Here is a 125,400-nt window from a genome sequence, read left to right on the forward strand (position 1 = left end):
TTTACCTTCCCGTACGTCCGCCTGCGCTAAAATCCGAGCGACGCCCGTGTGGCAGGACGAGCAGCCACTGCCAGGCCACCACTCATTTATGGCTACAACCTCCGCTTCACGTCTCCATCTCATCATCACCGGCATCGGCATCGGCCTAGGCCAAGCTTATTAACTGCAGTCCTGCCCATCACTGATCCTGTGCGTTGGTGGCGTGGAGCTGCTGTGCATGGTCGCCAGCGCTATGTGCGCTAGACCGAACAGGAGCGGAGCGGCGCGGCGACGAAACCAGTCGGCCGCCTGAGCCTCTGGTCACTGTTTGCCCTTGAGTTTTCGTGGCTGCACGCGGCGCGAATGTTTGCGTTTGACCTGCTCGGTTGTTCGATCGGCTAGTATAGTCGGCTACCAAGTTTCTGAACAAGATTGGGGCGTATCTTCGTTAAGTCCGTTCGTCGTGGTCGTGTCGGTTTTGGTATTGATCACTTAGGAAGTTGATCCATCAAATCCTAGCCTCCTACAAGCAGGGTTTCCCAAACCGCCGGGGCCAGGGTTACAGCGCCCCGACGGTAAGCACGGTTACCGCGCGGTAACCGCAGTAACCGTGAAAAACCGTACAAAACAGTGCAAAATTTATCAAACATTTAAATTATTTTTTAAATTTATTTAAATTTAAGGAGGTTACCGTGGTATTTATATTACCGTACCCCGTGGTAAGCCCGGTAACCACGGTAACCGCGCGGTTACCGGCGGTAAGTCAAACCCTGCCTACAAGTCCTAAGCAGTACAGTATATTTTCAAGGTTAACTGGACTACCAAAGTACCAAACCATTGTTAATAGTGAAATTTGGTAATCGGCGAAGACGTCATCGGCTTAGAGTCATTATCGGCTGCAGCATCTCGGGATCAGCCGATGGGAGTTATCAAGTCGCCAATAGTCGGATTCCTGCTATATTCGGGTAAGGAAATCAATCTACTAACGGAAGCTTATCCATAAGTGACCGAGTTTAAAGAGAATGCGGCATGGCAAGTTATCTATTAAATAGGAATAGTTTGTTAGTTTCCTTTTATCTTTAGGAAAGTGTGTTTAGTGTCCTATAAGGACTTTATCTTTTCCTTTAGGAAGGTTTCTTTCTTGTCCGACAAGGACTTGTATCAACCCATGGGTATAAATATGTACACCCGGGGTCATTGTAATCTATCCTCACGATCAATACAATTCGGCGCATCGCCACCTTTTACCTTTTCTACTTTATTTTATCGTCCGGCGGGACTTGGCACCTGACGCGGGGCTGCATCAGTGTTCGATCTCCGGCGAAGGGGTAAGTCCAATGTTCTGTCGGCTCAGGCAATTGTATCGTTTACGTCGGCATCGTTCAAGGCTGCATCAGTATATTCGACTTCTTGGATTGCTCTGGTTTGGATGATATATTTGCCTACCTATTTATCATGTCTCTGTTAATCTAGTCTTAGCATATAAATTTAGCTCTATCGGCTGTCTCTCACTTTAGGGTTTTTGCCGGTATCGGCTAAATCGCATTGCTAGATTAGATTAGCCTAGGCATCTACCACCCTGAAAATCAGTCAACGGCTTGATTGTCTAGATATTGTGTTTCTTTTCATACTTAGTGCTGCATCAGTTAAGTTTGATCTACTAAGTCATGCTTAGTCGTGCTTAGAACCATAATCTCTAGCCTGCTTATTGATTGCCAATAAGGGTTTCATCGGGGTTTTAGCCGGTGAGTTATCTGGACGTTGCATCGGCTCATAAAGATTGCATATACATATAAGTTGGATTTAGCCGATGACAACAAATGTTTCACTATTTAATCTAATCTTGTGGATTTCATGACATCGGACCTCCAGCCGATGTGTGCTTTAACCTTCGGATCGATGCTTATTTATCATATCATTATTTGTCGATTGGTTTATACTGGATTATATTGTTATTTCATTACATCATCATCAGCCGATTACCTTTATATCATTATCTACATTGGACATATAGCCGATAGCTCTAAACCCTATCGCTATCGGCTGGTATCGGCATCGGCTATTATCGGCTATCGGCTGGAATCTCGACATCGGCTTGTCAGCCGATCGGCTGTTTTATCTGCTGTTTACATATCTTGTTAGTTGTAGGATCAAACTGACTGGCACGCCCGCATCTCATCATATTTGGACCTGCACTGGAGCTAAGCAGATCTCCCAGGCCGGTGTGTGTGATTTTTTCGTCAACAACCATGTAGTACTAGTAGATTTTAGGCCACGGCTTTTAACATTATTGGCGTGCAGGGACGCCGTAGACTACATGCATGGATAGAGCAGGATGGTAGTAGATGTTGATAGCAGCTATCCGTCTATATAAGAGATTTTGATTGGATATGATACATCCTACCAAAATGCCTTATATTTATGGACGGAGGTAGTACTTAGGGCTCTCGATCAACATCTTTACATTGGCTTATACGCAACCTAATTTTAAATTTTAAGACTTTATTATTTAAATTTATGTGTTTTATATCCCAATGTATATTTTCCATTAACCACTAAACACATATAAACTTCCTTTGCTTTTTGGATTACACGGTAGGCTCATACGCGCACATACCACTATACACACAGCACCACACTCACACACCCACAAATACATCTCCTAAAATATGTTTAAAGATACAGAAATCAATGCCATTTCCCTAATCTCATAGCATTCCTATTGAAGTCTACTCATGTATGCGTAATATTCGTGGTCACTATGATTTAAACCTTAGTGGGTGGAGTCATGGACTCACAACTCCACCAACACACCACTCGCGTGCGCTTCCCCTACTCCCCCTTGTTTTAAAATATATTTCACCGTTCACTTTTAACATAAATTTAGTAAAACAATTAACTTTTTGCCACTCTATAGGAGTTATAGTTGCAATAGATTTGCCACTTTCTATGAGGGAGTGTGTGTGTGTGGGGGGGGGGGTAAACCAATATAATAAAAAAAGGTAAAATGTGTAATCCCCCAACAAAATAAGTTACAACAAAACATATAGTAATTACAAGACTGTTAAACGACTCGAGGGACGGATAAATTTGGTAACTAGTATAAACTAGCATGACCCATGAGATGGATACAATTGCATCTATGTCAATCGCGGTAGATTATTTTGATGCATAGTTTCAAATAGGAAAAAAAATCTGTTTTACCCCTGAATTACTGCGATTGCCCAATCATCCCCTAAACTATGAAAGCAATCATTCCCCATCCCTAGTAACTCTTCAAACGGACAAATAACCCTCCCACCCCCTATCCCAATACAAGTTAGTTTTGGTTGTACGTTGAATCCAATGTAGCGATAAATCTTGTTTTAATCCTATGTGACAATGGGACGTACCTAACGGGTTCTATGACTAGTGCCACATGTGTCCCAATAGAGAGAGAGAGAGAGAGAGGTGGCTTTTCGACAGAGAGAGAGAGAGAGGTGGCTTTTCAACCTGCATATCCTAGGATTGACTACCTTAGTCATCTTTTCAAGCATGTTGTCGCTGCCTACATGAGCACGGTGCAGACGAGCTTGAGATCAAGCTCATGTTTCCCAAGGATGCTCGAGCCTATCCATGCCAGACTTGTGACGAGTAGATGAGAAACAACAATGACGAATCCACGGGAAAGGCATGGAGGTAGCTAGGGCTAGCAAGCACCTTGAACCGGTGTCTGCTCCATTGTCTCCACCGTCGCATGTCCACAAGTTCCATCTCCTCTAAGATCCCCCGTCTTCCTTCTTCTCGCATTGAAATCGGCACCCAGTGAGTTCATGTAGGACATTGCATCTCCCCTGTGTTGCAGGCACCGCTTCATTCCCAAAGTCCCCTTTGACGCCCATGACACCCCTGCCTCAATAAGTTTGACTAGGTAGCCACCTTTGCCTTCGTCGGATTTACGCTCGAACCATCGCTTGTAGCTCATAGGTGGAGTCGAAGGAGGACAAATGGGGTAGCCCTAGAGCTTAGCAAGGAGATGTGTAGAGGAGATGGGCCCGTGTGAGACACGCGACAACTGAGTCACAAGAAAGAAAGATGAAGTGGTGGCCTCATGCCCTCATCATTGTCGGTGTCGCCTACAGAGGTCAACCTCGAGGAAGAGGGTCGGTGGCAGTTGACGCCTGCCATGTCATTGTCCTCATCACTTGTTGAGGTTGAGTTCGGGGAGGAAAGGAAGATGGGTGAAGCACTGATGGTTGGGCTCCACCAACATTTTTAATGCTTTTTCATTGATTGGATTGCAATGTGTAGGCCACTAGGACCAAAACTGTTTTGAATTGAGTAAGTAGATAATTCATCCTATTTGAAGGGTTTGGGGTGTAAAACGCACTACAAGATAATTGAGCTATTGCCACAAAATTATTACAACAAAAAAATATTTTGTAGAAATATATTGTACTATTGCAATGATAATTTTTCTGTGACAAATAATTATATTTTATTGCAACAATCTACAATCGTTGTTTTATTTCGTACTTTTGTTGCAATAGAAAATGAGATATCGCCACGAAAAATCTTACTGTTGCAACAAACATGTTCTATAGGCACAATTTTAATTTTTGTGGCAATTTATATAATACATGGTACTTTTCACTATTCTTTGTTGCCACGATCCACAAATTCGTTGCAATAAAAAAATTGTCGTCTCATAATTTAACTTAATTTTTTCATATGGATACGGATTGAGACAAATTTTATATGGAAATTGTAGCTCTCGACGAGATCTATAATTTTATAGTTGATAACTTTTTCATTTGAAATCTTTTAGATATTCAAATCTATGATTCAAATCTCAGTTAGGTAGACTCAAATGGAACGATATGCATATTCCAACAAATATGATGCGTAGGTGTCGGTGATATGGGTCGAGCCCGGGGTGTTGCGGCGGTTGCCCCCTCCCAGCTTGTGGTTGGGCCGCCCCCAAACCCACGTGGCTCCCCCCGAGGGGGGTCGAGCCCGGGGTGGCGCGGCGGCTACCCCCTCCCAGCTAGAGGGAGGAGGCCGTCCTCAAACTCACGTGGCTCCCCCGAGGGGGGTCAGGAGTGATCCTCTCTAGCGGGAGATCGTGAGACCCTCCTTTCGTGAGTTCGACCGGGGGCAGCGGGTGAGATTCGAGGATTTGGTGAGCGAAACTATGTGTGATCTTGATCTCGGAGGCTCCTCCAAGACAATGAGACAAAAGAGGCTTATACAGGTTCGGGCCGCTATGAAGCGTAATACCCTACTCCTGTGTGTATGATTCTTCTGTGCTTAGAAAGTCCCTGAATCCCTGGTATGCAAGCTAGGGTTAGACAAGCTTTGGCTCAGGGATCCTCAGTCCGATCCCCCCTCCTCGCTAGGCATGGTCCTCCTTTTATACTCTAAGGGGATACCACATGTGCTGCGAGTGCTACCTAGGGAGAAGGGAAAATATTCCCTATATTAATTACATGCCTTGTGCCTTAGCCCAGAAGCTATCTGCACGTCGGTTGCTGCGCGAGGCCCATCAAATCATGCAGGGCACCCTTGTCATTCGCCATTTAATGGATGAGGACTTCCGGGTTCTCGTTCACACCAGAAAACGGGAACCCGGGTCAGTTCAGAGTGGTTGGACCAGCTCTGACCGGGGTAAGAGGCTGTGAAGCCCCCTCATCATTATGATGGGACGGGACGGAGCACGCCGCCTGACACACTGACAAGGCGGGGGTACATAGTCGTCGTCCCATCGGTCATTCAACCGGTCACAGACCGGTCAGATGCGCAGCACGCCGCATTAAATGCGGCATGGCGCGGTTGCATAGACCGCTTTAAACGCAGTTAGGTGGGCATTAGGCGCGCCCACCTAACCCTATACACGTGGGCTGATACGTGGAGGGGGTCGGGGCAGCTCGACCCCAAGCGAGGGCGGCCTCCTCCCTCTAGCTTGGAGGGGGCAGCCGCTGCGCCACCCCGGGCTCGACCCCCCTCAGGGAGAGCCACGTGAGTTTGAGGGCGGCCTCCTCCCTCTAGCTGGGAGGGGGTAGTCGCCGCACCACCCCGGGCTCGACCCCCCTCGGGGGGAGCCACGTGGGTTTGGGGGCGGCCCGACCCCAAGCTGGGAAGGGGCAGCCGCCGCAATCCCTGGGCTCGACCCCCCTCGGGGAGAGCGGGATTCAGGGACTTTCTAAGCACAGAAGAATCATACACAGGAGTAGGATATTACGCTTCATAGCGGCCCGAACCTGTATAAGCCTCTTTTGTCTCATCGTCTTAGAGGAGCCTCCGAGATCAAGATCACACACAGTTTCGCTCACAAAATCCTTGAATCTCACCTGCTGCCCCCGGCCGAACTAACAAAAGGTGACCTCACGGCCTCTCGCTAGAGAGGGTTATCCCTCGACAGTAGGTGAGTTGGTAAAGGAGATCATGCGTGAAGGATAGGTCTTGGGTTCGAATCCTAGCCAAGACATGGTATAAAGAAATAAATATAAATAGATAGGATGATAGATTAATATTTGAACTTTTAATTTGGTACGTAGAACTAATGCCACATATAGAGTGGTGGCAAATAACTTTTATTACAACGATGTAAAGTGTTGCAATATGATTTTTTGCCACATCCATTCCGTGGCAACATCTAAATTTATTACCACTAAATAAAAATCGTTGCAATAACCTATTACCACGGCTAGCAACGATTTTAAAATTGTGGCAACATGTATTTATTGCCACAATTTTAGTATTGATGCCACGATTTTTTTCGTGGCAACAAATGATTTTTCTAGTAGTGACGTCTTAAATTTGAATTAATGTGGATAAACAAGACTACCGCAAAAGTTGAAGAGATAATTCAGACTTTTTTCTTTCAAATAACACTTATGATTTGGTAGTATGTTTACCTTACCGAGGGAGGAAGGGTTACCATATGCAGCCGGTAAGCCCGGTAGCGTGCGGTTAACACGGTGGATAGTGGAAAAATCAGATGGATTTCATGAAAGGTTTCAAAATTTTGGTTTAAATATCTTTTTGAATTTGATAAGAGTTATCGGACTCTTCCCGTTCGCCAGTAAGCATGTTTAGTGTAGTAGTTTCAAATATTAAGGAATAACCTAATATCAAATAAATAGAAGGGGTAAAGTTTCAAACCCAGACCAGCTAGCTCATCAACTTGTGAAGCTAGCCGGAAGATCTCTGGGTGCTTCTCTTTAGTACAGTAGTCACACGGTACTCTCGACGGTAACGGGATAATAAAACACCATGGTTTCGTCAGAAATTCAGAAACTACACATAAGGTAAAATTCCTTGCGCAAAGAAATCGGCGATGATCATCGTCGTCGGGCGCCAATCCCCCAGTCAAAACGCACTCTACCATCCTAGTAGTCGCAGGCAGTTGCACATGTGCAACAACAGACAACCGGTAGTCCCCTACGCATTCAAGTCCCTGGCCCCCGTCCGGCGTACTTGCAAGAAAGCTCCTCGCCCCCTATTAAATGCATCCCTCCTCCCCGACTCCCCCGTCGACCACTTGCTATTATTGCCTCCTTTCCGGCGTAGTACTGCACTGCCGCTCGCTGCCTTCCCCCGCTCATTGTTTGCAGCAGGTGAAAATCCGGTGCATTTATGGCCTCCCTGGATCCTCCTCCTCCTCCCTCCCCTCCTCGTCGGCTTATATAAATCCCGTCCCGTCTCGCCTAATCGCTCGTTCGTTCGTGTCGCCAACGCCACGCCCCAGGTGCGTGATAATTCGGAGGGGAACGAGTGACGTCGACGAGAGGCAGGCCGGCGTCCATGGGGAGGACTCCCTGCTGCGACAGCAAGGTGCTCAAGAAAGGGCCGTGGACGCCCGACGAGGACAAGCTCCTCGTCGACTACGTCCAGGCCAACGGCTCCGGCAACTGGCGCCTGCTCCCCAAGCTCGCCGGTACGTACGTTCGTCTCTTTTGCGATCGATCTGTGGCCGCCGCGTCGCGCGCGCGTGGTCCAGTAGTGCTTCCGTTTCGTTTTTTTTGTGCGGTTTTCGCTGAGGCGAGGCGCGTGTGCGCGATCGATGGGTGCGTGCAGGGCTGAACCGGTGCGGCAAGAGCTGCCGGCTTCGGTGGACGAACTACCTGCGGCCGGACATCAAGCGCGGGCCTTTCACCCCGGAGGAGCACAAGTCCATCCTCCAGCTCCACGCCATCGTCGGCAACAAGTGAGTCGCTCTGTACTATACTCATTAATGAACAGCCTCTTTTCTTTCTCTATCCTGCACATAGCTAGGAGTAGAGACATGCATTCAACGCAATACGCATGTGTGTACCAATGTACCTGCAGCCACCAAAGTGCTACTCCATTCAATTCTTCAGTTGCTGCATGATGATGATGATATACTCTTTGTTGAGTCTGTATCAGAAGGTCAACGATGCCTTTTACGTTATCATCTGCATTCAGGGGAAAGCTTCCAAAACTGTCGGTCTCTTTGCTTACGCACGTAGAAACCGGGTTGTAGACCGTAGAGCATGTCACGCGCCGGTGCTAATGACGTGTTGCCTTCGTGTGATCGATCGGTCACAGGTGGTCCATGATCGCCGCGCAGCTGCCTGGTCGGACGGACAACGAGATCAAGAACTACTGGAACACCAACGTCAAGAAGCAGCTCCGCCAGGGCCAGGCGGCCGCCGTCGGCGAGCAGGCCGCGCTGGCGAGCCTCGGCGGCGGCGCGGCCAGCTGCCCCGCGGCGCGCCACATGGCGCAGTGGGAGACCGCGCGCCTCGAGGCAGAGGCGCGCCTCTCCCTCCTCTCCGGCACCACCTCGGTCGCGACCGCCAGCGTCGCTGCCTCCTCGTCCTCGTCGTCCACAGCCGCGGCCGGCGGCGCCGAGGCGCCGCCGGACATCTACCTTCGCCTCTGGAACTCCGAGGTCGGTGACTCGTTCCGCAAGTCCGCGCGCTCGGCGGCGCGCGAGGATCAAGAGCCGGCGAACGCATCAGACGAAGCGGCGCCGGTCTCGGCGACATTCGCACGACCCGGCGACGACTCCTCGGCGGCGTCCAACGTGACCGCGGCCGCGGCGGCGGACGAGTACCAGGTGTTCCTGGACCTGGCGGCCGAGGACTTCGAGCTGTTCCACGGCCGCCACGGCGGGTTCCCGCTGTTCCCGGCGGTGGACATGCTCGGCGAGACATCCCTCTACACCGCGTTCGACTAAAAGCTCATGATCAGTTTCAGTGGCTGACGTACGTATACGCGCGTGCCACGCTGATGCACGCGTACGTGTACGTACATACGTACACAAGACACACATGCGATTTTGCTTGCGTGTCTTGTGTCACCCGTGGCGTATGTACGTACGTGTACCGTCGTGATGCGTGGATGACCGTGGCTAGGGCAGCTGGAGTTTTTTTTGCGACTGCTCTAGCTAGAGCGAGTATACCAGTGGTGTTGATGGTGATGATGTAGACTTGTCAAACTTTTTTTTTTTTCAGTTTGTGCAAACAGATCAGCGTTTCTGTGTTTTGTTGATTAGACAAGTAATCGGCGAGCTGTGGCGTGTCTCAGCTTTCGGTGTATTTTCAGTATGCGTACACACACTACTGTACTGTACCATGCAAGTCATCATGTGTTCGCTGTGCCTGCAGGAAGATTGTACATGATCCATCGACTGCAGGAGGCGCAGACGGAGAAATCCCCTCATCATATGGCTTCATTAATTGCCACACACACTGAGAGAGAAACGGTATAGGGAGAACATTCACGGATCGGATTATACAGAGTAGAGGCTGTTTTTTTCCCCCTTTCGTTTTTCACCTGCTGGTGAAAATCAATTTAAGTTGCTGGCCGGCCCAGCATACGGGACCGATCTACTGCGCTGTGTTGCACCAGAGGCAGGCAGAGACGCGCAGTCGCGCAAAGGTCGGTCCAATTCACGTCGCGGTGCATGGATGGTCGGTTTGCGCCGTGAGAATTAAATGACGGGGAGAAGAAACACACCACGATACGTGTGACGACGCGGCCGGGGCAAATCAAGCTTGGACCAGCCGGTGATTCGGAAGGTTTGGAGCGACCGACCCTGCGCCTCGTCGTCCCGTACGTAGGTCGATCACGATCGACTACGCCGTTGCGTTGGACCGGTAAGTCCGTGGCATATGCACCATGCCTGGATGTCTCCTCCTGGATTCCGACCACTGTACCAGGCTATAAATAAATGCATAATCTAAACCTTTTTTTAGATTGCCTCTTTTTCTGGGAATTTTAAAATTGTCTTTTTAAGTTTCGATTTGACATGCATGGAGAGTAATGGCGAATGGTCTACTCCAATGGAAAAAGCGGTTAGTATAGCAAGTCTTCCCACCGTCCCAAGTCTTCGTCGTACGGCCATGCACGATTACGATTGATGCAATGTAAGGGAGCAAGTATACGTACTGAAAGTTCAAAGCAAGACTGGACGCGTTTTTCACCGTGTAAAATATTACTCACTCCTTTTCATATTAACTTTATTTTTAACACCTATTTATATCAAAATAATTTTTAAAGTAATTATTGAATTGGAGTTTGTAAAAATTAGTAATAATTATACATTTATACTGCGAATAGAAAAGTGACAAACTGATATATTGGGATGTAATAAAATAGAGATATTCTAGTTTTATTATTAGTATGTGTGAAATAGATAAAAAATTAGAACACAAAGAGTACTCCAAGTGTGCTAGTAGGAGTGGGAGATAGTAATTACTTTTGAAAAAAAAAACTACAGAATGTGACATATTCTAAAATTACGAATCTGTATAAACTATGTATACTAGGTTTATTTGAATAGGCTGCGTCTGTGCGTCTGTCGATATTTGTACTCTTAGGATATGTTATATTCTACTGTATATTAAATTTGTTTTATAGGGACTATGAGAGGAGAGTACTTTACTAGATGTACTGGGAGTACAAATGTACAATGTAACTTGCGTGTGCCAAGCTGCTGTTTGTTATGCGCACGTATGATGCGCGGATGCTTGATGATTTAGGATCTTCGCCGTGGAGTGAACAGCATGACGGCCATGGAAATTTCATCTGCATGTGTAGAAAGGAGCACAAAGGTTCCTTTGATCAAACGCTCAAACTGGCACGTATTCGCGGAGCAAAGGTGCAGCACGTCGGGGGCTCCATGAATGCACCGGATAGCCGGGGCAGTCGCAACGAGGACAACATTTATTACCCGCTTCGATATGGGGTACTCCCTCCATCTAAAAAAAAAAAGTCAAACCCTATTTTTCCGTGTCCAACTTTGACAATCCGTCTTATATGAAATTTTTTTATAATTCGTATTTTTATTGTTGTTAGATGATAAAACATGATTAATATTTTATGCGTAACTTGTCTTTTTATTGTTTTTATAATTTTTTCAAATAAGACAGACGGTCAAATATTAGACATGAAAATTAGGGTTTGTCTTTTTTGAACAGAGAGAGTAATCCAAAACTTCCTTGCCGTTTTGCCAGTTTCTCTGCGCCCTGTGTTTTCGTCTTCAGGAAAAAGAACGCGAAAAGGAACATCACTGATCACTGCATCCTCTCTGCTCCATCCGACCACCCTCTCCGTCCAATGATTCTCACTCACACCACCGCATATTAAATGCCGTGGCAGGGGTCAACAGCTCGACTCACCAGGGAGTACTGTTCCTTGAGTTCACGGCAACGTTACTGTTGACAACGTACCGTAAGGTGTGTAAAAAGGGCCTACTGTTTCCAATTTTTTGCCATTTGTGCGTGCTGGCCCAAGAACAAGTAGTAGAAAGGAAAAAATCAATATAGCCCAGAGGGCCTAACAGGCTAACACAGACGAGGAGTCAAGAAGCCCACTCCTGAAACGCTTGATATTAACGGCCCACTATTTGAGGCCCTCCTACTAGGCCTGCTTCTATCCCACGAGATCTCGAATCTCCCCTAAAAAGCCGCCGGTGAAATAATCCTCCCATCCTCTCTAGTCTACGCGACAATCCGCCCCCCATAATCCAATCCAAATTCTTCTCGGAACGCCAGGTGATGAGGGGCGACTGGCGAGAGCTGGTTGTGCAGCTGAGAAGAAAAGAAGATCGGATGCCTTCTGCGTACGCGGACTAGAGGACAACAATGGTACACCTGTTGCTTCCAAATTCGTTGGCCACTCTCGTTTCAAAAGGATAAAAGAAACATAGGTTAAGTTTTTTTTTAAAAAAAATAAATGCACATTTAACATTTTTATTTAAAAAAATGTGCATTTAACCAAAACACTACCTGACCTGGCTAAGGAGGACCGGTATTCAGAGCCCCTCGGTAGCCTATAAAACAAAGACAAAATTTAAATTTTAAAACTTAATTTTGAAATTGATTTTTATGATACTTCAATGTAATTTATTTTTCAGCATTGGCTTTTAAATCGCTAAAAACACACATATAAAAATTCCACACTCAAAAATGGGGATTCTTCAGGTGCTTGTGAAATTCAGATGAAAACAAATATACTAGCATGCACAAAGATGCAGTCAGTTACTAGTGAATCCAATGAAGGCCAATCAAAACAAGACAAACTCAGACACCAGTAAAAGAACAAACAGCTTACTGTCAATAACAATAACAATGTGGCTTCTTAACTACACATAAGAATGTTGCCTGTCAAGCATCAAACATGTACAGCACCAAACATATCTGTCTTGGGAGTAATATGTTATATACAGCAACACCAGATTTTACACACCAGGCACGACCTTTCTTGCACCAACAAACACACTACGCACTTGGGAGGGTGAAAGAAGCAAAGCAACCACTGATGAACACTTTCACGTTTGCTCGTTGTGAATCGAAAATTTCTTTAGGCCCCAAAGCACCCGATGAGTTTCTTGGGAGCATGGCCGGTGGCACGGTACTTGGCTGCCATCTCCTCGGCCTTTAGGACTTCCTCGCCGCGCTTTGCCTCGACCATTGCTCTCTTCTCCTCAGCTTCCTTGTGGACGATCGCGACTTTGTTCTTCATCTTCTCTGCATATTCAGCCTTCTTCTTTTCCAGTTGCTCCTGAAAGGGTGCAAATGCATAGGCTTTAGTTCAAAGGATGCCATACATGATACAAGTATGACATGTGTAGTCCTATAGTTAAGGTACAGCTTTCCCTATAACTGTTACCAGTTAATTAGTCAAGGCTGTGTACACGTGTAGTCCATCATCATCATTGATAAGAAAGAATGTTGGTAACCTTTAAGTAGTGTGCTAATTGGAAACTATATCTTTCAGAAGGAAAACAAAAATAACAGAAACAGCTGTATACCTCAATCTTCTTCAGTTGAGCTTCTATGTTTGCTTTCTTTGTGTTCTCCCAGGAAAGAATAGCAGATAGCTTCTTCGAAGCCCTGCGACATTGATGTCAGTTCGTTCTTCATGTTGATCACATGGGAAAAAATGCATACTGGTGTATAAAAGTCAGTAACATACTTGTTCTCAGCTTTTGTCTTCTCATTTTCCTCCCATGCTTTGATCAATGAGTTCCTCTTCTCAGTTTCCACCCTTGCAAGAGCAACATCTGGATGGCAACTTTTACGTTGTTATTGGTATAGTTACACCCAGACAAAAAGAAGATGTCTCAAATTATTTAATAATCACCTCTGTCATTAGAGCCCCCTTGAGCAGGTTTCTCGGCAGGAGGTTCATCTGCAACCTCTGTAAGAAGAAAATAGGAATATTTTAGTAATCAACATCAACAAAGTGGCTGTAGTTTAGTGGTGAGAATTCCACGTTGTGGCCGTGGAGACCTGGGCTCGAATCCCAGCAGCCACAGTAAGTTTTTTTGCCTGGCTAGCAAGTAGCAACTGTCTATAAATTGCAGTACTTCCATTCTGAGAGATTACCAAATGTGATATGTTTCTTTACAGCTTCCTTGTGCAACTGTTACTCGGGTTCAAATATGATATGTTTCTTTACAGTTTCTTTGTGCAACTGTTACTTGGGTTAGCTTGTCTGCCTAAGAGCAACACCGAATTTTGAGCGTAATGCGCTAAATTTTGAGCATCTGGTGTATACATTATTCCAAAAATCCTTGAATTAGTTGCAACATAATTCACAAAAATACAAGTGTTTTTTTCTAATAACTTGAATTGCCTTCAATGTACGTTGTAATAAATACTTCCTCAATATTCAGATTGGTATTGGTCAGCCTATATGAGCGACAAAGGGCTAGAAGCTCGTAGTGCTAGTTAAGTAACATGCAGGTATTCTTTAGAAATCAAAAGGTGAGAGCTCCCATAAATATTGCTGTTTTTTCATAGTAATTTAGTCTTGTTATCTTGTGTGGTACTCGGACAATGTTAGCACTCTGTCGTTCGATGTCAAACAAGAGGACAGCGAAAGCTGCCTGGCTTGCCAGCTCATATTTGGCTACTCACTATAGCCGTCTAGCCGAAAAAAGAGGGGCTTCCTTTTGGTTATTTTCTTCATGTTTATCCACAACAAGAATTTATCCTAACTAATATGATATGATGAATTGGCATTAGTATATTTTCGGATAATAGGAAAATTAAACACCCCATATGAAAGTTCTGCCCAACTATGCAAGGAACTGATGAAGTACTAAACGCTTACAGCATGAGCATCGTACATCTCTGATGACTTGCGGAGCAACTGAAAGCAATTGCCTGGCTGTCCTAAACTAGTATACGTCATTTCAATATGATAGCTATATTTCGTTCAAAAAGAAGAATATGACAGTATCATGATTTCTCTGTAACATGATTTCCGAACTAGTAATCGAGCATACCAATCTCAGTTCAAATGTTCTAAATTGGATGAGTTAAGAATTTTAACAGTTTCATGTTCCAACTCAAATGCTTCTTGAAAAGAGGTCTAAAGAAAATGGTAATATACCGACATGGTTGGAGAAATATGAAAGAACTTTCAGATAAGCGAGCAAAAAGGACCCAAAGGACTAAAGGCTCTCCTCAAAGGCTGTTCTTTTATGTGCCTTTGATTCTGTTTAAATTCATTTTCTTCTGACATAAACCTTTGTATACTTTCAAAGGCAATTCGAAATTCATCTGTAAAGAGGGGGAAGCTGGGATGGATAAAGAGAGAGCTAGGGGGAAAAGGCAAAAGGTGGAGGACAGGAAGTGAAGAATTCAAGGAAATTGATACTATCCTTTTCAACTGCTAGTGCTAATAGATTGCAAGGTAAAATCCAGTGAAGCTATGCTTAGCACCAATTTTATCTTTTACAACCCCAAGATAAAGATAGCAATCTGTCCTATCCAAAAATCTTATTTTTCTTTTGGGTGTTGGGATACAAGGCAGAGCTCAGCAGGTTGCGACTTGCAAATATAAGATTTGAAGAGAATTCCAGAGGCATAAAGGTGCCCACAGAAACTCTGATAGGTACAGGCAAACTCCAAAGCTATTGGTATGTGCAAACCAGCACACAGAATTCCCTACGAAGAGAAGAAGCATGTTCTCCGACGAAAATTGTCGAATTATGCTCAAGGTTTCAGCGAAACGAAGAGTAAAGAATCATGTCAACAACTGACCAGAAAGGCTAGAGAAAGCACGGCGAGGATCATCAGTACCTCGTACTACGTACCACTGTCCGACTAGTAATAAAAAGTAGAGCTAGAGAAGAAGTTGCTCCTAGATCCTAGCAAGCACATGCTCACCACCTTTCCATCACACAAACAAGCAGCCCTTGACCATCCAAACAAGAGCAAATCAAACGGAAATTTATAGCAGCGAGCAAAGCCACTCACTCTCGACGATGGCCAGCGCCTTGGAGTCGTCGACGGGAGGCTTCTCCTCCTCGGCCGGCGGCGCGGGGGCGGGGATGACGGCCTTCTCCTCGGCGACGTCCTTGGCAGCCGGCTCCGTCTCCGCGGCAGCGGCAGCGGCGGGTGGCGCCTCGGTGACCTCCACCTCCACCTTCTTGGCCTCCTCCTCAGCCATGGCGCGCGACGACGACGGGCGGGCGGACGGACGGATCGCTCGAGTGTTCCCTCTCCCGGACGGCTCCGGCTCCTGACCCTGTTTGGCTTACCTGTTGATAGGCTTTTGCGCGGAGGGATGATGTGCGTGGGCGTCGTGGTGGCGCGTACTAATAACAGCAACCGGTTTAACTGTTAGCTGGTGTCAGGACAAAAGCTGGAGGTGGTGGTGGGTGGGGGTAGTGGGGGACTGGGGGGTGAGCTCGTCTCTGTTCAGCTGCCGCGGGAGGGGAGCGTGGAGGTGAGGTGACAGCGTGTTCCTGAGAAAAAGGTCTCGTATTCTGCCGAATTGGGGAACGGGGGTTCAAGCTTCGACGGTTCTCGGGAGGTTTTATAGCCAGGATTAGCCGTAAAACCTCCACTACTGGACTCCGGAAGAGTACCTTGCAGAAGGTGAGGTAGTTTGGGAGACAAATTGAAATTAGGCAGACCATCCATCGACAACGAAAAAGATATGTTCAGTTTTCTTGTGCTACAAATTAATTAGGTAGACCGTACATTTTTTTAATATAAAAGAGGCAGCTTTGATCATTTCAGCTTAGTACAACTGATAAGCTATGAAAAAGTTTGAAGCTTTTACATATCTGTTATTTACTAGTGGGTTAAAAACCTATAGCCCATCGGTTACCTAATAAACCAAAATAAAAACCAAAAATTAAATTTTTAAACTTAATTTTTAAGTTGATTTTAGGATATTTTCAATTAGTTTTTTTTACATCGACTTTTAAGTACCAAGAACACATATATAATTTGTTTTCTATAAATTAAAAAATATCAAAATGGCTTATTATAAAATGTGAGCAACCGATGAGGTTGCTATATTGTATGGAGGGGAAAAAATATAATGCATCATGTGTAGATTGGGCGATACAATTGTACACCAATACCAATTCTATTTCAAATTCTCATATGAATCCTTTTGTTTATTAAATATATTATAAACACAACAAGCGCACATTAGTTTATATGAATAGACATTCTATCTTTATGAATACTTCGATAGACTAGATCAACATATTTTGATATTGATAAAGTTACTACCATAAACGTCTCGTTATAGATGTGTATGTCACCTATCATTAAAAAATAATTAGTCGTATATACAAGTAAATCGGTGGATAGAATTTGAACCCTTTTGTTTTGTTGATAGTTTCTTCCCATGTTACAAACCGTCCATGGAGTGCAATTGTGCAAATCCTAAATTTTTAAGGACAGGTAAACAAAACAAGCAACGTCCATATCCAGATCGTGCGGCTGATATCAGATGGTGCATGCTGCAAGCGAGACTATAAAAATAGATTCGGTAAGGAACCCCATGAGCTATACGTGACGGCGACACGGCGAGGTGCAGAGCTGCCGGCTAGTGACATGCGGGCCCAGGGCCCCGAGCGCGGCCGCATTGGATCCCGGCCAGCGGAACCACGCTGTTCAGTGGGGGCCCCCGCGCCCCCGCATCACTGGGTGACTTGGGGCTCGGATCCCGTGCGCGCGGCGAGCCTTGTGGCCATCTCGCGTGCGCGTCCACCGTGCTCGGCCACCCCGACGCCGTCGTCATCAACTCACGCAGCGCCGGCCGGAAAGCGGCGCGACGGACGTTCCCATTATTTACAACCGTGCATGCGTCGGAGGCCGGCCACGCGTCGCGAAACCGGGGCAGCACACGTGGCCTCGCCCGGACGGCTAAGTCGGTGATATCGTTGATTTCTCCGTTTTTGCCACATTGATGAAGCGCCCTCACGCACCGGCACCGAGCAGGTCGCACGCTCGTCCCGCTGCCGTCCACATTGATAACGCATCCGTCCAGTCCAACGACTGCTACCGCCGGGGCCGGGACCGAAGGGGCATCTGGCCGGGTGCAGCGGCCGACAAGTGTACCGCGCAAGTGCTTTTCGCACGGGAGAACGCACGGGATTTGGGCGGTAACTGCTGGATCGGGCCAATCCGCGGTCGGTCCGCGTGCAAATCCCCGGGGTAGCTGCGTTCAACTGGGGATCCTCGTATCTGAGACGCAGGCAAAGTACAGCGTTTTCGCGTTGGTCAGGATACAGACTCGATGCATGTTTTTGTCAGTAGTGTACTACCTTGCTGTGTTCTCTGACAGAAATTCTTCGATCCTTTACCAGAAGGCTGTGAGCGAAAAAGGAAGAACGTACGAATAGTGTTACTCCATCCCTCCTATTAAAATATAACAATACGGGATCACACATCTTATCTTATTCAGATTTATAATATTGGATAATTCTAATTTGATCCTAGATTATTATATTTTAGAACGAAGATATGAGATTATTTAAGGCTTAAAGAACATCCTTATTAAATGGTGTATTGTCGGATGTGGAAGGGCAATTGGATAAAATAAATAAAAATTAAATAAAACGTGATTAAAATGATAAGTAATAGTTTAGAGAGATAAATACTTTAGAATAAAATTTGAACTAAGAAAACAAACTATTATAGAATGGAGATAGTAATAATGGAACAGTTGGAAGAGTTAAGCAGCAAGTTGACGGTTTAAGACTACTGTTTGGTTTGCTTCGATTCCATCTTGATCATATCATATTATACACCATCTGCTACTTGCTCGTTTCCTAGGCAGATTTTATCACAAGTGGGACTAGAGTTGCTCCATTAAAATAGGTCCAGAACTAATTCATCTCTTTATAAAATTAGAGCCTTGTGCAACTGTCCAAGCTGTATTCGGACAATCATTTAACGGACAAATGGACAAGAACACAAGATGCTTTGCTGGTGAGTGCTGCCACAGCTATGCCTGTCAATTATTGGCAACATCCAGAACCAAATAGGGGAACGCGTGACATACGGTTGAATCTTGCTTAAGTAATCAGTATCCCCTTGTTATGTCATCGGCACGTACGTCTAGAATCAGTCAGGTCTACCCATCACAGGATCCTCATATCATACCAGCTAACAACAACCAAATCTTGTGAATTAGTCTGTCAAATTACTCCTACTACAGAAGTGAGGCAGATAAACAGAAAGGATGATGTATATGCAGATAATTTTTTCTTCCGCTTAAATCCTACTTACACTCTACTACTGAACCCTTGAACAGACAAGCCAAGCAACTTGTGCAAGGCAGTTTTTAAAAATCGTCTACCCACATCATCGCGGGTCCCACGACGTGTTGGATGCATTGCGGCCTTGCGAGATATCGAGCTAGAAAGCGACGGATGTCGGCAAGCCACCAGTTCCATCCATTTCATCTGCAATTTCACTGCACAAATCACAAATGCATACATACATATGATGTTTTTTTTTATCCGATCAGCTTAAGATTCGTGTTGATACGTTGTAAGAGTTTCAACCACAAGCCTGACATTTGGATTTAGGCTCTAGTTCATGCATCCAAATCCATGTCAATCTCTCACCTATATTTGGTTTTTGGCCTTTAAAAGCCGTTTTGGAGTCAAGGGAGGGTTGTTTTCAGCCTCGTACCAGATGGACCAACCTGCTCTGGTACCTTCTGGAGATTTTCCTCCCTGTTTATCAATTGTGCCATCGTTTTTGTGACTGGCCAATCTTTGGAAGATTTGTGTATTTTTCCAATGTGGGGGCTAAGCTGTATTTGTGCCTTCCTTTTCCTTGATTAAGATGTCTACATTCTTTATCTTCAGGCAAGGTTTAATTAGAAATGGAGCTATGATCTGGATACTACTCTTAATACGTTATGAGCACTATCATCAGGATTTGCGCTATTGCTGGTTCCAGCTATCTGAATTTGTGCGTTGCTGGAGATTCTGCCAACGGGGACGCATTATATGAACATAACCTTATAGTTGCATGATGGAATGTACGGATCATGAATACTGAGATATGTATAAACCTGTAAAGCAGGCATGTTGCTTCAGGTTTTCTTAATGAAAAATTCTTATGTGTGTAATGATTTAGGTTCCACGATATCTCCACCAGCAACCTGGACATAAAAGGATGCAACAATGCATCAAATGTCTATTTCGAAAAGGCAAAGGTATCAACGGATACGATACTTGTTCTTATTACAGCACAATGCTTTTCCAGGTTAATATTTAATGTCAGCCGGCCAGAGTATTCAGAGTATTCGGTTTAATTCAAAAAAAAAAAAAGAGTATTCAGGTTCGCTTTGCCGTGTGAACAGAGCTTAATATGCGGCTGGAAAACAATTGGTTTACTCTCACGATTCTGCGACAGGTTAATCAGTTAACGTAATTAGGTGCAGAGTCTCTGCTCTGCTTTATTTTCCCTTCACAGGATTTAGGATAAGATTGTTGCAGTCAAAAAGTATCAGGATCTTGTTCACGGTTTTCATGTCCGGTCGTAATCGCGGAAGTTCTCCATGTGGGTAAAATTTTCACAGTTTCATCTGTTGTAGATGATGGTGTTCAGTAAACGAAAGGTGCCTGAAAAGTTATTTATTGGTAGTTATCATACAGGAGATTTTTTTATTGCAGATCGTGCACGGTTTTCTTCAGCGAGTATCTGAGCTTGCATCACTCAGTGGTGGAACCTCACAAATCACAGCACGCACCGGTTCACGCAAATAAAAGGGAGGATATTAGGTGTCTCAAGTGGTCTAAAGCAGAAGAGGAAAAGATGCGCCATGAAAATTCTTTCATGAGTGCAAAACCAAAGCACAAGTGCATTATAGGATGCTTTATTTGTTGGTTCATCTATACTGGGTGCACCTAAAAAACTACTAATAAACGTAAAATATGAGACAGACGGGGACATGATTCTCTGAAAGTGGCAATTGTTCAAGAACTGTGGAACTGATTTAACCTCATCAAATGGAGATTACATCCTAGTGGTAAGAGCACGCTAGGAAAAAAAACATGGATCTACAAGCAGCTAATTAAATTTGGATGGTTACATATGATTATATATTTTTTGAACAGATACATGATTCTAAAATAACTGATTAGGTACTTAGAGGCTAATCTGCAACAGCACTAAGCTGTGCCATGATCTGCTTCGTTTGGTTATATAACCAGCTTTACTTTGGGAGCCTATAGAAGTACCATATGGACTAGCATCAGTACTCAAATGACTAGTATTTGTCTCCGTCACTAGGTGGCAAGTGTTTTCATGTCTCGTTTGCAGGCCCCAAAGCTTCCTTTTCTTCTCGCTGTTGCTTTAATTAAATAATAAGAAAATCAAACAAATAATCACAGCACCATGATTGTAGATTCGGGTTTATCACAAAAATGGGACAAGTGCTATGTGCTTTACTGTTAGAAGTATAAGTCGTGTCCCTACACGAAATATTTCATGATCTTTTCGCTATGAACTGATAATGAATTAGTCCCATCATTTTGCCGTAACGCTGATTAGAAAAAAGAATGGGTAAAACAATTATATATGTCTTCTGAGCGGTGTAAAAGCTGATGATGAAAAATAAACTACGATAAAAACACATGAAAAAAACTCTACAATTAAAAATTAAAATTTAAAATTTGCATGTGGCTGATAAGCTAAAGTGCAAATGATGAAGCTCATGATCCCTTAAACAATCAATGTCCAAGGATTAGTGTGAGTGATGTTGGATTGTTGGGTGATCCCAAGGGGCATTTTGTGTTTGTTGAATTTTCTGAGCTCACAAACATTTGCTTTCATCTCCAGCTTTTCTTTCTGTCAGAGAAGGAACAAAGCCTCCTTACCATTTTAGTTATGTGACGCTTTACAGGTTAGCGTTGCTAAATAAAAACGCACCTTCGTGAAATTGTGCTTAGAGATAATCTCCACTAAACAAGCAATGGTACTTTTCTTTCTTCCGCCGATATGCTCATTCGCTTCATCCCTTTTGATTTGATTTCTTCTACAATGTATCTGGGTCTGGTAATTGCATGCTCACCATGCTGCGATGGCGAAGTTGTGTTTATCTCAGTATCCACCTAGATCCTGTCAAACCTAAGTACAGCTGTTTGATTGTTGTTTTAGACAAGGAAATTATAACAGCTATACGAGAGAGTAAAAAAAACCAAGAACAATTAAAGAGCATTTTTTTTTCCTTTTTGGGGGAAAAAGGCAAAAGGTACTTCTGCGGTTCTGCCTGTCTCTTATTTGTTCTCGCGTTAATTATTGGGCTGAGCCCAACATATCAACAATGGACTAGCTATAGTCCAGCCCAGATGATTTTACGATGTTTTGGGCTATTGGGCTATTGGCCAATCTTCCCAAATCCGGAACCTAATCCACGCCCAGGATAAATTTCTCTCTTCTTCTGCTAGTCTTGCAAAAATTACGTTTTTCTCGGAGACAGAATCGCACGACAATATTTGAGTGTGACATGCAGGTAAACCATTATTGGATTCGGTAACTATGTGCATTCACTGTAGTAAACGTAAATTACCTGGATAGTGTTGAATTATCGCACAGTATCGTCCACCGAATACACACAAATCGGTATATGAATTCTGCTGTTACACCTTTGATTTCGTGGTATTAATGATCACTTCCAGCAACCGCGAAACGTAGCTAGTTGACCGGAATTGGAGCATAGTCCTCGGGTTCCTCGACGTGAGCCGGCGCGACGGCGGCCACGACGACGGCGGCGCCGAACAGCGCGACGACCAGCCCCGTGAAGTTCACCAGGAACGCCTCCGCGCCGTACTTGTCGAGGCCGGAGCTCTGGAGGAAGGTCAGCTTCTCCAGGAGCCCGAGCTCCGCCGTCGCCAGCGTCAGGACGTAGACGAACAGCCCGAACAGCACGTGCCACGGCAGCGCCCCGCGCCTCACGTGCGGCGCCGCGCCGGGGTAGAAGAACGCCACGAATCCAAATATCCACTGCAATGCGCAGCAAAAACGATGCATTTGCTGTAACGGAGAGGGGGAGAAAAAATTGGTTACAAATCCAGTTTGATTTGGTGCCGTTTTGTCACCTGAATGCCGTACAGCGAGATTGTTCCGATGCCGAGCCAGGAATGCAGGCTGTAGAGGTTGGCGATCCCGCTCTCGTTGTGGAACTTGAAGGCGCAGTAGATCCCGACGGCGCCAAGAACAATGGCGATCGCGTGGAGAATCAGGTGGATCAGCTTGGTTGTGTCGTGGTTCAGTTTTGGGAATATCTTGTAGATCATTATGGCTGCAGAAGCCCAGAATGAATTGATGAGAGACTTAATTAACTGATAATTTTTATTCTTCACATAAATCATAGGCAAATTTTGATCAGGATTATGTCATCCTTACCTTCACTGCCGAGGATAATGTACCCAATCAGCATAAGAACAGGGTGAACCTGAGTATGCACCACAGCAGAACCCAAGTTAACATAACTGAGGAATCTTGACATAACTACATGAGTATGTTAGTACCACTTTCGACCATAATAAAATCAACAGCTAAACAAGGGGACACGGACACCTGTCTAGATTTATGCGGCCTTCATGTACAAGAGATCACATGCTCTAGATAAATTACAGCACGTTTTTTTTAATCTGATTACATATATAATTTGGGGAAAATCTAAAACACAAATGTTTATTTGTCTTTTTATCAAAGGTTTGGTATGAATGCATGATGATTGGTTGAAGGTGTTTTCTAATATTTGTTTCTATGCTTTATCCTTTCAGAATTGCACAAATTGCAGTGGGAAAATCAGATGCACCAATTAGTCAATAACTCGATGTACTTGATAAAGTTTGCAGACCATATATTCGTCTAACTTGTTACAGTATCTAGTAACAATGGACTCATAGAGCATGATAGTAATAGCCGCATACTGCAATCAAAAGCGAAATAACCAGCTAAATTGAGTAGTTATAGTCGCCTCAAAGGAGCACTTGAATTACTCAACTTACTAGCAGAGAGTTCATGTTTGACGAGTATGGTAGTACTAATTCATCAGATCAAGATCATCCTGTAACGCTGAAACCGACCAGCCAAAACGTAAATATCGAATCTTCAAGATGAAGCTTTTCAAAATTCAAATGCCCCTGTTTTCTTGGACACCAATTCTACCGCTAAGTCGCTAGCCACTCTACATCCCTCGGTTAGGTGTGAAACATACACACAGAAATGTCCAATAACTGCCTTTGCTCACAAAAGCAGCCCCACTGATGTGACTTGCAACGAACGAAGCACAAAGCGCAACGAAAGCGGATGCAAGCGAATCAATCCGCAAGATTACTCGCCTAGCTACCCGGTAGGCGGTAGCAACTAGCAACAGGTGAAAAAAAAAAAGGTGAAAGAGATGCTAAAGGGGGGAAAAATGAAATCGAACGACGCCTTACGTTGAAGATGAGGTTCTTGTTGTCCGCCTCGAACGCGAGGCCGCCCCGGAAGCTGATGCACCAGACGAGCACCATGACCGCCGCCGCCACGGCCAGCGCGTGCGCCACGTACGTGAACGGCGCCGCCTTCACGCCCAGCCCGGCAGCCATCTCGCTTCGCTCTTGCTACGATCTCTCCTCCTTCCTTCCTCCTCCCTCTTATGCGCGCGGGGCGGCGAGCGGCCGGGCACACGAAGGTCGCAGCGTCGCGCTATCTGCTACAGGCAGCTCGAGCTGCTACGAGTGGAGGGAGAGCGAGAAGCGTTGTGGCGTGGCGTACGCGTAGTCGCGTACCATGGTCTCCCGCGAACTGTCCCTTTATTGGAGACGGATGGAGAGAAGCAGGAGAGGAAGCAGAGTTTACTACTCTGTTTTGTTGTTGGTTTGGTTGGTTTAGAGCTTTAATATATATAGTAATTAATTAAAAGAAATTAAGAAGGTGGGTAAAATGAGGTTATCTATTAATATATAATTAATTAAGTATTGATTATTTTAAATTTTAAAAATACATTAATATGATTTTTTAAAAATAATATTTCTATAAAAAGTTTTTATAAGAATTACTCAATCCCTCCCAAAAAAACCAACTTAGTATTACTAGAATTTGCCACAATAAATCTAGACATACACTATGTTCAGATTCGTTGTACTAAGATGTGTCGATTGATTTTTTTTGGATGGAGGGAGTATACTGTTCGATTTGGGAATTGTGCATATTGGCTCTTTTTTTATATTTACGCTGCTCTCAAACACAGAGGGCTGATAAGGCCGGAAAGATGTCTATGTTCATCGACATATCTGGAGAGCCAGGAGAGGTGGATGGGGTTTGACTAATTGACTGGAAGGTTACCATGCGTACTCACGTCTAACGACCTCCTTACCGTGAACTACCCAACAAACGGAATCGTTGCGATTTGCGACGAGCTTTGTCTGATCCTTAGCTGATTCCTCTTCGAGATTTTAGCCGGGGGAGTGGGGAATTTGACATGGTCCTTGTCTGAGCATCTTCTCTCCGAGTTGTTATGTGGAGACACCGGATGCAAAATCCGGCGATATGAATTTGACATGGTCCTGCGCGGCCAGCCATGACAGGGAGAGGGGTAGCTGCGGGGCTGCGGGCCTTGGCCTGGGCGACGCAGTGACATGTCCACTTTTTCCGTCGCCGTGCCGTGACCCGTGATCATGGGGCGTGGCCTCCGCGCGCCACACGATGCCGACGCCGACGCAGATGACCGTGAGATGGCGGGCAGACGGCCGCGCGCGTGCGCGCTTGCCGCTTGGAGCTGAGAAGTGAGAACGAAAGGCGCATGCTCTGGATTGCAACGGCAGGTGACCTATCACTACACAAAACCGACCAACCATACGATGTGGCCGGGCCCCGACAGTTACCACCTAGGAATAAGTTCACCGAATGTCCCTCAACTTAACAACGAGATTTTTGAGATCCTTTAGCTACAAAATCAGAAATGTGTGCCCTTAAACTTATGCAAGCCGTGCACTCAAGGTCCTATGACAATATATATGGGTGGTTTCGCTGACGTGGCATCCTAGTTAGAAAAAAAAAACATGAGGCCCACGTGTCAGCCGTCCTCTCCTCTTTTCTTCCCAAGCCGATGGCGATGGCGATGGCGCACGTGCTGGTGTTCCCCGCCCCGGCGCAGGGCCGCCTCGGCGCCTCAGCCGGTGGTGGGGCGCCTCAGCCGCCGCGGCTCCGTTTCCTCTCCATGCTCGACGGCCTCCCCGACGACGACCAGCTCCTCGTCGACGGCCTCCTGTAGCTCATGGATGGCCTGCGGACCACCGGCAGCGCCGCGTACCACGTACCTTCATGCGGCGGCGAGACCTCCCCATCTAGTGCCGCCACCTCACCACGACGACGACCAACGACGAGCCCTTGTTGACATCTGTGGCCGCCGCCACCGCGCACAGGCGCAAGCAGTGGCGAAGCCACCGTAGGGGCCAGGGAGGGCCAACACCCCCCTAACCCCTATGTGACCTCCCCTCCCCTCTCTTCTCCCAAGGATGATTAGCACTTATAATCTAGCTATTAATTATATCATTAGTTACAGATGAGACTAACTATATAGGATATAGGACAACTGACTTATGAAATGACTTAGCTAACTGATTTATCATTTTAGAAGTGATTGCAAGACTCCAATTAATGGAACAAACTGTTCAATCATCCATATATTAAAAATATTACTGAATTTTAAATTGGCGAATCATGATATATGGGTTCTTGTTCTCTCTTGTAGCTAATCGCTGTAACATGTATGATATCGAGTTACCGATCATGCATCAACACTACAAAATCACTGTTCACTGAACCTTAAGTGAATTACCACGTCTCGTAGATGGCACCCCCCATCTCTAAATCCTGGCTTCGCCACTGGGCGCAAGGCGAGGGCGCTCCTCCTCAACATGACCATCTCCATGGAGCACCAAGCTTTGACACGCCTCGCGCGGCACATGCACGACTTGTTCGCCATCGGACCGCTCCACCGCCGATCTTGGAGATGTGGTCCGCTGCTCGGACCTCTACTCGCGGCGGCCGTAGAGGGGAGGAACTGCCAGGAGCGAGAGGCGTACGGAGGGCACGACGACGACGACGAAGACATGGGCGGCACACCTCGGGGGCGAATGGATCAGTGGCGAGAGAGCGAGATGGCAGTTGTGCAGCGGATGGACGAGGCCGTGCAGCTGGGGCAGCCACGCCCCTGTCCACGCCGCCCGCAGGCGACCACCCATCTCCCTGCGCCCCGTCGGAAAGGGGGAGAGGAGGCCAGGTGGAGTGGGGGGAGATAAGGCCGGCGGGAGGGGGGAAAGAGGCGGCGCCTCGCCGCCGCTCGCCCGCCGCGTCCCCCCGCCCCTCTGCTCCACCCACGCCCGGAGCCGTTGCTCCGCCTGCTCTGGCTGCGCGCTGACGCCGCCCCTCTGCCTGCTCCGGCCGCGCATCGCCGCCGGCTGCCGCTTTCCGCCGCCGATGCTCCGCAGCCGCGGTCGCCCGCCGACGCCGCCGCCGCCGCTCCCCCTCCCTCTGCGGCAGAGAATAAGAGAAAAGGAAAAGAGAGAAGATTGCTGACTAGGATGGTTGACCCTATATTTTTTTCTCGCTTATACGTGGGTCCTACATATTTATTATTTTACTTTTTCTGACTAGGATGCGACATCAACAAAACTGGACAAAAACTGAGTCGATACTGCCGTGGGATCTCCTTTGAACGGTTTGAGTGAGTTTAGGGGTACACATTTCTGATTTTGTGGTTAAGGGAAAAAAAATCTCGTTGTTAAGTTGAGGGACCACCGGTGAACTTATTCCTTACCACCTATTATGGCTCGGCCTCTTCTGAACCCGACATATTAGGCCTTTTTCAGCCCATCTTATATGGGCCTATGCTGTGACTCTCGGTGCATATCCATACGCCTTTCGTCTATAAATACAGGGGGGAGGCACCAATCGCCCTGTTTATTCTTGACAGCCTTTGAGAATCGTTTGCTCCGGAGCGCTCCGGTTTTCGCGTTGCTTTGCAACTTCTTGACACGTTAATTGACCACCCACCGGCGGCGAGCATGGATTACTGCTTGCAAGTGGCCTGGATCGCCGGCACGAAGGCGATCACGGAGCAGTCCAATTTCATGTTCTCGCCCTTGGGCCTCCGCGCCGGGCTCGCGCTGCTCGCCACGGGCACTGACGGCGAGACGCTGCGCCAGCTGCTGGCCTTCCTGGGCTCCCAGCACATCCACCAGCTCAATGCGGCTAGTGCCGGGCTCCTCGCCGAGATGCGGGCGTGGCCGCAACTCTCCTTCGCCGCGGGAATCTTTGTGGACCGCTCGCTCCGCCTCAGGCCGGAGTTCCAGTCCACCGCTGCCGCCGCTCACGGGGCATTCCCACGATCCGTGGACTTCCAGAACCAGGTTATAAGTAGTACCAAAAACTTACTAATACTAAAAAATTACAAATTTACAGTTCTTGTGAAGATACCGAAAGATACTATATTATTAAATTTACACTCAACGCTAACTAATACGTGCAAAAATAACGTGACATAGAGTTAAGTAGTTGAACTAACAATTTTGCCTGGATCAGGCTAACGCTGCGGCGGCGGAGGTGAACCGTTTCATCTCGCAGGCCACGAACGGGCGCTTGAACAACACCATCTCCCCTGGCACATTCGGGAGCAGCACAAAGTGCGTCCTTGCCAACGCCATGCACTTCAAGGCGACGTGGGGTCGGAAGTTCGAGTCGTACGACACCCAGCGCCGCAGGTTCCACCGCCAGGACGGCACGAGGGTGACGGTGCCGTTCCTGTCGGACCCCAGGACGCACTACGCCGCCAGGTTCGACGGCCTCGGGTTCAAGGTCCTCCAGCTCTTCTACAAGATGGTGGGACACGACGGCCAGGTCCACTTCGGGGCGCCCTGCTTCTGCATGCTCGTGTTCCTCCCGATCAAGCGCGACGGCCTCCGCCACCTCCTGCGCATGGCCGTCACCGAGCCGGACTTCGTCATGCGGTGCGTGCCCCGGAGCGAGCAGGAAGTCTCCCCGTGCATGGTCCCTAAGTTCAAGTTCTCCTCCGAGCTCGACGCCCGCGGTGCGCTGGCAAAGCTCGGGCTGGGCGCGCCGTTCGATCCTCTCGCCGCCGACCTGTCCAGGATGGCTGTGAGTGTGAACACGCCGCCGGAGAGGCTCTATGTGTCGGCAATGAGGCAGAAGTGCGCCGTGGAGGTCGACGAGGAGGGCACGACGGCGGTGGAGGCGACGTACTCGTGTTGCAGCCCGACCTATAGCGGACCGGAGTCTCCCAAGCCGCGGCCAATGAGCTTCGTGGCAGAGCACCCGTTCATGTTCGCCATCGTGGAGTATGAGAAGGCCCAGGTCTTGTTCCTCGGGCACGTCATGGACCCTTCAAATAAGGAATGACTTGGTTAATGCGATTAATTAGTTGTAGGATATGCCGATTAATGGATGGTTTCAATTTACTAATACTAACTGTCTAGTACGTCAAAATGCCCAGTGATGCGTTGGGGCCTGCTGCCTCAGTTGAACTTTAAGCCTTGAGGCGCATCGCGCATTCAAGTAGGAGTAGTACGTCAATCGAATTTGGATTTGCATGTTTATACAATATCTTATATTATTATAGTCTATTTTATTAAATTTATAAAATTTTTATATAACTATTTAAATTACATGCATACACCTATATGCTATAGTATTTAGGTGTAGAAAATAATTTTCCGGAGTGGTATCAATTGTTAGCATGGAGGGAGTGAGAGATTGAGAGAATTGTGGGAATGAGATCCTTCTATTGATCAAATGAATGATTACATCCATTTATGGTACCAGATTGGGTGTGAACTTGGATGAATGCCACCCATTCCGTATATGCATTTAAGTAGCTAGTGCAAGCATTTGTTGAATTTTAGGTGGAATGCCTTTCAAAATGATGAGCTTGTATATTATATATCAAACAAATAGGATGAGAGTGGATTTTAAACTCTCCAGTAGGCGTCCCCTCATTATTTATATATCAAACAAATAGTTATAAAAAATTGAGAAGATATATTAACATGTAGCATATCGCTTCACAAACATACATTCTACAAGTCACGACAAAAAGAACAAATTAAACTACAACCACTAAAAAAACATTTTTTTATGATGACCTCTTTAGATTGCAAACGAACCGTATTTGATCGTGTCTGCAAAAATCAACATTTATTTTTCGTACGTCTCTTTACATGGCTCGCACGCAAAAATGTGACTATTTTGGTAGGCTTGCCTCTTAAGTGACCCGCACGCAAAAATATTCACTCTCCTTCACATATTTTTCCCCTTCTCTCTCTTTTCTCTCACTCCATTTTTTTCACCTCCTCTCTCTCTTCCTTTCTCTTTTATTTTCACTCATTTCTTCTCTATCTTTCTCTCCTCTCCTCTCCTCTGAGCGGGTGGCGCGCAGCAGGTGGTCAGCTTGGTGGCACTGCCGCCTTGGCGATGGGCGGTGGCGCGGCGGCCAAGAGCGGGCGGCCGGGCGGCAGCTCGGCACGTCTTCAATCGGGCGGCGGCCAGAACATAGATCATTCTTAGGCCCTGTTTAGTTCCCAAACAAAAACTTTTCACCCTGTCACATCGAATGTTTGGACACATGTATGAAGTATTAAATATAGACAAAAAAACCAATTACACATATCACATGTAAATTGCGAGACGAACCTTTTAAGCCTAATTGCGTCATGATTTGACAATATGGTGCTACAGTAAACATTTGCTAATGACAGATTAATTATACTTAATAAATTTGTCTCACTGTTTACAGACGGAACCTGTAACTTGTTTTGTTATTAGATTACGTTTAGTACTTTAAATATATGTTCGTATATCCGATATAGCACGCAAAAACTTTTCATCCCTGAAGCCTTTACTCGTCCAGTATGAGATGGGTCGGTCAGGTGATAACTGCCACTGTTGGGCCTGCTTTTAATATTCCCCCTTTCGAGCCCATGTTTTATGGGCCTAAATTGACTTGTACTCTGATTCAGTTAAGGCGGGGTGCATATATTCCTTCCGTCTATAAATACTAGGGGAAGGCACCCTACTGCACTTTCTTTCCAAAGCCTCTCAGAATCGTTTGCCTCTCGCCTCTCCGCTCCGAAGCGCTCCGGTTTTCAGTTTGCTCTGCAACTGCTCGACGTATTGACCGACCGCCGGTGGCATGGATCAGTGCTTGCAGGTCGCCTGGATCGCCGGCTCGGACGCGATCACGGAGCAGTCCAACTTCATCTTCTCGCCCATGTGCCTCCGCGCGGGGCTCGCGCTGCTCGCCACGGGCGCGGACGGCGAGACGCTGCGCCAGATGCTGGCCTTTCTGGGCTCCGAGCACATCCACCAGCTCAACGCGACGAGTGCCGGGCTCCTCGCCGAGATGCAGGCGTGGCCACAGCTCGTCTTCGCCGCGGGTATCTTCGTGGACCGCTCACTCCGCCTCAGGCCGGAATTCAAGTCCACCGCTGCCGCCGCTCATGAGGGCATTCACGCGATCTGTGGACTTCCGGAACCAGGTAGTAGTAGTACCAATTACCAAACACTTAATTAACACTCAAAGCTAACGACGTATATGGAAAATAATAACTTGACACTTGGCAGAGAGCTTGAACTAACAGTTTTGCATGGATATTCATATCAGGCTGACGCTGTAGCGGCGGAGGTGAACAGTTTCATCTCGCAGACCACGAAGGGGCGCTTAACCAACGTCATCCCCCCTGGCACCTTGAACAGCGACACGATGTGCGTCCTCGCGAACGCCATGCACTTCAAGGCGAAGTGGGCTCGGACGTTCGAGTCGTGGAACACCACGCAGGCAATGTTCCACCGCCTCGACGACACGACGGTGCGGGTGCCGTTCCTGTCGGACCCCGGGATGCACTACGCCGCCAAGGCGCCAAGTTCGAGTTCCACGGCCTGGAGTTCAAGGTCCTCCAGCTCTTCTACAAGATGGTCGGCCGCGACGGCCAGGTCGACTTCGGGTTCGGTGCGCCGTGCTTCTGCATGCTCGTCTTCCTCCCGATCAAGCGCGACGGCCTCCGCCACCTCCTGCGCATGGCCGTCACCGAGCCGGACTTCGTCATGCGGTGCGTGCCCCGGAGCCGGCAGATCGTCACCCCGTGCAAGGTGCCCAAATTCAAGTTCTCCTCCCAGCTCGACGCCGGGGGCGCGCTGGCACAGCTCGGGCTGGGCGCGCCGTTCGACCCTGACGCCGCCGACCTGTCCAGGATGGCCGTGAACACGCGGGGCTCTACGTGTCGGCCATGAGGCAGAAGTGCGCCGTGGAGGTCGACGAGGAGGGCACGACGGCGGTGGAGGCGATGTACTCGCCTAGCAGCCCGGGCTATAGCCCCGGATACCAACCTCCCAGGCCGCCGCCGATGAGCTTCGTGGCGGAGCACCCGTTCATGTTCGCCATCGTGGAGTATAAGAAGGCCCAGGTCTTGTTCCTCGGGCACGTGATGGACCCATCTAAAGAGGATCAGTAACTTTGTCGATGTGATAATGATCGAATGGCTCTCATGAGCCCATGATTGCTCGTTCTTAGCGCCTTAGTTGAACTTTTAAACCTTGAACTGCATTGTGCAATCAAACTTGTTCAATGTTCCTATTTTGTCGATTAATTCCCTAATCTGAAATGCCTTGTCTCCTGGAAAAGCTATTAACTGGAGTGGGGTTTAGCAACAATGGCATGATGTGCAAGTATTGCAAAGAGGCGTTATTAAGGATCATGAAGTTGAGTTGTTTAATGGGTTAAAAAAAACAGATTTTTGTATTTCCTTTTCCGTTGCTACAACAAATAAATGCACTCCGTCTCAAATTGTACTAATTCATCTGCATATTAGTACAGTACATATACTCAAATCACTCAGACCCTGTTTACATCCCACCACAAAATTTTTCACCCTGTCACATCGAATGTTTGAACACCTGCATAAAGTATTAAATATAGGCTAAAAAACTAATTGCACAGATTACGACTAATTTGCGAGACGAATCTTTTAAGCCTAATTCCTCCATGATTTGACAATATGGTGCTACCGTAAACATTTGCTAATGACGGATTAATTAGGCTTAATAAATTCATCTTGTGATTTACTGACGGATTCTGTAATTAGTTTTTATTAGTGCCCGAACACACCATATGACACCCTATATAATATCCGATGCGACACGCCAAAACTTTACACCCCTGAATCTAACCCCCTCCTCAATTTATACATAGCCCAAGTGTACACGCCATCAGAAGAACACAGTATATTCATCTGAAGGCCTGAAACTAAAGAAGTCTGATCACTTTTTGTCCCCTTTCTTATCATCCTTCTTCTCTTCTTTGGCGGGCCCAACCGATATGATATCGACCTTCCCGAATTTCTTCAACTTCTTGGCGATCTTGACGGTGTCAACTTCACCTATTACAGTCATCTTTTGATCTTTATGATCGGCGGCTATGGAGTCGATACCTGTTTCAGATTACAAAATCAAGTCAAATTAAGATGGACTCAATTTGATATAAATTTAGCATATATGTTCAACATAAGAACGGAGAAACCGTGATTACTGATTACTTCCAAAGTAGCAACGAGCTATCAAGACATGCAGGCCGAACATATCGACAGAATCTGAAGAGGAGGGCATCAAGTTAGTAGCAGCTTACCATAGATATCTGCAACAGTTTCCATTGCTTTCTGCTTCATTTTCGTATCACTCATAGAAGAAACCTTCAAGATCACCTTCTGCTACCAAGTCAATTGAATTCAGCAATTAGAACACAACCAGGCAAAAACACGAGGCTGATCGGACTATCGGAGGAGTGAAAGATTCGAGCATGTCCGAAACTAACTGGGATCGTACCTGCGGCGCCATCACCAACTGCTCTGAAATTCGAAGACGAAAGGGGAGAGGAAGAACGCGCGCGCGCGAGAGAGAGAAAGGCTGCTTGGATTTCAGCGTACGTGTAGAATGAGCCAAAAGGGAGAGATATGAGGACAAATATGTAGGCGGTCACCAACCGGTACGGGCTTCTTTCTTCGGGCAGGTTTGAATTCGTGTTGGCTGGGCGATTGAGTCCAAAGTCATTTGGACCGAATCCGAATGATTCATGCATTTTTCTATTGAAAAAGTAGTTCGAAAATAAGTGAACGGGTGGCCGGAAAGAAGAAAACCAGTAGCCTACTGCTAAACACCATTATCGATCAGTCAAAAGCTCCTCGCCCATGCACAACACCATGTCGCCAGAAGGTTCCCATGTCAATCTTGGCGGCTCAGGCTCTCAGCATTTCAGTCGAGTTGCTTACCTATCATCGCGTCGTTTCCTGATATCTCCTGCTATGCAGTTTTGCATACTGCATAATGTATTGCCGTTTATTTTGTTTGGTTGTGCAGTTCATGCTACTTGATTTGATTTCTCCATCATGATCCTAGTGATTTCTCTCCCTCTGTTAGAGTTTGTGTCGAATATATGTACGTAGTCAGTTACAGTTTAGGACTTGGAGTTGTACTAGGTGTAGGACTAGAGTATGAGTCGGACTCTATCCTAGGTTCTCTCATAAATAGAGGGGCGTGCCTGTTGTAACCGCATGGCGACTTAGCATAGCGAGAGGGAACGACTGCTGGCGGCGACCGGCCGTGAGTCGTTGTAACTCTGATACGCTGTAATATGCTGGATCGGGGAGGAGCGCCCGTAATCAGTGCCCCGGAGATGTAGGCCTCGGCTGAACTCCGTTATCAAATATTGTGCCTCGGTGTCGTCATCGTGTTTGGATCTTTTCTTCCGCGTTTGGTTTCCGATGTGATTTCGGGCCCGGTTTTATAACAAGTGGTATCAGAGCCTGCGGGAGATCCATGGTAGAGGTACGAGGGAGGTGCACCACACCGCGACGACTACACAGGGTGTCCAGGACGGACATGGACGCAAGGTGGAGCACGGCGGTGATCAACAGGATTTTATCGGTAGAATCGAACACTTCAGGCGGTCGTCTGAACCGTTCAATGGCTGCAATCAACAGGAGATGACTAGATGTGGTGCTCGGGTTGATGGCGGCGGAAGCGATTGGCGATTCAATCGGTGGGTCGGACACTTCGGGCGGGTGGCTCGAACTTTCCAGTGAGCTACTTTCAACAGGGAGCGGCTGGCCAGACGCTCGGGGTTGATTGAAGCTGGAGGCGATCGGCATTCTCGATCGGTGGAATCGAACACTCTGGGCGGGGTGGCCTAGGCCTTTCGATGAGCTGCGTTCGACAAGGAGACGGTTAGACGTAGCACTTGGGTCGTTCGGTGGCTGGGAAGACGACATGCGACTTGTCGGCTTCGGCTCGCGACTAGATTGATGGCGTTTAATCGGAAGTCGGAGCAGGTGGATCCTACAGGCTGTTTTGGAGGTGTTAACGACAAGGTACTGCGTGGAGGATTGCTACTTAGCAGCGTACATGCGATGGATGGCAGAACAGAGAAGCGTCAGCATAGAATCAATACATATTGGCGGCGGAAGTCGTTGATGATGTCGGTGGTCGTGCTGTGTGTGTTTGCTCTGGAACCAGGATGTCGTTGAGGTACGTGAAGCTTGGAGGTCAGGGTCGCGGTGGTGTGCATGATTTCGCGTTGAGGCGTGCGGCGTGCCGGCGACGGAGACAGAAGCGGTGCTGGTAGTAGCAGGCTCGGTCTGGGTTCATGCAGGACTTGACTTGGTGGAGGTCGTGGTACAGGAGTCGGGCACAGTTCGATTTCAATACACATGGCACGGATGAGATCAACAAGGAGACCATGTCGGAACGGAAGGGGATTGGACGAGGACTGTATTCGTTTTGGAATCGGAGTCAAGTTTTACCCAAAATAGAAGCAGCAGGGATTCCATGGGATTGCAGAGATTGCAATCGAATCAAACCAACCAAAGCAATGAAGAGATCGGACCCGATTTCTTGGGCGGCGGGGGATTGGGCCACGAACTGCGAGCGGCAGAAGCACGGCTTGGTGTAGTCGTCGTGCAGGTGCCGGCGAGTTCGACGCAGGCCGGCTCCGGCGAGGAGGCGGTAGGTACCGGCGAAGGGGCGGCGGTGACGCTCCTGTGTCAGGGAGGCGGCTCTCGTGGGCGTCGGCATCCTCACCGGCGGGAAACCCACGGCGGCAGCAACGGCGGTTGCCCTCACCGTCGAAGTCCTGAGGGGAGATGGCGCAAGGGAGTCCAGCTCCCGTGCGTGGCAGCGCCTTCCAGCGGGTGACAGCGTTGAAGAGAAACCTAGGCGGCGGCAGTAGCAGCGGCGGCGTTTTTTCTTGGGGACGCGGAGGAGTGGTGAGGTGCGGCGGGCTCTGGTGCTCATGCTCGGCAGAAGGAGTGGCGGCTGGGAAGCGGCGCGCAGGCGCTTGGCGGCGGCGCACTTGGGCCGAGGAGATGTGAGCGAAGAAGCGAGAAGAGGGTCGATCTGGTCCTTCTGTGTTGACTGGGTCTTACCGATAGAAAAACCAGTTGGTTTTTTGGAGAGGGAAAAGACCGGTCGGTCCGCTGGTTAGGCTGTTTATGGATGAGTCTGTTGTGGCTTTGCACGTGACGAGGCTATGGGCTGCATGGAACGCTAATTCATTCGTGCATTGATTTGGTCAGTACAAGATCTGAGGGAAGGACACGTGTGTATGTCAAATACACATGCTTGGATCTTGTGGAGCCATGGAATATGTGAGAAAGCGAAGGAAATTGATGCATGCAGCAAGGCAGTAACATGCTAAGTGTTGGTACGACTCAGTAAAGACAGTCTTCGAGCGGGTGATAATAATCCCGGGCAACAGCGGGTGAAAATCGTTGAGGGCATCAACGGGCTGTTTGGCAGTACAGGATATATCCAGGATCTGCGGGGTTTGCATGATGGGGATATATGGAATCTGCGTCACTGAAGAGAAAGAGCAAACGCTATGGTGGTAATTTCTTCGGGTAATTCAAGGCAATGGTGATTTTCTCAAATTGCCAGGAATTCAGTCTACGGATGCGGAGAAGCGTGGATATTGGATTTATTAGCTCGGTTCATAAGACGACAAGGAAGAAAGGGTTCTTTTCATGTCTGGTGAGTTTGGTTTGTCTATTTGGTGATGACATTGGTTATCTAGCCATGGATTAGATCAAGTCAAACTTAAGATGGTAGATGGAGGTGAACATGGTTTTCGGGGAGTTTATGATGTGACAGCTAAGAAGAATTCAATTCGCTTGGCATGATGACTGTGGTGATAGGAGAGAAGGTGGAGCACTGTTGCAGGTGGAGTCAAGAGGAAGAAATTGTAAAGATAGCGGAGTCTCTTGTTACGGTGAGCCCGATGGAGGCTTGTCGGGGCGGCTCGGCGTGAGCGGCGAAAAAGGATCAACTCAAGTCCGGGTACACGGAGATTTGAGCAAGTAACAGATTCAGGTTGGCGTGGCATATACGCCAAGGTGGAGTTTGTTAGAGTTTGTGTCGAATATGTGTACGTAGTCAGTTACAGTTTAGGACTTGGAGTTGTACTAGGTGTAGGACTAGAGTATGAGTCGGACTCTATCCTAGGTTCTCTCATAAATAGAGGGGCGTGCCTGTTGTAACCGTATGGCGACTTAGCATAGCGAGAGGGAGCGGCTGCTGGCGGCGACCGGCCGTGAGTCGTTGTAACTCTGATACGCTGTAATATGCTGGATCGGGGAGGAGCGCCCGTAATCAGTGCCCCGGAGATGTAGGCCTCGGCTGAACTCCATTATCAAATATCGTGTCTCGGTGTCGTTATCGTGTTTGGATCTCCTATGACGTTTTCTTCCGTGTTTGGTTTTCGATGTGATTTCGGGGCCGGTTTTATAACACCCTCTCACGCAAAGTGAGGGACTGAGGGTTGGGTAAATTTGGTGGCCTAATCCTGCCACATGAATATTACGAAATCGGGCCCGCAAAACCTGTGCCAGGCCTCGTTTACAAGCCCAAAACAAACATTAACTTTGTCTCCAGATAAGCCCCAGTTTACACAGGCTAATTCACGATATACTACTGTCCATCAAGTTAAAATAGTCTGATTGCACATGTTCAATGGCGGCATTTTATTCTTGACTGGACGATTATACGTACAGAGGCCATGCAGATTTTGTTTGAAAGTTATTTGGTCAGAACTAGCTGAAGTTTTGGCCGGTTACATGCGCTCTTGAAAGAAGAAGAAAAAAAAGGGGATCAGAGACTCACAGTGACGTGCTCCTGATGCAAATCACCTGGAAATAAAACAGTCGAGATTAGTGGGAACACCCACCTTTCGTCTATGATATCATATCTGGTCTCACTTTAGCAAATGGGATGAAAGGAGCAAAATAGTTAGCTAGTCCACATCACAGGCAAAATATGCGCTACCCCCACAATCCACATCGCGTTCTTGATTTTTTTTTCCCCAATTCCCTTGCGTACACGCCCAAACAAGTCAGGAATAGTAAAGCCGGAGCAGAAAACGCGGGCAGGAAAAGGAGCTAGTATGTGATGACGAGTTCGTCTTCATCGCTTCCGGTGTCGGCTCATCCGTCCGAGGATGGAACAAGGCGTGCCGTCTGATTTGTGATTGAGGGGTGTTTACATGGAGGCAGCGGCGAAGGTTGGTCGGCTCACACGGAGCAGCCTGCAGGCGGCTTCCTGCCCGGCTGTGAACGGCGGCGTGGTCGTCTTCTTCGCCGCGGTTGTCGCCGGAGCTCTCGTCTCCGCTTCCTGGATGTCTACGGGCGCCAGGGTAAGGTGCACTGCCACTAGTAGCTACGTTTAATCTGGCGATTCGTTTCTAGCTCGTGGTTTGGAGTTCATGTTGCTAGTGTAACTAAAGAAAGCAATTCCGTCAGCTGCACTGCACTCTCTGGATCGTAAAAGATGGGAAAATTCGATACATAGCGCGATTGTCCGATAATGAAATTCACCAATTCTGTGCCAGTTTCAGGTCACTTCGATCCCTATGATCGCCACCCGGAACATGGCACAGCATGCGGCAGCGAGTCCGGAACCAGAGCCGACTCTGCCACGCCTCGGCAATCTCGCGCCCCCACCACGGCAACCGCCACCGCCAGCACCTGCCCCGGCGCCGGACGCCGCCGCGGCAGCGTCGCCGTCGTCCTCCTGCCCGGCATACTTCCGGTGGATCCACGAGGACCTGAGGCCGTGGCGGGACGCGGGGATCACGCGCGAGGCGGTGGACGGCGCCGCCCGCCGGTACGGCGCCAAGTTCCGCGTCACCGTGGTCGCGGGGCGCCTCCACGTCGCGCGCTACGGGCGGTGCTTCCAGACGCGGGACGTGTTCACGCAGTGGGGCGTCCTGCAGCTGCTCCGCCGCTACCAGGGCCGCGTCCCCGACCTCGACCTCATGTTCGACTGCCAGGACCTGCCGGTCGTCAACGCCGGCAACCGCCGCGGCCGGACATCTTCTTCGCCGCCGCCGCTGTTCGGCTACTGCGGCAGCGAGCCCACGCTGGACATCGCCTTCCCTGACTGGTCGTTCTGGGGTTGGTAAATACACACATTGCATTTGCATCATCATCACGTACTCAATCCATCTACCAGGTGATGAATTAACTGGGTTGTGTTCTCTGTTGCGATTTTGGAAGGCCGGAGCTTAACATAAAGCCATGGGAGACGCTGCGAGGCGAGATAGCCGACGGGAACGCCGCGGTGAACTGGACGGGCAGGGCGCCGTACGCGTACTGGAAAGGGAACCCGACGGTGGGAGCCGATCGCCGGAATCTCCTCAGGTGCAACGCGTCCGGGAAACGTGACTGGAACGCGAGGATATACGAGCAGGTACGCGCGTTACATGGTGCAGATGCACGCACACGCACGCCAAGTCGCCACCTGACACAGTGACACGGGGGATTAGCAATCGTGCAGAGCATGAGACGCGACTGCAATTCTTTTTTTCTTTTCAGGATTGGAGGAAGGAGGTGCGAGACGGGTTCAGGGAATCAGACCTGGCAAAACAGTGCACTCACAGGTAGAAAAAAGGTTACTACTACTCATGTTTTTCTCTTGTCAGTCCAGATGCTACTCCATTCGTTTTAAGGGGTTTTGAGTTTTTTTTATTGTTTGACCACTCGTCTTATTTAAAAAAATTATGTAAATATAAAAAAAATGGTTATGCTTAAAATATTATGGATAACAAAGTAAGTAAAAAAAATAAATAATAATTTTAAATTTTTTTAAATAAGACGAGTGGTCCAACAGTGTAAGCAAAATCTTAATATCCGTCATATTATAGGACGGAGGGAGTACATGAATTCTGAAACAACGGAGCTGCTGGAGCGTGTGTAGGTACAAGATTTATATCGAAGGAAGGGGCTGGTCAGTGAGCGAGAAGTACATCCTGGCCTGCGACTCGGTGGCGCTGATCGTGCGGCCGAGGTACCACGACTTCTTCTCGAGGGGGCTGATGCCGTTGCAGCACTACTGGCCCATCCCCGGCGGCGGCCGCGGCATGTGCCGGTCGATCAAGTTCGCCGTCGACTGGGGCAACGCTCACGCCGACAAGGTACTACCTACCATAAATCCTTCCCACTTCGTCATGAACGTCACACCAGCAGAAAAGCTCTGAACTGAACGCTGGTCGATCTTCAGGCACAGGAAATAGCCGGGAACGCGACCAGGTTCATCCAAGAGGATCTAACGATGGACCGTGTCTACGACTACATGTTTCACCTTCTGACAGAGTACGCTAAGCTGCTCAAGTACAAGCCCACGGTGCCTGACAGAGCCGTCGAGGTCACCGTGGAGTCCATGACGCGCGGCCGGCGGGGACTGGAGAGGCAGTTCATGGTGGACACCATGGTGGAAGCTGGTTCGGGCACCGGAGAGCCCTGCGAGCTGCCGCCGCCTTTCAGCTCTGAAGAACTGGAGACGCTGAGGAGAAGACAGGCGGATGCGGTGAGACAGGTCGAGACGTGGGAGAAGCGATGACAGGTTCACGTGACCAGTGACGAAATGGAATAAGGATGGCAAACCTCTCTGGTGACATCAATACATCACAGATTAATAGCCTCATAGGTTGGGTTTTGTTCGAATAGCAAAATACAGAATTTTGAAAGTAAATACTAAAATTCGTCATTCATAGTCAAAAGGGAGGAATTTTAATGTTTTTTTAGCACATGTAGCTTGAAATGAAAATCTGTTAGTGAAATTACTTGGAACACACAAAATCATCATCGTTTATACTTTTCATGTTCATTAATTTACATGCGGTGTGCTACTACTTTGCAATTCATGCTATGGCGAATGGTGGTACTCTGTTAACGGCTTGAGAATTGGGTTTTCACGGCATGTTTTTAACCCCTAGTCATAATGCCCTAGGTTTGGCTCTTTGATTCTATGTAAACCATATTAAAAAGTGCATGAAAAAAATAAAAAAAATAGATGGCTAGGTAAAATTCATTATTTGAGCCCTATGCTCGAAGAATTGCTAGCTTCGTCAAGGCTAGGATGAGTGGATGACAGCAACTCTATCATGCTCTGGAGGAAGAATCGATCATCAGTGTTATCATTGGAGTCACTGATAGGAGGCGGTAGATCTGATAAGAGATTAGGGTGGCATAAGGTCATTTGCAATGTGCTTACCTATCTATGGCATCGATGTACCATGTTGGAGATTTTCCACCACGTCAACCATTGCCATGCCTTTGCGAAGCCCCTCGGCCCTTCACAAGGATGCACGTTCCTTGGAGCCTTTTACGGTGCTTGGGAGGTATCTCAGGTACCTCCTAAGCCACTTAATATCCATCGTTGATGTTCCAAAGGGCATTTTAGGGATAGAAAATAACTTAAAGAAACACTAATATTCTGACTAATAATAATTTCTAACTAACATTTCTGATTTTCTGTCATCTAACTTTCTCACGTAGGGATTAGCCACTCAAGACTAACTAATTTTCTATATCTCGTTGTTATTGGTATCGTTGCAGCAATCTACACATGCTTTTACTACTGATCTGAAACCAGTTTTTTTGTAATCTAGAGATGAACGAAGGGAAAGGATTATATAGATGTTTCTTTTCCTGCATTCTTTCATAATCAAGATGAACGAAGGAAAATGAGTACATAGTTTGTAACTATTGATCAACTACCTAGTTGTTTCTGAAAGAAACTACGAGCATTATTATTCTTCTGCCAACAAAATATAGCCATCACCTGAGTTTATGGGATAGAGATACTAACACAGCGAGAAAGAGGGAGATGTCAACGAGACTACATCCATCAGAGGATAACCGTTCACTTTTAAAATAATAGATGCAAAATTACATATCTCTTTTAAAATAATAGATGCAAAATTACATATCTAACCTTCCACCTTATCTCTAAGTTAAGTACCTGGCCCACATATTTAGTACCTTCTCACGTATACCTCGTGTCGTAGAGCGTTGGATCAGAGCCAATCAACGGATATCTGGCATTCCAAGCACACTAGAAAAGCTCTCCTTAACAACATGGGGTAGGTGAAGGCACGCCAAGAGTCGCGTTGGGGAGGCCCGAGGCCGTGTTCCTAGCGACCGCGTCTCCTGAACTGCCTTTGCCGTCATCGAGTTGCCACCGCCTCCATCGTTGAGCTACCACGGTCCTCGAGCTACCATCATCTGGCGAGCTCGGCCTCACCGTTGGTCCAAGTGCCAACAGAGAGGGGGAGGGAGTGACAAAGTGGGCGATAGGAGGTGATTTTGTTTTTTTATTCTGATTTTTGAGATGTTCGGTGTAGAATATTGAGGCTCTCTATAAATCAACAAAACATGAGTACTAATATAGAAAATAGTAGGGGCTAGCATTCAAAATCATGACTTTTTTATAGCACTTGTTGTGACTCACAAGAAGGTAGTGATTAGTAAAAGAGTAAAAAAAATATGGTGATAAATTAATTAACAACCCCTCATAATATGGCAAAATTGGTTATATAGCATCAAAAATTCACGTTTTTTATGGCAACGAAAGATACCGGTTCACTTTAATAGCATAAAAAATTCATCCCATTCCTATTTTTAACACTTCCGTCAATTCTCGATCGTTTTCTGTCCGCCTTGATCACTATTGACCCAGCCACGCACACAATATGACTGTCGACAGGGGATATCCGTAGACTAGATATAGAGGGTATTGGGGTACGTTAGAACGAGGATCTACGTAATACGACATCAAGCAAACAAAAGACAAGGATTATACTGGTTCAAGCCCCTTAGTAGGTAATAGCCCTAATCCAGATGGTATGGGATTATATGATGGAAACCACAGATTACAAAGGGAATGGTGGAACTTGATGATACCGACGAGACCACAGTCGAGTTGGTTCGACTAGATCACCCCGCGATTCGGCTCATGTAGGCTCCGACTTCGTAGGCTGTGGTGGATGTGTTGGCGGTGAGATTCGATGCCTTAGGTCCTGCCTAGGGGGTCCCTTTTATACTGCGGGTCAGTTGGTTTCCAAGTAGGACTCGAAGATATCGGACCCCTCACGGTATGGTAAAGACCCAGTCCTGTCCGAGTAGGACTCCTTCCATCTGTGGATTCTGCCCCTATCACGTGATAGAGTTCCTTAACGTATACAGGAACTACCCGTATACGCGCGGGTACACCGTATCAGTATACAACGTATATCCAAAGATAGAGAGTATACCTTATCCGTAACCCTGACAATGACGTTTCTACTCCTCACAGTACAAGTAGAATGCATGGCAATGAGGGTAGAAACATCATATCGTGTGCGTGGCTGGGTCAATTGCGATCAAGACGGATGGAAAATGATCGAGAATTGACGGAAGTGTTAAAAATGAGAACGGGTTGAACTTTAGGTGCTATTAAAATAAAATAAATTGGTATCTTTCGGTGCTATAAAACTAAAAAGTGAACTTTTAATGCCATATAACTAATTTTGCCTCATAATGTCACCATAAAGTGTTGGGTTCTTTTCTAAATATGACTGACACCGCCATTGTTTTCCTTGTATGGAGTTGCACTTTACATACGGTATGATAGTGGAGTAATTAACTTCCTTATATCTGTATTGCGATCCTAGGGATCTACCAGACACTTAGGCCTTATCCATTTTACTAGGGAAATAAAATCAACTTTTGTATCCAGTGGAGTAGCGAATTAATTAATTAACCGCATGCCGAATCAAAAGGCAAGGGAACGTTGTTGTGGACAGCATTGTCGCCCCAGAATCCCCACGTCTCGCGCTGCCGCTTTGGCGCCTTTACCCCCTCTCCATACCTCATAAATTTGCGGTCGCCTTCTGCGCCGCTGAGAACGCGTCATAACACGGAAGAGTGAGCTCTAGTTCAGTACAAGTTCGCCAGCTCTTTCCTGAAGCAGAGGAGAGGAGGAAAAGATAGTGTCTTGCTGTGTTATACACTCAGGTCAACAGAGGCGGCTGGAGATGGCGGCGGCGGCGGACTTCCGGCGGCCCACACCCAAGTTCGTCGCCGCGTTGTCGAGGACGGGCTCCGCGTTCCTCTTCTTCTCCGTCGTCGTCGTGGGGTTGGTCTCGTCTGCTCGTTGGATCACCAGGTTCACGGTGAGTTCGAAACCTTCTGATTCCCTTAATCCCGTGTCTCGTTCTTGCTGGATGATCGATCGGTACATCATTCTCAATGGATGATACAAAGCTCTAGAATTCCTCTTCGAGCTTATGGAACCAGATTGCAACATGGTTTCTTGTTGATCTGACACACGATGCTACAGCTAATTCAATGATTTTGCTCTGCACCGACTGTAGTCTGTAGTTATGCCGCGCATACGAGGGCCATGACATGAACATCTTTAGTTCTTTGACCGAGAACCACTGTAACCAAGTTAATTTTCTCTCCTCTCTCTAACGAACTGCATCACGAATTCACGATTATGATTGTGCCCCTATAATCCCAAATTAGTTGACTCGAGGAAGCACCCGCCACTGTTCGTGTAATGAGCACCGGAAACGCGAGACAGCCGAAACTGTCCGGCGTCTTCGTGAATGGTGGTGGCTAGGGTTTTATGGCATTTTAGTCTTCCTGGTCCGTCTGCCATTTCGCCGTCGCCGGCTAGGACCACCTCCCACCGGTGCAGAAAGCCACCATGCCAGTAGGTAGGTAGGCTTCTTCTTTTCCATTTTCTGCTATTAAGGTGGTGTTTGGATCTAGGGACTTAATTTTAGTCCCTATATTTAGACACTAATTTAAAGCATTAAATTTAGACTACTTACAAAACTAATTATATAAATAAAAGCTAATTTACGAGACAAATTTTTTAACCTAATTAATCAATAATTAGATAATGTTTACTGTAGCATCACATAGGCTAATCATGGATTAATTAGACTCAATAGATTCGTCTAGCAAATTAGTCTAAGATCATAGATGTGTTTTATTAATAGTCTACATTTAATATTTATAATTATTGTCCAAACATCCGATGTGATAGGGACGTTTTAGTCCCATTTAAACATGGCCTTACTTCGTGTTGTGCCCCTCACGTCACGGTGCTCGTTCATGCCCGCCGCGCCCACACTATGCGCTTATTTTAGAGGCGCTAGCTGCCTAGCTCAGCATTCATACATTCAGTGGCTGATCAGTGCAAACAGCATAGAACTGCGTAATTTTATCTGCTTCCCTTCCAATTCCGTTCAGAATACGGAAAATGAACCCTGAAAGAGGGGGGATAGAGTTTTCGAGAGGATGGTGATCTAGGATCACGAGAGCTCGTGCAATAGAAAAGACGAGAAGAACAAAAGAGGAGGCCTCACGGGGAGAGTGAGAGCTGGTCGGATCGGATTGGATGCTGGAAGTTGGAACTTGAACCAACGCCGCAGCTGTGACGCATGGCTCTCGTCTCTCGAGATAACCATGGTGCCACTGAGCTAATCCGTGGGCGTTCGCGGGTCGTTGTTACTGGCCGGGCTTCACGGTTTATCATATTTACGGGCCACATTTGGGCTGCGTGGTCCATCAATATTAAGGCCCATAGATGCAATTCTTTTGGGCTCATGCGATTTATTTTTCCTTTTTTCTTCTCGCCGTGATCGTTCCTCTTTGCATTGCAGGCGAGCCCCCCAGCCACGGCGGCCATTCCCGCCGCCGTCGCCGCCACTACCCGCGCCGGAGTACCAGCGGCGCCGCCGCGTCCCACCTACTCCATCTCCTGCTCCACGCCGCCGCGCCCCCCGCTTAACCTCTCCGGTGGTGGCGGCGCCAGAACGCCCCAAACCTCCCAAACCCTCGCGCTCGCGCTCTCCTCCTCCTCGTCCTCCTGCCGCTCCTCCCCTGACCCCGCCACCGCCTCCGCCTCCGTCTCCGCCTCCAATTCCTCCTCGTGCCCCTCCTACTTTCGCTTCATCCACGAGGACCTCCGCCCATGGCGCGACGCTGGGGGAATCACCCGCGCCATGCTGGCGCGCGCTCGCGTCACCGCCAGCTTCCGCCTCCTCGTGCTGGGCGGCCGCGCCTTCGTGCATCGGTTCCGCCCGGCATTCCAGACCCGCGATCTCTTCACCATCTGGGGCGTCCTCCAGCTGCTCCGCCGCTACCCCGGGCGGGTGCCCGACCTCGACCTCATGTTCGACTGCGCCGACTGGCCCGTCGTCCGCACGCACCTCTACCGCGGGAAGCACGCTGCCTTCATGCCTCCACTGTTCAGCTACTGCGGGGATGACAGGACTCTGGATATCGTCTTCCCGGACTGGTCATTTTGGGGCTGGTAATATGCTTGCTCGTCTTCTGCATTTCTGTTACCATTATGAAGATTATATGATAATTTTCTTTTGGCCTCTTTCGGTCTAAAGAACATGATACAGAAACAAGTATAAGATTTCTTTGTAGGATCGAAATTCTACTGTATAGTGCATTGTTCGCTCAATCCACACAATAGGAAATTGCTAGTACCTAGTGCTTTCAGTATTATTAATAGGATATTCAGATACTTGGGGGATTGCAAACCCGTAGGATGTTTGGCTGTGCCATGTGCATATTTTTTTTACATAATGGATAGAAATCCGGCCTCTATATACACGGGTGGATATACACAGCCATTGCCATGTGCATATGGAGTTTAGTCACTCTAACAAGTATCACGGTTGGTAGGCCAGAGATCAACATAAAGCCGTGGGATGCCCTGCGGCAAGACCTGAAGGATGGCAATAATAGGGTGAAATGGTTGGATAGAGTACCTTATGCATACTGGAAAGGAAATCCAGCAGTTGCTGTGACACGGCAGGAATTGGTTAACTGTAATGTCTCTACTACAAAAGATTGGAATGCAAGGATCTACAAACAGGTACTTCTTGCATATGCATGAGTACATGGTTGAATTTTTCATACTTTTTACATTAAAACTGTTTTATGTTGTGCTGTAGGATTGGTTCAGAGAGAGCAAGGCAGGGTACAAGGACTCAAATTTGGGTAGTCAATGCACGCACAGGTCTTATCTGTTTTTTTTTTGCTGTTGTTTTTTCTGGTGATAGTAACTTATCAAGGATCTATGCAATTTTATTTTCGATGTCTAAGTTAATGATGTGTAGTTCGTATTTAACAGGTACAAGATCTATATAGAAGGGTCAGCATGGTCAGTCAGTCAGAAATATATTCTAGCATGTGATTCAATGACACTGCTGGTTACACCAAGATACTATGATTTCTTTTCGAGGTCACTTATGCCGATTCAGCATTATTGGCCTGTTCATAATGACAATAAATGTGACTCCATAAAATATGCAGTTGACTGGGGCAACTCTCACAAGCAATTGGTACCTATCGTCTATCTATTTACACCTACACCTGTAGACAATTGAGTTTTGCAATGCTTAATAGTATAGATGGAACTTGTCACAACAAACTCAGTTGAATACTAATAGAAATCCGCTCAAGCTGCAATATATGTAAATGCAAGCTGCCAGATTGTTCTAGAGCATCTATGTTTCACTAGGACATAATTAAAACTGGTTTAGATTATGAGCTTGTATGATGCTATGAAATTATACCGCAAACAATTTGTGCCCCCTAACAGTGCACTGATAAATTATAGGTTATGGTATATTTTTCATATTTTGTTGGACAGTAAATAATCCCAACATTTTTCATGATGTAAACTGTGATTTATTGGGTTAAGCATTATTAGCTAGAAATATTTATCCAAACTGTTCTTCATCTTCACTTGAAATTGTCAATTCTGGAAAAAATCCCTGCTGCTCGAAGAATTGTGTTACAACTTCTTTTTATTTTTGACAACGAGCACTTGGAGCTCTTGCATTGGACTTTATAAATTTCTTAAATGACGAATATATTGAGCAGAATACTGAGCAATTTACTATGTCTTTATGTTACAGCACACCGCATTGTTTAATTGTTGCCTTTTTTTTGAGGGATATATCACATGTTTCTGCTTGATAAAATATGGTCCCATACTCTAAATCTGTCATAGGCACAGAGCATAGGAAAACAAGCCAGTGATTTCATCGAAGAAGATGTTAATATGGACCGTGTTTATGATTACATGCTTCACCTTCTAACTGAATATGCCAAGCTCCTAAGGTTCAGGCCAATTAAACCACCTGAAGCTGTTGAGATCTGTCCTGATTCTTTGGCCTGCCAAGCTGAAGGCCTTGAGAAGAAGTTTCTTATGGAATCCATGGTGAAGTCTGCCCGTGATGCAGGTCCGTGTGATCTGCCACCTCCTTTCAACCCTCAAGAGCTCGCAATGATTAAGCGAAGGAAGGAAAATTCGATCAAGCAGATTCAAACATGGGAGAGAATATCTGGGAGGGCTTAGTTGCTTAGAGATGATCTTTAAGCCTCTGCCTCCCCCCCCCCCCCCACCCCCACCACAAATACAGGCATACATAATTGGATTTTCTAGGAGTTCTGGTCTATTTTGGTTTCATCGTGGTTCTAACAAACACCAAGCATTGGTTGACCTATTCAAATGTCCAAACATTTAGAGAATTTGAAATACGGTGTTACTCATTTCATATTATTTTTCTTCTTTTTGCTAGATTTAGTGTTTGCTTTGTAAAGCCATTGTAACAGACAGATATAATAATCTGAACTGTTCAGAAGATATTCTTAACGCATATCATGCCACCTTTATGTTAAAATTCTGTTTTATTCGCAATGCCTCACTGAGAATGCTGAGATGTAATAAATGAGAAGGATATCATAGATCTGTTCAGCGCTAGCATGGTAAAACATTATGCACCAAGAAGCTGCTGAATGAAGTCAGGTATGTTCTTTGCGCTTACTGCTAACTGCCGATTGCTCCTAAATGGTGTGGGTACTGTTTGATATTTTTAATGGCATCATAAGCTTCTTAACTTATATTTCCTTCAGGTGCTTTTTGAGTGCTTTCTATCCACTGGCAAGAAGGTTGCAGCTGCTGCAGACGGCTGAATGCTAACAACCATTTCACCAGTTCTTTATTTTTTTTACTGTGAAGCTTATAAATACATCAATGGTTCAATGGCATGCTGATGAGCCCATCAGCCCAAGGAAGGTGCCATTATCTGGGAGGTGCATCCATGTATGATTGCGTCATTTGGAGGTGCTAGACCTGTGCCAACTTAAAATTCAGAGTCAATGACACTATGCAATTTTTCTCTGTTGGATAGGTCATGAATCCAGGATTCCGGGGTGCAATTCTCGACTGCTTCGTTGCCATTGGTGCCAGGTAAAACCTTTTAGTTACTGAACTACTACTTTGTCCATGCCTTGCCACCAGTCCGAGTATAGGAACTTTACACTGATAATTGGTTTGGTTGTTGTAGTGAAACCCTTCCTTTCTTTTACTTTCTGTCAGTTGGAACAGTCAGCACCTACAATCCATAGGGTAAAAAAGCCGTGGAGAGTTTATGGACATCAAAATAGATAAGAATTATAAAAATCTTTAGTACTGTTAATATTTTATAGTTTTTTTTACCATCAACAACAACCAATAGGGAGAAGTCAATAGAGGAAAAGGGTGGCTTTGTGAGCACTTTAGAAGGGCAATTTCTTTGAGCCTCCTTCATTGGCACCTCCATGTAGTCTCCACAAAAAAGGGACACCTCTCTATAGTCTCAAGCCTTTTCCTTCCAAAATTTATTTGCTAGCCGGAAACTATTTTCTTTAAAAGAAAAGCTAAAACATGATTCTCCTGCTGTGCTGACATGCCAAAGAACAAGTTGTGCAGCTCATTTTCATTCGGCGAAACTTGGCACAGTGAAGCAACATGGGTTGTGAAGATCATTATTTCTTAAATCGATAAGAAGACAGGCTTGGAGACCGACACTATTTCTTCACAGAGCTTATGCTTTTGGAGTATACTTTTCTATATTCTATACAAATATATGGGAAAAGGTCTGCTGTATATTTTTCCTTGAAAATGAAGACCATTGCACAACTGAAAAACAACTACGACTACATTTTTTTTTTTTTTTTTTTGCAAAAACAACAACTACTAATACATGAAAAGCTAATGTAGAAAGGAGAAAGTGAAAGGAGAGGTAAGAACAACTTCTCTCAGAAGTGTCCTGGAGAAGCTTGTGTTTGAAGGCTATTCATCTACTAGCATTTCGTTTTTCCAGCCACGGGCATCATCATTATTAATATCCTCTTGATTTGCTTGGAAGCTTCACTATCTCACTTTCAGGTCATCTTTAAGCTAAATAATCTTCATTCTTTTGGTGTTATACCATGTGCATATCTCTCAAACTTGACTTCCGTTGGACTGCAAGCAATTAACATATACTCAAATTAACAGCACTGCGAAGGTGAAAATACTTTCTTTTCTTTTTCATAAAAAGAAGGAATATAAAGGATTCCTAATCAATTTGCAGGCATGGGGATGCTTCCCAGTTAATCAATGATTAGCTATTACTTTTCTTTATTAAACTAACACTTTTGTTTGTTACGACATATGATGACGCCGCCTAGTTCTTGATCTTTCTCCTGTCAAATTATGTTACATACCATGGGATGGTGATGTGTACTCCTCTTTGAATACTCTAGCATTAGTTATCTTTCTGCAATAGTGGTTGCAACAACTCTCCTAAGGTTACTGCGTAATTGTTTATTTTTTGTTAATAAAATGTAGGGTGCTACAAATCAAAGATTCAAAGAGCTAGCTAGCAGCAAGGAAACATCCCGTGGCATAAAGAAACAGCAAATTCGGCTGTGACGTTGAACAGAACTATATATTTGTCCTGAATCCTGATCCAACTTTTTTTTTAATCGTCTTCTAACCAAGTCGTTTTCAGTGCGTAAGCGCAAGGGAGCGTACTATGCCTGCTACCTAAAACTCGAATTAGTGTTTGGACGGTTTCAAAGTTCATTAGAGGGACGGTAAACGCCAAAACTCTGATGAAGCTAAGTGGCAGTTTCAGGTAAAGACTTCGCACCTCCTGATGCGAATAGTACACTGGATCGAGTAGGGTATGTGTCTTGATCTCAAGTTCTAAACTTGCAACAAGTACCTTCCGTGATTTTGTGCGGGCATCCTGCGTCTGCAGTTTAGTACAGATACAAACTAGTTCAGATTCTACTCCAAGTTTAGTCTTTATTAACCGATGGGTAATGAAGATGGCAGAGCATTACTATCGTCTATCGCTACGCACGGATACGTCTGTAGAAGAAGACTGTCACGTGCGACGGTGCAGAACTCACTCAGATGATAGTTGAATTATTAAATTAATCAATACAGGGAGAGTGAGAGACTGAGAGAGGGAGGGAGAGAGACTGGATGGTTTAAATTAATACATGCGGTGGTTTGGCTGTCTGGCTGGTCTTGCATGGTGAAGGAGGACATCATAACTGCTTGCCGTGGCCGTTAAGTGCAACTGCTGTTGCTGCTGCTTCTTCTTCTTCTAGGTTCGGGGCCATAAATAAAAGTCTACCATGCGAGCAGGCCTCCTCTGCTTCAGCTGAGGTGGCACGACGACCATGGCGAGGCTGCTCGGAGTCTCCCTCCTCGTCGCGGGGCTCGGCTGCGCGCTGCTCGTCGCGCCCTCGGAATCAGCTGCAGATGACGGTATCGATTGCCCTTCCCATGTGTATTGTATGTATCTATTTTTCCATCTTTTGTGCCGTTCGTTTCTTGAGAAGTTGTTGCGTTGTTGTTGTTGTTGCGCAGTATCTGCGCTTCTTGCTTTCAAGAAGGCCATTTTCGAGGACCCTCTCGCCAAGCTGTCGGACTGGAACTCCAAGGATGAGAATCCTTGCGGCTGGACAGGGGTGGGGTGCTCGCCGTTCGACAGCCGCGTGGTGACTCTGTAAGAACTGGTTCCGCTTGTTCTCCTGTTGGTTTTTTTCTTTCTTTTCGTTGCATCACTTTAAAACATCATGCGGCTGAGATAGAACTTTAAGTTTTTGTTTAAGCAATCCACCATTTCTCGCGGAGTATTTGTGCATGCCCTGTTTTGGTTCATGTCTTGCACGGATGGAAGAAGTTTTTTCAGTCATAGGTTATCCTCTTTCAGAGTTTTTTAATTTTTTTTTTAGAAATAATGGAATAACATTCCAGCTCTTTCAGAGCTTCTTGAACATGCACTTTCTCCTATGAAAATTAAAAACTGGCTGGAGGCCTCTCTATAACAACAGCAAGTCAGAATGATGCATGTTCTTTCAGAGAACAGTGGGCCTTAAGTTTTCTGGCTGCACCACAAGACATCCAGCTGGAAGCTATCATAGAGTTTTACCTTCTTTTATTTGTTTTCTCTTATGTTCAGTTGACTCAAGAAGCCCCAACAGGGAAAGAAGAGATTATGGATTTGTGGTCCCTAGGAACAAAAAAAAAAAAAATCAATCCAACAGATTTCAGTTATCTATTACAATAAATATAATCCAAGTGGTGTTTATCCAAACACCAAAGTCAGATAAAATGAATATATAGTTTTATTTACACACGTTTTCTGTTCGAGTAAAAAATCACTAAATGTTCAGCATTGCAGAAATTTCAGTTGGTGTGTATTCCCTCGTCCCAAAATATAGCAACCTAGGACCGGATGGGATGTATCCTAGTACTACGAATCTGGATAAGGGACACGTCAAGATTCGTAGTACTAAAATACGTCCCATCCGGTACTAGTTTGCTATATTCTGGGACGGAGGAAGTACATTTTATTGATAAACTTCCCTCTTCTCTATTGTAAAGTATCTTATTAATTACGCGTTGTTATCCAGGGAATTGGCAAATTCATCGCTCAAAGGATTCCTGGCACTAGAGATTGAATCCCTGAGTTCTTTACAAAAACTGTATGTACTTATATGTCCATTTGATTCAATAATAAACTTGACCTGTTAGCCACTACTGAACTGATAGCAATCTTGGTGAACTTCTTGCAGCATATTGGATCACAATACACTCATGGGTCCAATACCAAAAGGAATTGGCAAGCTAAGAAATCTAATTATGTTGAACCTCAGCACCAATCAACTCGATGGGCCCATTCCCATTGAGATTGGTGACATGCCAAAAATCTCAAAAATGTACTGACCAAGAAGCTATAATCAACTTATATTTCTTCAGAATATGTTCAAAATTCATAACTCATCTATTGCCTTATGCCCTAGAGACCTTCGTGCGAATCGGTTGGATGGTGCTATCCCCCCTGAGATTGGTAATTTGACGAGCCTCACTGAGCTACAATTGAGCAATAATAGCCTTACAGGGACTATTCCTGGAAGTAATGATTCAAGCATGTAAGTAATACTTTTCAGAGTTCTCCAAATTCAAAGTCAAGTAACTGTTTTCAGCATGCATAAACTGGAAATGCATGGAAGAACCAAATAATGTTTCTTCTATAGGAAGGAATTAAAGTGATTTAGTTAAGAAGTAGACATCAATCAGGATTGACTCCATCCTGCAGTATTTACAGTAAAAGAAAGTATGAGTAGTTATGATTTATCATATACAAGCAAGTCTGATGAGATCAGAACCAATTATAATGCTGACAAACATTTGAATAAGCAATGTCACGCATCTTTCAGGGTATCCACCAACAGAGACGGTCAAATAGGATTGTGCCGATTAACTCAGCTAACTGATATGGACCTCTCTTATAACTATTTGGCTGGAGATGTTCCTACATGCTTCATGCAAATCCGAAGGTACACCTTGCTTTCTGTGGCTTGGATGGTTCAGTTTAGTCTTTCTGAACTTACCTGCTTTGCAGTATTTGAACAGATTAAGCTTGGTAGGAAATTGTTTCGAGAACAATGACACAACGAATCGTCCTGACAATCAATGTATGGCTATATTTCATTTTAACATGTTAATATCATTAATGCAGTTTAGTACTATTTTCAGCACTAAATTCAGCGCAAAGGTTTCTTACCGTTTGCCGCGATGTTCGATGTCATTTTCACAAGAGCGCATAAACATTATATATTTTTAGATTCACCTAACGGTTCATTTTTGCTGTCAAAATGTTACAGAAACGAAATTATTGTATGTATTACTTCTTAATAGGTAATATCCATGGCAACCTTGATAACTAAGGGACTACTGTCTACTTCCACCGGTTAGGCTAGGCTAATATGAAAACTGATGCACATCCATGTTCAAAAAAAAAAAAAAGATACACATCCATTTCTTCATTATTCAAAGTTAATTGAGTAATTTTTGGGTCTCGATAACATAGGTGGTGTATAGACCGTCCCAATTTACTAGCTGTAGCAAAGTAGGCCCTACGTTGTAAATGACATCATTAGTTTTTAATCACTAATGCTACTCATGGTGACTTAGGCATAGTGGAATCTTAGCTATCGTTGCTAACATAAATAACTATACTTTGGCACTTTGTTTCCTTCCTTCTTGGACGTTATCTCTCACATTCTTCCTTTTGTCCTCAATGCTCTCTGTATATCGGTATTTTATTTCTAAGTATTCAATTGTTCTGTTGGATTTTTATAATTCAGCACTGAACTGCCATGAATCAGGATTTAACCTATATTTGTGCATTTTCAAATACGACATGCACATACTTTTATGTTTGATATATGAGACCGCATGAGCCTTCTAAAGTAATTTATGAAACAACCAAACTAGAATGTTTATACTGCTTTAGTCAACTGATCAATGAGCAAGTGCATGTGCTGTAATTACAGGTGAAAACAGCCAGAAAGGAAATGAAAGCAGCCGTGTTGATGGAAACCAGCAGAAAAGCTTTCAACAACCACTTTGGCTTCTTATTCTAGAAGTCATTACAGCAATTTCATTGCTTACTGTGTTAACACTATGTACTATAGCTGGTCTCAGAAGATGCAAAGCTAGATCCTCCAGAAACAGTGGTACATGGACAAGGGCTATAAGCTGGAAGGAAAATACTGTAATTTCGATTGGTAAGTGTTTCTTTTTATTTGTGTGTGTGTGAGTGACTGGCGAAGTAAATATTGCACTTCCTTGGTTACAGAATGTTTGCTTGTGTAGATGATGACTTGCTGGCGAATGTGCCAAAAATAAGTCGGCAAGAGCTTGCAGAAGCCTGTGAAGACTTCAGCAATATCATTGGATCTACTCATGACACGGTGGTGTACAAAGGAACTATGAAGGATGGCAGTGAAATTGCTGTTGTGTCACTATCAGCTTCAGTACATTACTGGACGAGTTACGTTGAGCTGTACTTCCAGAAGGAGGCAAGAAGAACTCTGCATCTTGTGACTCGAAATTTCAAAAGGTGCAGCTATTTGCTTATATCTCATGGTACTTTTGAATTCTTCAGGTGGTAGAAATGGCCAGATTGAGTCATGAAAATGTTGCGAAGATGGTGGGATACAGCAAGGAGTCTGATCCATTTTCGAGAATGCTAGTCTTTCAGTACCCACCAAATGGGACACTCTATGAGCATCTTCATGGTAACCCAATGATCTCTCATCTTGTTGCCTTTCTGTTCAAAAGGTTGATACCACATGACAGAGTGATAATAACTTAAATTTTGATGTATGCTATTTCTTGCAGATGGAGAAGGATATCAGCTATCTTGGCCCAGGCGGATGAAAATAGCACTCAGCATTGCTCGCGCCCTCAGATACCTGCACACTGAGATGCAGCCTCCATTTGCAGTTGCTGCACTGACATCAAGTTCAGTTTATCTAACTGAAGATTTCTCCCCAAAGGTCCGTCTCATCTGCTTGGGCCTTGTGACATGGCAATGAACATGGTGTCCTAGATTCGGTGCAGTCACACACAAATTGTCCCGTTCATGTAACAGCTTTTTTTTAGATAATGGATTAGATTAAACCCAGCCTCTACACCTTTGTGGGGTGTACACAGCTAAATGTAACAGCTGAAATGGTTTATGCGTTTGCAGATAATTGATTTTGAGAGATGGAGAGCTCTCCTGACAAAACCAGGGCTCAGCTCTGGCAGCATAGTGAACGGGTCATTCAACAACATCATAGACTCGCGGCACAGGCGTTTCATGGACATCCAGGCCAACACGTTTGCTTTCGGGGTGATTCTGCTGGAGCTGATAAGTGGAAGAGCCCCAGTTTCCAAAGATACAGGAGATCTTGTGGACTGGGTAAGTAACTTGGCCTGAATCATGATTTGACACCAGTAATTCCAGACATTGAATTATCAGATAAATGAAAACCGTGGCACTAGTCTGAAAGTCTGAAACTCTGCAATGTTGGTCCAACTTGGGGTCACAGGCAAGGAAGCACTTGGACCAGACCGAAGAATTCATCAAGCTGGTCGACCCGAAGCTGATGAACGCCAACCATGAGAACCTGGGCATCGTCTGCAACGTGGTGAACCTCTGCATCGACGCCGAGCCGTGCCGGAGACCGTCGATGAACATGATCACCGCCATTCTGGAGGAAGGCATCGACACGTCGCCGGCGACCGTCCTTCGGGACTCCTCCCTGGCATGGGCGGAGGCAGAGATTGCCATCTCGTAGTCGTAGACGGACATGCAATTTGCTGCTACTCGGACAGTAACTATAGAGACGCACACAGTGGTTTTGCCACAAAGGGCTTTTTAACCTTTTTTTTTTCTTTTTGATTCGTGGCTACTGCTTTACGTTTCCTCGGTGCCTTTTTGCCTCTCCCTCTCCCAGATCACATGAAAAATGTGTGGATATTTTGTGAGCGGATTTGATGTGTGATATGTCATATGTGATCTACACAGGATTTACCTTTTCATTTTCGAAGTTTTTAAAAAAATGATCGAAAATCGACACCTTCCGATCAACGCCATATGAAAACTGGCCAATACCAGCTTCCACAAACCGATGACCAACCGCGAAAACCTGATCTAGCAGACTTTGAGTTTGTATGCCACTAAAATATACTATCTCCATATTTTTTGTATGACGCCGTTGATTTTTTGTCCAACGTTTGACCATTCGTCTTATTCAAAAAATTTATGTAATTATCATTTATTTTATTATGACTTGATTTGTCATCAAATATTCTTTAAGCATAACATAAATATCTTTATATTTGTACAAAAAATTTGAATAAAACGAATGGTCAAACGTTGGTTGAAAATTCAACAACGTCATACATTAAAATATGGAGGGAGTATATTTTATTGGCTAAAAGGCCCCCTAAATATATATTTATATTTTAAAACGTAAAACTCGTTTTCTGAATTTGAGTTTCTCTGAAGAAAAAAAAATCCTCAAGCATCAAATTGTTCCTTCCCACCGTGGGGCCCAACTCTCAGCACGAGACGCGGCCCAACTCCCAAACATCGGAATAAGCCGACCAGCCATGGCCCATGGGAGAGCCCAACCACAGCCCAATTATCGGCGCGGCCTAACTCCGCAAACACTCGGATGGGCCGCCCAGCCATGGCCCATGAGCGAGCCCGACCTCAGCGAAAGTCTCTCTCTGTCTCTCTCCCTCCTCTCAGAGAAGAAAAGGGGAGGAGAAGAGGGCACGCCGCCACGCCATGGCGGGAGAGGAAATCGGCGCGAGCGAGGAGCACGGGTGCGCCGCGGGAGGCGAGCCCATGAACGACTACGAGAGGCAGCGGCTGGCGCGGATTCGGGAGAACGAGGCGCGCCTCCAGGCCCTCGGCATCCGCCGGCTCGCCGCGTCCCCTCTCCTCCACAGCCCGGCTTCATCGGCGGGGGGCAAGGGGAAGCGGAAGAGCCGAGCCGCCGACGCGGACGAGGAGTACCTCCCGTCCGACGGCGGAGAGGATGATGAGGAGGAGGAGAGCTCGTCGACCAGCGACCAGGATGGCGAGGAAGAGGAGGACGCCGAGGCTTCCTCTAGGTCTCGGAAAAAGGTCCTATTTTCTTCCCCCGTGAAAGAAATCCTGCTTCATTGATTGTGTCGTTGCTGCCAACTCGCTGGAAGAATCACATCTCATTTTGTGTCAGATGTAGTGTACTAACCTGTAGTGACCTTTTATTCTCATTCTAGCCCATTTAACTAAAAAACTAATCCCTTTAACTAATCTCCCTTGACATTGTTATTGAGCAAAATGATAAGCATATCACGGTTCATGACGTCCATTGAGGTTAAATTATGGTTTCGTTATCCAACAATGGTTTCATTTATCCAACAAAAATAACCAATGACACATTGTGTTTGCCAAACTCAACCCTCCCAAGTGATAATGTAGTAAATTTTACTCCATAATGCATTGCAGATCCAGTAATGAAATGTGCATCATAAATTCATAATATAGCTTTACATTTTTGTATGCATTATTCTCTTTTATTAACGCACTTGTTTTTCTCCTGTTTGTTTTCAGGGAAAGAAAAAGGTACTGAACTCAGGAAAGTCTTCTCAAGTTACGCATAGAAAAGAGAATGCTCACCTCGCTGATTCTGTGGATGATGATGCAGCCTTACAGCAGGTATTATGTGACAAATTCAGCCACTAAGCTGAGAATCCTATAATGTCATTTGAAAACTCTTAACTTGCTAACCTCTTTTTTAACCGCAAGTTATTCACTCGATCATTCTTGAGCAATCATAATCATGCAGGCAATTGCTCTGTCCCTGGCAGAATCTTTAGAAAATTCTGTGCCAGCAATGAGTGGAGAAACTCCAAGCACAGGGATGAAAGGAAGTGGTAGCACACCATGCAAAAAGAATAATACTGTACCCATTCAAGACTCAGCTAAAACCATGAGGATAAAAAAGCAGGTATGTTGCTCCAAGCATGGCCTGTACAAATTTCCTATCCTATCTAATTGTATTTTACAGAATTACAGTATCATTTTTCATTGCTTTTAGGGCAAGAGCAGGATACAACTGACAGAAGATGATGTGGTTGCATTCTTCTTTTCATTTGATGGTACCTTATCTAGCTTGAGAGTTCCTTTTTGACCTACTTGAAACTTTGGGTTTACCTGAAAGAGAACATTTGAACTTTGGATTGCATTAAAATCAGTTGCTTATAGCTCCAGTGCTCCACAATGTAGTCAAGGAAGGAATTAGCCAGAGAAAAAGAATTTGCAGGAAGTTGTTAAGTTGAGCTTGCTTAGTTCCTTATCCATTTATATTTTTAGAAATGACGGACATGGCACAGTGCATAATGACACATTGTTGTTTAATTTGATATCTGACTTGTATGGTTTATGTCCAATTTCCTTCCCATTGAATTTATTATCATAGTCCTCATCTGCACTGCAAGTACTTTCAGATTTTTGTTTTACTCGTATCATCAGATTTTCATCCAAACTTAACCAGCATGCACATCAGCATATTTTTGTATGGTTATGGCCATAACATGCCTCTGTATATACCTTAGGTATGCCTATACTGATTAGTGTTTCTTTCCTTTTGGCCTTCATCATCTGTTTAAAATGTTTGTCCAAGCCACAACTTTGCTCTGGTTCCTTTACTATGGATTTTGCAATACTTGCTGAAAAATTAACAGACACTCCTTTTCTTCTGTGGCATGCACCACCAAAACTTCATTTTGGGTTCTATCTCTTACTTTTGTAAACATTCTAAAATGGTTATTACTTACTACTTTGATCTATAGAAGTTGGAAAAGGATATATCACGCCGTGGGATCTTGAACGAATGGCCACAGTGCATGATTTCATCTGGACGGATTCTGAGATATCAAAGATGATCCATTGCTTTGATAGTGACAGGGATGGAAAGGTTTGCTTTCTTTTCTTGAATTGATTCTTGTGCACTCACAGAAGCATGCCCTGTTTAAAACTTTGTTTTAATTTTAATGAAAAACAACAAGAAAAATTATTCTTGTGCGTGCACAGAAGCATTTCCCAAGCAGTTAAATTGGCAATTGGGCCCAATCTAGAAAAAAAAATACATTTAGAAGATTCAAATCATGTAGACAAACCTCAGTTGATTCCTGTTTCAGCCAAGCCAACTGGCAGATTTTTCACCCTTTTCCCTGCTATCTCCCTTTTCTTAAAATAAAAACAATGTGTGTTCTTTCAAAATAATGTGAAATGTTTTGGATCATTGTGGATTTACTGGATCAGCATTTCGTCAATATGTGAATACACCACCTGGCGTCAGCCAGCTTTACTGAATGACTAGTGACTGTCAGGAATTCAGGATAACTGTCTTCTCGTAACCACCCGTTTTGTGGGTTTTCAATTTTCATACGCAGCTCTCTCTCTCTCTCTCTCTGTCTCAATTAAAAAGATTTCAGGAAAAAAGCCCCATTCCACAACTTCTATGCTCTCTATTTTCTTATACTTCTGTTTTACTTCTCCGCAGATTAACCTTGAGGATTTCCGCACCATTGTATCCCGATGCAACATGTTGCAGGAGCCTGAGAAGTCAGGATGAGATAACTAGACACGATCGGTCGATCTTGTTCAAAGATTCAAGCTCTTTTCTTTTTGTGGACAGTGCCTTTTTTCAAAGCCTACTGCATGAGTGTTACAAGAGGCGCTGATTGTGCATATGAAATGAGGCAATGAAACCCAGAACAGCATGAGCATCAAGTTCAGGCTTCAAGCTGACTAGGTTATTGCTGTTCTGCACTACTCTCCCATGTAAACTAATGTCTGAAAAACTAACTATAGAATATGCGTTCGTCATGAAGTTGTAAGACTATGACATGCATGTTGTTCCATCGAAAAGCGAGTGTCCCTATTATATTCTGCCTTATGTGCAAGTCAAGCTTACATGAGCTCTTGACGAGTACTACTAACCCATGTCCGAATCTGATTATTTTAAAAGTTAGCTATTGAACCAGACTCATTTGCTCCGAAACATAACTGAACATAACCACGTCTTCTGTCTTTGCAATACATAGGACAAACGTATCAGAATCAGGCAATCAGGACACTAGTAAATTGAAAGCAAGTTTACAGTTGTACCAACAGATACCGATGCGCAAACTTCTTAACTGCATAAGCTCTCCAAGCTCGCGACTAACTTGCAACTTAGTGTTAAGGAGATGAGTTATTGACTGTGTATGGTAGCCAGCCAATCTGAAGCACGCAATTACAGAATATACCAGATCCTAGGATGAATTTGCTATGCGGACTGCGGTAGTGTAGAACATGTGAGCAAACGCATCAGAAAATGCAGACAACAAATCAATTCTTAAGAAAGAAAAGGCCTAACGAAACAGAACTAGACAAGCTCATCTATCTCTTCATGATATACCCCAGTAGAATTCCCAGAAGAGCAACGACCACCACGAACACAAAAGGGAAACCACCATTCTGCTTGCTAATTTCCCTCCTCACAGGGTCCTGTTAAGATTCAAAAGAAATGCTTGATTACAACAATTTCATGGTTTTATGTGCACAAATAAAATATAACAAGTATTTCCCTTATAGCAACACTGCATAAAGCAGTACGGAAACCTTTTGTGATGCAACATTGTCATCGCCAAAATGATGAGAGGCAAAAAGGAGTACAGATTTAGGTGAGAGCATAATATATTTTTTTTAAAAAAGGAAGTATGAAGTAGAAAATTATATATTTTTATATAAATAATAACAAATTAAACAAAATATCAACCTTTATCACAGTAGGAATAAATTACTTATACAATGAAAGAGTAGAGCATGCGACAAAATGTTTCCATAAGGGCAGTATCTACTAACCATCTCCTCGAGAAGCTTATTGTTCTGCTGAATAGCAGAGTTTCTTTCTTCTGTCAATCTTGAAATCAAAGCAGATGTCTACACATAGGATAAAAGAAATTAATGAGGCATTATTCGTGTCAGTACAAGGCAAGCAAAAGATACTTTGTTGGCCAATATGGCTGAGGAGTGAACAGTGTTAAATGTTGAAAAGGACAACACATTAACTGCTTTGTAATGAAAGCCTAGTGCCATAAAACAAATAATCAATGTCGAAAAAAAAATGTTCCACTCTGTAACAAGTAATTTATGTGCATTTGCACGTAGAGCAAAAATAATTGCTACAGAGAGTAGAAAGGACCAATTTCAAAACAAAATGACGAATTGACAACAAATAAGGTGTCAACTGAAATGAACTTTTGAACTTATACGTAGTTGGGCTTGACCAATGATCCCTTAACATATAACAAACCACTGTGCAAATATCCAGCATTACAATGAGAAGTACATACTGCAATTACAAGTATCAATCAGCACAACAACATCTACTCCATCTTGCTTGTATCAGTATTACTTTGTTTTCTACGTTACAGGTGCCAAGCAAACTTTACCAAGCTCAGGTCTCATTGAAATTTTAATTGTAATCATTGACTGTAAAAGACATTTATATTTAAAGCTGTAAAACAAATTGGCGAGTTTTATTGGGGTACTGTTGACCATCAGATCCATGCCATGTTTTTGTTGAAATAGTCAAGTCTCAAAGGCACTTGATATTTACTTCAATAGAAGATTGAAATGCAATGTTTGCTAAGAGATCACTGAAACCTATTTACATAAGTACTGTTGTTTCCTTTACTTCTATGTAAAGTTACAAGTGAACATAGAAAACTTATTTGGAGTGACTCACCTCAGAATCAGATGTTACATCTTCTGCATCCTTGTGTGCTCTTGTAGCCTGGAAAAATAACTACTACTCAGTTTAACTCGTCTTTGAAAAGAGCAGAATGGGGAAGTGCATATAAAAGTTAAGGTACTAACAGATAGCAATGGTGGCTCATCAGATTCCCGAGTTGTCTGCGTCTAAAAAAAATCAGTCATATCCACACGAATTAAAGAAAAACAAGGAAATGAAACAATGCATAATCAGACATCTCACATCTTCATAATTCAAGTTGCCCCCTTCTGATAATGAAGCCCGAGGAGACGAGCCTTCTTCAGATCCCTCACGCACGGGGGATGGTGGTCGTGGTGGTTGGACATAGACAACCTTCAACTTCCTCTCATCCACCACATTACCTGATCCTTTGTTAAACTAGAAAAGGTACACATGTTGGCATCATAGGAACTAGGAAGTTAGAAACAAACATCAAGCAACATAATCAAGAATCAACCATCTGATAGACATTAGAACATGAACTACCATCTCTCCAGTGACATCCTTGGTTGTTGTGCCTTCAGTCACCACAACGCTCTGCACTAGAAACTTGTCTTTGCACTGCATGTCTGCTGGTGCCTCCCGTTGGGCTTGCATTGTTACTAAGGAAATGCAGAGAACTGTCAATTTTTTGCACACAGATAACAGGACGAGGAAAATATCCCAACGTTTTGCATGAAGGAGATGAGAATTGAGCATAACCGATGACATCGCTGGTGGACCGTGGCGGCACAATGCCACTGTTCGGCCTGACGCAGTACTTCTTTGGGCTAGTTGTCTTGACCTAAGGAGCACAACATTTCACCAAATTTAGCGTTAGCGCGTCAAATCTCATTAACTTTTTTTCTTTTTTTTTTTTGCAGAATTCCCAAGCTCTATGCTCCGTGAAACCAAATTGCTGAATTTCTTCGTGGGGGAAAAAAGATTCCAGTTACCTTAAAGGCGATGTAGTCATCTGTTCTGTTCGTCAGCTGCATGGAGCATGAGATCTGCTTCTTCGTCTCGACTGCTCAATCCAAACAGCAAAAGAATCAGCAAAAACAAACAAAACCCCAGCGGCATGTGGCTCCGGAATTTCACAAGCAGGGAATTTCCGGCGAGGAAACCGTACAGGGGAACCGGAGCTCGAGCGGCTCGATCCCGAGCAACTCCTTGGAGTCGGAGCCCATCTGCCGCCAGCCAACCCACTCGAACCGAAGAGGGGAATGCTCGCTCGAACTCGAGATGCGCTTGATCCGGAGCGGGGAGCTAGTAGTAGCTAGGGTTTGGGTTTGGGGGAGTGAGTGATGAGTGGGTTTCCGTGCTTGCTTGCCTGGAGGAGCGGACGGGAATTTTGGAGTCGCGGATGGGAAGAGCACGAGGGAATGTCGGGTTGGTGTGTGATGGTGTCGCCCCCGGTCGGGTGGGTCTTTTGGTGGGGGAGACGAGCACGAGCACGGCTGCGCGAGGTGGATCGGAAATTCGGAAGACGAGCAAAAGCCTAGTGTAGTAATTAACTACACTACACATTCCTTTTTCTGGAAAAGGCCACATGTTTGTTTGGTTAAGGCAATGGTAGATTTGAGAAAAACAAAGAAAGAAAAGTAGTGCTCACGTGGCTCCTTTTTTCTTTCTGACAGTTGGGGTGTTCTTCAATCTTCATTTCAGATTCAGATTTGATGATTGCAGGCAGAGCGTCACATTTCGGGACGAGGATTTCAACTCCCCATCAAGTGGGTGAACAGACACGGTAACTTACATCCGTGTGTTTGGGTGATTTGGTGTTATATCCGTGTCGGATTGGCTTGAAAACATAAGCAGTGTTTAGTTTCCCCCAAATTCCTAACTTTCCATCACATCACATCGAAAACTTTCCTACACACATAAACTATTAACTTTTTCTCCAAACTATCAATTTTCTCTCAACTTCCCAACTTTTCCACCATCTAAACACAGCCACAGTGACACACATCGCTTGTCAAACGTTTGCTTGGTTTTTAGTACTAGGAGTATCAAGTAGTACATGAATACCACCAGGCGCTTTGTGAAAAAAAGTTTGAAACAGAAAATAGCATATGTGCAATGCAATTCAGCCTTCACCGAGGAAATGTAAAGACATATATTTCTGTATTATAAAAAAAAACTTTGTATGTACAAGAGTGATTACACACAGTCTGATAATTGTTCGTCTATACGATCTACTGAACTAGTTGATGAAGAAGGCACCTGTGAGCAACCCCAGACGGTGCCAGGAGTAGCATCAGAATAGCATTTCGTGCTGCAGATGGCAGAGGCATGAGCAAAACATGTAAACCTGAACATTTTTTTCTTGTCCGAATTTACTTATTATCATCACTTGCTCCGTACCTTGAAGTGCTTGCAAAATTGAGTCCAGCAAACCAAGCCACGCGCATCAGTTGGATGCCTAGAACCAGAACCCACCATGACACCAAACCACGAAGACTTTGCACCATCCATCCAGGCGCAGTGATCTCATCGGCTAACTGAAGACCCCTCATCAGCTGTAGAACTCGGTAACCCTCATAAACCACAGGGGCCACCAACCAAACTGGCGATTTCCAGTGCCAAGTAAGCATCTCAGTCAAAACTTGTACAGAAAGGAGCAAGAGATATGGTCCAAGCAGCACTGCAAACGGAATGAATGGTATATGTGGCTGCAGAGTACCCTTATGAGATGCGAAAAACAGGGCCAAAGGAACAAGAAAGCCTACTATGCTGGCAGCCAGATTCCAGAACCTGTAAGAAGTTGGGATCTGCTTTATCAGTTCGGATGAATTGGCCTCCGGACGCCCACAAGCATCAGCCATAAGGAAAAACAGCATTGCTCCCATGTTAAAAATGAAGTCAAGTCCCACTAGGGATAGAAGGCCGGCAATGTTGGGACCAAGAAACACTGAAGACAATGGTAGCCATAAAGTTGGAACTATACTCGTAACCAACAGAATTGAAGGCCCTAAAAGCCACATTGGCAGTTTAAAAGTTGTCAGCTGCATGGAAGGTTCTTTTATCACCTCCACAAAATCCTGGTCACTCTGGAGGATCGGAATTTCTGGTGCTTCTTCTGTATCAATAGGTTCAACAACTTCAGTTCCCTTAATAATGTTGGCACCATCTTCTGCAGAGGCATATGGAAGGGAGGCCTCCCAAGACAAATTTTGAGTGCATCGCAAGACAATATTTTCAAAATGGCCAGAGTGTAGAGGTTTCCAATAAAGAGATTTAGGCAATCTGATTTGTCCATTCTCATGAATCTGTCTCCTGTTCCTAATATGTGCTTTGCTTAATTTTATCTGTGAACAAATTAAAGAGGCCATGGTACAGGATGACATCTGTGCCTTCAACACTGCAAAGGGAACAAAACAAACTAGTTATCAAGTGCCTCAACTATGGTACTATACGTAGCATATTGGCAAACAAAAACTCAACAGTGTCACGAAAAAGACAGAAACAATGGAATGTTATCCAGTATGATATCAGGTTAACAACAACAAAACAAAAGACGGCATATAGATCTACAATTGGCTTAGTTTTGTTTTTCCCATATAACACAGCCATTTGACGGATAGCTCTGAACCAAAGATATCAATCAATCCAAGTGATGAATACCATATGTATGAAAGAGTTACATCACAGAGACTAGTTGCGCAACAAAGAAGACAATACAATAGGAACTCAAGGATCAGTTAACTTCACTAAGTGTTTAATGATACTCATTCAACTGAGTTTCAAGAATCAAGATCACAACTCCATGTACATCTATTTATGTGCGTTTTCTGCTCTTTGCCACTTACTTGTTTATAATGGAACACAGCTGGCTTGGCTGAAACAGGAATCAGCTGAGGTTTGTGTGTTTGAATCTTCTAAATGTTTTTTTTTTCTCCGGAGAATCTGGAAAGAACGAAATGGCCGGGTGTTCAACCAGCAACGCAGGACCTGGGTTGAAGTGGCAAGGGGAATGGCGGAGGAGAAGACACTTTGGCGTCAAGCAAACTCGGCTATCCCCTCCCTGGTTCTCCGGAGGGATCAAGGTCGCCAAAACTAGTGCAAGATTTAGGCTAATGAATGTTGTGTTTCATTCCGGTTTCAGTCCCCTGCTGTTTTTGTATTTCCATGTAAATAACTTTTATTTCTCTTAATACAAAAATGTGCTCCTTGCGTATTCCCGAAAAAATATAATGGAACACAGCTTTCCAAATGCTTTGCAATTATGTATTTCTGTGGTCACACTCATCCTAACTTCAAGCTACACCTAGCAAAAGTTTGCATATTATATATTACGGAACTACTTCCTCTGTCCCAAACTATAGCTGGTCAAAACATACAGAAAACTAAGGGAGTACATGGCATGAATAGATGTAAAAAGAAACGTACAAAACTGTATTTTGCATCGAACTAGACATGGTCATTGTGAGGCACAATCAGGTAAAAACGATCATTGCGGTTGAAATCCTTAGTGCTAAGAGCCTAAGACTAGGAAAATATTAAAGGGCCAACCAAAGATACAGTGAGCATAATTGAGAATTAAGCTTCGCTCTGAATGTCAGACAAATCACAGAAGGATGATAACAACATAATTGCCATAATAACAGACAATCCGGTTAGTACATCAAGCAATACTGACCACCCAAATCTACGACCAATAGAAGTGCGCAAGAGTTCAAATTCCTTAGCCAAATCATCAGCTGGTTAAAAAAATATTTCTCTAAAATCCAAACATATTTACCACAAGCAAATCCTTAACTGTCCATTTTATCAAACGAGGCTTTGCCCTTATCGAAGGCAAGTTGATTTCCGCCCCTCCATGGACGATTCCTGCTGAAAATATAACCGCGTATGCAAACACGCGGAATACAGATATCATTTGGAAACATCGGCAAAACCTTGCACACACCTAAGCCTCCAATTTGATCAGATCCAGAGGTACTAAAGAGAAACACAAGGTTTCAAGCACTACTCCAATTCCGCTAAGGCACGCATATGCGTATGAGCGAGGCATAGGCAGGAGAGAGCGAGAGCTAACCGGATTGGACTCCCCTCGGCCTCTCGCCGGCGGGAGCCCGGAGTCTCTGAACGTGTCGTCGTCGCAGCGCCGGAGTCCCGGACGCAGGTCGCGGCTGCCCCCTGAACCTGCACTGCAGCTTCATCTAAGGGGGAAGACGGAGGAGAGGTAACTGGCCCAATAAGCAACAATGAGATTTGATGGGCCGTGTGGGATACGGAATTTCACCTGTGGGCTTTGAACCTTTTTTGGTAGAGAATCTATGGGCTTGAAGCCTTGAACTGTACAATAGTGTTTGTCTCTCTCTCTTTTTTTTTTTTCAAAAATATGTGTATTTCTTCTTCTTCTACTACTACTTTTTCAGTTTTCTCTTTTTTTGAAAGAGGGAGGTAGAGTGTTTGCCTAGTTGTTCACTTTCAGCCTTGTATGGTGTTTCTACTTGACATGATTTTGCCTAGTGTTTCCCCCCAACAATTCATAGGTTACGGATGCATTGTGCGGAGAAATAAAGATAAGAGAGCCCAAGTTGCAAAAATAAAAAAGACTAATAACAAGACAAGGGACCAATCAAGCAAGCAAACAAAGATGGGTAGAACTCTCACCGAGTCCTCGATCTCAATCCTCACCACCACCAGAAAATCACTTCTGGCGCAGAGGACAAACGCATCCCAGCCAAGTACCCGCCACGGCCGCTTTATCCCAAACCAAACCACACACGCCGCGTCCGCTTCTCACTTCCCAAGCCAGAGCGCGCCCTCTCTCCCTCCCATGCACGCGCGCTCTCCCACTGAGCCTTCCAAGCCACCGCAGCCGCAGCCATGAGCGCCGGCGACACGCTCGACAAGCTCGTGGTCTTCCTCGCGAAGCGCGATGGCATCGACAAGCTGGTCAAGACGTTCCAGTACGTGTCCAAGCTCGCGCACTGGGCGGCGGAGTCGTCCAGCCCGGGCCTCGCCGGGCGCGCCAAGAACTGGGAGACGTCCGCGGGGCTCAGCCGCAAGGCCTTCCGCACGGGCCGCTTCCTCACGGGGCTCAACGGGCTGCGCCGCGCGCCGGGGGAGTTCGGCGCGCTCGCCGTGCTCGCCAACGCCGGCGAGATGGTCTACTTCTTCTTCGACCACTTCACGTGGCTCTCCCGCGTCGGCGTCCTCGACGCCTGGCTCGCGCGACGCATGAGCTTCATCTCCGCCTTCGGCGAGTCCGTCGGCTACGTGTTCTTCATCGCCATGGACCTCATCATGATCAGGAGGGGCCTCAGGCAGGAGAGGAAGCTGCTCAGGGAGGGCGGGAAGGACAAGGACAAGGAGGTGAAGAAGATCCGGATGGACAGGGTGATGCGGCTCATGGCGACGGCCGCCAACGTCGCCGACCTCGTCATCGGCATCGCGGACATCGAGCCCAACCCGTTCTGCAACCACGCCGTCACGTTGGGGATCAGTGGGCTCGTCTCGGCGTGGGCCGGCTGGTACAGGAACTGGCCGTCGTGAGCTGTTCCAACTCTATTTTTCGCACGCTCTTCGGCCTTGTTACATCATAATGATTTTGCCAGGCACTGAACTCTGCTTCTGTAGCAAATTTTACAGTCGAGATACCGTTGGTGTATAGTCGCATAGATCGACGCATACTGTACTGAGCAGCTCACTGGCAATCCCAACCAATCTTTCATGATCGATGAGTCTGTTCTTAAGATCAATCGTCAATTCCTCATACAGTACGTACTACTTTACTCAAGGGGTTGATTGGATTTGGAAACCGACACTTGAGGCACATCGGCACATGAAAGAAGAGAACGTAGCAATCTTCCGTTTATTTCAACCAAGTTCTCTTTTTTCTTCGTCTCTCTCTTCAGTCTGAACATATTTTCGGGGAAAATGCAGCCATCGTCGTCGCAGAACACATGGAGACCAATAGCTAACTTGGGCGCCTGGCTGAAATAATCTGTACATGACAGCAATTCCGATATCTAATAAGATTGAAAATATTGCCAAATTCGTTTGGAGTACAGTAAAATGTGTGTTTGATTGTGAAATGCCAAATGGGATGCAGAATTTAATGGGACCTTGGATGAAGAAATTTACCCAAAAGACAATAAAGCTTGTTAAATATGTGATTCGAATTTTAGATCTGCAATATATTCGGATAAGTTTTCTAATAGAACTTAACTATTAGGATTAGTTTAGATACGACTACGGATCGGACGCCCGATAACTGGCTAAAAAATCGTGCGCTCCTCAACACACGCACACTCCATTCCACTCCTTTGCATGTAAATTGGTCAGACTCCTTTCTCTCACGTTGACCCTTCACATAGCAGTGTTGTAGGAGCATGCATGAGATTTCTGTAGGGTTAGTTAGGTTGTTTTAAGTCTTTTTAGCAAATTTGAAACTATTTTTTTCTCCTAAATTACTTCTTTAATTTATAATTCGATTTCACTGTTATATTCATTGTAATTAAATCTTTACAACAAGATCAGACATGATTATATTCCAACGGAAAAAAATATTTAGCTCTTTTTTCAATAGATATTTTGGGCCTGTTTGGCACAGCTCCAGCTCCAGCTCCACCCCTCCTGGTAGGGGTGAAAACGGTACGGAATTTTTCCGGATTCCGAACCTATTTTCGGAAACGGAATCAGCCGGTCAGAAATTTTTCGGAATTTCTCGGAAACGGAATCGAAAACGGAAATATTTTCTCGGAAACGGAATCGAATATGATAATCGCAGTTTCCGTCGGAACTCGGAATCGGTCGGAAACATTCCGGAAAATTTGTCGGAATTTCCGAAGTTAAAAAGGCCCATCCAATCAATAGTCCATAATCCCTCCCCAAGTCCCCAGCCGGCCCAACCCAAGCTGCTAACCCAAGAGAAGAGAGTGGAGAGAGAGAAGTCAGACAGATCGGGAGGGAGGCCGGGAGCGGCGCATCGCCATCCAGAGGCGGCGGCGGAGCGGCGCATCCAGAGTGCGCCACCACCCACCGCCGGCCTGCCGTCCTCGCTTCCTTGGCTCCCCGCGATCTCGCCCCCGCCGTCTCGCATCTCGCGCCGCCCTTCCTCTTCGCTCCGTCCTCGCCCCCACCATCTCGCGGCGCCGTCCCGCCGCCTCTCGCCTTTTCGCCGCTGCCACCACCACCGACGAGGCGACGACGACGCCACAGCCACACCACCGACGCCGGCCATACCGACGACGACGCGACATCGACGACGAGACCACAGGCCACAGCCACACCACACCGACGACATCTCAAGCCCCACTGGCTTCCTCACCGCCATCGATGCCGAGCCGACGCCAACGCCTCCAGCAGCCTAGCGGCAACAGTAAGCAGGTGTTCCTCAACCTCCAGCTCTATGTAAATGATTGATTTGTTTGTACTAAGGAGCTTGGTTATACTGTGTAAATGAATGATTTGTTTGTACTAAGGAGCTTGGTTATCTTCTGTTAATTTTGTAGAAGAGAACTATGTAGTATGTACTGATGATGGAGTGAAAGCACTGAATAATAGGCTATATATACTCTATACCTTATACCATAGTATCTTGCTATAATTTTTTTTAGAATATTTGTTATGCAAATTATATGAAGTTATAGAAGAATATATTTTGCTGTGAGGCTCAGTTTGAGGGGTTTATGTATTCCAATAAATTTTCGTTACCGTATCCGCGCCGGTTCGTTTTCGCTCCGTTTTCGGTTTCGATAATATTCGTTTCCGTTTTCATTTCCGGGGTTTCCGATTTCGATTCCGATTCCGAAAAAAAATATGAAAACGAAAACGATAAAGGTTGTTTCCGTCCATTTCCGTACCGTTTTCACCCCTACCTCCTGGAGCTGGAGCTCAGCCAAACAGTTTCAACTCCACCAAAACTAGGAGTGGAGCTGGGTGGAGCTCTCTCACAAAATGAACTAGAGTTGTGGAGCTGAGTTTAGGCAGCTCCACAACTCCACTCCAGACCCAACTCCTGGAGCTAAATTTAGGAGTTGGAGCTGTACCAAACAGGCCTATATGTTGCACTTGGTTATATTTGAGTGTTTCAGGTAGTATTTTAGGATGATTCACTAGTTGATCTTAAAATGTTGTAGGTGGTGTTCTTCGAATGCTTCATCAAATATTTTATGATGTTTTAGTAGTCACAAGTTAATGTTTCCTTACATGATATAATAATGTTTCAACATTTTCAAGTATTTGTAAAAAAAAATTGTGTTTCATATGATTTATATCGATGTTTCATTACATGATAGAAAATTTTTTAGTGGAGCGGTTGTCAGGGTTGCAATAACGAATTATGAATGCTGTATCTCCTTGAAACATTTTAAAACATTTTATACATAGAACTAGAACATTTGACCAAGTAATGAAACAATTTATTTTAAGTGTTGCAACATTATTTGATTTTTTATCAAAATAGAAGCAAGTAACATCTGGTTATAAAGATTTAGTTGTGACGAACACAACGGTGTAATCAAATCGTAGAATGGATAATTAGTTTAGAAGAAAAAATATTTGAAGAAGTGGGAGGAAATTTCCAATCGGACACCCGATCCTATCTCAAAAAACCGGACGGTCAAATGTTTCAGTTAACCACTTGTGAAACATTAAGTTATACATGGTGAAACAAAAAAAATCAGTCATTGAAACATTTAAAAAGTGTGTGAAACACAGTGAAAACACACCTTGAAACATATTGTTATCGTGTATGAAACATCAAATATTAACATATTGAAACTAAATATCAAATATGAACAGATTGAAACATATGTTTTTCTTTCATCAAAACATAATCATGTGATATCTTATTTTAAATATTTAATTACAATAAATAGAATGGTGTGATCAGATCGTAGATCGAATAAGTAGTTCAGGAGAAAAATCATTTTAAAGATAGCTAAATACATGCATGCATGCAAGGAGTGGAGAGAGATAGAGTATGTGCAAGTAGTTAAATGAATTTTGTGAAACATAGCAAAAGCACATGATGAAACATGTCACTATCACGTATGAAACATTGAGTTATAACGGTTTGAAACATATATTCTTCTTTTATCAGAATATAATCATGCAATATCTTATTGTAAAGATTTAATTACAATAAATATAACAGTGTGATCGGATCGTAAATAGGACAAATAGTTTAAGAGAAAAAAACATTTAAAGTGAGGAGAAGAAAGAAGAGAAACTACCTAGCACTTCTCTGCATGCACATTATAGTAAGAGGAGAGCGCCCGATTTTTCTCTCCAAATCGGCATGCCGATCGTAAGCATTTTCCGATTAGTTTCCTAGTATGACTCTTAAGTCTTTCCCCACTAGTACTCCTAGATCTTTGCTATATATATCCCTTGTAAGTCGGATGGGGAGTGTGCGACAGCCCAATGTATCCCCTACGCTTGTAATCAACTCCTCAATAGTGATCGCTACGGTCGGTATCGTGGTTTTTTCCCGAAAGGGTTTTTCCCGTAAAAATTATATCTCTGTTGTGCATCTATTTTCATAACAAAGCTAGTGGCTGTTGGTATTGCGGCTGCTTTATGGGCAATTTGGAAAATGGCCTGCTTTGAGAATATTCTTCCTAATGATCTCGTAGATGTAATCTTTCAGGTAGCTCATTGTATCTTTGATTGGGCAATTTTACAAAACAAGGAGGAAGAAACAAGAAGACTGCAGGAGGGGGGCAGACTGCTAAAACGAGTGGTAAATGAGGTTTATAGCACCAGGCATGGTTGGGGCTCCAAGACAGGAAGATAACCATGGTGGTAAATGAGTCGAGCAATTTCTTAGCGCAGCTTTGATTAACCCTGGGGATTTTCCTTGTGGGAGAAATTAAAACTTTGTAGCCAACCTGAACACTGCCACAGTGCCACCGAGCACCTGGTGTGCAAGTATGTCTTATTCTTTTTGTTAGCCTCTCTTCTTACTTTCTTAGCCATGGTGGGATGGCGCGCCTGGTGAGCGAAGAAAGTTGATCTGCTGCCTAGAACCGGATACTATAATTCTATCATTCCTCTTAATGGAAATGGGGGAGCTCCTGCTCTCCTAGTTCACAAAAAAAAGAAGAACAAGAAAAAAAATTGCAAAATATACTTATTTTTTTCTGTAATAAAAAATTGCAAAATATACTTATTTTTTTTCTGTGATTTACGTTTATATACCTGCGTGGGAAGGATTTGCATAAATAAACCCGTCCTGCGGGGTGAAAACGCATGACCGCGATGATCCCGTAGCTCCAAAACGCGGGACCAACGGCCCACGGGATGGTCTCATGGCACTGCAACGGCCCCGCAGCCAGCGATTTAATACTGTTCACGCGGTAGTCACGCGGTTCTATTGTGCGGAATCAACCCATGAACAGTATCAAAACAGTAATTGTTTTTTGGTTCCATTGATTTTTAAATTATTTTTCGCAATTCTGCATGGTGATTAGAGATGGCAACGGTGAATTCACTGTCGGGGGTCACATCCGCGTCCCCGTCCCCACGGTGATAAAATTTCACCGTCCTCGCCCCCGTCAACCACAACGGGGCTACACTTTCTCTAGCCTCGATCCCCACGCGGTGAATTTCCCCCACGGTTACCCCCGTCCTGCGGTAGTCAGCACTCAGCAGCCGGCAGGGAAACGGTGGCAGCGGACAGCATGCTGGCGACGAAGGGCGTTGGCGACGGACGGTGTGCTAGCGACGGAGGGCGCTGGTGGAGGATGGCGGATGGACAGTGCGACGACGACGGCGGGCTCCGGGCGGCGGCTTCGAGCGGTGCGACGGCGGTAGCTTCGAGCGGCATGACGGCTACAAGCGCGTGCCTGCGTCGACGGCTGGGACAGAGGGCGCTGGTGGCGGATGGCAGACGGACAGCGCGACGACGACAGCGGGCTCCGGGCGGGGCGACGGCGGCGGCGGCTTCGAGCAGCGGCTTCGGGCGATGCGACGGCTGCAGACGCGCGCCCACGTCGACAGCTGGGGCTAGACAGAGCCCGCGCAATAGGAGGTGGCGGCGCGCGCGCGCCTGGTGTGGAGTTTGTGGAAGTATGGATCTGGAAGATGTGGAGGTTGACTAGTTGATTAGGGTTAGATGTACATATACCTGTTAATTGGGCTTCAATATTATGGGTCAAAACGTCTGAAGAAGTGTCACCGCGGGAGGCGGGGACGGCGGATGGTTCACCGTCCTCACCGATGGTGATTAGTTTGGGACCATTTGATTCCCCATGGAGAATAGATATTAACCATCCCCTAATATGTGAATTCACCGCGGGGAATCGGTGATCGGGTCTCCATTGCCATCTCTAATGGTGATGGAACGAAAATGCCCCAAACGCGCTAGGAGCGGCCATCGACGAGGACCACAACCCACTGGCTGGAGCAGCAGTGACAGCTGTCACACCCTAACAATAGCTAAATTATAAATTGTTGTGAAAAAGAAAATTTCAGAAATTATTTAATAATGAAAGTAAGTGTTTGAATAAAATCTATAAAAAATTCGAACATTAAATTGAGCTAGATAAAAATTTATTAAATATTTTGAGTATCCTAAGTATTTTCAGGATTTTTATTGGAATTATTTGAGTATGGTAAGTATTTTTAATAAATGAAATAACATGTCAGTAATTACTTGAAATAGAAAATCAACTAAAATCCCTTCCCTGAGTTTTGGAACGAATCCATCCCACTAATCTCCTCTCTCCTTCCTCAGCCCGCAGCCCGCGCCCGTCTTTCTCGTCCGAAGTCCTCTGTGCGTCCCTCTTCCTTCATTCTCCTGACGCCTAGGGCCCACCCGGCTACAGTGCCGTGACTGCCGTCTTCCTCCCCCAGCCGCCTCTCCCGTGCGGCCGTGCCCGTGCACATCAACGCCGCCACCTCCACCAAATTCGGCCTCGTCGTTGCTCCGCGGAAACGGAATTCCCTCGATCACCTCTACGTTCGCCACAAGAAAGCCCCCAACAAATTCGCGCTGGATTTCGGCCCCATTCTTATCCCGATGAACTCGGGAACCCTTATTTCCCACCGCCGAAACCCCAAATCCGCATGGATCTCTTCCTCCTCCGCCTATATAAATGATGCCCGGGTCTCCTCTTCGGTTTCCCCTCCTGTCCCCGAGCCGCCGTGGCCTAGCCACCTCTTCCCGCGAGTTTCCTCTCTGTCCGCCACCGCCGCCAACTCCGGCCGCGTCGCGCCGCCTCTCTGGTCGACGCCGCCTTGCGCCGTTGCCTCCTTCGGCTCCACAAGGGCGAGGGCTACCTCGGCCGCCGGTTCGCTTGTACCGAAGACCGCAGGAAGCTGCTCGCTGACGCGAACCCGAGCGCCTCTGCCTCCCATCGACCTCCAGCCGTGACCCACCGTTGTTCCCGCCATCGCCATCCTCGGCATCGCCAGCGCCGAGGAGAAGCCCGTCTACCCCTCCGTTGCCGCCGCCCGTCGTCGCCAGAAAGCCGCCGACCCGAGCTCGCAGCCGGCCGTCTCTGTTCACCGTCTGTCGTCGTGTAAGTACTGGTAAGGATGGCCTCGGTCTCCTCTTCCTCCCCGTGCTCTCGGTTTCCGCCGCCGTTTGCCGTCGTGGTTGTCGTACCATGCCGTCGACGTCTATCCCGCGTGCGTCCACGTCAGCTGACACCTTAGGCCATCGCCAACGCAGGGAGCACCCCCAACATCCACGTGAGCAAAAGTGAACAATGATCCGGCTAGGGATATGCCTCATAGTGCAAGCCATGCCTCCATCTTATTTTTGCAATTCAATACCTATCTGTCGGTCACATTTTGCATTAAACCCTTAGATTAGTTTTATTCGCATATAAGTCCAATATTTGCAGTATACCCCCTAAAAATCACAAACATATATAAACATCGACCCCTCCTCTCATCACCATATCTCTCTGTGCCTCCTTTCTCTCCACCTCTCCCTTCCCCGGCGCTCTCCTCCCCGGCGGCGGCGGTGCCGGATGGAGGCGGCAACGGCGGATCAAGCGGCGGCGGGGGCGGATCGATGCAGCGGCGCCGGATCGAGCGGCAACGGCGACGGATGGAGGCGTCGGTGGCGGATCGGGCCGTGGCGGCGCCATCTTCGCCCTTGGCGCGAGAGGTAGTTGTCCGCAGCGTCCGGGGTGACGTTACGGGACGAGGCCTCTCAACACGGCTCCTCGCCCGTTCCTCGTCCCACTCTGACAAATCCACGCAAACCTCTGCTAGGGTCGCGCACCTCTGCTGAGGTGTGGTCCCGTCTGAGCTGGCGGGAATATTCCCCTCGGGCGGGGTGAGACCACGCTCCACGCTGGAGCGTAGTCCATGGCCTTATTGTATGTCACACCTCTATCCGCATGGCATCCACCTCAAAACCTAGACCAGAACTAATCTCGTCCGTTGGATCTTGGTCAACTCGATCTGAGCCGTCCATCCCGTGGACCCGTGGACCACCTCTGTGGAGTTGGGTCATGGTAGACCCGGTCTATCGCTTGTCTCTATGACAAGTGGGTCCCAGTCGTCCCCAGTCCTTTCACTCTTCTATCCTAGTGCTGATGTCATATTCCTCCTTTTCAGTTATAAAATAATTAAATATGATGCAATAAATCATTTAGGTTGTTTTCTTTATAGGTTTTAATCAATTAAAACTTCATTAATTCATAACTAATTCATACAAACTTGGAATGAGGTCGTTCAAGTCTCGTAATTCATATAAATTCAATCTCTACCCATTTATGAACTTTAATTGTATTGTTTATTTGGTTTTTATTAGTGTTTTTCCTCATTTTGTGTTCCAGGTTTAGTTTTCTGTCGTTTCGGAGGACCGTTCGTTCGTTGGATAAGCTCCTGAAGATGGATTGAAGATGTTTGATTGCAAGGCAAGTCATACAGATCCCAAACATAATTCCTCTGAGCATGTTGAACCTATGTTTAAATTCTCTATTTCATTCAAATATACGTTTATTTTCAAATGTCATTAGCTGTTGTGAGCCTTTTCCTTATATTATGGCCGAAGATGACTTTATTATTCTATGGGTTATTATTTGTCTAGCTTGGGCGTTATATTAGATATTTGATATAATTGCTTAGCCATGTTTAGAAACATTAGCATAGTATTGGCATAACTAATGTTTCACTATTACTTAATGATGAATATTTAGTGATAGCTCATGATGGTTAATCGTGATTGGTTAATTAATTAATTTGCCAACTAAAACCTGATAATGGTGGGTTATGAGTACATAGTTTTGAAGGTCGTACTCATGATAATTAAGAACCGGTTGGCGAGCTACTGTTGTGAAGCATTAACCGTACTAACCATAAGCCAGCATGGGCAGCAGCTGGATGCGATGTATAGCATGGTTCATTGTGGAGTGCTAGACTGAGAAGTGGTGGAGATAATCCCACGGGGGTCGCTGGGGAGTCTATACCTTGCTCTAAAGGGGGTGACTATGATCTGGGAATGGTGCATTGCTTTGAATTGCTTTATGCGAGGTGCCTTGTCACAGTCCCGTTTCGAGGTACCGTGGTGGTACTGAGGGCATGTTAACATGTTATGGGGCTGTGTCTTGTGGGTACAGTGGTACACCTCTGGCCATATTAAAATATTCGAATAGCCGTGCCCGCGGTCATGGACGAGCATAGCAATTTTTTTGTGATAAATGATGATACTTTGGTTTAGCTCCTGGTTTGGAATGGTTAATTCCTGGTTTGAAGATTGGGTCTGTTCAACCGGGCATGGTTGTACAGATATGGTTGGGCCTATGCAACGAGTATGTTGTATAGTGTTGCATTAATACTGTTTAATTAATTACTCTACTATTTTACAAATTCACAACTCTTTGCCATATGCTGCTTTCGCAAATGAACCCAACATTATGCCATCCTATGTTATCCCTGTGCACTTGCATACTTGTTGTGTGGCTTGCGGATTATTCCATATAATCGCCTTGCAATAATCATCAAATCTCAGTTGGAGAAAAAGGATCCAGAAGGAGAAGATCTTTGGCTTATATCCCAATTGAGCTACCTGTGGGAGTGGAGCTGAAGCTTTGCTAGATTTTCTTTTCCGCTGCAGTTTTCTTCGTGGTGAGGACTAAGTCTCTTATGTAAGTTTTTCCGCTGCAGTTTTCTTCGTGGTGATGACTAAGTGTCTCTTATGTAAGTATTTAAGCGCTTTAGTTATTATGATGAATCTGCATTTTAAATTGTCAGTTTGTGTACTTTGGCTGATTTCTGGACGAGGGTTTAATGCACAAATTAGTTCGGAAATTACTTGTGAATTTTCGGGCGTGACAATGGCGATGGCAGAGGGTAGCTCGTGCTCGTGTTGCTTGATGATGTGCGCGGTCGTGATGTGGCGGCGGTCTGTGAAGAGGAAGCTGGACGAGAAGGGGGTGAGGGAAGGGAAGGGATAGAAGGGGGCGGTGATGCTGGTGCGGTTGGAGGCAGAGGAGGAGGCAGTGGCGCTGCGGGCGGTGGTGCTGCATGGGTGGAAGCATTGCAAGATTGTTGCATCACCTGACGATCGGGAGCTTCTAGCACCGCTCAAGCCCACACCACATCAGCGTCCAGTGGCCGCCCCCGTGCCACGGCATCCCACTAGCCGATGGCAACGAAGCCGATGAGGTAGGGCATTTTGGTATCCCACTCTTCCACGTGGCTGTGGCGTGTTCTGCCATGCCTATGCATGTGATGTGGTACGGTTATTTGGTAACGCAAGTATTCTGGACGTGGTCCAAATTCAGATGTGACAATAAAATCTAATAGGATCTATTATTAAAATATTATATATTCAAAAGGTTTAGAAAATATTAAAAAATCACGTTGTTCGGTTGACGGTTGCAGCGAGCAGGGGGCGGAAGCCAGAGCGAACTCAGGCCGACGCAAGGGCGAGCAGGGGGTCGACGGCCGGCAGAAGAGCGAGCACAGGCTAGCACAAGGGGCGAGCAGGTAGGCGGCAAGCGATTGACGGGTGCGGCGAGCAGGGAGGCGGCGGCCGGTCGACAAACGAGCACAGGTTGGCTCACGCAGCGAGTAGGTGGCGGCGAGGATAGGACAGCTAGATTCGGCGCACAAGTTTGCATCGACATCGATTTCCCCTCCCCAACGCCTCCCAAAACTGAGGTATACTCCTAATCTCAGATTATGTTGTTCATGGATGAACTCATTTAGATTTGATGTAATGAGTTGCATGCACCGACCAGTTCAACTCAAAAACTAAACTGATGAGAAAAGATGGATAATTCACTTTGTATTCCAATACTCCCCTTCACGCGAGACAACCTCAAGTCTCTAGCGTGGAATATTTAGAAGTGGGCTGTATTTTTTTATTTAATTGCACGCCAGTCAGGATTTGAACTCAAGGCCTCTTCTTTGATACCATATTGAGTTACATGCACCGACCAGTTCAATCCAAAAGTCTAAGTTCGATGAGGAAAGAAGGATAATTCACTTTATACAAATTTGATGGCTTTTGGTACTTATCTCTGTCCATGTATGTGTGTGAATGTGGTAGACCTGATTATGCATCAAATTGTAGCATTATAGATGGACAACAGGACAAGGCTTTTGATTATGGGGCTGCATCATATATTTTGTTGTCAATGATGGCTATGGTTTATCGAATCTAGAAAAAGAACCAAGAGTTGCAAGGAGAGAAGGGATTAGCTGGGCCAATAGAGGAGAGGGATAGGATGAGAATTGACTTATCTTAACAGTAAGATTTGGAGAAATGATACAACCTGTGTCAACATGCTTTGGCTTGGTAGAGCATATTTCTTTCATTTCTGTAGACTCTTTAGAAACCTTTGGCTTGCTTGTGGGTACTCCCATTCTCTCACAAGGTTACTTGGGTTGCTAGGTATATTAGTAACACATTTTGAGATTTCGGGAGTGAAATGTCCATATGTGATGGCTGTTGGTGAAAAGGCTTGTATGTTAGCTTTTCTTTTGCTTCTAACCTAAAACATTGAACTATGGAAGAAATCTCATGAAATCTCGAGAGCAACACATTGCACGCTGGACGAAATCTCACGAAACCGCCTTCTTTCTTCCCTTCTCCTGTCCCAAACAGCTGGCTGAACTCTTTTCCTTCTAACTTGGAAGAATGATTCCAGCTTTTGAGATTTAGTGGGTTTGAGATGAAAGTAATCTGTAATAGCCATAAAGTTTGGTCTTTTGTTTACCAATAGTTTATTATCAGTAGTTTAACATTTGTTACGCCTATTGATTTTCCCCCTTTCTTTCATGTATCCTTATTCTATTGCCCATGCGTGCAAAAGGGGGATTTTTGTTCTTGATCTACTCCCTCCGTTCCAAAAAAAAAAACTTCTGCCTACCTATTTAGGCTATGTCTAGATACATAGCCAGAAGTAGTTTTTCTTTTTTGGGGACGGACGGTGTATGCAACTGCCCTTTTTAATTCGTTTATGCTATTCTTCATCTGTGGTTGATTGGAGTTGCAATCGATTTCTAGTAATTTACTGATATGAATAAGAAGCGGTCTAGCACTAACTTGCAATTCTTTTCTGTTGCCCTTGTGTATTCTTTTTCTGATATTCATTTCATACTTGGTGGATTTGAGACTTTCTGTTGCAATATGCATGGGAGAAGAACATATGCAGAGTCTCTTGTTCGCCAGCTCTACTCTATAAAATACCCATGTTCTTGTTCTGCATGCTGTTACCCTCTTGAAATCCTTTCTGACCTTCACTTTGAGAGATTTAAGTCCCAATCTTGGTAATATGCGTGACTTATTTGGGGAAAAGCCTATGCCGAACCTTGGGCAGCTCTTTTTTTAGGGGTATTTGCAAATGGTCTTTGCTATTATAAATATACGGGGTGAACAATTGTTCCACTCTCACATTTTAAGTTGTGTTTGTCAGATCTAAACCTTGGTCTAAAACCGAGTTGAGTTAACTACTTGTGTTCTATCGGACTACAATAACACTAGGAGAAAAACCCAATTTATTATTTGGTTGCAGGACGTGTTTAATTTTAACCATTTATTTACGTAGCCCACTACCTACCCTTTGAAATAGGATGCCCAATATGTCTTAATAGCTGTCAAGTTAGACAATTGCTTTATATTATCAATGTACTTTGTATTTGACAAGATGTACTATTTTATATATAAACTAAAACCGAACAGGGCATTGAGTATTGAACTGGAACATAATAACGGGTTAAACTTCCTTGTTTCATACTAGCGCACAGGAGAGAGCTGGAATTGTAGGACAATGCACAGAAAGGAGGCAATTAAAACTGTGTATCGTGAAGTTGGTGGTGAATGTAAAGATGGATCAACTATTGGTATTGACATGAATTCCCATAACACATCAGTTAAGGAGGTACAATAACTTATCACATTCATAACATTCCTCTTTTGTTTTCTTTTCCTAATTCCTACATATCTCTTGATAAACTGATTCTCTTTCTCTCTCTCTCTCTCTCTCTCTCTCACACACACACACACACACATTCATAAAAAAACAGTGCTTGAGCAAAACAGAGGTTGTGACTACCGACTCCTGCCCAGACCGTGAATCATCCCAGACCCTACACCTAAGGTTTGTCTTTAGTTTATAAAATTAAGTGTCAAATCTTCAGTTATATTAATGTTTTGTTTTAAAGTACTTCAGTATTTTGAGTATTTAACCTGTCTATAGCAAAATTGGTTTTGCTGTTGTAAGATGCACTGCAGAAAGTTGTCATTTTCTTCTTTTTCGTGTTTCTTAATTGCATAATTGGTCACATTCACCCTTTTCCTTTGTGCATTGATGAATCCAGAGGGTGAATTCTGTCTTCTACGACATTTTGCCGAAACTGATGCCCATCCTGCAAAAGGATAATGTCCAAGATTTTCTCCGCTTCTTCCATAGGAATATGGATGTCATGGGTCGGGACTTAGTCACCCCAGAAACCTTTTTTTACATAATCATGGTGAATTCTGTGCGATGTGCCAAAGTTGTCTTGGAGGGCCAAGCACCTGAGCTGGAGGGGCTCCGTGCCTATCCCAACTGTGTTACCCAATATGGGTTCTTCCCTCTTCCCCAAGCTGCTGAGATATTTTCTGTTGACATGATCAAGTTGCTCATTCGGCATGGCGCACTTGTAAATTTACGCACAATTGGTGGTAAAGTAATTGAAGGACTACTCCCACTCCATGTTGCAGTTGAGAACACTTGCATGCATAAGTATCTTGATGACAATCTATTTCCTGACGAGTTGAATCCAGACTACAGTAAGGCAGATACCAATGATATCTACAAGCTTATCCATCTTCTGTGCCTACCAGAAATGGTATGTCTCAGGTCCCTCCCTGCATAAATTATATTACTTTTGCAGTGTAACAAGTAGAGAACAGTTGGGCTCTAATATAGCAATACTTCAGACGTGGTATTCATTCACTTCATTGTCACTTTCTGTACCCCCATTCCAAAATGTAAGGTGTTTTAGTTTTTTTCCTAAGGTGTTTTAGTTTTTTTCCTAAGTCAAATTTCTCTAACTTTGACCAAATTTATAGAAAAATATATTAACATCGACAATACCAAATAAATGCACTACCAAGACATTTGATGGAACTAATTTGATGCTGTAGATGTCGGTGGTCAAAGTTAGAGAAGATTATTTAGGACAAAACTAGAATATCTTACATTTTAGAATGGGAGAATTTGTATGTGCCCATCTATCGGTACATGTTCTGATATGACAGTACTTGGTGAACCAGTATCTATACATATTCACTTTATCATAGACATGATAATTTCCAAATGTGACTTTGTGTATTCGCCCATTTGTTGGTACATCCTTTTAGTTTTTCACAATTTTAACAAGAAAAAAACTAGTTAGCAACTCTGTGTGTCAATTTTCTTTTGCTAGTTGTCAGCTTTCCATGGTACTGACCTTTAAGAAGGAATGTGTCATGGGCAGGAGCTACTGCACACATGCACTATTCATCTGAGTCATTATAGTGCTTTCTGCATATTAGTTTCCACTAGTACAATATTAGGGATACAATTAAGTTAGACTATACATCTGACCTTTAGGCTTTTTGAGTGGTTATCTGTTGATCTGGTCTGCTAGGTGCTCCTTATAAATAAGGAGACATTGTCACCCTTTCCTGTTCAGCATTAAAAAATCAATATAGTTTACAATTTATTACATCTCTTATCTACAGTTAATTCTCTCATAATTCTGATGTTTATTTCGTGAAGAGACCATTTCAGAATGTCATAAAGTTGGAAGATAATCAACACTACGTGCTTGCATACAAATGATAAAAGCACTCATTGTTTTTTCTCATTTGTTGGTGGTTTTTGCAGAAGATCTTCATGGATACGACTAGGCTGCTTGCAAAGCACACAAATGATCTGGTTGGTGAGATTTGCAATTACATAAAACATGGGAAACTTCTGCAGACTGCAGTTTTGCTCCTGGCAGCTCAAGAGCATATCCGGGGTAGCTAAAGAAATGGTAATAGTAAGGAAGATGGATTTGGTGATATTATTAAATATATCTCCGAGCACACCAGTTCCATTAAACTGGATGTGGGTATAAAGAATCAGGCACAGCTGAAGGAAAAATATATTTCATCAACATTATGGCTTGTTCAAGCAATTTCCAGGGCTGGTAAAGCTCTTGGTCAATGCATTCAAAGGCATTCAAAGGTACCAGACCTGGTAGATTGCATCTATGTTCCTTGTGCCTTTTCTAATGACATTTATTCTTCTTTTTTTAATATATATTTCCCCCTTTTTTCTACAAATTAACAGTCCCCTCAGGTGCCCCGCAAGGAGGTCCTTGAACACGTGTCATCGATTCTCAAGTTTTATAATTTTTGTCCTACTGGAGAAGGCATCAGCATTGAAAGCCTAAACCTGTACATTCTTGCATTCCTTTATATTTTTTCTGATTATAGTTTGTATGCCATAATGCCTTACATGATTGACATGATGTTTAATTATTTCTTCTGCTTGTTTTTGAAGCTCCCGCTACGACTGCCCCTTGCCCAGTGGACTCATACTTGACGAATTTGGTGTGTGTGTATTTGTTTTAGCCCAAAACCATTCTATCGTGATTTCTGCAAATAGTCCCATCTAATTTTTGTTTTGTGGAAAACAGGGACTACTGTAGCTACTCATCTGCATGCTGGAAAGGAAAAGGTAAAGATGTTTCTTACTTCACTGCATGATGTTTCTTTGTTGTGAAGGTATTTTTGGTGTCCCATTTTTGTTTTACTTGCTGCTGTTTTTACTTTGGGTTAGGGCACTGAATCCACTGACTTTGTGCCAAGTGGCCTTGATTCTTGAGTGTTTCTGCTTTTTAAAGACGTTCCTTGCATGTTTGTTTCCCCAAGCAGGGTACTACCCTAAGATTAATGCTGCGAATTAACTTCGAAGTTACTTGGCAGCTAGAATTTTTTTTCTGATTGTCTTATCTTAAGATTTATTTTATTCTCATTGAGAGTTGAGATCACATGCTATAATTTCTCTGTTTCAAAAGGCAGTGCTAGGTGGCGCCTAGGCACTAGGTGGAGCAGCATGGCCTCCGTGCCTCCCCTAGCACCGAGTTGTTGTCTTGGCATTTTCCCACCTAAAACAGTTTAATGCTTGATCTATCTATGAAAATGGATCAAATTGGAGATAAAGGAAGATGAACTATCCCCATAGAACGGATGCATTATAATGTTACACTATCAGTTTTAATATGCCAAAATTCTACTATTTAACATGATGTTACACTAGCTGTGAAGAAAAAGCTTAACCGACTAGGCATGCTTAGGCAACGCCTAGGAGCTAGGAGCCTGACCGCCCTCCTAGCGCCTAGCGCTTTTTGAAACATCAGATGATATGGGTTCTACAAACACTATTATTTGGTTCTTTGTGCCCGAGTTATGGGTAAAATGATACATAATTTGGCAAACACGGTTTTGGGAGCTGAATTGGTCTGAAATGGAACAAAAGAAATTCTGTATGATGAGCAGTTTTAGTGCAAGAACTCCAGAAAATTACATCAGTACTAGGATAATAATAAGCATGTCGTAAAGAAAATAAAGATCTACACTGCATCAAATATAAGTACAAACCCGTGTGTAATCCAAGTACTCGAGTTTCAGTAGACAGTTAAATCTAACTTCTCTACAAACCCCAGAAGTATGTTCAATTTTTCAGTGGAACATGAGAATTATTCTGAAAAGTCTACAGGAAATGAATAATTTCTGATTTGAAAGTTAAACATGCTAATATGCTATGAGTGCCTTTCAATTCAAATCCTCAGAGGGAGCCTTGGAAATCATATGATCCATTTGCTTTTGTGTAGTATTCCAACTACATATAGAAATGACAACACATAACATAAAGAGTGCGGACTAGGTATTTTTTTACAGAAATGCTACAGGACAGTATCCCGTTCGGACAGGATGATACCCGGTAGGTATCAGGTGATACTTGATACCTAACTGATATTGTACCGTCCGAACGGGATACCGTTATATAGCAACCCCTTTTTTAAGAAAGTGCAAATAATCGCATTGGACAGCTCTTAATCCATTTTTTGGGGGTTATATGTGAGAATCAACAAGTGCACCCTCTGGCCAGTTCTGGACTGTTATTTTCCGCCTAACATAAACTGTCCCCTTAATATTACTGATTAATCTATGTGAAATATATGGCCTGTGAGAAAGATACTGTTCTGTCGAAGGCCCCAGGACCCCATATTTAATTGTTGGGGAATAGATTCATTGGTTATTGTTTAATAAGGCTATAAATGGTTGATTATTGTTCATATTTCCTTATAGCTACTTCCCTTATGCTTGGACAGATTTAACACAAAGGCAATCTTTAGTGCAAAGCAAAAGAATGATTTACTTGCTATGTTTTCTGCCACGCAGTTTACTTTTTTAGCGTCTTACCATGTTGCTTAAGCATTGTTATGGGAAGTACTGCAATTTAGAAAATACTATCCAAATCATGAAAACAAATTGTAAGCTGGCTAGCTAACGTCTAATTATAATCTTTAATGCAAATAATATGTAGCACCTCAAATGAGTGCTGCTGTTTGGTCATGCTGAAACAGAGGTGTGATTTCGACATTAACCTTTGTTAACCTCTATGAGGCAGGCTTTGGTAAAGAGACTGGATCTCCAATACAAAAGGAGAAGTTTCTTCCCATATTGGCGATCAGCTTTAAGTTTCGGGTTTCCTGTGACGATCTATCCATCATACTCATATGATGATAAGCATCATCGTGATCTGGAACCATTCATCTATAAACGTGAATCGAGGGACAAAGGATCATCTCCAGCTCCAAACCATAACACTGGCCTTTTGGCAAGCTTGCGGCAACCCACAACCAATTATCAATTGACAAGGCAATTTGGTACTGCTGCATTAATAACCAATCATCAAACAAAGAGGCTATTTGGCACGGCTGCATTGACGCTCTTGAAAGTCTTGAAGAAAGCATGAATGAAAAGGTATGCCATGAGTTCTGTTTTCTATCTGCATATAACATAACTTTCGTGGTGTATATAACTGAAAAGGTATGGTGTTGGGGGACGGGAAGAGCATCTTCTTCTGGTCTTCTGGACAGACGACTGGACCGGATGCCAATTCTATGCTTCCGGATGGGGGTTCCATCCTGAACCGGATGCCAATTATATGCTCTTACGTCAAAAACATGGAAAGGACAGTTCACTCCACGTTTATTTTATTTTTAAATTAAGATAGAAAAGATGTAAATTTATAGCTGTTAAGCCAAATATTTTTATTGAGAAAAATATTATATATTTTACTTTAAGCAGTCAAATTTGTTCCTAAGCCATCTGGATGTATTGGATCTGATATTATTAAATACAAACTCTAGATGTTTCTGTATCGTTTATTTAATAGCCGTTGCAATGCACAAGTAAATGAACCTGTAATAGAAGGGTAAATGAAGCTCACGGATAGAACCCTCCTATATGTCAAATATTCTTATTAACTGTTGAGGAGGAAACATCATGTGTGTTTTTCATAGTATGCCAAGCACAGTTTTGCAGTGTTTTTCTTTCAAAATGTAGCTATCGTAGTCTTAGTGAATAGAAGATAGTTGTTGTACATATGGGATCTTACGAGGGTGAAATATTCTTTAAAAATTGGAATGCAGTGTTTTTCTTTCAAAATGTAGCTATCGTAGTCTTAGTGAATAGAAGATAGTTGTTGTACATACGGGATCTTACGAGGGTGAAATATTCTTTAAAAATTGGAAGGCATGTTGACATTTACAATCATCACATTTCAAACTCATTTGACATCAGTGTAAGTTTGAGTTGATGTTATTTTATTTCCCGTTGCACGCACGGGCATCCAATTAGTAACTACTACCCCTGTCCTATATTACTTGTCTTTTTGAGTTTTTGTTTGTCAATGTTTGATCATTCGTTTTATTCAAAAAAATTTAGAATTATTATTTATTTTGTTTGTCATTTGCTTTATTATCAAAAGTACTTTACATATGACTTATCATTTTTTATATTTGCACTAATTTTTCAAATAAAACAAATAGTCAAACATTGCTAATAAAAAGTCAAAAACGTCATCTATTATGGGATGGGACGGAGGGAGTAAAAAGGTGTGGTGTTGGGGGACGGGAAGAGCATCTTCTTGTGGAGAGACGACTTGCTTCCGGATGGAGGTTCCATCCTGAACTGGACGCCAAAAACAAGGGAAGGACAGTTTACACAGTGCTGCAAGAGGATGCCTGGACCGGCGACATCTCCAAGTCTGGGACTTGATCACCACCGTCACCCTGAACCCTACTCAACCGAATGCATACTATTGGAAGCCTGCTGCGGATGGAGTTTTCTCGGTGAAAACGGCCTATTCCCTCCTCTGCGCCGCGAAGATGCGGTCAGTGGTCGGAAGGCTTGTTTGACAGCGGACAACCTCCAGTGGTGGGGTTGGCATCTGGCCTTGTTCTGCCACCTCTGTGGGAACGATGCGGAATCCTGCGCCCACATCTTCCACGTCTGCGATTACACGAAGTCGGTTGGGCGTAGGTTAGAAGTCGCCTGGGCATTGCCTGTGACACATCCTCTGGTGACATGCTGAGCTGGTGGTGCGAGGCACGTAAATCGGTTCACAAGACGGATCGAGAGACATTTGATGCGGGAGAGTTATCCTGGTGACGTGGTTAGTTTGGAAGGAACGGAATGCACAGGTGTTCGATGGAAAGGCCACTTCAGCGGTGGATCTTTGTGCTACCATCGCTGACGAGTGAGAAACATGGAAAGCCGCTGGTTTGCTGTGCGCGATCTATTACGGTTAGATAGCCGAGAGTCCCTCCTGTGCCTCTAGTGTGTTCTTAGGGTGTTCCGCTACGGCGGTTAGTTGTAGCCTCAGCCATTCTCGGCTCAGGGTTTCTTCCTAATATACATCTCGGCCGGTTCTTTGCCGGCCCGGTGAAAAAAAGGTATGGTATCACCTTGAACTTATCAAGATAGTTTAAGCATAGTTGAATTTTAAAGTTAGGAATTCTATTGTTGCGTCCTTTTCCCCTCTTGTCAAACTGAACATGTGGATGACCGTAACCTCATTTTATGTTTTTGCCCTCCCATTTGCGCAGGTTCCAAGCAAGTTGTGCTATCACTGTTTTCTGCAAGTTCTTTTTTTGGTGCATGATTGTCGAGATCCAACCTGGTCTGCTGGGTTTGTGCTTTTTTTTTTTTTTTGGTGTGCCTGATACCGCAACTTCGCATGGGACTAAACATCGGCCTTAGCATGCATGTTAAGCTCATGACGGAGGTAGTGCCGGAGGTAGGGAGGTGAGCAGGAGACGTACTAGGAAGACCGGCGAACGACGGCAACGAGGACTTCAGCCTCACCCATCTCGGTCTCGCTAAAACCGAAGATCATTGAGTATCGATGCAATTTGATTAGTCCAGCGATGTTGGTTTAGGATGTCCGGCAATGTACATTGGTTTTATAATGCTAAAACAGATTTTTATAATTTAGTAATCCTGAAATTCGTAGTTAATAAATATTGAGTTTTAGGGTCCGTTTATTTGTACGAAAAACATAAAAATTTCGGAGGATTTTAATCATATAAAAAACATTCCTATGAAATCTTACGAAACAAACAATTTAATTCTATCATATCCTTATTATAATTCTATGGAATGGATAAACCTATAGAAATTTTAGAGAAAAGTTAGTGAGAGGTCTAAACTCTTGGAAAAATTCCCTTGAATCTCTATCATCCGATTCATATGTTTTTCAATACTTTATTTTACACATATCTTTAACAGAATCCTAATGTTTTTTCTATTCCTACATTTTCTCATTTCTACTATTTTATGTTTTACACATATATCTATCAAAATCTTGTGTTTAACATGTTCCTCTATTTTTACCCTTACTTGGTTTGGAGTCTTAGTTGTGGTTTTACCATGTTTTAATAAGTTTGAAATTCTAAATTAATAAAATTTGACTCTATTCAGTTTAGAGTCTCAATTATAATTTTGACATGATTTACTGAATCTAAAATTTTGTAATAATTAATAATATCAAGTTGTACTCGGTTGGAGTCTCGATTATAGACCTTTTATGATTTCATAATTTTGAACTTAATAATTAACTAGATCTGAATTGGGAGGAGACGGAGGGGATTGGGAAGAGGAGACGCAGCGGCGGCGACAATGGGGAGGAGGCACGGAACGACACGTGCTGTCTCCGCCTCTCTCCGGATGGAATTGGAAGGAAAGGCGATTTTTCCTCCAGTAGGACAAGGATAGGGACATGGAAGGGCCTTTTTTTTAAAAAAAAAAAAACTTCTTGAAGGATCAAGGAGATGTTTTGTCAATTGACGGATCGGATGGCTAGTAACCACCGAATGAAGAATCAGACGGTCCATGTGTTCGTGATGACATGGCTCATTGTTTTTTTTTTTTCACTATTTTAGATATTTATGAACTTGTCATAAGCTTATAACCCATAATGGATGGGCTTGAAATGTAGCCCATGATGTTAAAAGTAAATCTATTATCATCGCACTATGGCATTTAATCAACAAGTTAGATTCTTTTTTTTTTAACTTGAAGACTTCTAGAAAATGCTTTAATTAGAATAGAGATATAGCAGAAAGTTAGACAGAGATATCTACATCAGTGAAAAGGGGATCCCAAGATCCCACCAAGATGAGCCACATCATCAAATAAATATGAACCGTTAGATGCATGATTTGAATGAAGAGAACCGTTGGATCAAAAGAGAGAAAAATAAGTTAAAAAAAACCAAATAGTGTCATGGGATGTTCTAGTCCCTTCAAGCACATTCCATAAAATGTGTGATAACAAATATATGAGAATGAAAAATATCTTCAAAATTATCCTTAATAATCACCAATGAGTATTCAAAGTAATTCTACTGTATCAATAATAAAAGTATCCGTGTAAATATGAATAGCTACATAATCTAATACTATCGATTACTTCACTACAGATTAAAATTAAAAAAACATGTGACATGGACGATATAATAAATTTTGTAAAGTTGACTTAAATCATATGATTATAAGATTTACGATAAAATAGCGTATAAATACTTCTCAACTGGTGATGACAGAATTGCAACGCATAAGAAATGTGACTATTTACATTACTATTACAATTGACGCATTTAGATATTGTAAAAGGCAATGGTCACGGTAATATATGATAAATTATTTGTTTACGATGATATTCTTAATGACAAATCAAGATATATAAATCCATTAATGTTATAGTTACACTTTTGAAATAATATGTTAAAAGCATATTCATTATTAATTATAATTAAGAATTTATGTCCACTAACATAAACAATATATAAATATATTTAATATGGAGAGGTCATAGTCGTGTGAACCCACGACTTAAGATGCTAGTATAGATAGATAGTTCATGAATAGCTCAACCAAAAGTAGGTCCTGCATCGCCGTTCCGGTAGAGAAGAGAAGACAGGCAAATTAGATATTTTGGGCCTGGACGTTTGTCAGCATAGCCAGATAGTTTTTAAAGGAATTTATTGACTAAGTGAGTGTATCTCAGCTGTTTAGATTCTTGTGTAAAACCAATTTATCCGGATTCAAGTTTTAAACTTGACACAAGTACTTGCTTTTACGGTTAATTATTTTTTCAGTGGAAAACAATAGGCGCCCGTGGTGACGACTGTAATGACCGTGGTGACTTCATTATTTCAAGATATGGCCAAGTCTTTTAAAGATGTTCGTAAAGATAGGGTGTAGCCAAGTCTTTTAGAGGTGTTCGTAAAGATAGAGAGTGTGTTTGTGCGTTTATAGGGGTGAGTGTGCACACATTGTTTTTATTGTGTTAAAAATTAAAAAAAGAATAGCCCATTTTTTCGCTTATACTTATGCTTATCAATCAAAATTTGAATTTTCAACTTTAAAATTGGAGTTGATTTTAAGGTTTTTTTTATCAAAGTTTATTTTCAGCTTTTACTTTTAGATTGCTAAGAACACAAATATAAAAGGTTTATTTATAAATTATTATTTTTTTGTGAATATGTTGTTTGTCTTATACATTTAGCCAAACGATGGGGTCGTATTGGACTGACTGAGCTAACATTGGCGTGCATTATTTCAGGTACTTGTAAATTAAGTTGACCCGTGAAGACAATCCACTCTTATTTGTACAACGTGTATCTGACATTGAACCCGAGCGTAGATGCCATCCATGATCTCGGTCAAACTTCAGCTATTCGGCTACAGTCGTTTAGTTCATGAAGTTAGGGAGAAGTTTAGAGAAAGTTGGTAGTTTGAAAAAAAATTAAAAATTTATGTGAGTAAGAATGTTTTAGATGTGATGTGATGTGATAAAAAGTTAAGAGTTTGGGGAAAATTTAGTAGAGAGTATTAAGGGATGGTCGGTTGCAGGCTGCTAGTCAGGAGGGAAAAAGACGGAAGTACGTTTCGTAACAAGTTTATTTTTAGCATATTTATTATTATAAAATAAATTTATTTTTAAGTATTTGTTGTATCAGAGTTTACCAAAGTATGATATAATTCAATTGTATTAAGAGTAGATAAGGTGTAAAACTATTGTATCGAGATTTGATAAAATAAAGATATTGTATTGATATGCGTGGGTTGGATGAACAGTTAAAACGATGGTAGCAAATGAGAGCCAAGCTGGAATACATGTTCGCAAATGCTTTTACAATCCCAGCATTGATGTGCCAATAGAATATTGCCAACCATTATGCGTTCGTCAGGTGATAAATGGCCTAGCTAGAGATAGGGTTCATCACTCGTGCCAAAACATATTACTGTGCAGCTGCGCTGAGCAATTCAATTGATTGGCGTTCGGTACACCGTGACAGCTCACGCATCCTGGATTCATCTACGCCGATCCAATCCAAACACCAACCTCCGCAGCTCACAGTGAACTGCACTACTAGGCTCTGTGCACTGCAGAAAGGGTGCTTTCTGTTTTTGAGTCCTAGTAAATGCAAATTTGAGAAGGAAGATAAATATTTTTTGAAAGCATGTGACAGGCTCGTTATGTTGATTAGTTGATGTGAATACAGAGTACTACACCCATTCTAAAATATAGTAATATTTGAATAGATGAGGCATATACTACGACTCTGCACCGAGCGACATCGAACCTATATGTTGATCAGTCTCGAGCTCTGAATGCGTACTCACTACATCTACCGTATGAGCACGTTGGTTCAGTGCGCCTGAAGGATGTTAGCAATGCCATGATGTTATACTGTTATACAGTTCTGTATAGTGGAGCGCTAGATTTATATGAATCGTTCTTGTTGCACACCACGGTGAATCTACGGTTTGTCACCAGCTGAACAGTTTGGTAGTGGTGGTAGTATCGATAGGAAACTGGTCACATCTTTCTTTTTGAAAGAGAGCACCATTGCATTGGAATTTTGGATCTGCTTTCAAATTTGAAGAGGACTTTTGAAGTTTCAAACTCAAGTGTGGATTCTCCGCAACGTATCTACTGTATGATGCGGATCCTTGGCAGTAGCAGAGCTGAGCAAAGGAACTATTCATCTTGATGACATTTTCAACCATACCATTTTTTAGCAAAGTTGCTAAAAAAATATCTATGTTTAGTTTGTTGCCAAATTTGATAAATACATGAAAAATCCTGTCAAATTTTTAGTAATATTGCCATCTTGCTAAAATTTTAGCATTGCCAAAATTTGGTAAGGTTTATTTTGGCTACAATCTAAACATGCCCAAAATCTGTCTTCCTAGGCCTACGCCTTTCCTGCCTGACATTGCCCAATTAGATCGTCATTGGTTTAATTATTTAGTATTCCCTCCGTTCCAAAAAAATATATAATATTAGATATGCCATATGTATATCTAGATTGGTAGTGACTAGGTTATTTTTTATGGGATGAAAGTACTTAACACTGGGTGAGACATTTTCTAGTATAATGTATTTGGAACTCTCTATCAGATACTCCTACATTCATTATACAAAAAAAGTTTCATCCAAGATTCTTACTACTTCCTCCATCCCATAATATAAGCAACTTAGGACCGAATGTGACATTTTATAGTACAATGAATTTAGACATACATCTGTCTAGATTAATTGTCATATGAAATGTCTCATCCAGTTCTAAATTGTTATATTATAGGACAGAAGGAGTATATTTTAGACATATTTTCTATTGTTCATCCATATTTTAAGTATGATACTACCTCCATCTAAAATTATATCTATTTCTAGCACAGTAACTTGTCTCAAAATGAAACTATTTCTCCACCTACCCTCTTCTCTCAACCAATCACAACCATTCTCTTCACCTATTTTTTCTTCTCCACCAATCATAACCCCTCCAATTAATCATTTCTACATACTTGCTTAATAGACGTGCCTACCTAACAATGGTTAGGTTATGGGACGGAGTAAGTATTCGGTTGTTCATCCAGATTTTCTGGATGATTCCAGATTTTTTTTTTACCACACACGTGGACCACAAAACTGTTGTAATCTCTGTAGCACATCGAACCTTGCGCTGCCTTTCCCGCAGGAGACAAACCCCGCCAGCTCATGCTCGGCTCACCACTCCACACGTGCGCAGCTCCCCATGGCCCGCTTGTACGCCACACTCATCGCTCGACAGCTCACTCATCAGCGGCAAAGCTGATTACCACCACCACTCGATCAATCTCTCACCGGATCAGCTTGAAAATTCTGGAGTTTATTTGCACTGCATCTCTCGTGCACCAGTGGTTGATCAATGATTCTTGCATCAAATGTGCCAAAGGTTCGAGTTTGTTTACTGCAGTTTCTCTGTTGGTAGCAAAAACCCGTGTGGAGACATGTCTCGCCGTCCGAGTCGTTGCCATCGGTTAATCGTTAATCAGGTTCCATACGGGCAGAGCAAGACAGATTTACAAGCAGAAACACGAGAAACAAAACAGTAACGTCGCAAGAAGAACAATCCTACAGATACATGCATGGCAGCTACCACTAGTCTGTACTCTGTACACCTGAGAGCTTAAGGACAAATCATACTCGATCATCGTAGGTCCGCACCAGCAGCTCACCGGCGCGAGAGCGTGTCCCACAGGTCCGTACACCGGCGGCGGGCGAAGCCGACGCGACCGGCGTCCACGTCGTACACCACCTCGAACCCCTGCTGCTGGAAGTTGCCAAGCGTCCCTGCCGGACCACCACCGTCTTCGCCGTCGTCGTTGTTCCCGCCGACGTTCATCAGCATCAGGCACCCGACGCTCCGCCCCTCCTCGCTCTTGAACCCCATGAAGTAGTTCCTCCGCGGCAGCGCCACCGTCGCGTTGCCACGGAAGTGGAGCGCCACCGGCGGCACGGCGCGGTCCGACGGGGAGTAGTGGTAGCAGGGGGCGAGCCCTGTCTGGGCCTCCGCGCCCTCGGCGCGCGTGAACCGCGCCGCGGTCATCGCGCGCGCGAACTCGTCGGCCACCCGCGCGAACGTGTCGCTCGGCAGCATGGTGAACGTCGTGCCCGAGTCCACCACCATCCCGCCGTTGCCGTCGCGGTCCACGTCCCCGAGCTCGGGCTGGGCCTGTATCCTCTTCCTGCCCACCGAGACGGCTTCGAGCGCCACCGAGTAGAAGTAGGGGTGCTTCGGGTTGTGCAGCAGCGGCGTGTACACGAAGTCCGTCTCGGAGGCGCCGATCGCGGCGGCGTCCGTGCTGCGGCCGAGGATCAGCGGGCTTGACCGGATGAGCCGGTCGGCGCGGAATGAGTGGGCGACGAGGCAATAGGAAAACCTGCCGGAGAGCGACGGGGCGAGCTGGGCCGGGAGCGAGAGCGGGCCGCGCCCGAACCCGGCCACCCCGACGGGCTCGGCGAGCGCCGTGTGCGCGCAGGCGAAGGTGAAGTTCTCCACGGCCATGGACGCGGCCAGCCCGACGCGTCCGCGCCTCAGGTTCGCGACGAGGCTGCCGTCCCCGTACGCGTAGTACAGCGGCGGGCACGCGTGGGACGCGCACGAGTCGGTCTCGATCGCGTCGAGCGGGCACCGCGCCGCGGCGCACAGGTCGGAGGTGGGCGCGGAGGAGTGCGCCGCGGAGCAGAGCGGCGACGCGCAGGAGATGCGGCGGGAGTCGATCGGTGGGGGGAGCGGGCTGGAGTGGTTGCCACCAGGCGTCGCCTTGCCTTCGCAGAGCATGCAGGTGAACGGCGCGCAGGGGAACCAGACGAGGTCGCTGCCGGTGTCGAGGAAGAGCGACACGGAGCTGGCCGTGGAAGGCGGGCCGACCGAGAGCGACAGCGTGTAGTCGCTCCCCGGCGCGAGCGGCAGCGAGAGCTGGCGGTGCCGTGGAGGAGGAGGAGGCGCGCGGCGCGTGCCGTGGCGGCGGCCGCGGTGGCGCGCGGAGGAACGGAGGGAGGAGGAGCGGAGGAGGCGGTGGATGGTGGCGGTGTCATTGGCTGGGCGGAGCGAGGAGAGGGTGTTGGTGAGCGGCAGAAGCAGCCCGTGGCATTGCAGCGAGGAGGAGACGAGAAGCAAGCCGAAGCAGAGGAAGCAGAGTAGGAGGCGCATGGTGACGGGGCGCTTTCGCGCACGGGGGAATGCTCGGGTTTCTGGGCTCAGGCCGCGGGTTTAGAAGGGGTTTTTGAAGCGGCCGAGCCGGCAGCAGCATCCCGGGGCGTACGTGGGGACGGTTCAAACAAACTAAACTGTGTATCGCGTGGGGGAAATCCACCCGGGGAGAGCGCGAGCCGCATGGAGGACACGCATGCTGCACACTCGCTCAGGCGCTCGCGCGGCGCGCCCGCTTGGTTGCAACTTGCAAGCGGCTACGTGACGAGACAACGTGTGGATTTGGAGTCACGGGACGGCGAGTCACTGTGCGGATGTGCGCTTGGACGCGAGCGTGTATGCGTGCACAAGCGCAAACCGATCGAGCCGGGGCGGATCTTTTTTTCTTTGCGATAGAGAGCCGGGGCGGATCAGGACGGAGCAGTACAGGCCTACAGCTACAGGGTAGCAGAGCAAGCAGGACAAGGGGACACAGGAAGCTAGCGAGTGGTGGCCTCGGAGTGAGAGTAGCTGGAGTAGTGACATTGTATTTTCAAGTACCACGAGCTTGCGATCGCTATGGTTTTTTACTGGTAGTTGTGACTTTGCGATTACTGGGAGTGGTGACTTTACGACACGGCTCGATTGAAACTTGAAAGGCGCACAACTCGCCTGTTTTACAAGGTTACAGCTGCATGTTTCAGCTCTAACTCTTTTGAAGTTGAAGCACGATCAATAAGTTTCAACTTCACTTAAAATAGAATTAAAGATAGGTGAAGAGCTCTAGTAAATTAAAGTAGAAAGGTAAAACTAGGTTTCAGCTACTCCACAACTTTACTCGAGATTCAACTCTTAAAATTAAATCTAGAAGTTTAAACTCAACCAAACGAGTTTTACTATTCATCTGTCATCTCATGCTATTGCTAGCCTGGTGCATAATGCGTCCTGAAAGGCTGAAACTATAGGTACTCCCTCCGTTCCAAAAAAAAAAGCAAACCGTAGGTTTCCGTGTCAACGTTTGACTGTTCGTCTTATATGAAATTTTTTTATAATTATTATTTTCATTTTTGTTAGATGATAAAACATGATTAATACTTTATGCGTGACTTATCTTTTTAATTTTTTTTATAATTTTTTTAAATAAGACGGACGGTCAAACGTTAGACACGGAAATCAGGGTTTGTCTTTTTTTTTTTTTTTGACGGAGAGAGTAGGTGAATGGACTGCTAGTACGGAGTACATCCAACTATTATGTCTCCTTTTTATCTTCTGTTTAAACCACTTCAGAAAGTTTTAGTAGTTGAAACCCCTCAACATAATTAACTACCCTTGAAAACGTGTGATCGTTAATCTGCATTTAGGGTGTTGCTTCCATAGACCATAGGTTAGGTTAGGAAGATTGAAATCAGCAAATTAACTATTGAGATTAAGGATAGCACTAATTAAACTGCAGTCTGTAGGTGTCTGTCAATCAGAACAAAGACGTGCTAATCAATCTTATTCGAAAAAAAAAACGTGCTAATCAATTGTAGGGGACCATTTGCAAAGTGCTTATCGTTGCATCTGTGGACGGATCAGATCCATTTCTTGATTGCACCATGAAATCTTCTTGATTGCACCATGAAATCAACTAGACAGCCCTGTTTGGTTCTATGGACTCATTATTAGCCCTTACCTTTTAGTCCTGAATTAGTCCTCAAGGATCCAAACAGGTGGGCTAAAATTGAGGCTAAAGTGAATTAGCCCCCTCAAAACATTAGCCTCTCCATGGGGTGTTAATAGGGTTAATTTTGTGTGGGGACCATAAAAAAGCAGCTCTCTCTCCTCTCTTTCTACTCTCTCTCTACCTTTTAGCCTTAAATTAGCCCATGGATACAAACATATCACCCTAGACTAATGTTTAGCCTATCAATTCATGACTAAATATTAGCTCTCAAAATTAGCCCTGAGCTAATTTTTTCAAACAGGGCCCTACTAGTACCTACTAGTACTGCACTGCACTACACTTGCTCGATCGTCTAATTTTTCTATCTTTTCGTTCTGTACTTCTGTACACCAAAAAATAGTAAGGCCCTGTTTAGATTCTAATTTTTTTCTTCAAACTTTTAATTTTTTCGTTACATTAAATTTTCTTGCAACATAAATTTTCAACTTTTCTATCACATCGTTTCAATTTCTTCAAACTTTTAATTTTGATGTGAAACTAAACACAGTCTAAAGATAAAATCAGCCACTCGTTCAGTCCATAAGAAATTGGAGCATTAGCAAAGACAAATGACAATCATGGGAAAATGAACTATACCAAATACACCGTGAGAGCCGAATGGGAGGCAAGAAAAGGAGTAAAGGACTAGCTGTCTGAGCTTTTTGTTAGTAGTAGTGTTAGTTCTCTTCCATCAATAGTTCTATGCGCCACCGTGGCGACATTATCATGAGCTCACTGGTTCAGTGAGCTGGATACAGAATCAGATATACAATGGGACGTAGGACTAGTTTGTTGATAAGGGAAGGGCCCAGCCCTTTTCATGTGAGATATTTCTATGCAATTCAGTGATCGAAGAACGAGGTTGGCAATGGCATTCACGCCGGTGAGCAATCTTGCACGTACCGCTGGCTTGGCTGTAAGTCAATTTTTCATGTCTGCATAGGCACAGGCGAGTTAATACTACTCCACCATGTACTCTATCTGACTCTGAGATCCTTCATTCATGCTTCACTGGCATCCACAATGGTAGAGTATCCTTTAAGCTTCTGTTCAGGCGTCCATTTCATATGTACGTACACTATACGTGAGGTACTTGTACAATATACTCCGTACTAGTACAGGTTAATGCATGGTTGTCCCGTTCTATTTATCTACTTTACCATATTATTGTCATAAATTATTTACTCCATACCTATAATAAAACCAAAGTAGACAATTATGGCGAACAATCTGCTTCAAACGGGAGTGAGTCTTTGCAAAGGGGTAGTGAATGAGAATTCGAATTTCAAACCACACATATCCGAGAAGAACGGTGCGCGCAACGCGACAACGGTTCGCGCAAGCAGCCAAGGCTAACGTACAGGCTGCACAATGATGCACCACCGTTCGCAGCCAACGGTGAGAAGAAAAGGCAGGACAACGGATGGCGCGCGGCAGCAGCGGCGGAACGGGGAGTCGGGGAGACGAAGCAGCAGCAGAGGGGGGCTCGGCTTCGGACTCCGGTACAGAAGAAAACAAGAGGAGACGTCGTGAAAAAGGATTGATGGATCGAACGCCTGCCCTGTGCCCTCATCGCCATGATGTACTATTGTACTCCTCCTAGTGTGAATATGTGACGATGACGATTGACAGCTACAGGCGATGTACGATGGCTGGCCGGAGAACAGCTGTGAGGGGAGTCGGGTACGTGCCGTACCGACGAGGGTCCCCGCCGGCCGATCAGTGGGCACCGCCTAGACTCCATATAGCCGCAGTGCGAAGCTGAAAGAGCGAACGGCCAATGGCCCATGGCCAATGGAAAATACGTACTCCCTCCATCCAAAAAAAAAGACAAACCCTGATTTCCGTGTGCAACGTTTAACCGTCCGTCTTAATTGAAAAAAATATAAAAAAATTAAAAAGATAAGTCACGTATAAAGTATTAATCATGTTTTATCATCTAACAATAATGAAAATGCTAATTATAAAAAAAATTCATATAAGACGGACAATCAAACATTGGCATGGGAACTCACAGTTTGCCTTTTTTTTTTTTTTGGAGACGGAGGGAGTATAGCTCAACAGTACTGTACATGCAATTGCAATGCAAGCACTCAGTTCAGGCTGGTTCTGCCAATGGGGCTCGGGCTCATCATTGGCATCTCTCGTACTGCTGTACTCCGAGTACACTATACTTCGAGCAGGTTGGGCCATCGCTGTCGTCCAGTGTGTACTGCTGGGGTTGGCCTTTGTGTAGGTCATAGTAGCTGATGAGACGAATGACACGGATTAGGAACACTGGAACAGAAAGAAGGCAGAGGCAAAATGGAAAGAGACGCGACGGCCAGTGAAAGATTTCCCCGTCTCCGCGTGCACTGAAACGAACAAATGCAATGGAACATTGCTGTTGAGTTTTAAGAGCACCAAGTGAGATAAAACAGGTGCCAGATCCTTTTTGGTGTATGTACATCTGCACTATGATATTGAGCTGTTGATCATTCAGAGTGACGACAAAACTAATTTTACAAAGGCGCAAGACTTGGCATCTACTTTCGAATAAAGTGAAAGTGAGAAGCATTCCATTATTATTCGTTTGCGTACAAATGTACAATCAGAGAGTGACCAATTTATTGCCACTTTATAAGATGCAAAAGAACCATGACTGCCACTTTTTTCATGCTAGCTTGCCTCTTGGTTGTGGGGGCAGATACAAACGGCTACATACTAGTATAAAAAAAATCAATTTCTAACTATATATTTGGATATTAGATTTCATAAAGAACAACTTCCGATATGGCACATCCAATATATATTTGTTTCATGATGATGTGTATCATTCCGAGCCGATATTTATTGTAGCAGGAGAGAAACAGGGATGTAGCAGGTGCAAGAAACCAACAGAGGGATGATACAAACATTATATATATAAAAAAAAGCTATATGATTAAGCGATGCATATTAAACAGAGGGATGATACAATCATTCAAAAGCTATGACTAAAGCGATGCATATTAAAAGGATGCAATCACAAGGTCACAACAATTGGAGAGCCAATTGCACCCAGTCAAACGTGCGCCAAAAAAAAAAAAAAGAAACTGATACGGAAAGAAGAAAAGAAAAATAAAAGGAAACCGTGCGCAAAAAGAAAAACAAAAGAAAAAAACCGCACACCGCCTAGAAAACCGTGCGCCAAAAAAACAACAAAAAAAAGAGAAACCGCACGGTGCTTGCACCCCCCTCTCCACGCGCGACACGTGTCTAGTCGCGCGGGGGAGGGCGCATGCGACTGATCGCTCATTAGCATTCTCTCTCCAATTGTGCCTACTGCCCACTGCCTGCGGGTTTCCGTGGTCATCGCGATAATGGCGGTGATACTTTGTAAATTGTGTTCATCTGCCCGACAAAGAAAAAAAATGTATTCATCTCGTACCACAGTCCTAGTCCATATGCTACTCCATCCGGGTTGATAATACTTGTCATTTTGGACAGAGACACGGTCTTCAAAAAAATAACTTTAACCACTATTTTTTTATAATATGAATAGAAGTGTTAACAAATATATCATTTTATTGAAATATTTTTTAAAAACTAATCTATACATATAGTCACCATATTGCAAAGATAAATATTTTAGAAATTATTCGTAATCAAATATTTTAAAGTTTGACCTCACTTTTGTCCAAAACGATAAGTATTATTAGCCCGGAGGACAAGTATTATTAGCCCGGAGGGTGTACATTTCTTAACGAGCCTAAGCGTAACTGTAACGGCGAGAGCTAAATAGGAGAAAATCATATCATAATTGCAAACTGCCTAAATGTTTGACTGCTAATCAAAAGGCCATAAAAGGTCCATAGGTGGTTATTATTCCTTTGTTTGTAAGCTAAGGCTGTCCACCATGAAAAGAAATTCATACAGCAGGCATTTATCAACTCAATGCAGCTCAACATCCAGAAAGAGTGGGTCTGATTTAGTCTACAATTTCAGACCATGTGTTGTGAATGTACAATGAATCACGTACAAATGACAATACAACAAAAGTTAAGCAAGAATAGCTTGTACCGGTAGTTGTGATAACGGTAGACTATGGGCGTATTCTTTCCAATAGACTCTCAACTTCAATAAACCCTCCAAGGGGACCAAGAGGTGTATATTTTACTTGCCTCCAGCTGTTAAAATGAAGTGGTATAAATAATTTCCAAACGGAAAAATGCCACATTTCAAATGAAGGGAAAGGCGTATAGCACTGTAAATTGAGTACCTGGGCGTAAATGGCAATGCCAAGCAGTGAAGATGAAGGTGATCAACACTATTAAATGGTGGCTGGTGAAAACCAAATCTGCAATACACAACAAGTTTACAAGAACGCAGAGAGGAATAACGCTCGATAAGTATATTGTGACAATGGAAGTTTCCCCATCACCGCATATTAGTGTTACTGCTTATCAGCAAATGAGAGAGCTTTCAATCACATGTACAACAAGAAATATAGAACACATAAATAATATTTCTTTTTGGCAATACCTGTGTTCCTCCGAATTGGGAGCATCCCGATTGAGTAAATCTCTTCCTACTGCCAACATGTGACTAACTGAAAAGGACAAAACGTGCCTACTGGTTGGTTTGACTTAGACAAAGAGTAATAGGGAGCCAAGGTTGCAAGAAGCGAGAAGGAACAAATCACCCACCTAACTGGTGATCTTCGGTGGTTCTTTGGAGATTATTGACAGTAGGTATATGTTCAATGGGTATGACAAGATAGTGCCTGCAAACAGCACAGGATACCGTAAAACAAATGTTAAAGGAAAAATCTGACAAGCTCTGGGTCAATAGTTAACGGTGGAAAACTGAAATCACATTTGGACACTTGGTGCTAAAAAGATTACAGGGCCAAAATCACTCTGGCATAGTGGCATGTCAAAGACAGAACCGGCATAAAGAGCTCAGATCGACTTGTTATTATGTTTGCAACTTTTGCATTGAGTACAGAAGGGTGTTCATCATGTCTGACTGATCCAGTTAACCATATAGTACAATAATTGTCGGTAGCAATTTATTGATCTTCAACTGTAAGCTATGTGATATTACATACTCCCTCCATACTCGTAAAGGAAGTCGTTTTGGACAGTGACACGGTCTCTAAAACACAACTTTGACTTCTTCATACGGTTTCAAAAAAAAAAGAAACTTTGACTTCTTCTTTCTATAAAAATATTTATTGAAAAGTGATATATGTATACTTTTATGAAAGTATTTTTCAAGACAAATCTATTCATATAATTTTTACATTTTCAAACTCAACAACTTGAGAGTTATTCATGATTTATATTCCCAAAGTTTGACTTAAACATTGTCCTAAACGACTTCCTTTACGAGTATGGAGAGAGTATGTTTTCCACTATTTGTAAATAGAGAGGTGCAACTGTGAAGATATACAACATGTTTTTTCATTGCTCTTCTGTATAATATAGAAAAACATATGCTTGTGTATATGCACAGTAACTTGAGAATTGAGATGATCAAGAACATCCAAGTAGGCGATCCACAAGACTTGGTTCTCCATGACCTCTTGGTGGTTGGTATATACCCAAATTCAGACAACAGTTAAGATTAGATTGGTACAGAGGAATCAGTCGCATTGCTATTCAGCTGATCACCAATATTGATCGGCCATCAAAATACATAATCTCCTGCTAAAAAAACCTAAAGGATGATTTCTTTCAGCATGAAAATATAGCCACTTATATAGGAACGATCAAGGCATAGGTCTGTTTGTTCAAAAAATATATATATTAAAACATAGGTCTCTCTGCAATGAGAAGCAGAGTAAAAAGAGATAATATGGTGGTAAAAAAGTGTCCAAATATGAAAAATTCGCACTGAAACTTATAACAAGCTCACTGCAACCAAGATCCACAGTAAACCATTATTTGCACTCGCAAAGTAGTTATAGCTAGGTAGGAGACATAACAAGACAACAAACACAAGTTAGTTAAAGCCTTCCACCTTGCATTAGTTGTATAGTAGAAATATAGATGGTAAATTCAATCCGAGTACATGTGAACCCAATCACTTCTAATATCCGACTACAGCTATTATACGTAATAACAAGGAAACGCCATATCCATATTTCCAGACCAATCCCCCCCAACACGACGCAGTGCGCGGAGACATAGAAGTACTCCTACCTGAAAGCCGACGGGTTGATGTCCTTGAACGCCATGACCCTGTCATCCTGCGGAGGAAACCAAAATGACACGAGTTTTAGCGACCAACAGCACCAGATGAACGGGGATTATTAGATCGGAAGCGGCGACGGGGAGGAGGGTACGGAACGGAGTAGAGGAGGACGGTGTTGCAAGCGGGGTCGCGGCGGGCGATGGGGCAGAACACGCACCATTCAGCCATCGGCGCCCTCTCCGACCTCCTCGCCACGGTGCCGCCGCGGAAGCAGAACAGCTTCTTCATGGCACCCTCGGCGCCCGCGTGGAGCGGTTGAGGTTAGGTGGGATCCCCAACGCGGCGTGGACTTGGACTGTTTCCGCACTTGCGCCCCGGACGCGGCAGCCGTGCTCGTGCTCGTGCTCGCGGGTGGGATACCGCCACCGCCGCCGCCGCCGGTATCGATCCGGTGGCCGGTGGCGCACTGGCTAATTGTCCAGTGATTCCACGGCCCAGCGCAACCGGCAAAGCTGTAGCGTCAGTTTCCTGGTCCCTTGGAGAAGCCCAACTCATCACAGGCCCAACTGAGATGGGCCATGAATTTGGTTCCAAGCCCAACTCAGCACCGCACTTTCTCCTTTCTTGCTTGGAAAAAGTACACCCAAGTTCTCTCAACTTGTCATCGAATTACAAAATCGACCCTCAACCACAAAAACAGATATATGACATCCCTCAACTTTACAAAACCGTTCCATTTAGGTCCTTCGGTGGTTTTGACTCCGGTTTTGTATGACGTGACGGCTAAGTCAACGTGAGACCCACGTGTCAGGATGCCACATCAGCACCTTCTCTCCTCCCCCAGCGAAGAAAAAGAAAACGAAAGGGCACTGATGGAGACGTCGGCTGCGCGCCGGCCACTGCACGGCCTCGCCCCCGCACGGCCGCTCCGGACCGCGCCTTGCACCGAACTCCGCAGCGTCACACCAGCCGTCGCCCAGCCGTGCCGCCGCTCTGGCCATGGCCGCCGCGCCTCCCCGACCACACGAAGTCAATGGGAAAAGAAAATGAAGAAAGAAAAAAAAAGGGAAAAGGGCAGTGCAGCGAGCACCCCTGGCCGCCGTGCTGCTGGCACTCGCCGCGCCATGGCCGCTCGGCCGCATCCCGCGCCGAGCCGCAGCTCAGCCGCATCCCGCACCCACCCGGCCACCGGCGTCACCGCACCGTGCCGTGCTAGGCCGCTGCACCGCATCCGCCGTCCACGGCGTGCTCGCAGCACCACGCCATGGCCGCTTGATCGCCCCCGCGCCGCCCCGCATGGTGTGGCGCCATGAGCCGCCGGCCCGCCGCACGCCGGCCGCCACGAGCCCGTGTCCTGGCCGCGCCGCCGCCGTGCGGCCGCGACGAGCCGCCACCGCGCCCCGCCGTCGGCCGCCGTCACGCTCCTGCTCGCCCTCGCTGCGCGCCGCGTGCCGCCGCTGCCCCTCGCCGGACCTCGGTGCGCTAGGTCCCCGCATGGTTGGCACCTTGTTAACGTCGAATGTGATTGGCCTGCAGCAGGATGGCATCCCCCATAGCTGTACTGCGGCCACTAGCCACAGCCCATCTGTTCCAACAAAAAAAAACATAAATTTACGAGTCGATGCAGGCTATTAGCAGCAATTCAGCATCTAATCTGCAAGAATTCACACACACACACACACACACACACACACACACACACACACACACACACACACACACACACACACTTACGGATTGTGAAGAATTTGAGCGGGTGTGAGGCTGTGAGCTGCAGAAACGGAAAGGGGAAGAAGCACCAGATGAGCAAATAAAATCCAAAAAACAATGGCGGAAGCTAGCAAAGAAATGGAGGGAAGGATGGGTTCACAGGCTGTTCTGCCGGCCGGCCGCTGCCCTTCTTCCTCTCCGCGTGCACTCGCCGGTCGGTGAGGGAGATCGGCGGGGAGAGGAGCAGGAGGCAAGCCACCGCTGTCCTCGCTCGCCTCGGGACATCGCCGGACACCCACCGCCTCCACTCTGAGTGCGTGCGGCTTTTCCAGCCCCCAGGAGCAAGCGAGCGGCAGCCCCGAGTCGTCGTCGTGCTCCACGTCGCCGACCGCCGCCCGTCGCGCCTACCCTCCTCTCAGCCACGCTCCTCCCTCGCCGGCCGCCGGACGCGCCGGCACTCCTCCCCTGCCGGCCGTGCTCCCCGAGAGGAGAAAGTGAGAGAGAAAGAGATGAGAAAGGGAGAGGAGGGGAAAGAGAGGGATGCTGACGTGGCATCTAACATGTGGGGTCCACGCTGATTCAGCCGCCACATCGGATAAAACCGGGATCAAAACCACCGAAGAACGTAAAGTAAATGGTTTTGTAAGTTGGGATGTTATATATCTGGTTTTGTGGTTGGAGGATGATTTTGTAATTCGATGACAAGTTGAGAGTCCTTGGGTGTACTTTTTCCTTCTTGCTTCACGCTAATTCTTCCAATTTTTTTTAAAAAAAATGGGCGCTTGGTTCTTCCGTGAAGTTTATCCTGAATTTATATAATGGTCAACTGTTAAAAAAAAGGATGATTAGTGATGAAGCAAAGAGGAAGGGAAGTTTTCGACCATTACGCACGTTGCCGGTGGGTGTAAAATTCAATTCTGATTTTTTATTTCCGTTGGCAACAACCGAACTTGACACGCAAAGAGGCCGAGCCGTCATCCACAAGGTCCAGAGTCTAGACAACCGTGGGCCACGAATCACAAGAGCTTGACTGGACCGGACGCGAGCAGGGCTGCTTGAACGTTGGACGGGGTAGCTCGAAGAAATGAAGAATGTTTGGTCTGTCACGAGCCGCACCCGCACGACTGTCGGATATAATTAAAGTTGGTCCATGTGGCTGAACCACGTCGGAAAAACATAAACGAAGGTGTACACGCTAGAGATGGTAAATTACTTGGCTACGAACTTTCCGTGTCAAGCTTGCACACGCAGCTGCTGGATAAGGTCTTTTTCTTTTCTTATCTCCGTTCTCTCTGTTCCTTGTGCATATCAGTACGTGAGCTTGGAGCCTTGGAGCATGTCTAGTAGTACTAGGATTTCGCTTTTGTCTCCCGTCTCCCGTGGACAGGATCGCTTGACCAACGCCTGATGATGATAATTAAGACCTGCCTAAGCAACACCTGGGACATCCGTATTATGATATTATCTGCACTGCGGGTTACTTCTAAATGATCACCGCACCCCCTCGTCGTTACCAGGCTGCCTCGTGCATGCTCATCACAAGAAGGCGTGCTTTGACGTCCCTCGCGAGACACATCGCATGCAGCTGCGGCCAGTCTCAGTCTGCCATGTGCCCATGTTCTTCCTCGAATGCGTCTGTCTCGCCGGATTAGCCTGATGGAAACGAAGGTGAAATTTAACCGTGAACAGTGCCCGGCTTTAGCTGTGACAGAGGTAGGAAATTTCGGCAGATCTCGAAAGCAGAAGAAGGCATTGCAGAAAACGGGCAGCGCCGCCGCCGATTCACGGCAACATGCGCCGTTCTAGAGAAGCTGCAAGTAACATGCATTATTGCCTCCTACTCCTAGCTAGTACTGCGGTATACTTATCATGGGTCTTTATCGACCGATCAAGAGAGCTCCAATGTATGCATGTGCAGAAATGTTGCAGGTAGGCGATAGCGCATGTTACTCGCGCTCACCGACTAGCCGGTTTGCTGTCGTTGGAGGAGATCGACCGGTATTAATTGATCGCGTCACAGTACTATCATCATCTCCGCGGGTCTCTGTCTGCGTATTAAACTCCTCATTGCTGCAAAAATGCTTGGAGTGGATTCCATCCACGTAGCTAGCTAGCGTAATGCTTGAATTGCGACGACGTCTTCAATTATTTGGCAGTCCAGATAATAGATCGGTGCTAGCTCGATCGATCAGCCAGTTGCTGTTGCCAGTCACCGGTTTGACGAACCGGATAGTGTATATCCACTCAATCGATCGATCAAATGATCTGGGGATTGCGATGAATTTTTCTCCCTCCCATTTAATTCTCGCGATGAATAGTTGAATACTGGATCAGGTGTTCGATGGATTTCGTGCGTACAAGTCTGTGATCGTGTGCGTACACATAGATTGATTAATTTATCTTTCTTTGCGTGAGTTTGTCCACAGGCACACCACATATGATTATTAGTATATGAATTGCCACGGTGGAGGTTAGTTCCGGCAAGCAATTAACAGTAGTAGGTCTCATTGAGGTGCATCAGTGGTGACGACATGGATATCAAGGAGAGATGATGATGCAACAGTGGAGTTGAGAGTCGATCCTGGCTGTGTATAGGAGGGGCCAGGAGCCTCCCTGATGCACCGTTGAATAAAAATCTGAAACGTGAAAAAAATCGTTGGTTTCTTTCCTTCAGAAACCAAGCGAGTGGTGTACGAAACAAACTATATATGAACCTTCACGGAATACACATTAAACTAATTTACCTACAAGGTCTTGGAGCTATGGTTTAATTCCACCTGTCAAGACTATTTTTGGGAGGAAAAGTACATATATAAAAGGTTTTATCTCATTAGAAATTTCGAAAAATATATATGTATGTATATATATGTATATATATGTGTGTGCGTATTAATTATTTGGCCTCCTTACATGTACAACATGTAAATTTGTAGATAAGTTTCAAGTTCTTTTTGCATTTATACTCTTTTTTAAAAAATATAACTTATCCGTTATATGCTATATAAATTTTTGTTATTGTTATTAATGTAAATCATATTTCATACGCTACATACGATATTTTTGTGTTTTGTGCTATTATCTATTTTAAGCAATTTCTCTCTCGTATACCACACAAAATAATTTTATAAAATAAATATAACAAAAAAACTTTAAACTTAATACAATCTTACATGTTTTGTACATAGGCCATACAAAAATTTTCATTTTTATTGAAACTTTTAATGAAATAAATTAGGGATTGTTTACATTGTATATCTCTAAGAGTATTTTGGGTATTCTTATAAGGGTGATCAGCCCACTGGTATATTGTAAAACATTGTTAATGTCACCGGTATATAATAGAAATTAAGAGACACTGTTAGTGAAATCGTTGAGCTAAACCAAACTCAGTGGCATGGAGTCGATTCTCTCTTTTAAAAAAGTTTAACCCAATAGCGTATTATAAAACAATTGGTAAAGCCATCGTTTTTTTTTTGAAAATGAAATTGTAGGAGAGGCTCCTACGGTGAATAAACTCAATGGGTATATTATAGAAAGAGACAATATTAGTAGCAAATTGTTAAACTAGATCAAACTCAGTGGTATAGAATAGATTCTCTCATATGTTAGAGAGCTACATTCTGTGGTATGACAGTACAATTGCATTTGTAAATATAAATATAAGAGTTGTATCATAAATACAACTCTAATTTTTAAGATATTGTAATACAGTTCAAATTCCAGCTTGTGAACAGTATAACGATAAAACAATACAATACAATACCATGCCAATTATGTCATAAAATAATTAATGCATCTTTTTTAGTCAAATGATTTGCATTTATATATTCAGTTTTTCTTGCGAGACGATCAGCGTAATTGATCTACCTAATTTCTCGTCATGCATATCACGTGGAGAAATATTTTTAGAACCCGTGGAAATATAGAATTACACAATCAATACATGGTGAACACTAACCTTACAATTCATTTGTGAACAGTACTTACTATATGTATATGAATTCAACAGGTTGCTATCGAGGAGTTGTGCATAATTAAATACTAATAAACTATCAGTGACTAATGAGGCTAACTTAAGATGCCGAACAATTAACCTCCAACGATTTTTCTTTGGAAAAAGACGTTAGGTTCTACTCTATACCTCCCTCTTTCCCGTCATAAATATTTAATATTTAGGATAAAATTAGATTTTTATAACGTAGTTCAAAAAAATTTGAAACTTAAAACTTTTATGATCTGAGTAATTTTTATTGGTGGCCCATGCCTTGACCGCTTAGAGTTGCCCGCTGCTTTGTAGCGAGTTGGAACGGATAAAAAATATTTAAATTAACAACTTGATCCCATAGGTATTGCTTGTGTGCGTTAAACGTGAAGTCCTCAAGAAAATACATGTACACATGCTGATTGCTGAAGCTACTCTGAAGCTTGGAAGCATGGATAGCTCTACGTACGTTGCACAAATCTCTTCCTTGAAACAACATGCGAGATATAGAAACGATCGAGTTACTTAATACCACGCACATGTCATCAAATTGATTAATCCCTTTTAACTAGGGAGTTTATCTTTGTAAACATTGCTACAGAGATGATTTTGTTTATTCGATTGATTTTGGATTCAGTCCATTGTGACGACTGCTCTTCAATTTCTTAACGTGTGCAAATTCCTAATATTTTTATGTATTACTACTTTTGTTTATGTTATTTGGTTGACATTAAATTCCATTTTTACCTGATTTTTCCATAGCAGGCAGCATCTATTATATATATTCTTTTGCTGAGATACCTAGCAGTATTTAAGTATAACGAAAAAAAAAGTATTCGTAGTTGGGAATGAAATGGCTAGATACAATCTGAATCCATATTTCTTAAATTGATGTTGACAAATTTAAAGTAAAATCTAGTGAAAGGTGGTGCAACATATCTACAGCTCTCCTGTGTATTATTTTGTTGGAAACTCTGAATAGATCCAAGGGACACCGACATAACGTTATAGACTCTACAGTCGGAGCAGATTGATATCGGCTTTAAACTTCTTTTTCTTATTGTAAAACAATAAAAGTTTAGCTTAATTGGATCCAAGAGATGTACCAACATATGTCTAAAGTCCATGCATCTTGTTAGAATGGATTTAAGAGATATCATTACTGATTGAATAACTCCTCAATTTATATCATGTCAGAGCGGATTGATATTGTTTTAAAGCTTTCCTTTTCTTATTGTAAAAGAATAAAAGTTTAGCTTAATTGGATCCAAGGGATGTACTGACATACCGTTATAGAGACTAAAGTCTGTGCATCTTGTCGAAATGTATTTAAGAGATATCGTTACTGATCGAATAACTCCTTAATTTATATCATGTCGGAGCGGATTGATATCATTGTAAAAAAATGTTTCCTTTTATTATTGTAAAACAATAAAAGCTTAGCTTTATTGGATCAAAAGGATGTATCGACATACCGTTATAAAATCTAAAGTTTACACATTTTTTACGAAATGGATATAAGAGATACCGTTACTAATCGAATAACTCCTCAATTTATATCATGGCGGAGCGGATTGATATCATTTTAAAGATTTCCTTTTCTTATTGTAAAACAATAAAAGTTTTAGCTTAATTAGATCCAAGGGATGTACCAACATACCATTATAGACTAAATTTTGTGCGTCTTGTTGGACTGCATTTAAGAGATATCGTTACTGATCGAATAACTCCCCAACTTATGTCATGTCGGAGCGAATTGATATAGTTTTTTTTTAAAAAAAAACCTTTCCTTTTTTATTGTGAAACAATAAAAGTTTAGCTTTATTGGATCCAAGGAATGTACCGACATACTGTTATAGTCTAAAATCTGCGCAATTTGATGGAACGGATTTAAGAGACACAATTATCGATCGAATAACTCAGTTTATGTCATGTCGGAGTAGATTGATATTGTTTTAATGCTTTCCTTATTTATTGTAAAACAATAAAAGTTTAGTTTATTTGGACCCAAGGGATGTACCGACATACCATTATAGACTAAAGTCGGCACATCTTGTCGGAATGGATTTAAGAGATATCGTTACTGATCGAATAACTCCTCAATTTATATCATGTCGGAGCGGATTGATATTGTTTTAAAAAACCTTTCCTTTTTTATTGTAAAACAATAAAAGTTTAACATTATTGGATCCAAGGGATGTATCGACATACCGTTATAGAGTTTAAAGTCCACGCATTTTGACGGAATAGATTTAAGAGATAGTTCTCGATCGAGTAACTTCTCAATTTATATCATGTCGGAGTGGATTGATATGGTTTCAAAGCTTTCCTTTTCTTATTGTAAACCAATAAAAGTTTACCTTTATATATTTTTCCAACTAGCTGCTGCATTTTATCAATAAATGTAAATTTATTTGTATAATCAGCTGCCAGTACATACTGGGAAGTGGACAACGAACTTAAGCACCCATTCCTTCGTTTTAGGCGGAGCAAGAATTTAAATTATGGCTTTAGTGCCACGCTGTACTGTAGTAGGACACTAGGACAGAACTACTGACAGAATCGCTCTAGAACCAAAATGCATGGTTTGGTGGCCTACTGTTAATTCTAGCTGTAGCTAGCCTTGCATAATTCAACCTTATTGATCGTCCATGTTTTCCGGTGAATTAAACCCACATGCAAAAGTAGTAGGTTTTTTATCTCTCTCGGTTCACAAATTTGGACCCCTGAATTCCGATCCTCTGTAATAAGCCGAGTAGTTTGTGCAAATTACGTGAAAGCCTGTCGTTTCCGTGGCCCACATGAACTGGCCCCCATGCTTGCTGACTCAGACTCCGATCACTTCGCCCGGCCAATGCTCCGCTATAAAACCCTCCCTTTTTTTGGCAAGGAGTTCCCACCGTGAGATCGAGATCGCCTCCTCTCTCCGTTTCCTTTTATTTCCCGATTCGCTCGGCGTCTCGGCGGCGACCTTGCGCGAGCGCGCGATGCGGTGAAAAAAAAATCATCGCCCGCGACAGAGTACATCTGTCCCTTCCGCATAAGGCAACGTCGCTATAAATACTGCCAGCCTCTTCGTACGTTTCCATTTTTCCTCGTCCGCTCGCTCTCGTTCATGTACAAATAGGAGGGCGCATGCACCTTGTTTGCCATTAGCTCTCGACGTAGCCTAGAGCGCAAGCAGCAGCAGTAGCTAGATTGGTTGGTTGCCAATGATCCCGGCCATCTCCCCGATGATGGACGGCGCCGCGCCTCTGCTTCCCGAGACGAGCCCCGAGAGCCGCCAGCAACGTGATCCGGAGAGGGGGAAGAGGCGGACGCCGGTCCTCCCGGCCGTCGTCGCGTCCGCCGTGGTCCTTCTCGGCCTCGCGGCGCTCTTCCTGGTGTATGGATTTCACGACGGTGGAGACGGGAGGGCGGCCGTACTCGCGCCCGGCACCGTGGAGGTCGCGGCCTCGTCGTCCCGCGGCGTCGTGGAGGGCGTCTCGGAGAAGTCCACCACCCCGGCGCTGCGCCTCGGCGGCGGCGCGGTCCGGGACTACGCCTGGACCAACTCGATGCTGTCCTGGCAGCGCACGGCGTTCCACTTCCAGCCCCCCAACAATTGGATGAACGGTATGTATACACGTTGCCATCGTTCCCGTGGTTTCATCTAGGCCGTTGGATCTGTAATCGCACGGCTCCGATTCACCGGTTATACAATGTTTTCTCGTTTCTAATCTTGTTCCCTTTCCGTTTCTTTTCCACGGACGTCTCGTGCGCATGGCCGTGCTGCTCGTCTTTTTCTCGGCATCTACAGATCCGAACGGTAAGTTGCTGGCGCTGATTGTCAATGCACGGCGCAATCTTGTACTTGTCACGCATTGACATCGATGTCGCGAGACGTGACACTTTTTTTTTGCACGCACTGACCGGGCCGTCGATGGATCGATCTGCAGGTCCACTGTACTACAAGGGATGGTACCATCTGTTCTACCAATGGAACCCGGACTCGGCCGTGTGGGGGAACATCACCTGGGGCCATGCCGTGTCGCGCGATCTCATCCACTGGCTGCACCTGCCGCTCGCCATGGTGCCCGACCACTGGTACGACATCAACGGCGTCTGGACCGGCTCGGCGACGCAGCTGCCCGACGGCCGGATCGTCCTGCTCTACACCGGCGCCACGGAGGAGTCGGTGCAGGTGCAGAACCTGGCCGAGCCGGCCGACCCGAACGACCCGCTGCTGCGGGAATGGAGCAAGGCGGAGGCGAACCCGGTGCTGGTGCCGCCGCCGGGCATCGGGCTGACGGACTTCCGCGACCCGACGACGGCGTGGCGCAACCCGGCCGACTCGGCGTGGCGGATCACCATCGGGTCCAAGGACCGCGACCACGCGGGGCTGGCGCTCGTGTACAAGACGGAGGACTTCCTGCACTACGACCTGCTGCCCACGCTGCTGCACGTCGTCAAGGGCACCGGCATGTGGGAGTGCGTGGACTTGTACCCGGTGTCCACCTCGCCGGCCGTCGAGGACGGGCTCGAGACGTCCACCCCGCCGGGGCCCGGCGTGAAGCACGTACTCAAGGCCAGCCTCGACGACGACAGAAACGACTACTACGCCATCGGCACCTACGACGGCGAGACCGATACCTGGACGCCGGACAACGCCGACATCGACGTCGGGATCGGGCTCCGGTACGACTACGGCAAGTTCTACGCGTCCAAGACGTTCTACGACCCCGTCGGGCGGCGTCGCGTGCTATGGGGGTGGATCGGCGAGACCGACAGCGAGCGGGCTGACATACTCAAGGGCTGGGCCTCCCTTCAGGTAACGTACATTGATCGACAACCCCCATAACCTTGGTTTCATATTTCTGATAGGCTATAGAATTAGTAGTAGTTACGTATAAACAAACTTTTTTTTATTTAATTTTGACAATGGATTGAACGAGACACGGATAGAGATACGAACCCGTCAAATTTCTTTGTGAAGCATCATAACTGAACATAATTACAAAAATATAAAAATAACAAGTTATATTAATCTCAAATGACGTAGGAAAACTATTATAAAGCTGTCTGAAAAGCCATATTGATCTGTGATATAATTCATTGCAAAACTAATTAGTCTTTTTTTTTGCGATGACATGAACAAGATACTTAATTAAGATTTTTAGGTAACTGGGTATGTACTATCTCAATTGGCACAGAACGAGTTACTATTAAAATCTGAAAAGCCGTACTGATTTGGTATAATTCATATATATTGTAATTAATTTAACTTGCCGTATACATCCCTTTTTCCCAATCATGTACTGTACTCCATTAATTACTGTGTCAAAAACATTTAGCTCATACTATTTGAATCGCTAGAGCAAAAAAGTAAAGTGACTAGGACGATATAAACTCATGGAAATCCATTAAAACCTTATGAAAATAACGCCCCTAGCTAAGCCAGCTAGCTGCTAGCCAGCTGGATATGATGATCATGCTGATCTGGCTAGTTAACCATGGATGGCTAGCTAGGACCCGGTCATTATGTAGTTATACACTTGCATATACCATTTCTAGACCACAATTCCGCCCACTAAAATATAATGCAAAACGTCTTTACCTGTGCACCACGAGAGGCATGCAGGCGTGCGGCTTTCTTGTTGCGCCGGCCGGTCGATCCAGAAGAAAACGTGCATGAACATAGTTGGACCAGTAGTATATGCAGTAGTCCAGGTCTGGGCGGGCCCCACGGGGATCACGTCCTTTTTTTATTATTTTTTGAAAACCGGATCACGTCCTTCTACCGGTCTACCCAAACGAGTTGCACGATGCTGACTTGATTAATCGGTCCGAGTCACGCCCGCCCAACCACCAGAGGTAGCCGGGCCCGGCGAGATTTGCAGGCTGCCAATAGACTCAGGGGATTTGCATGCAGCAGCGGCGCCATGACATCGGACTGGATCGGCCGGCGTTTTCTGGTGCCCGACCGTGACTTGTCTCCGGTTGGCCGCGAGAGCACGAGAGCCGTACGTCTAAGCAAACTTGTTGTCACCACGTCTTAGTGTGGAGAAGTATTAGTACTCTATTAATTAGCTAAGGCTAGAGTTAGATTAATCCTCAAATTGCGAAGGGTTTTTTTTATGCGTCCATAACGTGTCTTGCATTGGCGCATAGCTAGAGATTAGCTAGGACATTTACTTGACGAAAGGGGGATTTGAGTAAATTTCTGATTTGCTAGAGTTTGGAATTCCAAACAGGACTATTCAAAGGGGTTGTTCCAACGAAGCAGAACGTGGATAATGACTTGCTTAGCATCAGGAAATTTAATACCCTGACCTGTCGCTGCAATCGTGTTGTTTTTTTAATAATCCGTAATCATTTGAATAACTTAGTAATTTCGCGGTATATGTACATGTCATTCTTGTGGCAAGCGTGAAAGTGAGTTCTTGAGTGGCCGGTTCGACTCCTAGGGGAATTAACTTCGTTTTTGAGAAATTTGTTTTACGTTATTTTTGGAACTAAAATGTTTGGTAATTTATTTTAATCGATGATGAAATCAATGGTTTATGTGAAATGAAAAAAAAATCCACTCATAGTTATTCTAAAGATGAAATTGAGGAGTTTTCGATATTTGTACTATACTATAATATAAAAAAGGAAATCAACAAACGTCTCCTTTCTCAGTTGGTTAGGCAAGTTGTTGTGATGCTAATAGGCTACACAAGTCTAACCGTGTTATCTAAGTTGTAAAGATACTTGAGATGTATTTTAAAAAATATATGGAAAGGGTAATTGAGTGAGTGTGTTCAAACTTAGAACGCGGTCCACTAGGTTTCTAATTCTAAACTTTACCAACTGCGCAAGGTGGAGTTATCGAAATTAGGTGATAGATTAATAAGTAAATGCACTTTCTTGGTGGTAAAGATACTTGAGATGTATTTTAAAAAATATATGGAAAGGGTAATTGAGTGAGTGTGTTCAAACTCGAACGTGGTCCACTAGGTTTCTAATTCTAAACTTTACCAACTGCGCTAGGTGGAGTTATCGAAATTAGGTGATAGATTAATAAGTAAATGCACTTTCTTGGTGGCCAGTTAAGTTGTAAAAATACTTGAGATGCATTTGAAAAAAAAAGCACCATGGTGGAAAGGGTGGCTGTTGGCGAGTGTTTTAAAACTCGAACGCGGCCCACTAGGTTCCTAATTCTAACCTTTGCCAACTGCGCTAGGTGGAGTTATCAAAATTAGGTGATACACAAATTTGTAAATGCACTTTCTTGGTGACCAGTTATGCAAATACACTAGACTTCTATTAAAAAATTATGGTGGAAAAAGGTGAGCATGATAATTTTTATATTAAACGCAAACGAAAACAAGGGTGAAAAGGTGAGTGTGCTAAAACTCAAACACAATATAAAACAAGGGTGAAAAGGTGAGCATGCTAAAACTCGAACACGGTCCGCTAGTCTGTCTAACTATAGCCTTTGCCAACTACACTAGGCAGGGCTTCTTAAAAAAGCAGTGGACTTTGAGTAAATATACTTTCTTAGTTAGATGGCTGGGTATGAAAATATCCTAGAATTGTATCAAAAAGAATTTGGGTGGGAAGTGAGCGTGTTAAGACTCGAACCCGGGCTGTTATATTTTACAACTCTACTATTTGCCATTGGCGCTAGGCGGGTTTATCAAAATTAGGTGATAGGTTAACCAATAAATGCATTGGCCTTTTGTTAAATTGCGAACTATACAAACTTACTAAAATTGCATCTTTTTTTAATCATGCTAAAATTATGTATTTTTATCTGAATGACTGTAAAAACTTGCTAAAATTGTATATTTTTAAAATCATGCTACAATTTTATATTTTGTCTGAATGACTATAAAAAAAACTAAACTGCTACTACCATCTCTAAATAAATGTAATTTTAGGTGATCCACTAGACCATTTTAATACTAGTTTATCTTTTTTTTTCGTTTTCTCCACCACAAGGACATCGTAGTTTTTTAATCTCTTGCTTAATAATATATCTTTAACTAGTTAAAACTATACATTTTTAGAGTCGGAGGGAGTAGATCCTTAACTGTCTCTCCTTCAATCATTCATGTCATTGTCCCTTTTTCTTTAAATCTTTTTTTTCCTGTTTTAAATTGTTGTTGAATTCAATGTGCCCTTGATGGGCCTTGACCGAGGCCCATCCAAACAAGGCATTTCCCTTTATTTAAATTAACCTTTTATTATTATTATTTGCAGTCAATTCCGAGGACAGTTATGCTGGACACGAAGACTGGCAGCAACCTGCTCCAGTGGCCGGTGGTGGAGGTGGAGAACCTCCGTATGCGCGGCAAGAGCTTCGACGGCCTCGACGTCTCTCCCGGCTCCGTCGTGCCGTTGGACGTCGGCAAAGCAACACAGGTACCTACGCGTGATTTTGACACATGAACACAAAATGTGTCATACATTTATAAAAAAAAAAGTGTGCCATACACATACACAACAACTGCTATATATCCGACCCGAGAAACTGACGTGCAAGTGTGGTTCTGGTGTGCGTGCGGTTGTACAGCTGGACATCGAGGCCGTGTTCGAGGTGGACACTTCGGCAGCCGACGGTGTCGTCACGGAGGCTGGAGCAGCAGCATACAGCTGCGGCACGGGCGGCGGTGCGGTTGGCCGTGGCTTGATGGGCCCGTTCGGGCTTCTCGTGCTGGCTGATGATCAGTTGTCGGAGCGGACGGCTGTCTTCTTCTACCTGGTCAAGGGAGTCGACGGCAACCTTACAACCTTCTTCTGCCAAGACGAGCTCAGGTGTGTGTGGTACACATTTTCCAGTATATGCGTGCATGTCTTCCTCTGTGTGCACATATTTTTGCAACCAAATATTCACACTTGATCTTGTTATTAGAGGATGTATTTTTTTTCGATACTTCAATTTGTGGACAGAGGATGTGTGCTGTCGTGTGTAGAACTCCTTGTGTATATATAAAGGAGGCTTAAATTTTGCTTTAATCGAGTCAAGATGTAAATTTTAATGCATTTTAAATCTTGTTTTTTTTCAGGTCATCAAAAGCAAACGATCTAGTTAAGAGAGTCTATGGCAGCTTGGTACCTGTGCTAGATGGCGAAAACCTGTCAATAAGGATTTTGGTAAGTCTTTCTAGCAATGTTGAGTACATGCATATTCATATGCCACAACGCATATATTTTGATACGTCGTAATCTAACTCTTTGTGTGCAATTTCTTTCAATAGGTTGATCACTCCATAGTTGAGGGCTTCGCTCAAGGAGGGAGGACATGCATTACCTCGCGTGTGTATCCCACCAAAGCCATCTACGAGTCGGCCAAAATCTTTCTTTTCAACAATGCCACAAATGTCGGAGTCACTGCCAAATCGCTAAAGATTTGGGAGCTGAACTCTGCTTACATCCGTCCATATGTAGACTAGATCATTTTTAATGTAATGGGAATGAATGATTTGTCTACATTTGTTAGCTATGTTTTTATAGGCTAATTTATCTTTTTTGCTTCCTTCTTTATGTCAAACTACAACTATGACATATTACTAGCAACTGAAATAAAACATAATCAATCATATTGTTTTGCCACAATTTTGTTATTGTGTGTGCGCATGCGCACACGTACGTGCACATGTGCGTATGCTATCACTCTACCCCTGATGTTATTATTAGCCATCACCGTAATGTTGTCGTAAGCCAATTGTGTCATGTTTATCCTACATAAACAATATACGACTTTGCGAACATTCCTCTTCAACAATGCCACAAATTTAGGGCCACTAGAAAATCACTCAAGATTTTGGAGCTAAACTCTACTTAAGTTCATCAATATATAAACTACATCCTTTTAAATGCAATGGTAGTGTGGTATGTTTAGATTCATTAGTTGTATCTCTATAGTCAAATTTGTTTGTCTTCATCTTTCTACCTATCAAACCACAACTAAAAATTTTTAGTCAAATATGTTTGTTTGCTTTCTTCTTCTTATCAAACCACAATTGTAAAATGTAACTACACCTTGAAAGACACCAAAATTAATCACATATTTCTATTTTGTAATCTAATTTGTTTGTTTGCTCTTCTCTTTCTATCAAACTCCAACTAGAAATTGTTAGTACACAATTTAAAGACACTAAAACCAATCACATTTTTGCCACAGTATTTATAATTGTGTGTGTTACATTTGTGTGTGTGTGTGTGTGTTACATTTTTGTGCATGTGCATTATATTTGTGTGTCTCTGTGTGTGTGTGCGCGCGCTCGCACCCCTACTCTGGCTATGTTATCCTCATTCCTCACCAATAGCCATAAATAAAGTAGTACAAGTCATGCCATTCAACCAGTCAATCGCGAGACTTCATCTATACCTAACATCTACCTAGTGGTTGTTAGCAAGTGGGGAAATGGGTAAGCTCGTAGCCTCGTCATCTCCGGTTCAACTATGGACTTATTCGGCTAACAGTTTCTGTGGCTGCATGGCAGCTAACTGTAGGAGCAAAAGGCAAAACTGTACTCGCACAACACAAGCGCTGCAAACCGCAGGAATGACTTCCGAACGTGTCCTATGTCTTCTAGGACCTCTAAAAAGTCCTTCCCACTTTGATGTTTGTTTGGATGGCCTTATTTTCAATTGGAATCATTTGATATAACCAAAATAATAATCCTTTATATATGGTTTCTCTCTACCATGTGTCTTGTTTGAATCCAATTTATCACTAGATTTTAAGAATCGTTGACATCATTATACTAGATAATGATTATTAGGAGAAGATTCTTACAGCCTGACCAACATTAATCATGCCATATACATACAACTTGAAACTATCAAAACCAATATTATGACACCATACTTCATAACTTGAAGACAAATTAACAACAATCACAATGATGCCAATTATCTATCACACTCCATCGAGCCTATAGTCATGCGCAAAAACTCACACCAAGGCTTCATAAGGTGTTTGTTCCAATCAGATGAGCCTATATCAGATATGGCATGTTAACTGTCTTTTCCTCCCCATACCATCATTTTTTGTAAAATTATCCATGAACAAATTAGTTTGTGAAATTTGAACTATAGTCAGCTGTTGCCGGGGTATTATTTTTTTATATAAGAACAAGAAGAAGATGCCTTATTTCAAGGAAAAACGAGACCAAAATTTGCGGTGCATAATTAATTATACGAAACTAAGCAAAAACCGCAACTACAACACATTCGTAGCCAACTAACCTAAACTACCACAACTAGAAGTAAGACAACTAAGCTCAACACTCAAACTCTGTTGGCCACAAGGCATTATTGCCACACGTTGTTGATATAGGTGTTGTAGCTACGAGAAACAAACTGAAAGCATAGACCCCCACACGTTGGCAATGACATGTCACTGTCATCATACCATCGCCCACACGATCAAGTGACCCCTAATTCGCTAGGAAGCACCATAGCAAGAACTATACAACTTGCTACTCTACACCGAAGTGAAACACGATTGACAAGGTCCGATGTGAGTCATCATTGCCGAGTTCACATCTACGCAGCAGCTTCAACTTTCCTAGGAGACAACAGCCAAACGCCTCTCCCAACCTGTCATGGTTACGGATAAGACATACCTTCTATCCTACGACTTATAAAATATACGGATATGTCATACTTTTGTATGTACGATACGTTTTTGTGTATGATAAGGAAATCGATAAGAGATTATGGAAATAAACCTCACGGGCAAGTAACGTGGTAGAGTTCTACTCAGAGAAGGTTGGGATTATACCATATCGTGTAGGATACAGAGTCTCCGAGTAGACGTTCTACTTGGAGACAAAGGGGTCCAAGGTATAAATAGCCACCCCCTGGCGGGGGGGGGGGGGGGGGGGGAAGCCAACACCACCACCATAGCCTACAATCTGGAGGACTTGAAGCCTACTTGTTGGGAGATCTCGTCGAAACCATCTCGACAAGGATCTCGCTAGTAATCTCGGGATTGACTGTTCTCTATTGTAACATGTGATTTTCCATATCAATCTCATATAAACTGGATTAGGGCTATTACCTTACGAGCTAGGGGCCTGAACCAGTGTAATCTTTGTCTTCATGTTTGCTTGATGCCGTATCGTGTAGATCCTCGTACTAGCGTACCCCAATACACTATTTATCTGGTCCACAGGTATCCCCAGTCAACACAACCAAACACAACTTTGAGTCATCATTACCTAGCTCGTTGTCACCTTGGCGCATTAGCTCTAATTACTTCCCAAAGGCTACCCGTGGATGCCATCGCGAGGCATGATAGACCAAAAACTACTAAAACACAACAATAGATTTCTGCAATGATGCCTTTTGGAAGGACATGTCGTCATAAAGCAGCACCATTGTCGGCCCAAGAGCTAAGTTGAGTTGTCATCCAAGAATCCAAAAATGGAGGCACATGGAAGATGTATCCAAGGACGAAAATGCCGCCTGTGTTGTCCTCATTAGAACGACACAGGCGCTGGAAAGTTCTCTCTAACTATATCCGTAGTTATCATAGCATGGTTTGTGAAATTTGGTTATTGTGAAAATAGAAGCGTTTATTTTGCAAACCAACATGAGTTTTGATGGAGGCAAAATGATAACCCAATCTCTACCGATGTTGTGTGTTCCTTCATTTTCTCTCATATTTCTCTCACGTCACATCAACGTGTGCTATATTTTCTTCGCCCTTATCTCTTTTATACAGACCATGCATATACAATACTCCATCCGTAAAAAGAAGTACTACAAACAAGCCATTTTGTAGTAACTTATGACGATGAATCTGAATAAGTTTTTGTCCAATCCATCATCAGTTTTTTTAGAGTTAATTGGACCCATGCCACTACAAATAAGCTATTTTAGATCAATGCCACTATTATTCACGATATCGGCTACGTGCCATTGGAATTTGGAGAAATTGGAACTATACCACTCCGTCATGTTTTCCGTCAAAAGTCTTCGTAAGCCTCAACTGCACGTGGGACTTAGCTGTCAGTTCATTCTTCTTCACCTTCCTCTCTCTCTCTCTCTCTCTCTCTCTCTCTCTCTCTCTCTCTCTCTCTCTCCACGGCGTTCATCGTCGCCGCCGCCATCGTCGACCACCTCCACGGCGGGAGGGATCGGTTGTCGTCGCCGTCATCTTCGACCCCATCTGCAGCGGGAGGGCTTGGGAGCCGCCGCCGCCACTGTCGTCTTCGACCCCTTCCGCGGCGGGACGGCTCGGGTGCTGCCGCTGCGTTGCCCCTCATAGAAGTTGTGGAAGATGGAGGAAAAGATGGGGAAAAAAGAAAAGGGGGGACGATGAAGGAATATGTAACTGAGATGTGGGTCCCACGTCTGGGGGTCTGACGGAAAACGCGATGGAGTGACACGATTCCAGTTTCCCCACATTCCAGTGGCACGTAGTCGATATCGTGAATAGTATTAACATTTATCTAAATTGCATATTTATAGTGGCATGGATCCAACTAACATTTTTTCTACAGAGGGAGTACGCGTGATTTCCTGCCCGACCTCTTGTTTCTCTGAAGCATTACATATGCCACGTTTTTGTTTGATGTCACGTCAACAGCATATAATTCTTAGACCGGCACGCGTCTTACCGGTCGAATGGTAAGCAGCGGTCGGTGGGACAAGTGGCCAGAGGCAGCCGCCATCTCACCTCAAACTGCTGAGATGGGCTGAGGATCGATGGAACGCTACCCGGCCTGCCAATCGATCGAGATGATGCGAGCTTTTTTGCACTGTGGAACCCAAGTGAGAAACATCAATCATTGACCCGTGAGAAAAAGAAAAAGAAAACTGTCCGTATGCGCTGCTATGTCTGATGGATCGATCCCGTTCGATGCAATGTTTGCAAACCATTTGACGCCGGTGTTGCGTCCGTGCGAGTGGACAGATGAGATGAAAAGCTCACGTGGACAGAGAGAAAGAGAAGAGAGAGTAGTAGTAGTAGGTAGTATAAGCAGTGCAGCTTAGCAGTAGACATTTGGAAATGGTTGCACCGTTATATCCCTGTAGATGCTACTAGTGCACTGCATAGATCAATCACATCAGCTCCCCTCCCCGGCCCGGCCCTCCATAATTGCGAGGCAGCAGCAGCCGGCCATGCATGACGCTGCTGCTGCCTCGGCCCAGTACTACGTGCCATCCATCCGTCCATACATCCATCAGCTAGCTGCTGCCCTGCCTTCTCTGCTTGCCCCTGCCTGCCAGTGCCACCGGTACGTAGTACGTCAAGCAGAGCAGCAGTGTGACGAGTGTGACGAAACCGCCCCTAGCTCAGCTCGATCCAGCTTACGCCGCGGTCTCTCCCCCGGCCTCCCCTCGCTTGACTGGCCGGTTCGATCCATCCCTGCGCTGCGCGGCCGCCGCAGGCTTTCGACGACAGCCCGCGCGCGCGCCTGCGTGGCCGCAGTTCTGATCGTCGCTAGCGCTGGATCTAAGGCGCCGCGGCACGCTGGAAACGGCACAGCTGCGTGCTACTGCTAAGTAGCTGTGCCGTGCCGTGCAGTGCAGTACCGTGCCCCCGGCCGCTCGCCTCGCCTGCCATTGCACGCCGAACGATGCGTGTGGTGTGCGTGGCGCTAGCTAGCTGCATGCACGGAGTTGTATCCATGCGCCGAGCGCTGTCTGTTTGTCGTCGTGGGGGGCATATGCGCGCACGTACTTTCCTACCGATAGAGACCCGTCAAACGCCGGTTCCGACCCGCAGGTGAATGAATGGATCAACGTGCATCTTCCATACTTCTTCCATTTCGCCAAAAAAATGACCTCTAGGGACGTGACTAACACCGAAAAAAAGTTGATCCAACTCCAAGTATACATTTCAATTTTCCCAAGCAAAATTTACTTTGGTAATTAAATTAACTGTAGCACCAATATGGAGGCACGGATCTATGATATATAAACGAGTCTTTTACCGCCAATTATTTGACACTCCGTGTGTCTTGCTGTGGCCACGGAAGCATGCACACGTACGTACGTACGTGGTATAGTACGTGCCTAGGTAGCTAGGCTAGTCGGCGCGAGCGAACAGTCGCGTTAGCGGACGGATGCGTAAAGGCCAGCTTAATCTTGGGCCCGTTTGCAGGCATGATCGAGGTCGCGACAGGCCGGGTCAGAGTTGTTGATCAGGGCTAGCTGCTGCATCACTAGTCATTTCAATGGACGGAGGGCAATGTACCGGAATAACATACCAAGTCCAATAATACATCAATCACAATTAGTGGGCCCTGGAATCGATCTCGCATTGCAGATCGTGCCAAACAGGATATTCAATTTG

The 125,400-nt window shown here is 44.6% G+C and overlaps 17 protein-coding genes, 1 non-coding gene and 1 pseudogene across 24 annotated transcripts; 11 read left to right on the forward strand and 8 right to left on the reverse strand.

The window, feature by feature from the left end:
- Positions 1-7,504: 7,504 nt before the first annotated feature.
- LOC127770201 (transcription factor MYB17-like) lies at positions 7,505-9,615 on the forward strand. The gene is made up of 4 exons (XM_052295869.1): positions 7,505-7,577; positions 7,709-7,897; positions 8,038-8,167; positions 8,530-9,615. The coding sequence occupies exons 2-4, from the start codon at positions 7,765-7,767 to the stop codon at positions 9,161-9,163; spliced, it is 897 nt and encodes a 298-aa protein (XP_052151829.1). The 5' UTR covers positions 7,505-7,577; positions 7,709-7,764; the 3' UTR covers positions 9,164-9,615.
- A 2,908-nt stretch (positions 9,616-12,523) lies between these two features.
- LOC127770980 (remorin-like) lies at positions 12,524-16,213 on the reverse strand. The gene is made up of 5 exons (XM_052296742.1): positions 15,702-16,213; positions 13,576-13,632; positions 13,408-13,495; positions 13,244-13,325; positions 12,524-12,993 (listed from the first exon to the last, which is right to left on the reverse strand). Exons 1-5 carry the CDS (start codon positions 15,892-15,894, stop codon positions 12,793-12,795), a joined length of 621 nt encoding a protein of 206 aa, XP_052152702.1. The 5' UTR covers positions 15,895-16,213; the 3' UTR covers positions 12,524-12,792.
- TRNAH-GUG (transfer RNA histidin (anticodon GUG)) lies at positions 13,678-13,749 on the forward strand. The gene has a single exon. It is a non-coding gene; the product is annotated as a tRNA-His (tRNA).
- Positions 16,214-22,250: 6,037 nt separating the features above from the next.
- On the reverse strand, positions 22,251-24,555 carry LOC127769868 (probable ascorbate-specific transmembrane electron transporter 2). Its single transcript, XM_052295529.1, has 4 exons — positions 24,158-24,555; positions 23,115-23,163; positions 22,808-23,010; positions 22,251-22,712 (listed from the first exon to the last, which is right to left on the reverse strand). Exons 1-4 carry the CDS (start codon positions 24,305-24,307, stop codon positions 22,404-22,406), a joined length of 711 nt encoding a protein of 236 aa, XP_052151489.1. The 5' UTR covers positions 24,308-24,555; the 3' UTR covers positions 22,251-22,403.
- Positions 24,556-28,406: 3,851 nt separating this feature from the next.
- Positions 28,407-29,120, forward strand: LOC127769691 (putative non-inhibitory serpin-10). The gene has a single exon (XM_052295308.1). The coding sequence runs from the start codon at positions 28,407-28,409 to the stop codon at positions 29,118-29,120; it is 714 nt and encodes a 237-aa protein (XP_052151268.1).
- A 2,251-nt stretch (positions 29,121-31,371) lies between these two features.
- Positions 31,372-32,227, forward strand: LOC127770902 (putative non-inhibitory serpin-Z11; annotated as a pseudogene).
- A 325-nt stretch (positions 32,228-32,552) lies between these two features.
- Positions 32,553-36,144, reverse strand: LOC127769801 (heavy metal-associated isoprenylated plant protein 39-like). The gene is made up of 3 exons (XM_052295441.1): positions 33,594-36,144; positions 33,397-33,475; positions 32,553-33,202 (listed from the first exon to the last, which is right to left on the reverse strand). The coding sequence occupies exons 1-3, from the start codon at positions 33,603-33,605 to the stop codon at positions 33,033-33,035; spliced, it is 261 nt and encodes an 86-aa protein (XP_052151401.1). The 5' UTR covers positions 33,606-36,144; the 3' UTR covers positions 32,553-33,032.
- A 1,875-nt stretch (positions 36,145-38,019) lies between these two features.
- On the forward strand, positions 38,020-40,988 carry LOC127769532 (uncharacterized). Of its 4 annotated transcripts, none has more exons than XM_052295121.1 (6): positions 38,020-38,448; positions 38,644-39,212; positions 39,311-39,503; positions 39,629-39,693; positions 40,011-40,227; positions 40,314-40,985. In XM_052295121.1, the coding sequence occupies exons 1-6, from the start codon at positions 38,299-38,301 to the stop codon at positions 40,650-40,652; spliced, it is 1,533 nt and encodes a 510-aa protein (XP_052151081.1). In that variant the 5' UTR covers positions 38,020-38,298; the 3' UTR covers positions 40,653-40,985. The 4 variants fall into 4 exon arrangements, with proteins under 4 accessions (XP_052151081.1, XP_052151082.1, XP_052151084.1 ...); XM_052295122.1 differs by having other exon boundaries at positions 38,021-38,448; positions 38,650-39,212; XM_052295124.1 differs by having other exon boundaries at positions 38,317-38,453; positions 40,314-40,988.
- Positions 40,989-43,976: 2,988 nt separating this feature from the next.
- Positions 43,977-48,664, forward strand: LOC127771049 (uncharacterized). Its single transcript, XM_052296852.1, has 6 exons — positions 43,977-44,247; positions 45,751-46,403; positions 46,787-46,979; positions 47,059-47,123; positions 47,238-47,448; positions 48,123-48,664. The coding sequence occupies exons 1-6, from the start codon at positions 44,110-44,112 to the stop codon at positions 48,468-48,470; spliced, it is 1,608 nt and encodes a 535-aa protein (XP_052152812.1). The 5' UTR covers positions 43,977-44,109; the 3' UTR covers positions 48,471-48,664.
- A 210-nt stretch (positions 48,665-48,874) lies between these two features.
- Positions 48,875-56,819, forward strand: LOC127771048 (probable LRR receptor-like serine/threonine-protein kinase At1g63430). Of its 2 annotated transcripts, none has more exons than XM_052296850.1 (15): positions 48,875-49,217; positions 49,306-49,364; positions 49,866-51,701; positions 51,804-51,942; positions 52,853-52,924; positions 53,015-53,158; positions 53,243-53,371; positions 53,660-53,779; positions 53,856-53,917; positions 54,779-55,012; positions 55,101-55,306; positions 55,393-55,525; positions 55,629-55,786; positions 55,981-56,193; positions 56,324-56,819. In XM_052296850.1, exons 3-15 carry the CDS (start codon positions 51,614-51,616, stop codon positions 56,570-56,572), a joined length of 1,947 nt encoding a protein of 648 aa, XP_052152810.1. In that variant the 5' UTR covers positions 48,875-49,217; positions 49,306-49,364; positions 49,866-51,613; the 3' UTR covers positions 56,573-56,819. The 2 variants fall into 2 exon arrangements, with proteins under 2 accessions (XP_052152810.1, XP_052152811.1); XM_052296851.1 differs by having other exon boundaries at positions 48,875-49,207.
- Positions 56,820-57,541: 722 nt separating this feature from the next.
- LOC127770351 (uncharacterized) lies at positions 57,542-60,827 on the forward strand. Its single transcript, XM_052296017.1, has 6 exons — positions 57,542-57,912; positions 58,384-58,488; positions 58,619-58,780; positions 58,871-58,931; positions 59,625-59,749; positions 60,338-60,827. Exons 1-6 carry the CDS (start codon positions 57,571-57,573, stop codon positions 60,407-60,409), a joined length of 867 nt encoding a protein of 288 aa, XP_052151977.1. The 5' UTR covers positions 57,542-57,570; the 3' UTR covers positions 60,410-60,827.
- A 129-nt stretch (positions 60,828-60,956) lies between these two features.
- Positions 60,957-64,040, reverse strand: LOC127770353 (vesicle-associated protein 1-2-like). Of its 2 annotated transcripts, none has more exons than XM_052296019.1 (9): positions 63,708-64,040; positions 63,532-63,602; positions 63,299-63,380; positions 63,083-63,198; positions 62,819-62,974; positions 62,701-62,736; positions 62,570-62,617; positions 61,684-61,761; positions 60,957-61,326 (listed from the first exon to the last, which is right to left on the reverse strand). In XM_052296019.1, exons 1-9 carry the CDS (start codon positions 63,763-63,765, stop codon positions 61,219-61,221), a joined length of 753 nt encoding a protein of 250 aa, XP_052151979.1. In that variant the 5' UTR covers positions 63,766-64,040; the 3' UTR covers positions 60,957-61,218. The 2 variants fall into 2 exon arrangements, with proteins under 2 accessions (XP_052151979.1, XP_052151978.1); XM_052296018.1 differs by having other exon boundaries at positions 62,701-62,742.
- A 545-nt stretch (positions 64,041-64,585) lies between these two features.
- On the reverse strand, positions 64,586-67,740 carry LOC127770350 (uncharacterized). Its single transcript, XM_052296016.1, has 3 exons — positions 67,617-67,740; positions 64,943-65,939; positions 64,586-64,853 (listed from the first exon to the last, which is right to left on the reverse strand). The coding sequence occupies exons 1-3, from the start codon at positions 67,738-67,740 to the stop codon at positions 64,739-64,741; spliced, it is 1,236 nt and encodes a 411-aa protein (XP_052151976.1). The 3' UTR covers positions 64,586-64,738.
- Positions 67,741-68,291: 551 nt separating this feature from the next.
- On the forward strand, positions 68,292-69,265 carry LOC127771427 (peroxisomal membrane protein 11-4). The gene has a single exon (XM_052297340.1). The coding sequence runs from the start codon at positions 68,414-68,416 to the stop codon at positions 69,080-69,082; it is 669 nt and encodes a 222-aa protein (XP_052153300.1). The 5' UTR covers positions 68,292-68,413; the 3' UTR covers positions 69,083-69,265.
- A 9,698-nt stretch (positions 69,266-78,963) lies between these two features.
- On the forward strand, positions 78,964-87,787 carry LOC127770903 (uncharacterized). The gene is made up of 7 exons (XM_052296677.1): positions 78,964-79,119; positions 83,860-83,910; positions 84,004-84,204; positions 84,310-84,416; positions 84,523-84,572; positions 84,659-84,699; positions 86,656-87,787. Exons 1-7 carry the CDS (start codon positions 78,964-78,966, stop codon positions 87,001-87,003), a joined length of 954 nt encoding a protein of 317 aa, XP_052152637.1. The 3' UTR covers positions 87,004-87,787.
- A 7,119-nt stretch (positions 87,788-94,906) lies between these two features.
- On the reverse strand, positions 94,907-96,732 carry LOC127769401 (probable aspartyl protease At4g16563). The gene has a single exon (XM_052294987.1). It carries the CDS (start codon positions 96,580-96,582, stop codon positions 95,101-95,103), a length of 1,482 nt encoding a protein of 493 aa, XP_052150947.1. The 5' UTR covers positions 96,583-96,732; the 3' UTR covers positions 94,907-95,100.
- A 3,375-nt stretch (positions 96,733-100,107) lies between these two features.
- Positions 100,108-105,535, reverse strand: LOC127771422 (bifunctional adenosine 5'-phosphosulfate phosphorylase/adenylylsulfatase HINT4). Of its 2 annotated transcripts, none has more exons than XM_052297335.1 (7): positions 104,582-105,534; positions 104,434-104,480; positions 102,934-103,010; positions 102,770-102,836; positions 102,507-102,584; positions 102,308-102,414; positions 100,108-100,512 (listed from the first exon to the last, which is right to left on the reverse strand). In XM_052297335.1, exons 1-6 carry the CDS (start codon positions 104,711-104,713, stop codon positions 102,330-102,332), a joined length of 486 nt encoding a protein of 161 aa, XP_052153295.1. In that variant the 5' UTR covers positions 104,714-105,534; the 3' UTR covers positions 100,108-100,512; positions 102,308-102,329. The 2 variants fall into 2 exon arrangements, with proteins under 2 accessions (XP_052153295.1, XP_052153296.1); XM_052297336.1 differs by lacking the exon at positions 100,108-100,512 and adding an exon at positions 100,566-101,638 and having other exon boundaries at positions 104,582-105,535.
- On the reverse strand, positions 105,076-106,549 carry LOC127771424 (uncharacterized). The gene is made up of 3 exons (XM_052297337.1): positions 106,296-106,549; positions 106,160-106,196; positions 105,076-106,010 (listed from the first exon to the last, which is right to left on the reverse strand). The coding sequence occupies exon 3, from the start codon at positions 105,970-105,972 to the stop codon at positions 105,586-105,588; it is 387 nt and encodes a 128-aa protein (XP_052153297.1). The 5' UTR covers positions 105,973-106,010; positions 106,160-106,196; positions 106,296-106,549; the 3' UTR covers positions 105,076-105,585.
- Positions 106,550-113,028: 6,479 nt separating this feature from the next.
- Positions 113,029-119,683, forward strand: LOC127771556 (beta-fructofuranosidase 1). The gene is made up of 7 exons (XM_052297481.1): positions 113,029-113,732; positions 113,917-113,925; positions 114,056-114,927; positions 118,344-118,505; positions 118,657-118,898; positions 119,150-119,237; positions 119,342-119,683. Exons 1-7 carry the CDS (start codon positions 113,330-113,332, stop codon positions 119,534-119,536), a joined length of 1,971 nt encoding a protein of 656 aa, XP_052153441.1. The 5' UTR covers positions 113,029-113,329; the 3' UTR covers positions 119,537-119,683.
- Positions 119,684-125,400: the final 5,717 nt, after the last annotated feature.

This window comes from Oryza glaberrima, chromosome 4 (assembly GCF_000147395.1).
Source record: "Oryza glaberrima chromosome 4, OglaRS2, whole genome shotgun sequence".
Taxonomy (NCBI): domain Eukaryota; kingdom Viridiplantae; phylum Streptophyta; class Magnoliopsida; order Poales; family Poaceae; genus Oryza; species Oryza glaberrima.

Bases quoted from the DNA above. Each gene is read 5' to 3' on its own strand.
- LOC127771556 (XM_052297481.1), top strand. From the start codon at position 113,330: ATGATCCCGGCCATCTCCCCGATGATGGACGGCGCCGCGCCTCTGCTT. The intron at 118,506-118,656 runs GTACCTACGCGT...GCGGTTGTACAG, and splicing joins ACGTCGGCAAAGCAACACAG to CTGGACATCGAGGCCGTGTT. The intron at 118,899-119,149 runs GTGTGTGTGGTA...GTTTTTTTTCAG, and splicing joins TTCTGCCAAGACGAGCTCAG to GTCATCAAAAGCAAACGATC.
- LOC127770903 (XM_052296677.1), top strand. From the start codon at position 78,964: ATGCTGGTGCGGTTGGAGGCAGAGGAGGAGGCAGTGGCGCTGCGGGCG. The intron at 84,573-84,658 runs GTGTGTGTGTAT...TGTGGAAAACAG, and splicing joins ACTCATACTTGACGAATTTG to GGACTACTGTAGCTACTCAT. The intron at 84,700-86,655 runs GTAAAGATGTTT...TCTATGAGGCAG, and splicing joins TGCATGCTGGAAAGGAAAAG to GCTTTGGTAAAGAGACTGGA.
- LOC127770350 (XM_052296016.1), bottom strand. From the start codon at position 67,740: ATGAAGCTGCAGTGCAGGTTCAGGGGGCAGCCGCGACCTGCGTCCGGG. The intron at 65,940-67,616 runs GTTAGCTCTCGC...TTCCCTTTGCAG, and splicing joins GCCGAGGGGAGTCCAATCCG to TGTTGAAGGCACAGATGTCA. The intron at 64,854-64,942 runs GTACGGAGCAAG...TGCCATCTGCAG, and splicing joins AATTTTGCAAGCACTTCAAG to CACGAAATGCTATTCTGATG.
- LOC127771424 (XM_052297337.1), bottom strand. From the start codon at position 105,972: ATGCCATCCTGCTGCAGGCCAATCACATTCGACGTTAACAAGGTGCCA.
- LOC127769868 (XM_052295529.1), bottom strand. From the start codon at position 24,307: ATGGCTGCCGGGCTGGGCGTGAAGGCGGCGCCGTTCACGTACGTGGCG. The intron at 23,011-23,114 runs GTAAGGATGACA...GGGCTTCTGCAG, and splicing joins CATTATCCTCGGCAGTGAAG to CCATAATGATCTACAAGATA. The intron at 22,713-22,807 runs GTGACAAAACGG...TGCGCATTGCAG, and splicing joins TCTCGCTGTACGGCATTCAG to TGGATATTTGGATTCGTGGC.
- LOC127769801 (XM_052295441.1), bottom strand. The intron at 33,203-33,396 runs GTAAGCTGCTAC...AATCTGAAACAG, and splicing joins AACTGTTGCAGATATCTATG to GTATCGACTCCATAGCCGCC.
- LOC127769532 (XM_052295121.1), top strand. From the start codon at position 38,299: ATGGAGGCAGCGGCGAAGGTTGGTCGGCTCACACGGAGCAGCCTGCAG. The intron at 38,449-38,643 runs GTAAGGTGCACT...ATTCTGTGCCAG, and splicing joins GGATGTCTACGGGCGCCAGG to TTTCAGGTCACTTCGATCCC. The intron at 39,694-40,010 runs GTAGAAAAAAGG...GAGCGTGTGTAG, and splicing joins GCAAAACAGTGCACTCACAG to GTACAAGATTTATATCGAAG.
- LOC127771422 (XM_052297335.1), bottom strand. From the start codon at position 104,713: ATGAAGAAGCTGTTCTGCTTCCGCGGCGGCACCGTGGCGAGGAGGTCG. The intron at 102,585-102,769 runs GTATTGCCAAAA...TGTGTATTGCAG, and splicing joins CCCAATTCGGAGGAACACAG to ATTTGGTTTTCACCAGCCAC. The intron at 102,415-102,506 runs GTACTCAATTTA...TCATTTTAACAG, and splicing joins GCATTGCCATTTACGCCCAG to CTGGAGGCAAGTAAAATATA.
- LOC127769401 (XM_052294987.1), bottom strand. From the start codon at position 96,582: ATGCGCCTCCTACTCTGCTTCCTCTGCTTCGGCTTGCTTCTCGTCTCC.
- LOC127770980 (XM_052296742.1), bottom strand. From the start codon at position 15,894: ATGGCTGAGGAGGAGGCCAAGAAGGTGGAGGTGGAGGTCACCGAGGCG. The intron at 13,633-15,701 runs GTGAGTGGCTTT...TTCTTCTTACAG, and splicing joins GGCGCTGGCCATCGTCGAGA to AGGTTGCAGATGAACCTCCT. The intron at 13,326-13,407 runs GTATGTTACTGA...TCAATGTCGCAG, and splicing joins AAGACAAAAGCTGAGAACAA to GGCTTCGAAGAAGCTATCTG.
- LOC127771427 (XM_052297340.1), top strand. From the start codon at position 68,414: ATGAGCGCCGGCGACACGCTCGACAAGCTCGTGGTCTTCCTCGCGAAG.
- LOC127770351 (XM_052296017.1), top strand. From the start codon at position 57,571: ATGGCGGGAGAGGAAATCGGCGCGAGCGAGGAGCACGGGTGCGCCGCG. The intron at 57,913-58,383 runs GTCCTATTTTCT...GTTTGTTTTCAG, and splicing joins CCTCTAGGTCTCGGAAAAAG to GGAAAGAAAAAGGTACTGAA. The intron at 58,781-58,870 runs GTATGTTGCTCC...CATTGCTTTTAG, and splicing joins CCATGAGGATAAAAAAGCAG to GGCAAGAGCAGGATACAACT.
- LOC127771048 (XM_052296850.1), top strand. From the start codon at position 51,614: ATGGCGAGGCTGCTCGGAGTCTCCCTCCTCGTCGCGGGGCTCGGCTGC. The intron at 52,925-53,014 runs GTATGTACTTAT...AACTTCTTGCAG, and splicing joins CTGAGTTCTTTACAAAAACT to CATATTGGATCACAATACAC. The intron at 53,372-53,659 runs GTAAGTAATACT...CGCATCTTTCAG, and splicing joins GGAAGTAATGATTCAAGCAT to GGTATCCACCAACAGAGACG.
- LOC127771049 (XM_052296852.1), top strand. From the start codon at position 44,110: ATGGCGGCGGCGGCGGACTTCCGGCGGCCCACACCCAAGTTCGTCGCC. The intron at 46,404-46,786 runs GTAATATGCTTG...CACGGTTGGTAG, and splicing joins GACTGGTCATTTTGGGGCTG to GCCAGAGATCAACATAAAGC. The intron at 47,449-48,122 runs GTACCTATCGTC...AATCTGTCATAG, and splicing joins GCAACTCTCACAAGCAATTG to GCACAGAGCATAGGAAAACA.
- LOC127770201 (XM_052295869.1), top strand. From the start codon at position 7,765: ATGGGGAGGACTCCCTGCTGCGACAGCAAGGTGCTCAAGAAAGGGCCG. The intron at 7,898-8,037 runs GTACGTACGTTC...GGGTGCGTGCAG, and splicing joins CCTGCTCCCCAAGCTCGCCG to GGCTGAACCGGTGCGGCAAG. The intron at 8,168-8,529 runs GTGAGTCGCTCT...GATCGGTCACAG, and splicing joins CACGCCATCGTCGGCAACAA to GTGGTCCATGATCGCCGCGC.
- LOC127770353 (XM_052296018.1), bottom strand. From the start codon at position 63,765: ATGGGCTCCGACTCCAAGGAGTTGCTCGGGATCGAGCCGCTCGAGCTC. The intron at 62,743-62,818 runs GTGAGATGTCTG...GATTTTTTTTAG, and splicing joins GCAACTTGAATTATGAAGAT to ACGCAGACAACTCGGGAATC. The intron at 62,618-62,700 runs GTTAGTACCTTA...TTATTTTTCCAG, and splicing joins ATGAGCCACCATTGCTATCT to GCTACAAGAGCACACAAGGA.
- LOC127769691 (XM_052295308.1), top strand. From the start codon at position 28,407: ATGCACTTCAAGGCGACGTGGGGTCGGAAGTTCGAGTCGTACGACACC.